This window comes from Phyllostomus discolor, chromosome 12 (genome assembly GCF_004126475.2).
Source record: "Phyllostomus discolor isolate MPI-MPIP mPhyDis1 chromosome 12, mPhyDis1.pri.v3, whole genome shotgun sequence".
Lineage (NCBI taxonomy): Eukaryota > Metazoa > Chordata > Mammalia > Chiroptera > Phyllostomidae > Phyllostomus > Phyllostomus discolor.
Window position 1 is genome coordinate 53951042 of NC_040914.2, and position 137732 is coordinate 54088773.

At 58.6% G+C, this 137732-nt stretch overlaps 5 protein-coding genes across 9 annotated transcripts; 3 read left to right on the top strand and 2 right to left on the bottom strand.

Annotated features, from left to right (window-relative positions):
• Positions 1-20910: 20910 nt before the first annotated feature.
• CNGB1 (cyclic nucleotide gated channel subunit beta 1) lies at positions 20911-73099 on the bottom strand. Its single transcript, XM_036011890.1, is given in 35 exon segments — positions 20911-21177; positions 23664-23880; positions 28327-28375; positions 28378-28472; positions 28721-28785; positions 28787-28840; positions 31251-31334; positions 31435-31532; positions 32897-33056; positions 33817-33958; positions 37208-37330; positions 38080-38144; positions 39233-39319; positions 39605-39655; positions 40618-40826; positions 41954-42109; positions 43165-43322; positions 44116-44223; positions 46060-46225; positions 50987-51014; positions 51596-51683; positions 57800-57886; positions 58831-58999; positions 64267-64303; positions 64656-64731; positions 65541-65712; positions 66096-66141; positions 66377-66452; positions 66976-67012; positions 67207-67249; positions 67367-67484; positions 68264-68336; positions 68633-68690; positions 70775-70959; positions 73016-73099. Coding segments are annotated over 34 exon segments (3639 nt in total). The 5' UTR covers positions 70952-70959; positions 73016-73099.
• A 3423-nt stretch (positions 73100-76522) lies between these two features.
• On the top strand, positions 76523-84732 carry LOC114488430 (testis, prostate and placenta expressed). Of its 3 annotated transcripts, none has more exons than XM_036011892.1 (7): positions 76523-76888; positions 80337-80398; positions 80677-80851; positions 81330-81373; positions 81632-81696; positions 81992-82024; positions 83374-83538. In XM_036011892.1, the coding sequence occupies exons 1-7, from the start codon at positions 76666-76668 to the stop codon at positions 83402-83404; spliced, it is 633 nt and encodes a 210-aa protein (XP_035867785.1). In that variant the 5' UTR covers positions 76523-76665; the 3' UTR covers positions 83405-83538. The 3 variants fall into 3 exon arrangements, with proteins under 3 accessions (XP_035867785.1, XP_028357927.1, XP_035867784.1); XM_028502126.2 differs by having other exon boundaries at positions 76527-76888; positions 81330-81391; positions 83374-83550; XM_036011891.1 differs by lacking the exon at positions 81632-81696 and having other exon boundaries at positions 76528-76888; positions 81330-81391; positions 83374-84732.
• A 5609-nt stretch (positions 84733-90341) lies between these two features.
• ZNF319 (zinc finger protein 319) lies at positions 90342-95514 on the bottom strand. 2 transcript variants are annotated; one of them, XM_036011894.1, is made up of 2 exons: positions 95441-95514; positions 90342-92985 (listed from the first exon to the last, which is right to left on the bottom strand). In XM_036011894.1, exon 2 carries the CDS (start codon positions 92729-92731, stop codon positions 90971-90973), a length of 1761 nt encoding a protein of 586 aa, XP_035867787.1. In that variant the 5' UTR covers positions 92732-92985; positions 95441-95514; the 3' UTR covers positions 90342-90970. The 2 variants fall into 2 exon arrangements, with proteins under 2 accessions (XP_035867787.1, XP_028357919.1); XM_028502118.2 differs by lacking the exon at positions 95441-95514 and adding an exon at positions 94874-95358.
• On the top strand, positions 95288-107674 carry USB1 (U6 snRNA biogenesis phosphodiesterase 1). Of its 2 annotated transcripts, XM_028501942.2 has the most exons (7): positions 95288-96007; positions 96840-97006; positions 97935-98118; positions 101310-101363; positions 104134-104239; positions 105436-105519; positions 106601-107674. In XM_028501942.2, the coding sequence occupies exons 1-7, from the start codon at positions 95730-95732 to the stop codon at positions 106703-106705; spliced, it is 978 nt and encodes a 325-aa protein (XP_028357743.1). In that variant the 5' UTR covers positions 95288-95729; the 3' UTR covers positions 106706-107674. The 2 variants fall into 2 exon arrangements, with proteins under 2 accessions (XP_028357743.1, XP_035867788.1); XM_036011895.1 differs by lacking the exons at positions 101310-101363; positions 104134-104239; positions 105436-105519; positions 106601-107674 and adding an exon at positions 98509-99191 and having other exon boundaries at positions 95698-96007.
• A 7086-nt stretch (positions 107675-114760) lies between these two features.
• MMP15 (matrix metallopeptidase 15) lies at positions 114761-133095 on the top strand. The gene is made up of 10 exons (XM_028501997.2): positions 114761-115513; positions 124525-124673; positions 125293-125418; positions 126536-126843; positions 127149-127310; positions 128246-128499; positions 128881-129019; positions 129649-129799; positions 129934-130049; positions 131183-133095. Exons 1-10 carry the CDS (start codon positions 115352-115354, stop codon positions 131617-131619), a joined length of 2004 nt encoding a protein of 667 aa, XP_028357798.1. The 5' UTR covers positions 114761-115351; the 3' UTR covers positions 131620-133095.
• Positions 133096-137732: the final 4637 nt, after the last annotated feature.

The window sequence follows — 137732 nt, forward strand, 5'->3', positions numbered from 1 at the left end:
TGGGTCCAAGATGGGAGAAACAGCCAGAGCTGAAGGACCCCGTTTTTCCCTACCTGCGACCTCCCAGCGGCCTCCTGCCTGGGTGCGGGCCTTCCAGGCACTCAGCTTCCTGAATAAAAACCTCGATCCCAAAATGCGAGTGGTAGAGAGTGATCCTAACAGGAGTGGGCTCGCTGAAGACATGGGAATGCAGTGTCCCGCTGGGCAACCTCGCCACCCAGGCCGAGAGGACGGCCCTGTCCAGCCCCAGCAAGTGCAAGTCCCCTCCTCAGACCGTCAGGGCCGACTCTTCCGTGAATCCGGTCACAAGCGGCCTGTCCTCTCCTCTCCCTCCCTCCCTCCCTCTCCCCCTCCCTCCCTCTCCGTCGGGGTGTCAGAGGGAAAAGAGGATTAGAAAGGTCGGAGCCGCAGCCCCATCCACCTGCGTTCCATTCCCGCAGGTCCGATTTCCTTCCCCCAACGCACACTCGGGTGTGGGTTCTGAGAAACGTCCTACTTCAGTGGATTTCACGATCTGGACTATGGCCTGGGGTAACTTTTTTTACGAGCACGACAAAGAAATGCCCAATAAAAACGAGCTCGTCTCCCCTTGTGATTCCCAACAGTCTGTGGCGAGCACACACACGGGGTCACCCGGCTTTCTGCGACAAACAAGCAGGCCCGGCAAGATCCGCCAGGAGCTCTGCAGCTGTTCTGGGCGTCGAAGAGAAGATCGGGGCTTTTCTCCCTTCATCTTACCGTTCAAGTGCATACTTTTAGGTGCATACTTTTACAGTCCTCCGAGAAGATACAGTATCAAAATACTCCAAAAAATTACTGTTGGGGCCTCTTTGTTGTTAACTAAAAAAAATAATCCAGAGGCCAACGTTTTATCAAGTCATCCTTTTCTGTCTAATGCCTTGAAATTGCCACACGTCTTGGGGAGCCTGCTAAGTCGAGAAGCTTGTTTTGGCCACACGGGCATTCATCTGTTGTTGTTGTTCAGATGCCCCCCTGGAAGTCAGAGGGGTCCTGGCATCGATGTTATTGTGTCATTGTTTTCTTAGTATAAAGCTGGAAGTAACCAGGGGTGACTCACAGACTGGGGAAGGACCACCCAGAGAGCTGACATCCGGGACCTGCGTGAAGACGCCGTAGGCATCTCAGTTTCAGGGCTGCAGGGGGACAACAGATGCCGTCTCCTGTCTCCCAGGAGACGGCAGCCCTGAGAAGGCCCTTGCGATGTTTCTAATGCCAACAGGTGCCGCGTCTGAGGACCCTTGCAATAGCTTCAGGCAGCCTTGAAGGAAAACAGCCAAGGTCTAGACAGACTTTCTCAAGGTCGAGCAAATTCTGTTAGGCAAACAATTCCAAAGGTGTTGGATTCCTTGGAGGCGGCAACCTTAAACGTGTTGTGTTTTCAAGGGAGAAACTATTCCCGTAAAATCAAGCTTTGGGGTGGGGGGATTTCTCTGGTGATTGAAACTGTGTCTCCTTCTTCCCCTCCGAGAAAGAGTAATCCTAGAATCCTAAAAACATCGCCCCTTCAATGTCACGATAAGAAAGCCACTTTTTACGGGCATTTTGACAAGCAGAAAACAGTAGTACCAAGTGATCAGCTGGCACAGGGATTAGCAGGGGGATTAGCCACAAGCTTCAGAGGTTTATACCTGCAACCTGAAATCAGGCCCTGTGACTGGAGACGAAAACCCCAGTAACCGGTCCGAGGGGACTATCGTAGCGGCTTCTCGATCACTGGTGGTCTCAGTCGGAAGGGTCGGTGGTGGGTAAGTGAGTGTGGCCATGAAACCCAGTTTTCACTCGTCCGTTTATTCCCTACGGACCAGCTTCATGGAGACGAATTACAGCGTAGGTGATGACAACGCCAACTCGGGCCCCCCAGGTCAACGGAGAGGAACTTCCTCCAGCGTCTGTCGTGCAGGCACGTCCTTTGTCATTACTGCTGGGCTACTTTTCGAGCACTCGGTCAGGGGCTCAGGGAGTGCACGGCGGCACTTCTCCCAGGGTCTGAACGTCAGTGTCGATGGGCCAACTGCAGCGTTAGTGCCCTTTGTTTGGCGAAGGGAAGGGCGGCAACTCAGGGCTGCTGGACCACAAGACGCTGAGCCGCGGGGCTTAGGATGAGTGTCGAACGTCCATCACAGCACGATGCTACGCCTCACCGGGTTTCCCGTGGGCCACTCCTGTGTGCAGCGGGGAATCTCCTGAAAGGGGGAAACTTGACAAAGGGAGAGATGAGCTGTTTCCTCTTTCGCTTAGTGGTGACAAGGGCTGAGTGAAGCAGACTGACAACACCTGGGCACACCTGAGATACCTGCCTCCTGGAAGAATGAGTCACTCATTGTTCTGGGCGCCGGGCAAGACGGTTTCAACCTAGAACCTTGTGTGTTTCAGTGGAGGGGAAGTTCCGGTGTTGTGTCTTTGGTATATATTTTTTCTCCCCTCCATTTTCTCGGTTCTTTGCAGAGTTCTTTGGGGTGGGTTCTTGCAATTCTTGATTGGATGCTACCTTGCTTTTCTCTTCTATTTTTTAACCTCCCTCATTTTGTTCTAGCTCCTGGGAAATTTCCTCAGCTTGCTCTTCCAACCCACCTATTGATTTCCCCCCCTCACATGGTATTTTAATTCCCCAGAGATTTTCTTTCTTTTTTTTTTTTAACCATTCATTTATCAACAGCATGTCAACAGCAAGATTGCATTTCATCTCTCTGGGACTATTAATTACAGGGTTTGGTTTTGTCTTCTCTCTCTTTTGCTGCCTGGACTCTCTGCTTCCTCCCTCTTTTATCCTGCTTTTTAAAATTTATTCCACTTATAGAAAAACAAAAATAATTCACTCGCTTCTCCCACCCCCCACTTAGTGTAATGTAATGTCCTTGTTGCCGTCTATCCTTGCACTGTGATTGTATTTAATTTCCCTGATGACTAATGAAGTTGATCATTTTACCACATGGCTGTGAGCCAGTTTTCCTGTATGTTTTGTTTCGGTGTCTACGTATTACTCCAGAGACTTCCTGTGAGATTACTCTGCACTTTCTGTCCCTGTGTAAGGATGGGGCAAACTCAGCGCCCTGCGGGGTGATGGAGTGGGTGGGACCAAGACCTGCACAGGAAGGCCTCCTCTGTCAGTCTTATTAGGTCTTTTCCCTGGAGCTGGTCCATTCTCCCAGAAATGAAGAGTGCCACCCATTGCCTGCTTCGGTCGGGGATCACCCTGGCTGCCAATATTCTGAGACCTCAGGGAGGGAAGGAGGCTGGGAATCTCATTGCTCAGAGTCAGAGTCTCCCGTGAACCCTGGGCTGGGTTCGGTGCCCCGTGGGCCCCCTTCTCCGAGTCCAGATTCCCCGACATCGTCTGTCCGCTGTTGTTCCTCTTCTGCCGTCCTCATTCTCATGGGCTTTTACTTCTTACATGCTGGACGGCCATTCCGTATGGGCTCAGGAAGGGATGAAGATAAATCCACGGGCTCCAGCCTCCGTGCGTGACCAGGAGTCATACACACTCACCTTTTACTTCCCGAGGTTTCAGGGAATGACCCAACGGGGGGAGAGAAAAGAGAGCGATGTGGTGAGGAGATTTCTACACTCGACCTGCATGGTGGAATACCAAGCTTAAGCAGACCATGGAAAGTTTTATATATATATATATTCCTAGAGCAGTTTAAACATTTTTTGCAGAATATTACTTGCATGAAACAGCTGGAACATTTTCTGTACAGAACAAAGACTAGTAGAGAAGTAGAGATCTTCTTTGGATAGAAAAACTGTACAAAGAACTATAAGAGACCCAAGAGATAAATTGAAATAATATAATCAAAATGTTCAAATACCTAAAAGAGGGAAAGGAAGGGCAAAATAGAGAAAAGTGTAGGAGACAAACAGAAAACAAATAATAAAATGATTGACCTAAATTTTAAAATATTAATAATTACATTAAGTGTAAGTAGTCTAAACACACCAACTAAAAGACAAAAACTATTAAACTGGAGTTTAAAAAAAGACCCAACTATACGCTACCTATAAGGAACCCACTTCACCTATAATGGTATAGTTATATTAAAAGCATAAAGATGGAAAAATATGTACTATGCAAATGAAGGGTGGACGCCTTAATTAATACCAGACAAAATAAATTGCAGGGCAAGGAAATTACCAGGGACAAAGAGGGACTTTACATAATAATAAGAGGGCCGATTCACTATAGGATATAACAATGCTAAATGTATATGCACCTGACAATAGAGTGTAAAAATACATGCAGCAAAAAACTGAGACACTTGTAACAAAAAAAAAAAAGAAATGGACAAATCTATATGATAGTTGGAGATTCAACATGACTTTCTCAGGAACTGATAGAGAAGTAGGCAGAAAATGATCAAAGATACAGAATTAAACATCGCCATCAACTAACTGAATCTAATCGATATTCATGGAATACTTCACTCAATAAAAGCAGGTACATATTTTTTTGAAAATTTTTCATCCTCACCCGAGGATGTTTTTGTTGTTGTTGCTTTTAGAGTGAGAGGAAGGGAGAGAGAGAAACATCGAGGGGAGAGGGAAGCACCGATGGGCTGCCTCCTGAGCGTCTCCCGACTTAGGGACCCTGTGTGTCCGGACTGGGAGTCACACGCACCCGCACCCAGACTGGGGGTCTGACCCACAACCTAGGTGTGTGCCCCGACCAGGAATCGAACCTGCAACCTTTCATTTGTGGGCCATTCAGGTCGGGGCTCCAAATACTTATTCTTTTCAAGGACACATAGAACAGTCACCAAGATATGCTGGGCCGTAAAACAAACTGTAACACATTTTTAAAAATTGAAATCACACAAAATATGTTCTCTGACCATAAAGAAATTAAGCTAGAACTCAATTTTTTTGTTTTTTAATATATTTTATTGATTATGCTATTACAGTTGTCCCATTTCCCCCCTTCACTCCTCTCCACCCTGTACACCCTCTCCCACCCACATCCCCCTTTTAGTTCATGTCCATGTGTCATACTTATAAGTAGAACTCAATTTTTAAAAATGGACTGAACGGTCCTATCACTACGATACGAAGTTGAATTCATCGTCAAATCCTTTTGATAAAGAAAATCCCAGGCCCAGATGATTTCACAGATGAATTTTATCAAATATTTGGACACGCTATAATACCAGTTCCTCGCAATCTCTTCCGATAAGTAGACGAGAGACATGTCCCAACCCACGGCATGAGGCCAGTGCCACCGACCGCAGCGAGTCCCACACGTTGATGCCGGTCCTGCCCCATCCCTGGCCGCAACCACAAAACCCATCAGCGAAAGCTGTGTCCAGGCCTCACTTTAAAGGTAGAGTGACGCAGGCCACTCTCCCTGCGTGCTGTGCGTCCCTCGAAGGATCTCTGGGCGGAAGGGCATCTTCTCCCGGCTGTTGCCGACCTCCCCAGGAAGCAGCGTTGCCTGAAGGTCAAGCATCGCCCCCCCCCCCCAAGATGCCAGCCCTCCCTCCTTCAAAAAGCCTGGTTCCGGGTCCCCTGACTTCAGCCTGGCCTTCCGAGACTCACCTCTCTGTTCTCACGTCCCAGCATCTCCTAGGACCCTCCCAAACTTCCTCTCTCCTTTCACGTTTCCTGATGCTTAGTAAGCAAAGCAATGTGCCTTCTTCCAGTCCTCAGAGCCTCCTGGCCCCACCCAAAGGCCCATCACGGAGGTCTCCCCAGGGGGAAGATCACCTTGTCCCCTGGGGGAAGCCTGCTTCTCCCCAGAATCCAGAGGCAGCTGAAGCCAGTTGAAGGTTTTTGTTTCATGTTGTTTTTGCATTTTGTTTCATTTGTTTCTATTTTTTTCCTCCCTGCCACACATCAACGTAAGTTTCCTGCACCACTCTCCCAAAAACAAAACCCACGCCAGGACAGCCAGCATTGTCTGTCTCTGGGGTTCTGTTCCAGGAGTATAATTAAATGCCGTCTACTTCCTATTGTTCGCTAATTCACAAGCATGCCTCTTTTTAAAAAAATATCCTCCCTTCCTTTAATGAGCTTAAATGAAAAGGCATAACTGAATTCTCAGAACAAATTTAATTCCGTGTGTATTGGGGCAGACAAACGCAGGGAAAACATTCTACAACGCATTCTTTGGTTTTACGACAAAAGACAGTAAACAAAAAGACACTTTTACTGGGCACTCCGAGAGCCCTAAAATAACACAAAGGACCACAACCACCTCTCTATTTCGGGAAAGTCGTCAACAGTGTCTATTCCGGGGAAGCCGGAGTTACAGCCCCTTCCAGCCAGCTCCCCCCCCCCCCGCCGCTCCGCACTGCGGTGGGCGGCAACGGTGACGTCAAAGACCCGACCCCTAAGGGGGAAGACAGAGCCCCACAGAGATGTCTGTGCTGCAACCACTGATTTCCCGCTCACCAAGAAAAGACAGTTTACTAACGTGTATTCTCTGCTTAGTTTTCTTCGTTTCCGCTTCCAAATTTAAGAACACAGGCTACACTCCCGCCCGGCCCCCCACCCCCCTTCTTGCCGCCTTCCCCCAAATCAGGTTAGAGCAGTTCCAGGGGCCGGAAAGACTTCAGTCGGGAGTGAGAATGGTACTAGTTAGAGGCACTAATTATAGCTGCTCTCAGAAACCCCACCAGGGGGCTCCCCCATGCCTGCTGAGCTGCCACAGACCCCGAGATGACGTTGTCTGCGTTGGCCTTAGAAACTTCCCTTGCAGGTTCTCCTCGCCCGCCCCCCACCCAGCCCCCGGCCTTGCCCCGCCACTGAAGACAGTCACCATTGGGGGGGCGGGGGCAACTGTGCAGGAAATTAAAAACTGAACTCTTGGTTTCGTTTCAAAACACATTACTTGTAAAAAAAAATGTTGAAGATTAAAACAAGAGTGCCAGATGAACACTTTTTTTATTTTAGGATGATTTTTACTAGATTATTGTCTATTATTGTGCAGAAAAAAATAGTGCATAACTTAGCTGCTTAAAATGCAATGGACATATATTATCTCACAATTTCTGAAGCTCAGGAATCTGGGAGTAGCTTAGCTGGATGGTTCCGGCTCCGGGTCCTCACGAGTTTGCAAGGTGTCACCTGGGGCTGCAGGCACCTGAAGCCTTGACCGGGGCTGAGGTCGCCCTTCTAAGGAGACTCACTCACATGGCTGTCGGCTGGAGGCCTCGGTTTCTCCTGAAAGCTGACTTCCCCCAGGGAAGGACCTGCCTCAGTGGGGAGTGAATAAGCTGCACTGGCCAGGCGGAGGTCACTTAAACCCTCTCGGGGAAATCATATAAATGCAGAGCAAAGTTTGGAAAAGTCAAACTGGGCATTCACATGGAATGAACATACATTTTCTTTTCCACTCATCACTGCTCTCCATCTTCTATTCCCTCTAGTTCCATCTCCGTGAAACTTTCGATCATTACCTTGCTGGTGTCACAGACCTGATGGGGTGGACCAGGGCAAAAGACCGCCTGGACGTTCTCCAGGAAACACGGCAGGCGGGCCCAGCAGCCGGCACTTTCCCAGCAGACACTCACGACAGTGTTCCCCGTGGGACTGAGGGGCAGGAGGGCAGAAGGGTGCTGCGCGGCCAAAATAACCTTTTCCCTACAGACAGGATGTTTCCGAGCTCCAGGAGCAGGAGGACCGACCGGTCTGTAATGGGTGTGGAGCACCAAAGGGTGAGGATGAGCTCCCGGGTGCAAACCCAGGCAGGTGGGCTCACAGCAGCTGTACCTGGGAGCACCTGCGTTCCTTTGAGGGTGGCTCCTTCCTGTCCTTCAGGTCTCAGCTCCAGTGTCACCTTGCCAGAGAGGCCTCCTGTAACTTTCCCAGGAAAACTGAGGACTGGCTGAACACATACAGCAACACAGAGACAGGTGGAACTCAGGGAGGTGGGCTGGGGATCCCATGAGTAGGGCTGGGGGGGAGTGGTTTCTCTATAGGAAGGTTTGATCTACTTCAACCTGGAATGCCATTAAATTACACTTCAAAAATAATTTCAAAGATGCTACCCAAGTCATGTGTGCATTTAATTAAAACTTAATTTGTTGAATGCTCATAAGTAATTGGAGCGCTGGAATTGTAACAGCCCTCCATGGAGGCTGGTTACAGCCCCAACCACTGTTTTGCAAGGAGAAGCCAGTCGCCTTCACTCCTGGAACCCCCTCCCACCCCTCCCGCACCACCCCCACCTGGCCCTGCTCTGTGACAGCCAGCCCCACCCCTAGCCTTCCTTGTCCCTGAGACCCCACACAGCCAGCAGATGCTGTTTCAGAAAAGCCACCTGTCCACACCATTCCCTGAGCTATCGTACAATACTGCCTCTCCGGCTGTCTTCAGGATAAAGGGCAAATTCCTAAGGGTGACACCTCAGGCGAGACTTTCACAGTCCATTCCATCCTCCCAGATCGCCAGCCACCCCTCTGCCCGGTGCTCTCTGGGTGTCAGCCACAACCGGCTGCCCCAGCAAACACGCCCTCCCCTTCTCTGTCTGGAAGGTCCTTCCTCCCATTCCTCAGCCTACAGACCCCAGGCACCCTCCAGCCTCTAACGTGACCCCACCGACTCTCCCCCGGAAATGCCTCGTGCAGCTGCTTACAAATTCCTCTCAGTGGCTAGCTTGTCCTCTGTTGCAGCGTCTTTGATTCAGGGTGTGATTTTTTTTCCATTTCTATATTCCCTAAGAGAATGTGAATTCCTAAGGCCCTTGCTTCTTCTGTTCATTTTGTTTTGTTTTGTTTTGTTTTTAATTCCCAGTGTCTAGCACTGTGCAAAGCAAACAGTGCATGTTTAATAACAGCTTCTTGGATAGGTGGTGGATGGATGGGTGGATGGATGGATGGATGTGGCCGCATCACTTCCAGCTGTGTTCCTCCCTGGGCTCCTTCTCAGATGATGAGGTCAGACTGGGAGCTACTAACAAGATGAAAGAGGGGGAGGGGAGGAGGAGAGCAGAGGATGTGGAGGAGGGGACTTCTCTGGAACTCTAACAAATTACTTAATTTCTCTGACTTTGTTTCCTCATTTGTAACTAACACACACGCGCTGCTCAGATGAGCTTTGCAGGGATCTTCCAGTTCCTAAATTCCAGCCCCTGGGCGCCAGAACACCTGTTTGCCCGAGCCTCTGGCAGCTATAACCCGAGTCTTGGCGCCATCTAGCGGCAAACAGGCACTGCAGCAGTGGGGAGCCGCGGCGAGTGGGGCTGCTGAACGTGAGAAAGAGGTCCCAAGCTTAAACAGGTTAGCAGGCAACAGAAGCTAGGTCAAACGCAAAGTTAAACCAAGAGGCCTCACTTTAGTGACCTTGAGTCCTTTATCCTTGTGATGAGATAACTAGTGAACCCCAGACACTGGAACACGAAAAGGCAGCAACCATTCTGTTTACCACGGTCTTCTCTGACCAATTTTCTGCCGTTACCCTGATTGAATCCCGGCACCGAACTCTAACAGCCCAATAAAACCACAAGTTTCGTACTTAATTCAGAATACATGTGCTTTTTTCACATTTTTTAGCCTTCATCAGAGTGCAGTAAAAAATGCTAAAAATCCGGGTACGGCCAATACACATTGCGGAAAACACTAAGGACCATTCTGAGAGAAGCGGCAACCGCCACCACCGAACACTCGTGTCTGAGCCAATCCCAGGAAAACTTACTGACCTAAACATCGTATTGCCCTGATACTTGGTCTCTGAGTTACCCTGAGACCACCGCCTGGCAAGGCAAACATTCCCAAGAGTGAGCACTAAATAGTCACTTAGTAAACAGGGCCGTTGAGTGGGGAAAGGAGGCGGGTCAGCCCTGCACTGGCACCACCTCCAAAGGGAGATCCCACCGCGGGGCTGACTCACCTCAGCCAATCACAGTACCTGCCTGGTAGCCGCAGAGCACACGGCCGCATAAACCTGTTCCTCCACGTCGGACCTCCTGGGGGCCTGATAGGACCCCCGTAACCATGTATTGACTGTTGCCTTAGGTATGCAGCCACCGTTACTGCACGACCCTGGGAGCACAGAGAGCGTAGCAATGAAACTGGAGGATTTCGTTGCCGTGAGCACATCTTCCAAACCCCAAATAAGGCCACTGGCACGGACAAGGACTGCGCATAGAGACCAAGGGGAAACCGAGACGGCCAATACGCGTCACCTCCAGGTTATCTCTTTTTTGGGAAATGTACCATCTGGACGTGTGTGAACCGGGCAGCAACTACAGCAGGAAAGACAGATCGGCCTTGCTGTGACTGGACGCAGCCTCCAGGGGGCAGGTTTCGGAGACGGATCTGAAGGAAGCGGATGAGTCTCTGGACACCGGCGGTTCAGGCATTAACCACGTAAAAGAATGTAGCCATTTGTGAGCGATGGGCTTAGGAGGCAAATCTGAGCCTGATTTTTATGTTCTACCTGCCACTAAATATTAATGAAAGCCTCAACCTGTAAGCTTTCTAGATGGCCCTCCTTTATCCCCAGCACAGCACCACAAAGGAGGGTGTGCCCTGTCTGGGTCAGCTCCATTTTATTTGACAAATGCAAAAAGAGTTTCAAACGCACAGAGTTGAAAAACCAACTTTTTAAATTAAATTTATTGGGGTGGCATGGGCTAGTAAAATTATATAGGGTTCAGGTGTACATTTCTGTGATACATGATCTGTATTTTGCACTGTGTGTCCACCACCCAAAGTCAAGTCACCTTCCATCACCACATGTGTGGCTCCCTTTTATTTATTTATAAACTTTAAATAAATGATCATTTTAAATTCTAATAACGCTTCTATGGGTAAGCAGAGGACGCGGGGAGAAAGTCCGTCAGCCCAGTGCAGAGTCATCAGCTCCATAATCAAATCCGAACAAGGCACACCATTAATTAATTTCAACGCAATTAGTTTCATGGTGATTTAAAATATGTAAGGCGATCGTGAAAAATTACCTTCTGAATCGGCACCCATTGAAATGGAAATGTGTTCTTATTCTCCAGACTCACCCCCCCTGCACCCCGTCTTTTTTTTTTGTCCTGAAATTCCATTTGGAAATTCTGTGTCTCCACAGATGTCACCGGCATTGCCTCTGTTTTGTTGATAAGTGCGCCCTGCTCAGAGGTTCTCATGAGTTATTCCTCCTGTAATGAACACTCAGCCGAGGAAGCCTGTCTTTTCAGCTTGCGGGGCGTAAGTGTTCCTTGATTAATGGACCCGTCAACTCGACGAGCTGATATCACACAACAAAGGCTCCGCTAAAAAAATGTCACTTCCTGTCCCGGTTGTCCAAGCGCCTCTGTCACGCATGCTTTGTGTGCCCACTTGGTGTACCTAGCATTTCATTTTGGGCTGGGTTAACAATAAGAAGAGTTACGTTAAAAGCAGATCATTGAATTAGTTACTTCCATAGGAATCATTTCTTTTGTTCAAATAACATGCTTCATAGGTGGAATTTCCCCCCTGTGTTTTCACTCTGTCCACTGAACAGCTTCCCAACCATCGAAATCAATGAATAGATCAATATAAACAACATTAATTTTTTTTCTAGGTTCTTCCTGGAGATAGAAGCCTTGCAAGAATAGAGTTGTTTGAGAGGGGGAGCAAATAAAATCCTTAAGTGAAAATATTTTGCTTTAATGAGTCAAAGACATATAGGATCAGTTCAAAGTTCAGGCTGTATGCTTAGACAGTCAATTTTGTGTGTGTTTTAATGCTGTCAAATTCTATGCTTGTAGAAGAATCCAAACGCTCAGATTATAAATGCACAGAATTATGAGCTACTCCAAGCTTCTAGATAGACAATACCCTTGACAAATGACATAGCCATTTGGGTAGAGTAAATTTCAAGGGGCTTATGAAGACTAGTGGTCCCTATTATAAGACAGTGAACTAACCCCCCCAAAAGTATTGCATAATGTAAGTACAGGAAAACACCAAATAGTATGCAGGGGCCCAAATAAAAGCAAAAAACTACTTCTTTCAATGCCTGGGGGGACATATGTCTTGAAAAGAAGTACAGATTAGGCCCTGGCTGGCGTAGCTCAGTGGATTGAGGTCGGGCTGCGAACCAAAGCATCACAGATTCGATTCCCAGTCAGGGCACATGCCTGGGTTGCAGGCCACGGCCCCCAGCAACTGCACATTGATGTTTCTCTCTCTCTTTCTTCCTCCCTTCCCTCTCTAAAAATAAGTACATAAAATCTTTAAAAATAAATAAATAAATGTAAACACCAAAAAGCTTAAAAAAAAAAAGAAATACAGATTAGATTTTAAGTACATGCACACATACTTTCCATAACGTAAGCATCTAAAATTGTTATAAAATGCTAAGAAAGGGGATGTGAGCCCAGTGTCCAACAGGAGGAAGGAGAGGGGAGTTTCCAGGGTGGGCGGAGGCTGATTGAGCAGGGACATCTAGGTCACACACCCACCAAGTGTGAGCAACAGGGAGACTGAAGGTCAGACACCCAATAAAGAACCAGTGACAAGCAGGGGACGTCACGGTTATCATTCACAAACAGTCTAGTGGCCTGGAGAGCTGCAGTTTTGTGCTAAGCACAAGTCACAAACACTCAATTGGATGCCTTGTAAGAAAGCTAATTGAATATACCGCTCACACGCGCCGGTTCCTAACCCAAGGAACACGAAGAGATTTCAGCAGCGACCCAAGTTTACGGCGAGACAGAACACTGGAAAGGAAGGCACGAAGTCTCAGTAGCTGACCACTTCCTTATTCCGTTGTATTGTTTTAAAAGATCAATTGGCTCTTCTGGGAAGATCTCCTGCAAACACCCCAAAGGAACTGCTCGGTAGGACGGCTCCGCGTCCCCGAGCGCATGCGCACGTGGCTTGGAGGAACCCTGAGCGATTCTGCGACCCTGCAGCACGGTTCTCCACTGCAGCTCGCCGTTCTCCGCGGACCTGCTCACGCGGGGAAGGGTCCCCCCCGGATCACAGCAGACAATTCCAATCGGAATCACACAAAGTCTCTGACCTCCTGTTCTAGCCTGCAAAACTTTCTCCTCCACAGTCATCCTGGAATAGTGCTTCTCAGGAGTAATTTTAAAAAGGATCTACCTACATTCTCGATTCTACCCTTTCAAGTAGACTTAGATTCTGACAGAATGCAAAGCATTGTTTCTAGGGACCAACTTCCGTGGCTCATCCCCCTTCCTAGCAGCTTCTTCCCTGGTGGGTGCTGGTCGTTACAAAGGAGCTGAAAATCATCCAATACACGGTATCATCTTCCACGGAGTTGAGCTTGATCTGACTTTAAAACTGTTTACTTACGTGAATGGATGCTGTGTGGGCATTTTCAGCATTACCAGAATTATTCTTTTGATGCTGTCTTGAAACACTTCTTTTTTCCCCCTTTCTTTTTTTTTAATTTGTATTTTAAAGATTTTATTTATTTCTTTTCAGAGAGGGAGAGAGAGAGAGAGACAGAGAGAGAGACATCAATGTGTGGTTGCTGGGGGTCATGGCCTGCAACCCAGGTATGTACACTGAATGGGAATCGAACCTGCGACGCTTTGGTTCTCAGCCCATGCTCAATCCACTGAGCTATGCCAGCCAGGTTTTCCCCCTTTCGTAAGGAGCAGAGCACTTTGGGTTTCAGAAACCTGGAAATGTGGAAGGTGGGCTTCACCAGCGTCTGTATGCACATTTTCCTAGAGATTTCTCAGGGTTCCGAGGAAAAGCGCCGGCCTCCTGCGACTCCGCAGGGACAGTGATAATTAGATCTGTCACCATTTATCGAGTCAATTGCTCTGCTCTGAGAGGGGGGCAGAGTCACTCTGATCTCAGGGAGAGGCCAAATGGCTGCAGCTGGGCCCTGGTCCCTAGGTGATGCCTCACGGTGCCGGCAGACGCCAGCATTATCTCCACCGGTGTTCACATCCAAAGGGGTGAAGTCCCAGAACTTGGAGACCCTGCTAGGTGGTGACAGTAGAGACACCGAGGATGTCTTGCTCCGAGAGAGGGATTATTGACCTACCAAAGGGAGGGAGGCAAGTCTCAGGCCCATGAGGTTTCCGGGGAGAGTCCTTCAGGAACGGAGGGCCACAGCTCCCTCCTTCCCCTTCGTAAACAGGCAAACCATTTTCATTATCTGTCCTCTGTGGACCATTTGGCTGCACGCTAAGGCATTGGATCCTTGGCTCAGTGTAAGGCTTCGAGGATATGCCAGTGGGTTGATGTATTTATTATTTACATTAAGGATATTAGTAAGAAATCTGTCTCGGATGCAGAACACCCTCGTGCGTGCATTCAGGACGAGTTAATAATGATGCATATTAACAACCAAACACCGACACACAGACGGGGGTGGGTCCTTTCTCTCCTGCACCAATCATGACCGATCTGGCAAAAGAGGGAGTGGGGCCTCCAATCCAAAGCCTTCCCAGGCTGGGAAGGGCTGGAAAGCCTCGGAGCCGAGGGCAGCAAGGAGGCTCCCGCCCCAGCCGGGAGAGCTGCCGATAAAAATGCAAGGCACCCAGTGTAATGTGGATTTTGGATAAACAGCAAATAATTTTTAGCATAAATATATCCCACGTGGTAAACAAGACATACGTATGCTTCAGAAGGAAAAAAAAAACCCATTCACTGTTTATCTGGAATTGCAGCCTCCTGAGTTTTTATTGGCTAAACCCGGCACTCTGTTGTGGTGACCAGTGGAGACCCTTTGGAGACGACACCTCGTGGCTACCAAAAGGATAAAATAAAAAGGGCACTCAGACCTCCCTCCCCGTCATTTCTGAAGGGTGTTGGAGGAGATCGCACTCAGGACACTGCATCCAGGAAACTCTGACCTCCACAGGTTCTATGTGTCATGGACTGAATGTGCCCCCCCCCACACCCACCTTTCCAACTCGTGTGTTAAAGCCTGATATAACTCCCACCATGGCTGCGTCGGGAGACGAGGCCTTCAAGGAACTAACTAAGGTTAAATGAGGTCATGGGGGTGGGGCCCGGATCCAGGATGATTAGTGACTTTCTAGGAAGACCCGACAGCCTGAGCACAGGCGGCCTTGTGAGGACACCAGGCAGCCAGTGGCCAGCCAAGAAGAGTCCCCAGCAGAAACCGACCCCGTGATCTTGGACTTTCCAGCCTCCAGAACCATGAAAAACTAAATCCTGTTGTGTTCAGCACCCCTGGCCTGTAGTGTTTTGTTACGGCTGCCCTAGCAGACAGACTAAGACAATACGGTTCCAATCCACCTCTCAAGCATCCACTGGATCTTTTTACAACAACCGTTAAGCTGGGATTGTTTTATTTCTTCCAGCTAAAAGATGGGGCTCCTGAGGCCCGGAAAGCAACTAGAACTGTGCTGGGAACGTAGGGAGAATTTTTTTTTAATTTTTATTGAACAAATAAAAGTTACCCAGCTGAGGTCGCACTACAGGGCTGTGGCAGAGGCAGGACTGGCTTCAGGGGTCTCCTCTCTCTCTCCCTCCCTCTCTCTCTCTCTCTCCCCTCTCTCTCTCTCTCTCTCTCTCTCCCTCTTTCTCTCTCTCCCTCCCTCTCTCTCTCCCCCACCCCACCCCCGTTTCTGTCGCTGGCCAAGGTGCTGATTCCCCAAAGATTAAATCCCTTTGCCTGTCTGGGTTTGGATTTCCCCATCTCTAATCTGGATCTCATAATCCCCTTTCCGAGCATCCCACAGCAGTGTGCCGGGGGAGGCAAGCTGAGTGGGAAAGTTCTCTGAAAACCATGAAGACAATCACGTGTGTTCTTAGCACTTAACTGTAAACGACAGCGAGCGGTGGGAGGCAGACCAGTCAAGGGTCATCAATGAGGGGTCTGTCCCAGGAGCTGGGCTGCCGCGTCCCTTCCAAGGACCAGGGAGGAAGGTGGGGAGAGCCTGTAGGAAAGGAGGCCCGATGCCCAAGTTCTCCTTGTGAGTTTCCACAGGGAAGTATTTGAATGTGACCTTGGCCAAGACAGCCTCCTCCCTCCCCTGTTCCCTTCGCCCAGGATCTCCTCCCGGCGTTTGAATCCAGAAGCCGCAAGTGCCTGTGCTAGGCCAAAAGTCACACGCAGGCTGGGTGGCCTAGAGCTTGACTTTTAAACAACCAGGGAACTCCCAGAGCGCCTTCCTCTGCGTCTATGCTGTCTCTACCATTGTGAGCAGCAGAACCCAGCTCTGGCCGACCTTAGCCAAAGGCAGATTTTTTTCAAAACACACGAGGAAGGACAGGAACACGGGGAGCAACGGGAGTCTGAGCACCGGGAACAAACCGTCTGAGGGTGAATGAGGATGCTGAGTCGTGATACACCTGCTTGCTCCTGCCTTTCCCCTTTCCTCCCATCCCGCTGCCCTGTGACCGGGAGGCTTTCAGCTGCAGGAAACCGGGGTCGTGACTAAGACTGGCTGAGCTGATACAGGTATCTATTTCTCCGTCTTACCAAGATGAGTGGTTTGGGGGGTCGGCGTGGCAGCTCTCGCATGTCACAGCCTGTGACTCCAACTCTTTGGCTGTTGCGTCACAAGAAGGCTGCGGCAGCTCCAAATTCATTCTCCCGCCAGTATTGCAAGCGGGGAAAAAAATGGGCAGCAGAGATAAGGAGATTTCCTTTCTTTTTTTCTTTCTTTCTTTTTTTTTTTAGTTGAAGTTTCTGTTCTTAAGATTTTATTTATTTATTTTTAGAGAGGGAAGGGAGGAGGAGGAGGAGGAGGAGAGAGAGAGAGAGAGAGAGAGAGAGAGAAACATCAATGTGCGGTTGCTGGGGGCTATGGCCTGCAACCCAGGCATGTGCCCTGACTGAGAATCGAACCTGTGATGCCTGGTTCGCAGCCCGCGCTCAATCCACTGAGCTATGTCAGGCAGGTTGGGAGGTTTCCTTTCTACTAAAGAGGCCTGCCCCCATTCATTCCTTTATAATTCACTGGTCAGAACTGGGGCCAGGGGCCACGCCCCCCACCCCCAGCCACAAGGAAGGCAGGGGAAGTGAGTGCGGGGCCGAGGGGACAGCAGAGCGGCGGCTGGCTTACCCGGGGCCTCATTTCCGGGGCTGGGCGTGTCGCTGCCCCAAGTCAAGCTTCCGTTGGCAAGGAAGACGGGGCAGGGGCTCTCAACATTCGATACCCAGCTGAATGGGAGGCCGACTGAGAGAGAACAGGTGGGCCCGGCCGGAGCCAGGAGGCGTGACTAGAAGGTAACGTGTGGGAAGGAAGCAGGACCCTTGCTGGGTGACGGGGGATGGCAGCTGAGCGCAAGCGCCCCTGCCCCACCTCCCTCTCCCACTGGCCTTTGCAGACCGCAGGTGGTATTCCAGGAGAGGCTGTGTAATTCACAGGGCCCGGCACACACAAAGATGCAGGACCTGGTTGTCCAAAAATTAGGAAGAATGTAAAGACGGTGACAGCAGGGCATTCAACAAGCTTGCGGCCCTTCGGAGAACAGTGCCAGTGCGACTGTGCCAGTCACACGGCCATGAACCCGCCTGCCCTGGCCCAGAGCAGAGTGGCCGTCCCCGGAAGCATGGGTGAAGGTGTTTTAGGGTCTGTTTTTGCATGAAATTGGATTAAAATACATTCATGGATAGTGGGAAAAGCTGTGATTTGTTTTGTTACAATAACCACGCATCCAGGCCTCAGTACTGGGTCTCAGAGAGCAAAGAGAGAGGCGGTCACCCCCTTTCTGTGCACATAACCCGGGGCGGAGGCAGAGTTCAGAGAAGACAAGCTCTCCGAGGGTTCCGCTGCACCCCAGCTGTAGCCGAGGGAGGGGGTGGAAGTCGGCTTTCATCCTCCTGCCCATTCAGGCTGCTGACGCCCGCCGGTGTACTGTCTGCTCATCGCGGGGGGGCCCTGTGCGGTGCAACACATTATCTCCGTCTTATAGGTGCGGTCCCTGGGGCACAGAGAGGTCCGTGGTCACCCACGGGACATGGGCCAGCTGGGCCTGGAAGCCGGGCAGTCTGAACCCAGAGCCCATGTCCGTCAGGCTCTGCACCGCTGAGTAAATCTAAGGGGGCTGGGGAAATTGTGAACAATCGGCGTGGTGAGCCCAGATATAAAGGGGCTGTTTTTTTTTAGGGGGGGTCTTGGAATCCCAGGGCCCAGGGAGCTCTGATAAGGGATTCCACAGGGGTATCACTCAGCCACAGGAGCGCGGGTGGGGTGATAACCCCAAAGCTGTCAACGGGAGGCGAGCCCGGGCCAGGAAATACCCGTTGTTTTTCCCACAAAAGTGCCTGTCATACATGGTCAGTTTCTGAAATGAAGCCACGAGCCAGGAACATTCGTCTAAATACTTTTAATTAAAATGCATTGTAATAGGATGAAAGCCGGAGTGTAAAAGGCAGTCTTCACGTTTGCTGGGAAAACATGAGACTGTTCCGGGTTCGGCTGAATACATTTTGATAATGAAATTTGAAATAGCTTCTTGGTTTTAATTTTACTTAAGATGCTTATGTAGTTTTAAAAAAAAATAGCTTGCTATTCACTTTTCTATCCAAGTGCAGGAACTGCTGAGCCATTTTAAATCAGCAGAGATTCAACGCACACACACAACGGCCCCCGTTCAGCTGCAGAATTACAATCTCTCGGAGCGATACCATTTACACCTTGGCGATCAACCCATCCGATTCTATGTGGAGCCAAATGCCAGCCTCCAACTCAATTTATCTGACGTCCAGGTTCTGTGAAATTGTTGAGTTTAATGAGATAGCGCAGCGCAATTAAGGCACTGTTAATCTCATCTCCGAATCAATGTTCTCTCCAGGGCAATCCTTGGGAACCTCCCAAACCCCAAGCTTTATATAATACGCGGTATACATTCAAGGGTTGGTATCTAAAAGCATAAGCACATTTGTATAAAAAACGTTCTCGTGAAATAGGGTCTCACAGGGAGGGTGCCTGCCTCGGAGACACTTAGTCAGGGGCCGAAGGGCAACACGCTTGCTATATGGATACATCTGGGATGCTTGCTGAAGCGGAAAGCATTCTCTGTGCCGGGGCCTTAGGACACGCCGTGCAAATATGGGAATAGTCGACGGGGATGGCAGAGGAAAAAAAAAATGAGCCCAAACCTCCGGACTTCTAGTTAAAAACAGCGTTTCCCAGGGACACGGCACCTGGGCGGGGTGTGTCACTGCAGCGTCTGTGCAACGGAGCGAGAGTGGAGCTTGTGCAAATGCACGTCAATGGCAGACCGTCAAATGCTACGTTCCTGGCCGGCAGCCGACCGGAGGGCGGCCATGAGAAAACAAGCACCTTCGCTCCGCAGGTGCTGAAAGGGAAGACACTCCCGAAGAAACCAAGAGAAAAATAACTGTGGCTCCAATGTGTTACCATTGGGGGGGGGGGGGCGGGGTTGGAAAGCAAGGGAACAAGAATGAATTTACACAATCCCTTGTGAAAGCTTCAGGTACCTCTGAAGGGATGCGGGAGAAACTCATAGTAATAGTGGCGGCCTCCAGGAAGGAGAGGAGGGAGGCTGGGCGCCGGGGTAAGAGGGAGAGAGAGTTTTACTGGGGACCCTTTCACCTCCACGTAAATACGTGACTACCTATTAAAGCAAACTAACAAAAGCTCTTTTAAAGGGCAAAATAACATGGCTCCTCATTACATCCAATGGGATGACCACTCCGGTCCTGTGACATGTCACCAACTAGGGGAATCTCTTCGTTCCTCTGGCACCTGGAGGTGTAGACACCCCTCCCCCCAAACATGTTTAATTTTTTCACAGGGGACATGAAAGTTCTGCTTTTAGATTGGCAGGGAAATACAGACATTTGCAAGCCCTCAAAGGCCCCGTTAGCGGTTCCCCACGTTCAGTGATTTTATATAAAATGGGCACTACCTACGGGAAATCGGGCCCCTTGTGCTCATCGTCGCCGGGGGGACAAACGGCCCAGTACTAGTTTGTGGTCCTCGGTCCCCACTCCCCCGAGAGCTGTTCAGTTTGCAGATCAAATCCCCTCAATAAATGCCCATTGTCCTCACCCATGGCTTGGCTGGCTGCAGTGTCATCCCGTACACCAAACTGTTGCCGGTTTGATTCCCAGTCAGGGCGCACACCTGGGTTTGATCCCTGGTTGGGGTGCGTGCAGAAGGCAACCAAGCGATGTCTCTAACTTCAATGTTTCTCTCTCTCCTTTCCTCTCTCTTTAAAATAACTATATCTTTGGGGGAGGATTTTAAAACATCCATTGCCTGAATCACTCCCCTCGCCCTTTTTTGAATCATGAAAGCGGCATGTGGCGGTCTGGAGAAACTTAGGGAATTTCAGGGGTGTCCGTTGGGAGATTTCATCTTCCAGGATTCATCAAAGCTGCCACCATGCCCTCTACAGCGAGGGAGTCAAAAGCGAGGGATAGAGCGATCCCTGCTGAGGAGAGGGGGTGACCAGCGGAGGGGGTGCTCAGAAACGCTCCCAGCCGCTGGCCGGCGGGCCCATCTCTATTGTATCTGCTCTGAGATAAGGGCATCGCAGGGGGCTGAGTGTGGGCTGGGGAAGAGACGTGCTCAGTGCCCTACCCAGCGTCATGCCGCCAATGTGGCTGCCAGCAAAGACGGCATGCGACACGGGTTCAGAGGTCCCCGGTCCCCAGTGAGCCCAAAGGACAGTACTTCCTGCCCTTGAAATGCAGGAGACAGGCTCCTGAAGGGAAACCCCAAACGTTCAAAACCTCGAAGTCTCCAACGAAGCATCCCATGGTTTCAGAGCCCTCTCTATTCCCTGTCTATGAACTTTCAACTGGGAAAAAATGGTTGTTCTTAAAGATAATAGTCGAGGGAAGTAGGATTCTCAAGTGAGGATGGGAACCTAGGGACCCTGGGAAATGTGCTGATTTCAAGACCAGCCCCGGGACAGGCTGACATCGGGGCAGGAAGGGTGACCGGCAGCTAGCTGAGAGCCACTGAGGCCACCACGGGGGACCAGCATCTTGGCTGCTGGGCACGCTGGGGGGCGAGGGGAGGCAGGAGCGGTGGGCACCTCACTCTGCCCCCTTCTTCTCTTTCTCTGGGATCTCCACCGACAGGGTCTGTTCTCCAGGGTCCGGGCCAGGGCTGATGCAGATCCTCACCGAATGCTCCTCGGGACCAGCTGCCCCCTTCGTGGCATCCCCGGGGGAGGCAGGTGGCTGAGAGGCTGGGGCTGAGGGTTCCGGGGCCGAGGGTTCCAGGGCTGGGGGTTCCGGGGGCGCAGGCTGGTCAGGGGCGGTAGAGCCTGCCTCTCCTGCAGTGTCTTCTGAGCTCTTGGCCTGGAACCCCAAAAGAGTGACTGGTGAGGCAGAGCACATCCAAGGGCTCTTAGATACCCCCCTGCTCCCCTTGGCGGACCCCCTTGGAAGAGGCTGGTGGGGGCTCAGGATGGAGCGCTTGGCGGAGCCGCGTCAGGGTTACTGGTGCAGACAATATATTACGGAGGACGCACGTCCAGGGATTCCTAGTCCTGGATGGATTCAGTGGAAGGCCCCGAGGAGATATTTAGGTCTCAGCTGCATTGCAGGCCTGAGCCCCTCCCCCGAGCTAGGAAAACAGGAGAGGCCGTGACCTTGAGGGAGCATCTCCTTGCCCAGCTGAGCTGGCCTCCCTGCCCACCCAGTTCTCAGGGCTGCCTGCCCCTGGCTGAGCGAGAAAAGCCCTAAGAAAACAAGGAAAAGACGGACGAGGGCAGGAGCAGATGTGGCCTGGCCCCCTTTCTGGAAGGTCTCAAAGCTTGAGCTGCCCAGGGGCCACTGGCATGGGGCTAGGCTGAGCTCCACCCCCACCCATTTGGGGACTTGGTGGGTCCCTCCAGCCTCCAGCCTGTGGGCTCCCCATGGATGCTGGCCATGGTCTGCGTATTAGTGGGGGACTGGCTGCACACCCATGCTTTAGTGGGTACCCATGGCCCCTCCTGCCCTGTCCGACCCCATCTCTGCACAGGACAGTGGGGACAGTGCAGCCTCCAGACCAGGAGGCCCGGGGGGGGGTGCCTCAGGTGTCCAAGACCCACTTGAAACGGTGGTGGTGAGTTCAAGAAACACAGACCCCAAAGTCTGCTGGAGTCCTAAGGTGTTAAAGGAATGGGGACAGGATGCTCCTGGAACCCAAGGCATCTTGGGGGGCTCACCACGCCCCCTGTCCCAGTGTTTGTGAACATTTGTCATACCTGCTCCACCCTCCCCTGTCCACTCTGAACTCTGACAGCGTCCCAAGGATGGGGCAGGATGGGCGGGTGTCCCGAGGCAGTGGGCGTGCCCACCGTGGGACCCCCTGAAGCATCCTGCACTAGACGGGACCAGAGGAATCAGGGAAAGCTTGGTCGAGGGCTTCGCCACGGGCAGACTGCTTCGATAAAGGGCCACCTGGGCACCCCGCTTCATCTCTGACACCCCACATGGCAACCACGAGGAAATGGGGTCTCGGGGGTCTTGAGGAACCAGCCACGTGGGTCCCAGAGCCAGCGGTGACAGAGCTGGGACTCGGACTATGCCTGCGGACGGCTCCCTGAGAGCTTCTCGTGCTCCGCCATTCTGCCCTGGTGCCGATTGTGGGGGCCATGCCTTTCACCGGCGCCTCTGTGCAGACTGAATCACGTCTCCAGGCTGTCCCGGGGAGGAGCCCACACCAGGGCCCCTTTCAGGTAAAGCCCGTCACTGCACCGAGGACACTCTCATCAACTAGGCCTCCCTGAAGACCCAGCTGCCAGCCTGACGCTGCCCCGGACGGTGTGTGAGCCAGACCGGCGCGTCTGTCCTCGGTCTGCGGACGTGGGTGATGCCGTCTGGGGAACTGGACCCCCAGGGGGCTTTGAGATCACTCCTCAGTCCCCTGCTGTCACATGGCTTCCGGTGGGGTCCCTGCACTCTGACGCCGGCCCGGATTGAACCTGAGTTCACTGGGTCCCCTCCTGCCACCGAGCTCCTGCCTAACCCCGCCCCCCCTTTCCCGGCAGCCTCCCTGAAGGACAGAGATGAGCAGCCATAATTAATGGGATCGTTCTAATTGGCATTCTTGGCATTAGTCACAGAAAAAGTCCCAGAACTAATTTCAAAATTCCCTTTAGATGTACGGGGATGGGGCAGCCAGCACCATGCCTGTCACCATTTCAAGTCTTTTAAATTGTCACAGACCCAAAATTAACTCTGAGAACATCACTTTCATCTGGGGAGGGCGGGGCAGTCCCTGCCCACAGCAAGACTTCCCTTGCAGAGCCCACCCCACCTTCTCTTCCTCTGGGGTGTGAGGCTGGGCACATCCTGCAGCATAGCCAGGGGCACGGGCGCCAGGCCTCCATAGAGCACCCATTAAATGGCTAGGAACTGACACGTGACCCAAGCCGTCCATGACGTGAGCCTGAGACTTTTGCTGGAATTATGGGAGAGAGTAGTCTTTCGGTTGGACTAGCTAAACCAGGAGGGGTAGCCCAGAGCTCGTGGGGGACAGCCTGCGAATGGAGCCATCCCCGGGGGGAAGCAGGGATGTGAGACCAGCACACTTCATCCCATTCTCATCACTGGAGCTCTGGGGCCCAGCCTTGCCTGGACTTTCGAATTAACTGACCCAATACATTCCATTTTCTCAAGTGAATATGAGCTTGCACTGTGACTTGCACTCCTGTCACTTGCCAGGAAACAAGCCCTGCCGGACAGAAGGGACAGAATTCCCTAAAATTAAATGTGTGGTCCACTCTCTGCGGTCCCCAGGCCTTCCTCCCGCACAGAGTGGAAAGCAGTGGGCGGCTGGGTTCCCACCACATTACCTGTTCCAGCAGCTGCTGCTGTTTCATGGCCGCCTCCTGCGCCGCCAGTTCTTTGAGTCGAGCCCTGAGGTGGGCCAGCTTGCCGCCTTTCGCCCCCCTGGCGCCCATCTTCCCCGCGGCGGCCAGGGCGGCGTTGAAGAGCTTGGGGGTGCCGGCCCTCGGCGGAAGGATCAGCACGCTCTTCGGCTTCGGCTTGGTGTTGTTTTTCAGCATGCGCCTGGAAGAGAGCAGCGTCCGCGGACGTCAGGAGCCCGCTCTGGGACAGAAGAAGGGCTCGTGTGACAGTGGTTGCTCAGCGAGCCACTTTTGGGTGCAATTTTCTGAGCCATGCCCAGCGCTAGGTGCATAGCATCTCACGGAACGGTCAGCACAACCGATGTGGGTCTTACTGTCTGTACCTTGTAGATGAAGAAACAGAGGCTCAGAGGGGTTGAGTAACTTTCCTGAGGTCACACAGCCCGGAAGTGGCAGAGCTGGGCTTACAACCCACACCTCTGACCCCAACACCCCGATCTCAATGATTACAAAGCAACATCACAGTCATGCTCTTCATGGAGGCTGAAGGATTACTGTACCTGCGAGAGCTGGGGAAGCCGAGGCCAAGAATGGAGGGAGTGACTTGCTAAGAAGTGGCAGAGACAGAGTAACAACCCGGCTGAAACGCACCCTATCGGCCGACTTCTAAACGAGGAGAGAATTCTCCCTCTAACAGAGCCCTGGCCTTCTCGAAGGAGTTTTTCACACTACAAATTTATGATGCGTGGCTTGGCTCAAGAACAAATGAGTTTTGCCTGCAATCGAGGGCCTAGACTACTAATTGGCAAATTCATTCATCAGAGTCCCAGCAAAGCTTGTTTGTTTAAAAATGAGGCCGTCGCTGGCTGGCTGCTTATCTAATCAGAGGCAATGGATTTAAATTGTGCGCATTGACACTAATTGCCCAAGACTTGCACTTGCTAGCTGGGGCTCTCCCAGGAGAACACAGACATCGTAACTCATCAGAGGCCTCTTACACGCCGGCACTGTCGCCTGTGTCATTTGAGACCACGATGCCTAGCACACCAGTCCGCAGGAAGGTTCGGCGTGACACCAAACTGACACAAGAGAACCATCCATAGGACCTTTGCTGCTGGCTGCTGGCTGGCGTCTGGCTCTGTTCTGAAGCATCGAGCAGGCTTCCGGGACATTTCCAGATGGAGGAAATTGAGCCTCGTTTTCACACAACATGCTCTTCACTATAATTAGGATCCAACGCTCACCCCTGAAGGAAGGGGCACGCATGCGATATTTTTGCCCCGTTTCTTGGAGGAGCCAAGGCAAAGAGCTGAGCGCCTCCTTGGTTTGGGGCCTCGGGTCGCCCGCATAAAGCAGGGAGCTCAGGCAGGCCCCCATGTGTGGCTCTCACCCACTCAGACACCCCCAGGCCCTGCGGTTCTCAGGCCGAGGCTGTCCATGGATGGGCAGAGCCCCGCCTCTCTCCTCAAGCTCGTCGTCCAGAGAACCAGAACCAGACCCTCCTCCCTGCCCCACGCCAGCACACTACAGGCAGGTCAGGAGTGAGGCCTCGGCAGGATGCAGCTGGCTGGGCCAACCCTCACCTGAGCCAGCCTGAGACTGCAGGCAACAGGCTTTCCTGCAGCGCTGCCCTCACGGGAGGGGAGTGGGGGGGAGGATGGGACGGGGTAGGGGCGGCCAGTTCTCAGATGTAAACGGTCCATCCCGTGATTTGAGTCTACCGAGTCCCTGCAGACCCTGAATTAGCGACCACAGAACCGCCGCTGCTGGGGGAGGTCAGGATAAAGTCTCCACGTGCCGCTCAGCACAGCATTTCCACCCGCCAATCAATACGAAGCCTGTGTGTGCGTGTTTCCCTTTAAAGACATCGTATTTACCACACTGCCGACCCACCAACAAGGAACCCGGGGCCGACAGCTCGGTCACTGGGGTCTGAACGAAGGCACCTCCCAGCCTTCTTGCCCTTAGAAACACGAGACGGCATTTCAGCACCCCACTCAGGGGCCCTGGTAAGTAGCCAAGTCACCAAAAACTTTTTTTTACAAAAACGTAAAACACGTGGCACATAACAGGCCACAAAAAAAAAACCCTGGTTTACAGCAGGAGCTGGAACGGGAAGGCGGGGCGTCCGCTCGCTCAGCCCCGGCTCCCACACGCAGGCTGGGCCGCTCGACCTGCCCACTGCTCTGTACCACTTGCAAAGCCCCGGGGTGACCTTGAGTATCGACCTGGGGTTGTAAATAAAGTTCAGTGAGGGGGCGAACTGCAGCCACAGGACTTGTGAATAGTAAGTGTGGACCTTACTTCCCTGGCCCTCGGGAGGGGAGGGGGCAGTGGGCAATTTTGCAGGAATTCAGGCTGAACAGCCTTTGCAAGGGCCCAGTGGCTTCTCTGAGGCGGCCCGGGGAGATGGGCCACAGAACGGCCTCCTTCCCCGGGGGACCCCAGTGCCTTGTGTGTACGGTCCTCTGATACCAGCGCTAGGTCCACGCACCTGGGGGTGGCTGCCAAGAGGGCCTTGTGGAGACCTGAGTCACGAGTCACCCCCTGGGTAAAACCGTGCATACTTCCTGCTCCCTCAAAGTAAGCACCAGGGCGATTTCAAGGCTTCACCCAGGGGCCACACCCAGCCTCAGCCGCTTGGCTTCTCCCACCCCACATCCAGTGGTGCTCAAGAGTTCTTACTGGTCTCCATACCCCCTGAGCCTGAGCCATCTCGGGGCCATTTGCACGTGCTGTTCCCTCTGCCTGGCATGCTCTTCCCTGCAGCCAGCGCCCCAGCTCCCTCCCTTACTCTGGGGCGGTCTCAGCTGAAATGCCACCTCCTCAGAATGGCTTTTCCTTACCAACGTATCTCCAACAGCTCCCTCCATCACCTTCTGCCCTCACAGGGCCCTAGGTGCCCTCACAACCCTTACTCCCAGCCGACACATCACTCGGCCCTTCATTTCCCCATCGCCGGCCTCCCCGACTGGAATATGAGCTCTGTGTGGTCCCCACTGCGCGCCCAGGGCCAAGTGCTACATCCTCAATAAATGTTGGTGCTGGATGAATAGACCTTGGGGAGTCGGTTCCTTTTATCACGACCACTCTCAGGGCAGTATGTGCATGGTGTTATTTCATCAGAAGAAGTGGAAAATAAGAATCCACGATGGAAGGCAAAGTGGGGCAGAAACCAGAGAGGTGACTCAAAAAGTCTTAATTCAATGGAAAAATGATAGAGGGGGTTTCTCCCCGTGGTTTACAGGGGAGAAAGCGGAGACCAGAAAGGTTAAGTAACTTTTCCGAGGTCACACAGCCAGTACCACGTGTGGATGAGATCTAAGCCCTATCAGCCTCCCAAGCCTGATACCGTGGGTTTTCTACGATACAATGAGGCCTCCATCGTGCAATTAAAAACCTCATCTGAAGGGGCTGAAAGCAAAAATGCGCTTTTCTAAGAAATCGCCTACTCCCCAGCCGTCCAAACTATGGACGGACGAGGTTTTTCACTGCAGCACGGTTTCTGCTACAAAACATCGCAAACAGCCCGAGTGCCCACCCGCAGCAATGGTCTGCGGCTCTCCGCAGGAACGGGCACGCCGCCTGCGGCCCGAGAGAGAGAGAGAGAGAGAGAGAGAGAGAGAGAGAGAAAGCGCGCGCTTCTCAGGAGGTGTGGTCATGTGAAACACAAGCCAAGTGCCAACAAGAATCTACGGCTGGCCACCGGTTGTGCAAGACAGAAACGGAGGTTAGCAAATATCCCTGGATCTGCCTGCTTTTGCAAAAGGAAACACAGGGAGGAACAAGCAGAAACTAATGAGACTGGGATCCTTTAGGGGGTGGGCGGCAACAGGCGGCGGGGGTGGGTTGGGACCCTTCTCTGAGGATCCTGTTTTGTAGCGGACTGACTTTTGGTACCATGTTAATGTATTTCATGTTCTCGTGTTCAAAGCCACACACACACACACACACACACACACTCAGATCCCTAGACAGAGCACGCCAACCCCACTGTATTTCAAGAGCACAGCACAACACCCTCGGGGGAGGAAATGAGAATTAATCCGAGTCCACGCTGAAGACACACGTCCGTCACACGTCCTCCCGCTAAAGCCAGAAAGAGCCGCGCTGCACTCGGGAGCCTCTCTGTTCTCTGGTGAACCAGGTTGTGACGCCGATGCTGCTTTCTCTGTCTTGCCGTGGGGGAGAGGAGAGAGTCCCGTTCCTCGGGGGGGCAGAGGGAATTTGCAAACATGGGAAAGGAGGAGGTTGGAACGAACTTGCGGTGCTGGGTTGCAATGGTTAAATATAGACAAATACAAGCGGAAAAAACGGACGGCCGAAGGAGTCAGAGCCATTAAAGACAGGAAAAGGCCTGCAGAACTTCGACCCCAGACGAAGGAGACAAAGGTGAACTATGGCAACGTGAGGCGGTGGGTCCTCCACGTGACCCAGGAGCAAGCGGGAAAGAAGAAAAAGCTATGAGCGACACCGTTGGAACCATGAGCAAACTTCACATCTGGATTAGGGGTGAGGTGCAGTATTGTTTCAGCATCGGATATCCTGGTTTCGACGGAGGTGCTGCTGTTGTGGGAGAGAACGTCTTGGTCCTTCAGAAATGCACACTAAAGAGAGTATACGTGGATTTTGAAATAAAACAGCGTACCTGGCCTTCTTCCGCAGTAACTTCGGGGACTCGGGATAATGCACCAAAATTCATTCAGGTCCTTCTTGTCCAGAATGAAGAGGTTGGTGAACCCGTGGGCACCACGTTGGCGGTGCGGCGGTTTCCCGCCCCCGACAGCCAGCAGGCTGCGGGGAGAGAGCCGGGCGGTGAGGCCCTTCGGAGCTACGGTTCCGATCACACTGAGCCTCCATTCCCAGCCCCGCGTGGGCACAATGCAGCCCCCACACAGGTGAGAGCGTGTGTCACCCTCCTCCATCCCAGGTGCACCCGCATCGTCCCCTCACACCCCACCGAGGGCCCTGGAGGATGAGGTCCCACCCCACCCCGGCCACCCCCCTGCCCTCCTCCTCCCTTCACCCCGCTCCCCTCTGACCTTATTTCTCCAAACACGGAGCCGGCTTTCAGCGTCACCAGCACGGACTTCCCGTCAGGGCCCCCCCAGGACCTGCACCTGCCCCGCCTGGATGATGTACATCTCGCGGCCTATCTCCCCCTGAGGCAGAGAAGGGAGAAGTCCCTCTGTCGCCATCAAAGTGACCACAGAAGCAGCAGGACTGGGCCCGGAGGCTGGCGGCACAGCGGGGAGGAGCCTGCCCTGGGGTCCCGCCCTGCTGCCAACTTCGTGTGGTGGTGGTGGTAGGGCCTTGGTCTCTCCACCTGTGGACTGGGGGAGGGATCGCCACGGGAGTTAGTGTGGCAGTGGACAGGAGAGTACCAGATGTACCAGGGCAAGGGTGCCGGTCCTCTGCAAATTCCTATGGCACAGCCAGAAGCGCGGGCCATCCGCAGTGGCTCAGGCAGTAAACCGGTGCCTATGTCCAGTGCATACCACATCAGGGGCGCATCAGGGGCGCAGTGAGCACTCGCTAACAACACAAGGGCCCAGCACCTAGGCGACATGGGTCTGGGCCAGCCCCTATCCTCAGGGCTGGATGTGGCCGAGCCTCCTTGCTCCTCAACGGCCCTCTGAGGCAGGAACTCTTCCCAGAAGCCACAAAACCAGCCACAGGCAGAGCCGGGATTCAAACCCAGGCAGTCTGGCTCCAGGTTCACAGTCGGTGTGGGTTGAACTGTGTCGTCCCTTCCCCCCAATTCATCCCAACCCCGGCTCCTCAGAACGTGGCCTTTTTGGGAAATAGGTTCTTCGCAGATGGTATTAGTTAAATTGAGATGAGGTCACACTGGAGTTGGGGGCACCCCTGATCCAATATGACCGATTGTCCTTCTAAAAGGCACATTTAGACACAGAGCCGGGCATGGAAGGGAGGCAAGGTGGGGAGACACGGGGAGGAAACAGCCCCACTGACAGCCCCCACTGACACTTGATCTTGGACTTCTGGCCCCAGAACCGTGAGACACGTGTTTCTGTTCTTTAAGCCGCCGGGTCTGTGGTGCTCAGCAGCTGTAGCAAACGAATACAATGGCCTTCATCCCAAATTAAACAGAAGGAATGAATGATTTGCTTTGCACCGCCACCAGAAATACCCAGGCTGCCACACACCTTCCTCTCCTTGTGGCTGCACAGGCTCCTGCCCTGGCCTGCTACCTGTCAGTCTCACCTGCCATGTTTACAGGGAGAAAGACCAAGGACAGGTAAGCCAGTCACACTTTGATTCATTTGACAGATGTTTCCTGGGTGGGTATCTCACACCTGCGTGACCTTCTTAACAAAGAGGAAGAAAGGGTTCGTTTCCCTGTTTCTGTGTCCAACTTGACGAGGGCTGAAGCGTATGGGGAGGGGTTCCTGAGCTCAACCCTCACCTCCGTAACCAGCCCAGGGGTGGCCTGGGCTGGCCCAGGGTAGCCAGGGGTGTCTCAGTAAAATCATCGCCGAGCAAAACCGGGCAGCAGAGGGCGCCATTCACACATGCTCACCGAGCGCTCACTTACACCCAACTGCAAACTTTCCGACTTGATTCACTTTTCCTCACCTGAAGCAAATTCTAGGCCACCCGCAAGGATGACAGCAGCTGCTCTGTGCCAGGCACAGTGCCAAACTCTGTGTGCACATCATATTCAACTGGCACACCCGCCCCGGGAGGACAGTACTCTCCGGAGAGCTCTACTTCACCACGGGAAGAGAAAACTCAGAGAGGGCCAGCCACTTCCCCAAGGGCGCACAGCTAGGAAGTGGGTTCAGTGTCAGACAAATGCTCCCAAACCCCTCTGGGTCTCCACGGCTGCAGCTTTAACTCACAGCCGTGTATAACACACTTTCCCCCAGCTCCCTGTTTCCAGAAACCACTAAAGCTAAAGCATACAGCTCACAAGCAGGGACCTTCTCGGGCTGGGGGTTTCTGAGTCTCACAGGGGTTGCTTGGGCAGTATTTTTGCTCCCACACACACACTGGCCTTATTAACAGCTCTGTAACGAGGGGCCTGAAATCTGGTTCCTGTTCTCTCACTACTGACCACGCACTCCAAGTGACCTTGGTCTCACCTTAAATCCCAAAGAGTGGGACCAGAAGGGCCCTAGACACTGTCTAACCCCAGGATTCAAACCCAGATGTTTTTCCAAGATCAAGCAGGTGATGTAAAGGAGCGAAGGCAGCCTGGTGGGAGGCAGTGGGGAGTGGTGGGGCTTGTGGCTCAGGAGCGAGGACGAAGTCTCCCTGGAGGGGCAGCCCCCTCTCCACCCTGGCTGGCTCCTGTTATCTGGGAAACTGGGGCTCCGTCAGTGCTAGTGGATGTTCTGTTTTCAGCCAGAAATCTGGATTTTTTATGTAAAAACCTTCCAACTTTAAGGTTGGAGACTAATTCAATCTCTTTTTTTCCAGATTAGGGGGAAAAGAACCACAAACACCTCTGCAAGGGCCAGGGTTTGCAGCCCCCCTCCAGCCCCGTCCCCGACAGGTGGCGGGTAGCCAATCCAGGCTGCACTGCGGCCACCTCGGGCCTCTCACCTTCTTGCACACGTAATCGTTGGGCAGGTAGACGACGGAGCGCAGCCGCTTCAGCATGTCAAAGATCATCTGTCGGTCACAGCCCTGCCCGGGGGGGAGCAGAAAGGACTCTCCATTAAAGGAAGGCGTGGGCTGGGGCCTGCCAGAGCCCACCCTGGGGGTGAGGGCGCCAGGTGGGTCGTACCTGGAAGAGCGCCACTTTGCTGACGATGTCGTAGTTCACGTCGATGGCGAGGTCCAGCCGCATCTTGTCTGGAAGCTGCACCATCAGCTCTGACTCATCTGCACAGGAGACCCTGGCAGCAGTCAGAGGCAGAGCAGGCTCCTCCCCAACACACGGAGGAGTCTGCCCGGCACCTGGCCCTGCCACACCGCTCCTGCACCACTCGGATTGGGAGAGCGCCCTCTCTCGCCTTTGCAGACGCCACTCTCTTGTGTACGCCTTCCTGGTTAACATCTACTCATTCTTCAAAAAGCAGAACTGATGTCACCTCCTCCAGGAAGCCTCCCAAGACCTCCCGCCAGCTATGATGTTAGCAGCCCCTGTGCTGTAGCACACATCACACCCTTTATTGCGATTGTTTCTTTGTAATATATCTTCCCTCCTCGCACTGTTACAACAACATGAGCAAGAACTAAGGTATTTTGAGCACTGTTTTTACAGAATGCTTTATGAAGATGGTTTTATTTAATTCCTCCCAGCAACCCAAGAGGTGCTCACTACCGCAGCCCCACTTTACAGATGAGGAAGGGGAGGCTCGAGAAAGCAGTGACTCACCCATGGCCACACAGCCCACGGGGTGGACTTGGGATCTCACTCTGGCGGGGGGGTGGGGGGTGTGGAGGGGTGGGGTTCCAGAGCCTGTCCCAGGACAGGAAGGGCTGGGTCTGTTTTATCCACCGTGAGGTCTGTGGTACCCAGCAGAGACCCAGGCAGGCATGAATGTTGGCCCCTGGAGACAGGAAATGCGCGGGTCCGACCCCGATGCCCCTCCCACTGTGCCACAATTACGTATAAGCTCAAGGTCTGAGCAAGGCTGGGCGGGGGCGGACCCTCTCTGGATCTTAACAGGCACCCGGCACCGGAAGGAAGGGAATGACGTAAGGGAGCGAACGTGCCTGGTAGAGTGTAGTTCCGTGCTTTAGCAACAGTCAGTAATGAAGCCTTAACACTCATTGTCCACAGGCTTGCCCACCCCCCAGCTCAGGAGACCTCGGGGCTGAGCTGTGGCTTCTCTGAGACTGGAGGGAACCCCGAGGAGGCAGTGGGGCCCTTCCATTTGGCTGAGGGAGTGGGGGGGCCCTAAAGCACAGTGTTGGTGACCTTCGGGCTTTTCAGAGACTTCCAAAACGACATCTAGGCTCTGAGGACAAAATAACTAGCTCCCAAGGATAAAAAAAGAAATGGGAAATGTAAATAATTACATATAATTAGCATATTCTGATTTCAGTAAAGGTTCCGTTTAGAAACTGTGAAAATGTCACACCTGGAAGTGATGTTCAGGTGAGATTCCCCATTTTGTAAGAATTACAGAGCACACCCCATCATGGGCAGGAAGGCAGAAACGACAGTGAATTAAATGAACCGTATGTAGCCAAAGAATTTCAGGCAACGTATAATGTCAACAGGTCAGCAGGAGTCTTACCCAGCATGCCTTGGGAGTGCCAGGTGTATTCGTACCAGGTCTTGACGCGTTTCTGCACGGACCGGGGGATCTTGTAGAAGTTCATGTACTTCACCGTGCTGTCCATGCAGCTGCGGTAGTAGGTCTGCCCCGCCGTGGCGGCCCCCACCACGTCTCTCATCTGGGGGCAAGGGAGAGAGCAAGGACGCTGCTGGGTCACAGCGGGGGCCCTCACGTGGCCTTTGGGGGCCTCGGTCACGGGCGCATTTACTTCACACAGAGCCAGGGTGAGGGAAGGTCAAGGCAGTGGGGGAGACCAGAGAGAGGGGGAGACCCACGTCCATGCACAGAGAAGGCTGTACTGGCCAGCAGGAGTTACGCCTATAGAGAAGACAGACGGGCGAGGCCACTGGCCCCTCGTGGCCTCAGGTCCCAGGTAATGCCTCCCTGGCCCGGCTGATGATTCTGGTACAACACAGCCCCTTCTCGCCAGGGGCCCCACAGGGGGAAATGTGCCCCGTGCACTGCTCCTCAGGGCAGGGCCCCTCAAAGGTAACTCTGAGGACCGCTGATCGTCACCTTTGGAATATGAGCTGTGCCCCCAGCCCACTAGGAACCTCCAGGGGCTCCTCTCCACCCCTGGAGAGGATCTGGACCACCCAAATCCTCAGCCTTGGCGGAAAGCCATTCAGCCCAGCCCTCTGAGATATCCCACCGGAAGTGACGTTTCAAAGGGAAGCCCCTCCCAAAGAGAATGGGACACACACACGCACCCCCACCCCCCACCCAGCAGGCCCCAGAGCTCCAGGCTCCTAAGTCCAGGGCTCTGTCCCGAGCTCAGGCTAAAAGGTACGGGTGCAGAAGGGGACAGTTCTGTCGGCGAGGGAGAGAGAGTGGCCCTGCAGACAGGGGGGTGGGAAGCCAGTCTGTGGCCCAGCTACCTGTCCGATCATCACGGAGAAAGCAAAGACGCCCGTGAAGTAGTTGAGCAGCTGGAAGACAATCTCAAACAGCGTCTTGGGGTCGGGCAGCCCACCGATGGTGATGAGGGTCTTCACAGCCCAGTAGTAACAGCGAATGTAACTAGCGGAGGAGGAGGAAGGGAAGCTTGGTCATCGCAGGCCCCTCCCCCCCGCCGACCCTGGGGGCCTGGATCTCACAGACGTGCATGGTCCGAGAAAGAAACCCTTCACAGCTTCGATGTCTGAGAAGGACAACCTCCAAGCCCACACGGCTCTCTGTGGTCTGGCTGCACGGCCACAGCGGCTGGCTGGCTTGTCGTGGCCCCGCCCCAACCCTGCAGAGACATGGGGTCATCCCCATCTACAGATATGGAAACTGAGGCCCCAGAAGATTGACAGGAAGAGCTGGCAGGAGGACAGACCAGGGCCCTCCAACTCCTGGTGCCCAGAATCCCTCCGTTTCCCTCAATGTGCTGTCAATTTCCAGTCTTTCCTTGGCTGTCTCGTTGCGTTGGTTCATGGAGAGCCAGCGCCCCATCAAAATCGAGATACATCTTGAGGACCTCCTTTTCTGACCCTCCCCCTTGCCCACCCATTTTCCAGATAGTAACACTGAGGCCCTGAAAGGGGAAGGCAATGCTCACGGTCACCAAATCTCAAGTTCCAGAGGTGGGAATGGGGCCCCGGGCGCCATCTGCTTCTCCAAGCAGTCACCCCACCATCTCTAACCCTGTGACACACGTGTGGGAACTCCTGGGAAGGGAGGCACGGGGGATGGGCCCACGGTGTGAGGAAAGGCAGAGGCCAAGCCCCGAGCTTGCCTGATTATCACAAAGCAGTGAGAGTCCCTCCTATGCTGGTCCACACCCCCACGCTGTGCCATCCCAGGGGTACGGGACAATCCCCACTGGCTTTCCTGTGCCCTCCTGTCCTCCCACCGGGGCACGTGGGAGCCGTCCAGGGCCTGCCCCAGTTCCAGTGTCCTGAGACACCCATGCTCCCAGGGTCTCTGGCTCAACTCCCAAACCTAGAACATCGTCCAGCTGGCAAGCTATCTGGTTGGAGAATGATTCCCAGTTGGTCCTCCCCTGGGCCCCTCCCACCAGGTGGTCACGCAGCATCACAGTCAGAACACGGGCTCCAGGGCCAGGCGGCCTGGGCTCTGCCACCTTCTAACTGCATAGCCTGGGCAGGTGACAAAATCCCAGTCAGCCTCAGCCTCCTCCTCCCAAAGTGCGAGTGGCAGTAGAAACCATCCTTCACAGGCGACGTGAGGACAGAATGAGGTGCTAGAGCACCCGGGCCAGGTGGGCTCTGTCAGTTGCCAGAGTCTTCCCTGTGGCTGGTACCTGTCATGTGTCTGCAGTGGGGACAATAGACGCCCCTGTGTCAAGAAGCTCACCGTCTGGTAGGGACGAGCAATCAAATGTGTAATGACAGGGGTGGAGGGAGGGGAAAGAAGAGGTTGCTGGGAATTGTAAGGGAGGGGTCTCTATCGCTGACCAGCTTGGAGGCCTGGGGCAGGGCTCTGGACCCCACCCCCGCACCTCCTTAACTCCTGGTGCCTGGAAAAACCTCAGGACAGCACAGGCCCGCCCTGTTAAGTCCCCTGTCATACCAGCTCTGGCCACCAGGGGGCGCCTGAAACAGCCTTTAGCGGGACCGAGCTGTTGGGCCCGCGGAAGGAAAACAGGAGTGAGGTCCACAAACCTCAGGTTTCCCCAAGCCCTTCCTGGTGGGAGGAATCTTCCTCTGGCATGGCGCATCTTAGGGGACTCTTGGAAGTCCTTGTCTTCCACGCCACTGCCTCTGTGGGGACCACTGCATGCCCCGGGCTGGGCAGAAGCAGGATGAAGGACCCAGAGATGTAGGAACTTGGGTCCTCAGGGGCTACAGCAGGCACTCGGCAAATGCTACTTTGGAAATTATTATTGTTGTTATTATTATTATTATTATTATTTATGGTATTGGGCTTCCAGAGGAGCCCTCCTTTACTACTTGTGCTTCGGGCATATATGGGGGTTCCCTGTAGGATTTCAGTTGGAAAAGTGTAGTGTTGCCAAGAAAGGCCGCCCCTCCCCCACTCAGCATCGCGGGGCCCTGCGGGCTGGAGGGGGGGGAACCCCAGACAGGACAGCCATCCCCAGGTCTCCCCTCCCTGCTGGCCACTCCTCCCCAGGCCTGCCCGTGGTGGGCATGCCAGGCCCAGCCCCAGGACTCGGGTCCTTAGCTCGCTGGGGCACAGACCCCTTCGAGAATCCTAGGAAAGCCAGGAACTCCTCCTCAGAAAAGCCAGTATGCCCCACACACCCCAGCTGCCCTTGCACTCCGAGAGCTCGGCAGCCCGTGTGGCCAGTGGCTACAGTGTTGGACAGCAAAGGTCTAGAAGGTGAGGTTGGAACTGCCCAGGTGGGGAGGCTGCTTGGCAACCTGGCCCCGCCTCCCTTCCCAGGTGAGCCCACTCATCCCCACCTCCTGCAACACAAGAGTGCCCCCAGCTCCTTAACTCCATCATCCTGAACTCTGCACCTTTCTTCAGGTTGCTCCCTCCCCCGGGGGTTCTCTGCCCTTCTCTCCACCTGCCAAGGCCAAGATCAAACTTAACCTTTCACTACTGACCGTCCCACACCAACTCATCAGCACCGGGCAGGTGGTGTGACGTTTAAAGCTCCGTAACCACGCTACCTGAGTTCAAATCCCAGCTCTCTAACTTAACAACGGCGTGACCCTGGGAAGTCACTGCGCATCTGTGACCTCCTCTGTAAGATGGGGTGATGATAGCGCCTCTCTTCCATGACTGTTGGGAGGATTAAGTGAGCGACTTTGTTAAGTGCTTAGAACAGGGCTGGCCCGTTGTAACTGTCCCCTGGAACCAGCCACTATTCTTATGGTTGTTGTTACTATTATTGGCACGGCCATCGCCATCACCCTGGCCATCACCATAATCATGTCATTGTGTATGGCAGCTCTCTGGGTTGGCGAGTAGGTTTCGCCTTACGGGCCAGTCCCTCCGCGGCCGGTGACACCTGGGAGCTGTGCCGAGGTTTCTCTGTCCCCGTTCCCTCCCCGCCGTGCCCTTAGGGTGGATGGGTAGGCACCCGTGCACAAATGTGCCAGTTCTCCCAGACTCTGGGATGCTGAGAGGACCTCTCTAGCAAGTCTCACTCATGCCTGTGCCCCTCGCTGCCTGGCATGCGGCAGGGGCTCAGGAAATGTTAGCTTCGGGAGGATTTGAAGATTTGACCCTTCCACCTTATCACGTCGGAGGCTCCTCGGGGTCAAGGAGGCCCCGGCAAGGAGCAGCAGTGGGACTTCTGTGTGGGAGTCCTCGTGCATGAGTGACAGCCCCACGAGGCAGGCTGCGGCTCACCTGTTGCCCACGCCATCATAGACCCAGTGAGTGGAGCCGATGCCCTGATAGGTGGACGCCCAGTAATACAGACACGAGTTCAGGTGCAAACTGTAGAGCAAGTAGGCGGTGGTCCTGATGACCCTGCAGGGGAGGAGAGGGTGTGAACGCAGCAGCAGGAAGGGTGGCCGTGACATGGTGCCCAGGGCTGGGGACGCAGGGAACAAGCCCGTCCTCACCTCTCCGGACGCCCACCCCACAGATGCACCCTGTTGGGTCCGCATGGCCCTGCCCAGTGCCTGGCAGGGTGGACACTGGCCAATGGAACGGCACTGGCTGGACTGAGCCAACTGAATGCTCTTTGGAGACTGCGCTAGTCAGGGACCATGGTGTTTGAACAGCGTTGTCAGGGCTGGGGACCAGAGTTGGCACAGAGCTGCTTTGTACGGACAGTCCGGGGCAGTGCGTGCATGGGGAGGGGCCGAGAAGGGACAGCTGTGTGCCGAATGCCCACCCATGAGAGAGGAGGGGAGGAGCCTTGTCCCCGAGCACGGCCTGGCTGGTCTCGCATGCACCCTTGGACACCCACCACCCCCGTGTGTGAGCGGCTGGGGCGGGGGTTCGGTGCCCTGAGCCGGGACCAAAACGAGGCTCAGCTCCCTGGACAGTGGTGAGCCGTGTGCATCGTTGACCTAGGTGCGCCCTTCTTACAATTGGGGGAAATGGGACGTTCCTGCTCCTCTGAAAAACAAACATCCCCGGGAGAAGGGCCGGGAAGAGGCCTGGCTTCCTGCGGGCGGCGGTGGGGAGACCTGCAGGCCTGGGGGGAAGCGATGCGGGTGGGCGGGCGGAGGACGCTGCCTGTGGGGTGTGTGCAGGCGCAGGGGTCTCACCTGTAAACGTAGGCTTTGCTGAGGATCGACTCCAGGCGGCTGTTAAACTCGAAGAAGGCCAAGTACTGGGCGGGAAAGCGGGGTGTCAGGGCAGCCCGAGTCCGCGGGGAGGAACAGCTTAGTCCACACCCCACAACACCAGGACTGGGCTCTAACACTGCCCGTGGGAGGGGGCTGGGGAGGGGACATTCGAAATCAGAGCCCCTTAGCCCTCAGAGCGGTCAGGCCCGGAAACTCCATTGGCTAACCCCAGGGCACCTCCCCCTCTGGAAATTACAGGGAATGAAGTCTCCACCGTTGGCATACAACTCCAGGGAACTCCTGAGCCCTCTACATCCGATCATGAAACCTTTAGGGGTGCCCGTGTCCCTGTCCCAGGGTAAGGACACTGTTTCCAATGTGTACTTAGAAAGAAAACAATTCCTTAAAGGAACAGCATCCCCAACAGTCCTCACTTGGACCCTCCGAGGCTCCTCTGTGTTAATAAACCGCTCTTCCCTGCCGAGCACCTCTGGTGACAGAGCTTTACAGGTGGCCGAGGTGGGGGTGCGGTACCAACTCCTGGGCAGCTGAAACCCCATTACACGTTTCGACTCCCTGAAAACTTGACTGCTACTAGCCTGCTGTGACAGGGAGTCTTACTGATAACCAGCCGATTAATGCGTATTTTGTAGGTTATGTGTATTATACACTGTATTCCCACAATAAAGGAAGAAAAGAAGTGTTGTTAAGCAAATCATAAGGAAGAGAAAATGTGTTTATAGTGCTGTTTGTGTCTGTGGGAAAAACCTACGTGCAAGTGGACTGCACAGTTCAAACCCACGCTGTTCAAGGTTAGCCGTGTGTGCAAGTGTGTGTGTATATAGAAAACCTCAGCATGTTCTCCCGTGTGAGGCATGCATAACCATCCCCCATCTGCAGAGAGAAAGCGGGCACTCGGGCAAGTTCGGTAGCTTGCCCCGAGCTCACAGGCGTTATGCGGCAGAGCCGGGGTTCGAACCCACGCTGGACTCACTCTGCCAGCTCTCTCACACTGCCTCACTGCCTGTCCGCCGGGGACAGCCCTCCCCAACCCCCAGTGCTGCTCAGGGCAGACACCCAGGTGCCGGCGCCGGTGCAGATGAGGCCTTGCAAGGGGAGCCCCTAGCCTCACCTTCAGACAGCGGGGCAGGCGCAGCAGGGGGTTCGTGCCGAACTTCAGGTACAGGAAGTCCAGGGGCAGCAGGCAGAGCAAGTCCATCTGAAACCCCCGCAGGACCCCGTAGTGGGTGAAACGGGAAACCCCAGGGTTGTGGGGCGGGGTGAGTGAGGGGACCTCTACCTGCGATGGGATGGATGGGTGAGCCCCGAATGCCCCAGAAGGGCCTGATGTGGAGCCGGAGACACCCCTCCCACAGGCCTCGGTCCGGCTGCCCGGCCAGCGCCCGGCCAGGGGCAGCCACGTCACCCCGGCCCCAAAGCACCTGGGGTCCCTGGAGACACCACTTTTCCGGAACCCACAGACACTCGCATCGTGGGCACTCACCTTGAAGCGGGGAGACTTCAGGTAGTTATTCCGCATCTCCTTTGTGTCTGTCTGGAAGAAAAAGGCGTAGTGACCGTGAAATGGCCTGGGAGCTGAATAATCCCTGACCGAGCGGAGCAGCGACGGAGATCTGGAAAGACCCTCCACCTTCCCATCAGAGCTGCAGCCCCCTAGGCGAGGAGGAGCCGGAATGGAGCGGCTGAGTGTGCAGGTGGAGAGGGGGAGCCCCCCAGCCCCCCAGCTCCCAGCCCCCAGCCAGGAGGGAGCTGTCCAAGGTCGCCCAGCTAGATTCTCACTTCTAGGCAGAAAGGCGAGGCTACTGACCCCTTTGCTCAGCACAATGGTCTTCCCTGGACCATTTACAACCTTGTTGGTCGAGGACCCGGCAATGGCTCTGGTCAGACCAGCAAAGAGGTTGGCCAGCGAATGCCTTTTGTTCTACAAGCACCACCTCAGCTCGTCTGCACACACAAAAGCAGTCACTGCTGGTGCGGAATTTCAAAAAGACTTGCACGGGGACCCGGGGCCCCTGCCTCCTGCTTCTGCCAAGTCGCAGTCATGTGCCCTCTGCAGGACCCCCAGGGCACGCCGACCGCCAGCAGCCAGCTGTGCTGAGCGCCCTGCACGCACCATCTCGGTGGATCCTCGGAGCAAAGCTGTGAGGTGGGGACAGTTACCGTGGACACTGGGGTTCGGGGAGGTGACACAGCTAGTGGGGGCAGAGCTGGGGCTTGACCCAGGTCCACCTGCCCTGAAGGCCACTCTCCAGACCCCTTCCGCATCTCTGACTCCAGTGGGTGGTCCAGGAGCCGCTCCGCCCACCAGCGATATCTGGCCACGTCAGGGGTGTGCAACCCAAGCGGCCAGGTCGCTGCACAAGCAGGGGCAGACACTCCCCAGGCTCCCTTGTTCGTTTCTCTCGCCCTCTACAGAGGCGTCAGGGGCCGGTCCCCCGAAGGCCCCGGCTGCAGAGTCTGCCCCCCGGCCACCCGCCCCGCCTGCCTGGGGCTCACAATGATGTCCCCTCCTTTGACGAACTGCAGGCGCATCTGGAACACGGTGATGTCCAGGAAGTAGATGAGGTCGCACAGGTAATCCATCAGCAGCCAGAGGTGGAGGTTGCCCGGCGTCTGGTAGGGGAAGGCCCACCGCACCGGGATCAGCCAGCAGTTCCAGTTCCAGGCCATCACCACGAAGAACAGCCACAGGATGTACATCAGGTCTACGAGGGGAGGGGGAGGGACGGGTGCAGGCGGAGGCTCAGCGGGGAAGGGCTCCCGGCGTCTGCACTGTCCTCTCTGCACTACACCTGACACTGCTGTGACATGGAGGGGGTGACGCTGGCTTGAAATTACAAATAAACCACGGCGAGGCCCTAGTAAATGACGTGCTCCGAGGAGGAGGAGGCGTGGGGGCATTATTGGATAATAGACAGCTAACCAGAAACATCTTTGCTTTCATTCTCGTTGAAATGTTTCCAAAAATCTGTTCCCTGCCTTAGTAGATGCAGGATGGTAAGTAGTGCAGACAAGACGGACAGATGGATGCACAGACATGCGGGTGGATGGATGGATACCGTAGGTCACCTGATCATCTTAGAGACCCAGGGGACACCAGGGTAGGAGGCCTGTCCCCCAAATGACTGCTTGTGTGACCTTGGGAAAGTCCCCCTGGGGCACCTGCCCTGCCCTCCTCAGAGAAGATGACAAAGGCAGGGAGACTCTTGGTAACCTATTCAGAGCTGTGCACGAGTGTGCAGGCCCATTATTCCGGAGGAAGATGAAGTGGGCTAAAGGGGAGGCAAGAGGGAATTCTCTTTTGAATCCAGGGGTGCCCAGCCTTTCGGCATCTCTGCGCCACACTGGACGAAGCAGAGTTGTCTTGGGGCACACGTTAAATACACTGCGACAGGTAATCCCAAGAGAATCTCCTAATGATTTCAGTAAATTTACAAGTTTGTGTAGGGCCGAGTTCACAGGCCTCCTGGGCCACACGCGACCCACGGGCCGGAGGTTGGACACCCCCACGAGGTGTTGGGAGAACTTCTTCCTGTTTCTGCCCCGAGCAGCACCTCCAGGGAGGAGCCAGCGAGAGCAGGGGGGAGTCTCAGCCAGGGGTCGGGAGTTCACAACCGTGAACTGGTTGTGTGTTCAGGCCAGTTAACTCCTCCGGGCCTCAGTTTCCTTGTCTGTGAGATGGGTATGCTCTTGTGCTCTTATCCCAGGGATTTGTGTGTGTGTTTGTTTTGGGGTCACAAACCTGGGATGTCCACAGCCTCCCAGCCCACCTCTGGCACGGCCCCCCACTCCCCGCCCAGCCTCCCGCCCTCTCACGTTACGTGGGACTCACTGGTCAGCGGGTCGATGCTCTTGGGGAACTGGTACTTCTTCCAGGGCCGGCGTTTGAACTTGCAGCAGAGCATGTCGCAGTAGTGCTCCTCCTCCACCTGCCCCGCCTCCGCGGCCTTCGTGTCGGGGGCCGGCTCCGGGGTTTTCTTGGCTGGAGCTGCGGGATGACACGGGTGACGACCTGACCCAGCCCCGAGGCTCAGGTGGAGGGTACAGAGAGAAGGCTGCCAATGGCAGACCCTGGAGCTGGAGCTGAGGGGACCCTAGCACCATCCACGGGCTGCCACAAGCTCTGTGTGCAGAAACCAGGGTGCTGTCTTGGAGCACACCCCCCAGCTCCTTCTCTTCCAGGGACCTGGGCACCCAGCCACGCGCTCGCACCAGCTCCTAATCTGAAACTGCTACTGGGCAACCTGGATGTTTCCGCTGAGACCCTGCCTGTGTATCCGTGTTCGGGCCCCTGTGGTTCCCCTGCAGGGCCGGGAGCACCTCGTACCCAGGGCTTCCCCCACCCAGGGTCAGAGGTCAGGGCAACGTCGCTCTAGACTTCTCAGAGCAGCTGCTTCATCTCTCAGCCAGACACCAGACAGGATCACAGCCTTCCTCCGCATCTGTGGCGATGCTGGTGCCCCCGAGACTGGCTCTCCGGGGTCCCATACGGCTGTGTTTCCGGCTCCAGGACTGAGAAGTCGGGCTCTGCTAGGTTCCTGGCTGGCACCACGAGTTCTAAGGCACGGTCCCCCTTTGGGAAGACCTGGGAACCTCTGCTCCTCCCCCGCCCCCGTGACAACTGGCACCTTGAAAGTAGAAAATTCCATGTAGCCCCATAAGAATGTTGCAACTGAGGCATCTAAAAACCACGACTGCCTCACACCACCTGAGTGTCAGGCCGTGAGGTATGTCCCGAGGGGGGGCCGCCTGCCTGCCAGCGGGGGAAGGCAGGAGGCCAGTGAGGGCACGTGCCCTGCGGGGCGGGGAGCCAAGTATGACCAGATCACTGGTCAGAACTTGGACCTTCTTCCCTCCCCTGGGTGGACAGCTGAACCTGTGCACAGAGGACCCCAAAATCCAGACAGCGGGGACCGGGGCTTCTCTCCAACACTCCAGTCATTTGGGGGGACCACCCTCCCCATGAGTTGGCAGGGGGCTCTGGGGGTCCTACCCCACCCCTGTTGCAGGGGCAGGGGGGGCCATCCCCAGCTGTGGGCTCACTGGGCTTGGGGCTCTCCTCGTCGGAGGTGATGTCCGGGTCGATGAGCTGCTCCTTCACCTTCTCCGTCCGCTCCTTGAAGAGCTTCACCAGCTCCTGCAGCCGGTCGTTGATGATGGCGCTGTTCTGGCTGGCCGTGGAGGACGCGCGGTCCTGGCCGCTGTGGAGACACCAACCAGGGTGAGCGGGCCGAGTGGGAAGGGACCCTGCACCCCCAGCAGCAGGAGCTCAGTGCCCCCCTGGCCTGCGGGAGGTGAAGCCGACCCCAGTTTCCTTCGGAGATTGGAAACATCAAACCCACTTGGCTGTCTCCTGGCGGGAATGATGACCAGGGACCCCACTTTCAGAAAATGTGCCGGGCGGGCTCTGATGCAGACGGGTCACCCCGAACCCCCTTTGATGCCGGCTGTGATGTGGGGGGCCCCACTGCCACCTCAGCCGCCTCCAACATCGTCCCACAGACCGGCTGCGGCCGAAACCTCTGGGAGCTTGTGAAGATGGAGTCCCCGGGGCCCGCTGTCTGAGGCCCCGACCCAGCGGGCCTGGGTGGGCCTGGGAGTCTGCATTGTTCACCGGCTCCCCAGGGCTGGGCTCCTCCTGGTCCTTCCTCTCCCCTCTGACCCTTTCAGGGGTCCAGCGTCAGGAGCCAGCCCCTGCCCGCGGCTCCCCTCAGCCTCCCCTTCACAACAGAGTCCCTCCTGCCCAGGGACGCCTCCCTCCCTGAGCACAGCTGGCCATGGACGCAGTGGGACCCAGATGTTGCAGAACCCCCAGGCCAGCCGGAAGCAGCGTGGGCAGGAGGCCCCACCGTGCCTCAGTTCTTGGAAGTCACGGGCAGAGTCTGCCTTGGGGTGGAGGGCTCTAAAAGCATCCACGGTGCCCCCTTCTCAGCGCCCACCCCTCCCCACCCAGCCTTTGGACTCTCTGAGACCCCAGATGTGGCCCCCACTCACTCGGTCTCCTTTGGGGTGGGGGTCTCCAACCAGGCGACCACGGGGGCTTCGGCTGGTGACAGCACCCTGAGTTCTTCAGCCTCATCATCCTGGGAGGGCAGCTGCTTCCTGCAGGGACACAGACGGGGAAGCGGCCCTCAGCGAGGGCAGGGGCCCTGGCAGGTCACCCAGAGCCAAATCCTGGGTGGGGGTGGGCCGGCGATGCTGCCACCCAGGGGCCTCACTTGCCTGCAGGAGACAAAAGGGAGAAGGGAGTGTCCCGGCTGCTCCCCAGGCCTCAGTCTCCGCATCTGTTCAGTGGCCGAGCATGCGGGTGATGGCGCTGACTCGGTCCCGGGCAAACCTGAGCCTGCGTCCTGCCCTGCCTCCCACCAGTGCGTGACCTCGGTGAGTTCCTTAAACTCTCTGAGCCGCCTCGGTTTCCCCTTCTGTGAAATGGGACTCAATCTACCCAACTCAGTGAGACACTTACCCCTCAGTCAGGCCTCAGCCTAAATGTCCTCCTCCCTTCCCCCTCCCAGTCCAAAGTTGCTGCCCTCGCCCCCATCCCTCCCCCTGATTTCTCTGTCGCACCCCCCTCTCAGCTGCCACGACGTCCCAGGGGCCCCCCCTACAGCTGGCGAACTCTCCTGGAGGCTCAGCCTCCCTCCCTTTGCAGAGTCCCCAGCTGGAAAAGTTGGCATCATGGAGTCCGGTTTCTAGTTTACGAGGTGACCTGGGACAGGCCCTTCCCCACCTGGAGCTCCAGGTGCCTTATCTGAAGGATAAAGACTGAATTATCGCCCATCGCCCAGGCCACGTCTGCCAGCAGGCACTGCACGTGCGCCCTCTGGGGTCCCGGCCAACGGCGTCCAGGTTTGACGCCGCCCCAGGCCTCTGGATTCCACCAGTGGGGCCGCTGCCGGGACACACGAGGAGGGCTCTGAGACTGTCCTGCTACCTTCCACCAACTCGCCTAGGATGGCAAAACTCACGAAGGAGCACGTTCGCACTCTAATTAAAGGGACGGACACACACACACACACACACACACACACACACACACACACACACACACGAGAAGACGGAGGCCAAAGTCCCACGGCGGGGACCCACACTCGGCCCTCCTGCATGCAGCCCGGCGCCCTCTGCTGGGCCTGGAGAGCACTGGCGCCTCCCCTTGAGCCGCACCCCAGCCATTCACAAGGCACCGCCCCGCACTCCACAGTCTGCCCACAGCTCGCCAGGGGACCTGTCTCAGTGAGCCGGCTCGGGCTGTCCCACACCAGCTCCACCCACGCAGCCGCACATCCATCTTGAGAGGATCTTAGAAACATCTGCAGCCTGGACCGGGAGCCCCACTCGTGAGCAAGGAGCCCACAGACTGAGAGCAAAAGGCCAGAGTGTTCATAGCGCTGCCACGGACAGTGCCGGGAGGAGGGGGTGGAGGGCCGGTCTGGCACCCGGAGCCCGAGGAGTGTCTCAGGGCCGGCACACACAAGTGCTAAGGAGCCAGGCGAGCCAAATGTGAAGGGGATCGGCCAACAAAACTAATCCAGATCACTCCTTCAATTAAAAGCACAGAAAGGCACAGGCCCACGGACAAGGTGTGGACGAGAAAACAAAAATAAAATACTGCCTAGTGTGGTGGGGTTATGATGGTTATTTTCCTAGTGTTCTTTGGTGTTTCCATGGCACTATTTCGTAATAAAATGGGGGCTGGAATTCAGCCTTGTCACCCTTGTTACCGCCTCTTACATACGGTGGAGGGTGGGTGGGTCAGGGCTTCCCGGGAGAGGTCGCCGTGCAGCCCCACGCCGGGAACTGGGGGACCCGGGAAGGGAGGGCCCAGCCCCAGTTCAACCTTGGGCCAGCTGTTTCCCTCCCTGGCCTCGGTCTCCTCACCCGCTACATGGACGGGTGGCACAGTGCTGTGAAAAGCCCAAGAGAAGCGTGAAAGCCGACCTGCGGGTCCCTGCAGCCGACCCCGGGACTGTGAGGGTGTCGGATTTGGCGGGAGAGGGTGGCGGTGGCTCCTCCGGTGAGGGTGGCTGGTCCTCCTCGATGAGGGGCTGGCGGTCAGCATCCGTGTCTTCCACCTGCACTTCAGGGTGCTCTTTCGTGGCAGGCACTGGGGGTGAGCAAGGAGGGGACAGTCAGAGAGAGAGGGACAGAAGCCCGGTCCCGGGGGGCCCCACGGTGTCCTTCAGGGAAGCCGCAGAAAGCAGGTCTGGAGTGGCGCTGGCAGCCACCGCCCAGCGGGACCCGCCGGGGGGGCGGGGCTCCATGCAGAACATGCAAGAACACAGATCCCAGGGGCCTGCAAGGGCCACGCGGCCCCAGACACCAGTCCGGGGCCCACACAAGAAGCCATGAACCACGGGAGCCTCAGGCGCTCCCCGACACAGCCTGGGGCCCAGGTGTCCAGAGCCCCACCTGCGCTCCCTGGGCCTGGGGAAGGAAGCATCAGGGACCCAGGGTTACGGCGGGGCCGGGGGGTAGATCAGCACTCAGAGAAGGCCTGGGGAACCTAGGGGTGCCCGAGTCCTAGGGCCTGGCCTAGCACAGCCTGGCTCAGCCGCTTCCCTTCTCTGGGCCTCAGTTTCCCCAACCTGAGGTGGGGGCGATGGTGCCTTCCCAGGCCCGGGCCGGGGGGGCCCACGGCATCACTCTCTTGAAGGGCTTCAGAGGGAGACTTCTGGAAGTCTCCTGTAGTCGGAGGTAACTGCCTGTCTTTGTCGTGTGGGTCCTCTTTGGGTGCCCATTTGCTGTTTCCTTGTTTTTGTGCATGCCAGGGGCCCCCACAGCCCATCAACCCAACCCCTCTCCTGTGTGCGGCCTGAGACGCCTGGTGCTCAGTCCCACGTCCTGAGACTCTGGTCCTCCCCCTGGAGCCTGGGTGTGGCTCCGTTCCCCACCCCAGGGACTTGGGACCGGGTCTGCTCCGAGGCAGAGCTCAGAGGACGCTAAGGGGCTGAGGGGGTGGCCCCACACCCCAGCGCACCCGGGCAGGTAACCTCCCCACAGCAGCCGGGCCCAGGCCTGGGCACCTGCCCAGCAGGGGCACATCCCCCAGTGGGGAAGGGCAGCATCCTGAAAACACCTGTGACTTCTTTTTTGCTGCCACCGCGGGGAGAGCCAGCCCTGGGCAGAGTTCGGTGGAAAGAACCTAAGCAGGTGTCAAGTCTTCAGGGTAGTGGTTTCACCAGGCCCCACACTCCCCGGAGAGGAGCACAGACTAACAAGAGATGCCCCAGGCTGTGGGAAGCCGGGGAGAGCAGGAGAAGAGGGGACCCAGTGCTGCTTCCAGGCAGACCTCAGGGAGGGAGCTGGAGGGGGTGGGGGCGCAGAGGCATCAGGGACAAGGGCCCCACCGCCCCCGACATGGCCCAGCAGAAAGCACGCCGGCCTCCCCATCCAGGAGTTTGTCTCCCGGAGCCTGGGTGGGGGCAGGTGCTCCCCCACCCCCGAGTGAGACCTGCCACCTGGATCGCCCCAGGGGAGGAGGGAGACCCCTGAGCCTGGTGTTTGCATTTCTCAAACAGTCGGAACTCCAGTAGAAATCATATTGGCTTACATGATAGTGATTTCTAGAACAAGAATAATATTAAGAATAGAAGGAATAATATTTATAATTACCTAGAGAATAATAACATTTACTGTCAGGCACTTCCCACGTGCCTGCCAGGCATCTGTTATACTAAACTCCGAGTGCTTTACACACAGTCATTCTTTTCCCTTTCCCGGCGGCTCTACGAGGTAGCTCGCACGGTTGTCCCTGTTTCGTGGGCCCCCGCAGCCGGGCCTGAACTTGAACTCTACCCCATCCTGAGGCTGGGGACCAGCACACGCAGAGGCCCCGTTTATACGCAGCCTCACGGGTGCCAAGCAGCACCACTGACAATGCTCTCACCACGGCTGTCATTGACTTTGACACAGCTAAAATCCTGTGTCTCACCACAGCCGGCTCCGCCCTCTGTCCCAATGTGTCCCTGGGAACATTTCTCAAAGTGTGGGGCTCCCAGGGGCCAGGGGGGACACGAGGTGACTTCAGGTGGCACAGAGCAGGCGAAGGACAGAGCAGATGAGAACATTCCTCTCATTCCTACCGTCTAGGCCCCGAATGCACAGAGCGGAAGCCTCAGGCTCGTGCTCCTGTGGCCTTAACACCTCGGTGACCCACGCTCGCCCCTTTTTTTGTGGCTGGGACAGCAGGTCTCAGCCCGGAGCCCTCAGCCGGCCACCCTGTCTCCCTAACAGACTATCACCATCACTTCATTCTCGGTGTCTTTGTGGTTATTTCTATTTATGGCAAGCCACACTAGTTTTCATTTCAATAGGCAAGGCAAGTTTCCTGCTTGGGGAGACGTCATCAAGTTAAAAAAGCACACCCATTGAAAGAAAAATCGTAAGCAAATAAAAGCAGGGTTGGTACAGGCTAAAAATCCTGGAGTGCTATGTGGGGTACAGGTCGGGGACCCCGTGGAGTGAGCGGATCTGGGGCTCACCCGGAAGCCTGAACCTGGCTACCACCCTCATCGTGTGATGAGGGCATGTCACCTCTGCCCACTCTGTGCCCACCCCAAGCTGGGAGAAGAAGAGAAGGACAAAAGAGGGTCTCACGGCAGGAAATGTGCGGTTGTACCTGCTGACTGATGTCGGAGGCGACCTTGGCCAGTGTCATCCAAAAATAAACAGATCCGAAGGGAAAGTGGGAGGGTCTGGGTTGTGTTAGGGCAGAAAATGACAGGGGTGTGTCCTGTATGTCTGAGTGCTTTGTCATCAGGCAGCAAGTAGCAAGCCTGAAGGCCACTCAGAGGACCTCGTTGCAGTTAAACAGAGCCAGGCAGGCCCGCCCTCAGCCTCCAAGGATATCTCTCCCCCTGCTCTGCCCGCCAGCCTCAGGGCCTCTCCTTTCCTGAGATAGAATTTCTGGGCAGAGAGCAACAGTCCTCAGAAAGGCCAGCGCCCAGCAAACTCTCCAGGTCAGAAGAGTCTGTCTGAAATGGACGCCCACATTCCTCTTCTGCTTCCTTCCCCTCTGCTTATTCTCTTCCCCCCACCTAGCTCCCCGCCCCCCAAGCCTCTTGGCCTGAAGATCTGAGTGACTTGTTCACACTAGGGTGTGAGTGACCACTTGTATAAAAAATGATGATCCGCAGAAAGCAATGTTTAACCCAAAGAAGTGAATTGCTAATTGTGGAACTTTAGGCACAGAGAAAAGGGGTCTAATCTAGTGACCCTCAAGCCACCACAAAGCACGATGAAGGCATAAATAGCAGAGGAAGAAGGGGTGGTTTTCCACGAGCCCAACTCGTGGTCCCACACCCTGACCGCAGCAGCATGCTGGGAAATAGCCTCCGCCATGCAGAAGCACACAGCACAGGCGCGAGCAGGCCGGGTGGGGAGACACGCTACCTAGGCGGCGGACGGAGCTCCTGGTCACCTTGGCGAAGCTGGAGCTGGACAAGGTCGTCCTCCGGGAGATGAGGACGGGGATGCGGGTGATTGGGGGGCGGTAGCTGGGCACATTCGGGAGGTGCTCCACCAGGTTTGGGGGCGCGAGCCCCAGGGTCGCCTGGCCAGGTGGCTGGTCCTGGACCAGGCGACTCAGCTCCACATCCCGGCCTGGATTAGCCATGGCGCTGGGACCAGGGGCGTCTCAGGCAGAGGCGGGACCCTGGGGACTGCAACGAGGAGGAGGAGGAGGATGGAGTTAGGGAGGTGGGGCCAACACAGACCAGCCCGGTGCCTGCCTGCACCGGCCGCAGCCCCACAGGAAGTCTGGGGCACCCCTCTTGTCCCTGGAACTCAATGTCAAAACACAGCATCACATTCCCTAGGCGGCTGGCCCGCCCAACAGCTCTGAGGACCAGCCCAGAGCCACGCCCCACCCTTGCACTCTCTCTGGTAACCAATCGCGGGGAGCACTTCCCACCTGACACTCAAACTAAGTCAAAACCGAAGAACCTAGAACTCTCAGACCCTTAGGCTCACAGACTCGAGACTCAAACACTCCTAGTCTGGCAGGATTTTCCATCCCAAAGACAGAAACCCTGGAGCTAGGTTGATTCCACGTACAACAGAAGCAGTGAGTTTTCCTAGGGCCTCGGTTCCCAACGGGGCTGCACATCAAATCACCTGGGGATGCTGGAAATGTCCAGTGCCCAGGCCCCTCCCAGAGATTTAATAGCCTGGGGTCCACGACCCAGGCTACCAGGCATGCCCGCGACCCAGGCATGTGCCCTGACTGGGAATCGGGCTGGTGACCTTTTGTTTCTCAGGCCGGCACTCAATCCACTGAGCCACATCAGCCAGGGCAGCACCCAGTGAGGCCTGCAAGGCCAGGACTCAGTGTCCAGACATCCTCAGACCCCTAGACTCTGTCCCCAGAGTCCCTGGATGGGAGGGGGCATGCCGGGTCCAGCCTGGAGACCTCAGCAGCAAGAAAAAGCTCATCAAGAGACATGGAATCTAGGATGTGCCCTCAGCAAGCTCTGGTCCCAGCTGTCCCTGTGACACGCTACATCTGAGCCAAACACCCACTGGGTGATGGCCAAGGGAGCTATGTTCTCGGTGGGGGAGGTGGCAGGGCCGGCTGAGAGCAGCTTCCCAGGCCTGCTGGAGTCCTGGGGCCTCGGTGCCACCCCCTGGGCCCTTGGAAATACATCAGCCGGCTGTGATAGTGTGGCCCCGAGATGCAGAGGATGGTTGTACCTGGGGATGGGGCAGGCGGAGGGACATAGGGATGGGGCAGGCGGAGGGACATAGGGATGGGGCAGGCGGAGGGACATAGGGATGGCACAGATGGAGCGAGAGGAGGTGGGTGCCCTGCACCCAGGCTGGCCCCCTGCACATTCTCTGTCACCCTCCACCCCCACCGCACACCTACCTCCTGAGCGGGCAGCTGAGGCCTCCTCCTGAAAAAATAAAGGGGAAACAGAAGCTGTGACCACCACGCCCCCTCCCAGCCCTGTGCAGCCCACCTTCCGGGGCATCCGGGGAGGTGGCCTCCACCCTGTAGGGGGTGGGGCATACAGCAGCCCCAGGCCCCACCCCGACTTGTCACCTATAACAAGGGGGTCTTGTCACGCAGCCCTGTGTGTGCAGGAACGAAGCAATGGGAACAGCCACCACAGCCCTCCCTCCAGGCACCGCGCTTCCCAGTGAACAGCCATGTATGGCACCCAGGAAGGTGCTAGCCCCACTTTACAAAGGCGGCTGCTGAGGCCCAGGGTGGGGTGGTGGCTTGTCCAGGGCCACACAGCCACGTGAGGCCCAGTGGCTCCCCGCCCACTGCTACCTCAGGCCCCTCCGAACACCATCGGCCCCCTGGTGTCAGCAGGGCATGCAGCCCCCCCACCACCCTGCTCCCCTCTGTCCACTGGGCACTGTACAAGACCTTGTCCCCCATAAGCAAAGGGACGAGGTCCCAGCCCCTTCCACCGAAGCCAGCCCAGGCCTCACAGGGAGCCGGTGCCAGGCCTGGGGACGTTCCTACCTGGCATGAGGCCCTCCGGGTGACCGTCCTGGCTACTCCGCTCCGGTCCTCGCCGGCCTCTGACACGAGACAGCTATCCAGCAGGACACTGTGACCCAGAGTCGGGGAGGAATGGGCTGGGGTTAGGGGTGTCAAGTATTTCCTGGATGCGGCCAAGTGCCAGCCCTGTGCCAGGCGCTGGAGCACCAGGGGCCCTGGAATATGCCCTCACCCTCCCGAGGCTCCCGGCACGGGGAGGCCAGCAGACAGCGTGGCCTGCTGACAGCCTCCCGGTGTGAGACTCGTGCGGGCACAGGGGGCTGTGAAGGGCATAGCCACCATTCTGCCTGGGAAGGAGGGCTTCTAAGAGGAGGTGACCTCTGAGCTGGACCTCGAGGAGGATGAGCTGACCCTCAGGAATAGGTGGGGAAGGGTGCCAGGAAGGGGGAACAGCATGTGCAAAGAAAAGTGTGGAGGGCAGCTGGAGGAACTGTCCCCTGGGGTGGGATCGAAGGGCACTGTATGGTGTTCAAACTACATGCCCAGCCTTTCCTCTCTGAGCGTCTCCAGGCAACCTCGGTGACAATGCAGACGGGGCAGGGAGTACGAGAAAAGTGGGGCCCAGAGAGGTGAACCGACCTGGCCGAAATCGCACAGCACATTGCCACACTCCACACGAACCCTCAAGCACCAGCCCTGCATTTTTTCCACACGTGGGAGCAGGGCCACCCTGCAACTGCTGGAGCTCTCGGGGTCCCTGGCCCAGGCAGCAGGCACACGTGAGCGACAGGGACCGGGGTGAGGCTCTGGGGGCAGAGAGGACTACAGCTGATCAGGCAACCCCCTGAGTTGGCAACCCCACTCCACTTGGAATGGGGTCCCAGTGGCCAGCTCCTCTGATTTTCTAGAGCAGCCTAAACTACATGTTTTAAGATGGAATTCCCTGATGCTGATAGTTAATCCAAACTAATCTATCTATATATTAGCAAGTAGATACTCCAAAGAGCTGGTCTCCAGGCTAAATTGGGGCCTTAGGTGCCCACACATGACCTCGGGGTTAACATGTGACTCAGATCGGGGCTGATGTGACTTTTGTGGGGAGAATTAGATATTGCTTCCTTACAGCCCACTCACCCCCAGACCCGTCAGCGAGGGGCTCACGGAGGGTGACCTGCGGTGAACCGGGGTTCGCCACTCTCAGCCCTCCCAAGGTTGGGGGGACGGGGGGGTGCACTGGAGGCAGACTGCACCCCAGCAGACTGCACCCCAGCAGTTTGCAGCCAGCAGCCCGGGAGCAGGGCCAGCGGGCAAGCCTATCATCACAGCGGCTCCCGCGGGCTGCGCGCCGGGCACTGCGCCCAGCACTCTGCATGCAGCATCTCCCCGAGTCCTCCCCCACATGACCCTGGGAGGCCAGGGCCGTGGCCGCCCCCATTCCGGCTTGGAAATCAGAGGCTCTGAGAGGTCAGGTGGCCTGTCCATGGTCACACAGCCTGCGCAAGGCAAGTCTGGATAAGACCCGCTGTCTCTGACCCCAGGGCCACACACATAAGACTCCACTGCCCGCCTCTGAGTGTCCCCACGACCCCACGTGACAGGGAGGAGTGAGGCAAGTGTCTGCAGGATCCAGAGACCCAGCTCACTTTGTTTCTCTTTGTTGTACGAGCATGTCCATCGTGAGGTGCCTGCCTTGCCGGCCTCGTACTCCCCACTCTGCCCCGGGAGGAAGAGTCCCTTCAAGAGACTCAGCTCACACAAGCGAGGGCACATCACGGCGCTCGTGGGGCCGGGCACCTCAGGGTTCACGGGCCCCCGCCTCCATAAGATTACATTAAACATTACATTCTTCGGCTGCATTTATATGAAGACTTGTGTGTTAGTGTTATATATTAAAACATTCTCAGCCCTGGCTGGCATAGCTCAGTGGATTGAGCGCAGGCTGCGAACCAAAGTGTCGCAGGTTCAATTCCCAGTCAGGGCACATGCCTGGGTTGCAGGCCATGACCCCCAGCAACCGCACATTGATGTTTCTCTCTCTCTCCATCTCCCTCCCTTCCCTCTCTAAAAATAAATTTTAAAAAAATTCTCTTCCATCTTGAAGTTTAATTTTTGGTCTGATTTTAAAAAGAAAGTAAAATATTCTGTGCGCCCCCACAAGCACTGTGGGAACGAGGCCCCCCGTGGTTCTCGGAGCACAAAGCTCCTGGACGTGAGCTTCCCACGGCCCAGGGAGAGGCTGCCCCGGGTCTGGGTTGTTGCAGAGGCAGGCCAGGAAGGCACGGTGTGGCCGTGGGCATTACTGGGAAGCCCTCGGGCTGCCTCAGTTTGCTCACCTGTCAAATGGGTAGGACTTGCCTCCCCTGTACAGCCCAACTTATTTTGGTGAGGTCAGAGGGCCTCTGAGAATCTCACGGAAAAGTCAAAAAAGACTCCCCGTGTCAGGGGTCATTCTCGATTCACCCTCTCTAACGACTGGTCAGCAGCTCTCCCTGTCTGTGGTGCCAAGGGTTTGCCTTGGAGCCAGCCTGGCCTGAGACAGAAGGCCAGCCCTGCCCCTGCGGGCAGACACCCCTGTCTCTGAGCCCCTGACTGCTCGCCTGTGAAACGGGACTCACGGCAGATGCCGCAGCACAGTGCCTGCCACAGAGAACAAGTGCTCGCCAAGTCACAGCTGTCCCTAGGACTGTGCTCATCATCATCATCATCGTTATCAATCCCAGGGGAGACAGCGCCCTTCAGGGCTGTGAACCACCCACGTGGTCTGGGAAATGTGTTGTGCAAACATCCCCCGCTATGGAGACGCCTAACCAGCCCTACCATGGCCCCGTCCATGCCGCCAGGGGCTGTTTGGGGACTTATGTGCCTGAAGTCACATTTGCCTCTGGTCGGCAGTGTGCCCAGGGCCTGCCAAGACCCCTTCTTCCCTGGCCCAGAAGCAGCAAGCCATCGATTTCTGGAAGGTTCCCAAATCCCAGGGAATTCCAAGCAGACAGAGTGCCGCCCCTCCCAGCCCCGGGCTCCCCAAATGAAAGGGTTAAAGGTGCAGGGAGGAGCATCAGCAGCCAGGAGCCCACTCCTCCTCCCCCCACAAGTCACCCAGCAGGCTGTGCCCCCAAATTGAGGCCCTCACAGTCACCTTCAGCAGCCTCTTCACCTGGCACCGTAACCCCAAAAGACGGGAGGAGGGGAGCCCTTGGGGAGCAGCAGCCACCTACTTGGGTCTCGCCGTCTGTGCCAAGGACACCCATGGTGCAGGAGCTCAGCTGGGGGCGACGGCACCCATCCCAAGCCCCCGGACAGGGCATGCGAGTGGAGACTTCGGAGCACCTACCCAGCCCCGAGCCTGCAAGGCTGGCTCTGGAGCAGGTGGGGCTCGGGTGACAGATGAGCCACCGGTTCTTCCTGCTTCTAATCAGACTGGAGGGATGTGCGGGGAATTCTGCAGAAACACTCCCAGGAGGCCAGGTGGGGACCCAAAGCCTGCGGTTGCTAGGAAAAGCTGAGCTGCTGCCCGCAGAGACCTGGTCGCTAGGTGACCATCTGCCGGCATCATCAGTAACCCCTGTGCCTCCGCAAAGCTGGCTGAGAGCATCCTTCCCCAGCCAGTGACAGCCAGCCCCTAGCCCACCCTGGAACCCTCTGGCCCCGGCTCTGGGGTCACACTCCCTCACCACAGAACCCCTCATCCCTGCCTGGGGCCCTGGGCCCAAAGCATCCCTGCATGTGAAACTCTGGGTAAACATTCATGGGAGCGTGTGTGTGCCTGCGGCATGTGTAACTGAATGCATGTGCTTTGTGTGCATGAGAACACGCGCAGGGTGTAGAGTATCTGCAAGTGTGTACATGTGAGCTTGTGTCTGCTTGCAGACTGCATGTGAGTTTGTGTGTGCGTAACCCAGCGTGTGTGTGCTTGTGTGTCTATGACAGCGTGGATGTGCCCGTGTGCACTGCGCACTGAGAACACAAGCAGTGCATGTGCATGGGTGTGCGCACATGGGATCCTTGGCCTTTGAGGGGTGTTTCAGCTCAGGAGCGGTGCATGGAAAGGGGTTTTCAGGACAAGATGTTGGGTGCACAGGTTAGCGGGGGAAAACCCCCCTGGTCTGCTCTACACAGAGGCGGGTGGAAAGCAGACAGCGAACAAGGCTGCGCTAAGGAAGCTAGGCAGCATCGAAGGTGCTCACTGAGGGGAAGAGGAGCTGCCTGTTAGTGAGAGCAGACAGGCTCTGGGGGACCCCGAGGGCAGAACGAGGCTGGGGTCACAAAATCATAAGGAAGCACACTTTGTTTTAGGGGAAGAAATGATTTCATAAGTGAGAGGTGCGTGTGGATGGAATGGACAGCCTTCGAGGGGTGAGCTCCCCATCAGTGGAGGGAAGCAAGTGGCTGCATGGCCCCTAGCCATGGATGGAAAGATTATATGTAACCCAGGCAGGGGTGGACTAAAAGCAAGATGACACTGAGCAGCGTTCCTGCCCTGAAATCCTGTGTTGGTCTCATCAGGTTAACTCTTTCCTGGTAGGGACTAAACACAGCCCTCAGCGGGGATTCGAACATCAGGGACCTTCTGTGGGGCACTGGCTCCAGCCCAGGTCCTACCACACCCGTCGTCACGGCTGGGCCCATGACCACTCTGCAGGGGGCTATTGTTGCCCCCCATGTTACAGGTGTCGGGGTGGAAGCTCCGTGCAGGTGTGCCCCTGGCCCAGGCCTCTCCTCTAAGAGCGAAGCCTGTGCTCCTAACACTGGTGGTGCTCCCCTGCCCTGGGGCAGCAGCAGGGCAGGCCGGAGGGGTGGGTAATTCCAGCGGGTGGAACAAGGGACTGATCCTAATTGTGACGGCGGCCTCCCCTGCTCTCTCTGCCTCTGTCTCCCCACAACGCAGCGGCCAGATTGTGCCACTCCTCTGCTCACAAACCTTCGGTGGCTCCTCCCTCATTGCTCCCAGGGAGTCAAGTTCAAGGCCTTTGAAGCATCATTGCCCATCCTTCCACAGCTACATTGTCACTGTTTCCCGGACCTGCGGACTGCACTTGAGGCAAAGGATCACTCCCTCCTTCCTTGAAATACTTTCCAACCTTCAGGCCCGGCATTTTCCCCCTCCCTGTCCCCTCCCTGAGCCTCCTCCCGGTCTCCTTGGCTCTCATCGGCCTGTGGGCCTCTCCTCTCTCTGCATCCACTCTCTGGGCATCTCCTCCGGCCACGTGGCTTTCGGGCTTCCAGCTCCATCTGCTCCCAGGGTCCTGACATCCAGCCTCCGGTCAGCCTCTCGCTCCCTTAACCCCAGACTCAGGCGTCCGGCTGCCTGCTCTTCACTCCCTGTTCTACCCGCTGCATCCGTCCTTCCATCCGGCGCGCAAGCCTACGAATCTGCTCCCTCTTGGTATTTTGTTTTATTTTTAGTGAAATCTATTTGACACGACACTGTGCGACATGTCAGGTTGATTTGCTACTATTAATATAAATGTCAATATACCATTTATATATTGTGGCACCTCTGTCACATCACCTAGGGACTATTTCTTTTTTAGTGGTTAGAATAGTTAAGACAGAGCTTCTCAGCAAGTTGGATGAGTCTAACTTTTAGTGGTTTCTTCTTTAACCTCTGTTTTAACGGAAGTCTCCTGTGTGTGTTACTGCTGAGACCTTTGTGGGCCTGGGTGGAGAATCAGCCATGACCCCGCGGGGGAGCCGAATCCACCGCAGCAGCCTGACTGGGCGCAGGGGCAGCCGGGGCCGACCGCTGGGGGCGCTGTGCGGGAGGGAGAGGGCTCCGCGCGCCGAGGTTCGGTTAGTTATGGGGGAGAGCTGGGAGCCTGCTGCTGCGCCCACTCGCTCACCCATCCATCCGTGCGCTCAAACAAACGGACCTGGTGCCTGCCGTGCCAGGCACTGTTAGAGGCTCTGAGGATGTGGCAGCGGACACAATAAACAAATCCCCCCACCCCCTCCCCGTGGAGGTTGCATTCTCATGTTTGTTTGCAAGCGTGTGGGGGTGGGGATGGGGGTTGGGGGGCGGTGGGTACTACGAGTCCCAGGTCATCCTGAGCACTGTGCGTGGGGGACCCCCAGCTCCCCACAGCCTCCCTGCTCTGCGCCCAGCTGCACCAGCACAGAAGGAAGGAAGGCACTCCCATGAGCAGCCCCACCCCAGAAGCCCGGTGCCCCTCCCTGCAACCCCTTTCTCCCTAGGACACTCCTTAGCCAAGGGCCTAAATGCCTTACTCAGCCTCCTCCTCCTCTTCTTCTTCCTCTTCCTCCTCCTCATCCTCCTCCTCATCTTCTTTCTCCTCCTGAATCCGGGGAAGCTCCCTGAAATGAGGTCGGAGGCACTAGATAAGCCCTCTGCAGGGGCACCCCGAGTCCACCTCCTGCCCCCACTTTCAGTAAGATGTCCTGTGACCCCCTGAGACCATATCTGAACCCCTCAATCAAGAATCAACTTGGAGCCCTGGCTGGTGTGGCTCAGTGGATTGAGTGCCGGCCTGTGAACCAAAGGGTCACTGATTTGATGCTCACTCAGGGCACATGCCTGGGCTGCGGGCCAGGTCTCCAGTTGGAGATGCATGAGAGGCAACCACACACTGATGTTTCTCTCCCTCTCTTTCTCCCTCCCTTCCCCTCTCTCTAAAAATAAATAAATAAAATCTTTTTTAAAAAACGAATCAACTTGGGGACCCCCACCCGAGTAGCCCCGGGCCCTGTCTAACAGCAAGGCCTCTTCACGGCCAGAGGTCCTGATGGTGACTATTTAGCCCTGGGTCCTCTCTGAGCCTCAGTTTCCCCACCTTTGCAATGCACTCACAGGCATGTGCAAGAGTGCTTGTTGCAGAATTATTTACAATGACAAACTTCTGAATCTGCCTCAATGCCCATTAATAGTAGACAGGTTAAATAAATTCTGGCACATCCGTGTGATGGAATACAACACAGACGTAAAAAAAAAAAAAAAGTGCAGATGTCTCTATGTGCTGAAGGTGGAAAGACCTCAAGCAAAATTGCTGAATGAATGTAGCAGGTGCAGGTGGGCAGGTGCAAAAATAAAAGAGGGGAGTTGGTGCTCAGGTGGCCCCTGGGACGGTACAGAAGAATGCGCAGCCGCTGTGCCCCTGGGGAAGGGATGGGTGTCGGGGGAGGAGGGGAGGGAGGGAGAGGCAGGCTTGGTTCACTCTCTAGGCCCTCGTATGCCTTTGAGGTTCTGTGCTGTGTGTCTCTCATCTTCCCAGTCCTTGTTCAGTGCCTGCTCTGGCTCCTACCTGGGCATCTCTTCCGTAGCCACGTGCTCCTCTTCATAAACTGGAGCCGCCGCCTCTGAGCCCCGTGGGCTGCTAGTGCTGCCCTCCTGACGCTCACCCTGCTCCCAGGGAGGGTCAACCTCTTCCAGCACGAGATCCGGCTCCTCTTGCCCTCCGGGCAGGATGCTGACTGCAGGGGACACAGGGTGTCGGGAAGAGTGGGCTTGGGGCTCTGAGTCCCAGGGACCCCGCAGGGAGTCTTAGCCCTCACCAGCAGTGCAGCAGCCCTCAGCCAACCCTGGCCACGGTACCATTATCAGCAGGACCATGAGCAACCGGATCAGCGCTGAAGCGATGGGCTGACGCCCACGATCATTTGCCCTGTCTCCCGTTCATTTCCCCCTCTTTTCCGCTTGAGACAGAGCTTCCATTATGGGCAGTCTTTGTTTCCCCTTGGGACCCCCTTCTTGGGGTCTGTGTGGAGCAGAAATGGCTTCTAACCACAGTGTTGCAGGTGATGCCGAAAGACCTAAGCTCGAGGCCCACTGGCCACATCCGGGCGCAGGTGGCCTGCATCGTCCCAAGGGATGCAGAGAGAGAGCTCACCCACGGCCCGCTCCCAGACACCACCCACTGGTGACGGCGTACCTCATGCCCATAATCTCAGCACCTGCTTCGGGGAGTCTTTCTCTCCTTGGTAGACCCAGAGGCTCTGCCTCCTAAGAGGGTCAACTCCCTCGTGGAGGCGGCCCAACCTTCAGAGAGGAGTCTGCAATTTCCAACATTTCCCCACGTACCCTGTCCCTGACCATGAAAACGCTGGGGCTGTGAACTTGGCAGAAGTGCCAGCTGGGGAGACTCATCGGGAAGCTGAGCCCACCCCCAGGCAGGAGAAAAGGGGGAGAAACAGGAAATTGCCTGGAAACCAGGTGTTTCTAAAAGCTCCGGGGACCTAGGGGGCCCTCAAGCCAAGCAGGAATTACTAATGGTGCCTTTCCATGGAAGCTGTTTCCCCAGGCTCATCCTGTGACTTTGGACATTAACGTTCATGGTGTGGAATAATGTGTAATAATACTGACAACGGTTACTAGTGCCAGGCCCTGTGCTACGTGAATTACACGGACTCATTCAATCAGTCCCTCCATCAACCTTTTGAAGTGGGAACAACTATTAGCCCCATTTTCTTTTTCATACATTATATATTATTCCCCATTCTATCGATGAGCAAACGAGACACAGATTAACGCCTCCCTTTATGGGGTGCGTCTCGTGCACGAGGCACAGGGCGGAATACTTCCCAAGGGCCACCTGGCTCCCCACTGCCGCCTCCTGGCCTCCAAGGGCAGATGTGACCCCACCTCGCAGAGGAGCACCTGCCTGCCCCCTGGGGAAGCCTCTGGCCCTACAGGCAGCCTTGGGGTTAGCCCAGGGAGGCTCTTCCACGTGTGGCCCCAAACCCGGTGATGGGTTGCGTCACATGTGTCATTCTATGTTTCCATCCGGCAATGGTGTGGGGTCTCCACCCCGAGCAGCCGCTGGGTGCAAGTTCCTGCTGGATCTAGCAGGGGACATCCAGGGGACAGCGCGTCCCCTGGCCTGTGAGCTCATGAGCTCTGATGGAACCCTGCAGGGTGAGAAATGTACTCTCCCATTTTACAGACCGGAGAGCCAGCTCAGAGAGGCTGAGGGACGAGTCCAAAGCCACACAGGGTGGCAGAGGCAGTGCCGGGTCTCCTGCGTCCTGTGTCCCTGGCAGACTATCCCAGGTGACACATGTGCCCCCGGAGGGCCTCCTTGGTGTCCTGAAGAGTCACGGTGTCCTTGCTTACATCCTTGCTTTCCTTTCATTAACCTTTTCTTTTAGGCACTGTTTAGGGAGTGAGCGTTTTACAGGCTCTTCCTCCTTTCCGCTCTGTGCCGCGCCCACAAGGCCTGCCCCAAGCTGTCCCCTGTCCCCAGTTTACAGCCAAACATTCTGTGGTGGGGGGACGATGGTGCCCCAGGCACCAGCCAGGACAGGCGGGTGCTCTGCCGCACTGATCCTGGGGCAGGGCCGGAGCAGCAGGAGCCACTGTCCCTGCCCCTGGGGCTCTGAGCCCCTCTCCGCAGACACATGATGCACAGCTGTCCTGGCTTTTCCAGGCTCCCCCAGGTGCCCAGGCCATGGCTGGGCCGCCGTGAGTGCTCAAGCTCACGTGGAAACTGCTGCTGATTCTGGGGCTCACACGTCACCCCTGGAGTCCCGTGTGGGCCTGCCGCCACCTGGCCAGCATCCTCTCTGCCAGCCGAGGATGTCGCCCAGGGCCACTGAGTGGAGTTCTGACCCTGGCCGTGACACTCATCAGCCTCCTCTGGGGAAGGAGCTCCTGCCTCCAGGACCAGCAGGCAGGAAGCAGGGGGCACAGCATCTAGGCCAAGGCCCCCACCCGGACCCTCGGCTGCTGGCACAGCCCAAGCCCTGGCTCAAAGCCTCCCTCCCCTCCGGCAGGCTTGGGTCCCGGATGCTTTGGATGGGGCCCAAGGTGCAATGCCCGCTAAGCCTCAGTATTCCTTCTGAAGGCACCCCACCCCCACTCAGCCACCTTCAGTGGCTCCCCAGTGCCACGGCCTGGTCCCTTAAACACAGTCTCTAACGTGTCTAGTTCTGCCCTCTGCCTCAAGGACTCGGGATCAGCTGTCCCTCTCTTTCTATAGGACTACTGTCCCCTCACCGCCGGTGTGAGCCCTCAGGGGTCTCGTACTCAAAGGCCCAGCCAGCCGGGCAGATGGTGTATATGGGTGACGTGGTGGGCACGTCGTGGGGCTGTTACAGCTGGACCTTCCCAGCTTTCAAGAGAAGCCAGCCTTCTTCTGTGGAAAGCCGACTGCTTTTTAGACGTTGGCAATGAATTCTCATTTTTAAAATCGCTCCGTGCCCCAATCACAGACATCCGTGGGCCGGCAGGGACCCAGGGCAGGCAGCTCAGGACCGTGGCTCCCTCCTCCTCCCCACATCCCCCACGCCACAGGCCACACCGAACCCACCCACCTTTCCAATCTGCGCATGCGTTTTAGCCTGTCTGAAGCACTCATATCAGGCGTTCACAGGTTCAGTGTGCTGATTTATGCTCTTTAATGTCAATCAAAGCACCTGGTGCTGTCCACTCCCCAACCCCCTGGGGGAGGGAAGGAGGCCGAGCCTGAGAAGAACCTCTCCTGGGGACACCCGTGTCCCATGGGGGCACTGGCTATGTGGCGGGCACCGTGCCGAGGGCCGGGCAGGTGTCCGCTCGGAGACAGTCCTGCCAGGGCTTTCCCAGCCTGCTGCTGGGAGTTCCCCCTGCTGTCTAGCCTTACAGCCACCGGCTGCCCCAAGCCGACCTTCCCTGCGTTCTCGGGGGAAGGGGCCGGCCTCGGTCCCCAAGAGGCAGCTCTGGGGCCATGGGAGGGACTCTGACGCCCTCTTGCTTGGCCTGGGAGCGTGGGGAGGGCCAGGGGTCAGTGTTTCAGGAGCATAGGGGGTCCGCAGCCACCCCGTCCCCCCTCCCCTGCAGGTCTTGTCTTCAGGACACCCTTCTTTCCTTCCATCATCTGTCCGTTTGTCCGTCCGCTCTCCCAGACTCCCTTCTCCCTTGTTTCAGAGGCCTCCAGCCGCTGCCACCCCTGAGACAAAGGAGAAGACAGAAGGGTGGGTGGCTAGGCGCGGGGACAGAGTGGGTGAGTGCCTGAGTGGGGGAAGGAGGGGAGGCTGGGGGATGGGGCGGGGAGAAGGGGCCCCTCAGCCCCAGCCCCTCGGGGTCACCCCGTCTACTGGGTGGAATGGTGTCCCTGCCAAACATAACCCACATCTTAACTCCTGTTACCTGTGGCTGTGACCTTGTTCGGACACGGGGTCTTTACAGAAGGCATTAGTTACGGATCTCAAGATGGATCACCCTGGATGGAGAGCGGGCCCTAATGCCAGTGACCAGTACCCTTGTCAGAGAGGCAGCAGGCGGACGTGCCAGAAACGGGCAGAGGGCAGGGGCCGCTAGGAGCCCGGGGCACCGAGGATCACCCACAGCCGCCGGAAGGCAGGAGAGAGACGGGGGTGGTGTCCCCCTCAGAGCCCTGGGAAGAGCCAACCTTGCCCACACTTGGGTTTGGGCCTCCTGGCCTCTGGACAGAGTGGGGGGTACGTTTCTGCTCCTTGGAAGCACCAGTCTGTGGTCCTGGGCTGTGGCAGCCCCGGGACACCAACGCCCAGTTCCCAGCCGGAGTGTTGATTCACCCCATTGCTGCCCTAGTGCCAACCCCCGACCCCTGACCCCTGGCCCCACACTCCAGCACACAGGGAGGCCCTATCTACAACTGGCCTAGAGTCCTGCCTCCTAGAGTCCTGCCTCCCTCCCGGGGAGCAGGGACAAGCTAAGGGGAGCCAGGGGCTCCACCCCTCAGTGCTCTCAGCAGCCCCTGGTCGGCGGGCAGGGGCGGGGGGCTCTGTCCCAGGGAACCTTCCCTCTTCCCTGAACCTCAGCCCGGCTGGGAAAGTGCCACCAGGCCAAGGGGGCTCCAGTCTCCGCTCCGTGAGAACTTGCTCCGTGGCCTTGGGCACGTTGCCGCCTGGCCCAGCAGCCATGGGGGTCCCTGCTCTGTGTCCGACAGGGTGGCCACGAGCTCCATGAGACTGAGTGAGCCCTGCTCACAATGTCGTCACTGTCACACAGACCCCCTCACCTCCCACAGCCGCTCTGTCAGACCCGGCTCCATGGTCAGCTGGCCTGCCTGCACTCTGGCCACGGTGGCCGTCCCCCGCCTCAGAGTTCTCGGGAAGACCACCATCAGCCTAGGGGGGCTGGGGCTGGCCCACCTCTGGCACTCACCACAGGCCTGGCACACCGCAGGCCCTCCGGGACATGTGTGAATGCACGCATGCATGCATGGATGTATGCCCTGTGCACGTCACGCCTTTCCAGAGGCCACGAAATGAAAGAAGGGCAGGTTTGGGACCCTGGCCCACTCCTCTTGGCCTTAGTCTCCCCCTCAGTCCGGATGCAGGTCTGGGATAACAGGTACCACACTCACCTGCCCAACCGGGCCACAGGGGGTGGGCAGGGCATGGGCTTCCCTCCCAAATTGAGGGAGCTGAGTCTGTGCCTCCAGCTCCCCATCGGTCTGCCCTCAACCCTCAGCCAGGGACTCCGCTCAGCCAAACCCGCAGGCACAGCTGCCGGGGGGACCGTGGGAGCTCCCTCTGGGTGTTCCCACCGACTAGGCCTCAGAGCTGCCTTCTGTCCACGGAAGCTGGAAGGCAGGCCAAGTACGACCCTGCCCCCCATCTCCCCAGCCTCCAGCAGGGGCCTCTGGCTCCCAGCTGGGAGACCCTGCCTCCGCCCCACCCCCCGCCCCCAAGCAAGTCCGGGCCTGGCCAGAGACGGTCTCCGCGCCCAAGCAACACTCCCAGAGATGCATGTGAGGATCCCCCTGTGTGTCACTTACTAGTCTGCACGTCACACGTCCCAGGAGAGCCAGGCTCCTGCACGGGGAGAAAGGGGGAAGCACTGCTGTGGCCTCCTCATGGGCTCCCCTGCATCAACCGTCCCTTCCTCCCTGCAAGGGCACTATCGAAGACCCCCTTGCTCAGGACTCCCCTCTTCCCGGCCTCTCCTCTCCTGCCTCCGAGGTGGCCCTCCGCTTCTGCCTGGTCCCACCTCGGCTCCCTTGCCCAGGCTGGGCTCCCTGCCTGGAGTAACCTCTCTAGTTCTCTTTGCATGAAAACCCAGGAGGGTTGTCTCCAAGCTCCGTCTGCACGGAGTCCTCTCTGCACCTCCCCTGTCCCCTACTTCTGTCCTCACACAGGGCCCTCTCTCCCCTAGCCCAACACTCACCTGCTCCTCAGCCTTTGCACGGGGCACCGGCTGCGGCAGGGCCATCTCCAGCCTATGCAGGAGCCACGCCACCAACCTGTGGGTGGGACAGAGCCACATGCCCAGGGGGGAGAGTGACACCAGAGCCTGATCCCCCTCAACCCAAGGCAGACAGCAAGCCTGCCAGGAGGCAGACCAGAACCCAGGTCTCCGACCCAAAGACCATGGACCCCCCACCCTGGCCTCCTCAGGCAAGTGTCCAGCTAATGGCCAGACGCCAGCAGGTAGCTCGGGTTCCCCCCAACCCCCACCCCACCCCCGTAGGTCCACCTCAGGCCCCTCCCACTGCCGGGGCGGGGCACCTGTCAGGACCGACCCCGATTTTACATGCATGTACCCTTTGGCCCAGCAACTTGGTTTCCTACAGTTTACCCTATAGAACTGCTTGCATGTGGCGAAACCACGCCTGTACGAGGCTATCGCGTGCAGTGAAAGAGTGGAGACAAACCAAATGTCCACCACGTGGTTACGTAAAAGCTGGCGCATGCGTATAACGGAGTACTGCACAGCCGTGGAAAGAATGAAGCTGGCCTAAATGTATAAAACAACTTCAAAGAGACGTTTCGGGGTGAAAAGGGCAAGGTGCAAAGGAGTATACACAGGTTGCTGTTGTTGGGCGGGTGTGCTTCAAAGTGAAACGCACTCACAAGCTTGTCTGTGCCTAGAAAACGCTGGGACGGCGGAGGAGCTGCGGATGCGGTTGCCCTGGGAAGGGGCCCTGGAAACCCCTTTGAATTTTCTCCCAGGGGCATGTGTTACTTTTATAATTAAAAAAAAAAAGCGTTTGGTGAAGGTGGGGTGTTGGCCGCTGCTCCCGGGGGAGGTGCAGCATGGAGGCGGGCTCACCTGGCGGCGTCGCCAGGGGGCGGCAGGGAGGAAGCCTGGAAGCCGGGCTCCGGCTGGGGCTCTGGCTCTGAGGTCAGCTCCTCCTCGGGCTCCGGGGGGCCAGGAGTGGGCAGGGGGTGAGTCTCCGGGGCCTGCAGCGTGGGCTCTGTTTCCGAGGGGTGTCCTGGGGGCTCTAAGCGGCAGGGACAGCAGGAGACTAAGATGACGTGGCAGGGATCCATGTAATCCCTGAGGGGCACGGTGGGGGGGGGGGGCAGACTTGAGAGGCAAACGTGACCAAGTGGGGGCCCCTTGGGGTCACCCTATCATTGGACAGAGGGAACTGAAGCCAGGGGAGCAGGAGGGACTTGACTAAGACCTCACGAGGCTGTCCCAGGCTGGACTTGGGAGCGGGTCCTAGTGCCCCCACAATAGACCACTCCCAGCAAGCCCTGGACCCCTCCCTAGCCTAGGTGAAAGCTGCGGTCCTCCCCCAGGATCCCTCAGGCCCCAGTTTCATCCCCAGCCCAGCCTGTGACCATCTCAGACAGCCCGCCCCAGGTCCCTTCCCTGTACCTGGCCCCAGGGCAGCGTCTGCGGGCTCGGGCTCGTCTCTGCAGCCCTGGATGATAAGCAGGGACAGAAGGCCTGGAGCAAAGCATGCCCTGCCCACTCCCTCCCCTGGCCGCCATGCACGGGCCTGTCCTTCCCCCCAGACCCCCTGTCTACCGCCTGCAGGCACTCCTCCCATCCAGGACCCTGGGAGGGGGTGGGAACACACTGCCGGAGTAGGTGTGTCCTTCCTGAGACCCCCCCCCAGGTGGTCAGCTTCCTGCTCCCCCTCTTCCTCCGCTTACCTCCGAGGTTTTGGGAGGCTGAGGCAGCACTCTCTCCAGGTTCTGCTCAAACCACCTGAGCAGCCAGGACCCGGACCTGCAGAGGGGCCGGTGGTCAGCCGGGTGGCCTGAGGAGTGGCCAGCCACACTGTTCTGACCCCCAGCTGGGGCCCCAGGCCTCACCCCGCCCTTCCTGGCCCTCGGCTCCCATTCTGCACAGTGCAGGCCTTATGCTGGATACTCCCAAAAGACCTCAGGTGGCGGGGAAACCTGCCAACCTCAAATTCTGGCCCGGGCCTGGACCAGGTTCTGGGCCAACAGGCCCAGCCTCGGCCTCCTGGGCAGCAGGGAGGGGTGGGGACTGCTGAGGGACCCAAATGCAGCAGTGGGTGCCCTGTGACCGGGACAGATAGGTCCGGCTCCGTGGCGACATGACCAGTGCAGTCACGCGGGGCCCCACACTTAGAAGGGCCCATTTTTTTTATTCTTGATGCTCTGTCCTCACAGTCTTAAACCCTTAACAATCTTTAAAGGAGTCCTGCATTTCCATGCTGCCCTGGGCCTCCCAAATTATAATGGGACATCGGGTCCCAAGCCAGCACTCAGGGACGGGGACTCACCCAGCGTCCTTCCCCCTGGAGGCCTCCTTGGACCCGGCTACGGGAGAAAGCAAGGCAGTCAGCAGCAAGGGGCCCTCCCGGAGACCCCAGTCGGCCCAACTCAAAAGCAGGTTTGAACCCAAGCTCAGTCCAGTGGGACACTTGGCCCCGTGGGCTCCCCCCAAGGGCAAGGCCCATGCCAATCGCCCCTCCACCCCAACTCTGGAAGGCCTGCCTACCTCGTGGCCTTACCTGAGCCCCCAGCGCCGCAGTGCCCAAGGGTCTGTGCTCCTGCCTGCCAGAACAGACAGATAGATAGACAGGAATGGAAAAAGAGCCCAGGTGCGCTGGCCTCCCACAGCCCCTTCTGCCCTAGACCCTCCACCCTCTGCAGCTCCAGCCCCAGCAGTACCTGATCCGGGCCCTCCAGGCCGACTGCCACACTCTGGGCTGGCCCGCCGCTAGCCACGGGCTGCGGGACGACCTTCTCCACACCCCTCCTGAGCCAGCTCAGCGCCCAGGCGCTAGGACTGCAGAGGGACAGAGACACCGGCCCGGCCTCAACCTCCCCAGCCCCAGCCCGGTCAGAGGAGCCACTGACAATGAAAGGTCTTGGTTTTTCAACCTAAAGAAGTTGGTGGGAATGGCAAACCTCCATCTCCCCGCTGTGGGACTTCAGGCTCAGTGTCCTCTTCCCCTGAGCCTTGGGTCCCTCTCTGGGAAGTGGGGACACCGCGTCTTTGGGAGCCAGGTATGCCCTGTGCCGTCCCGAGCCCACCCCCATCAGATGCAGTTCCCTCTATCATCCTGCCTCCCCGCTAGCCTGGCCCCAGGGGTCCCCACCCTGCACTTGGCACACACGCTGTGCTCCCGAAGGGTTGAGGGGTTCTGGGGGTGTCTCCTTGTGACTGAGGCTGGCCATCCTAAACAGAGGGGCTACCAGTCCCCCGCCTGGGCCAGCCCCAGCCACAGATGTGCTCTCTCGGACTGGCACCACCGCTCTAAAATTCGGGAGCCGACCGGGAGATGCCATGTGCAAGTCTGGGTTTCTGGCATCCTGGGAAAGTCAGAGGCTCCGGCCACTCTGGATCTGCATTTCACCCAGGAGCTGAGGAATCTCTAGCTGCACCCACACGGCCCCGGAGACGCCCAAAATATCTGCCTCGGGCTCCCTCCAGCCCCTTCCACAAATGTCCCACACTTTGCCTGGGCCTGACTGTGGGCCTGACAGTTGTGCTGGTCCCCACTCCCAGTGGCTCCTCGGCTTGGGTGGGGGGCGGCCCTGTGGGGAGGGGAGGTGGTACAGTACCTGTTCACTCCGGGAAGCGCAGCAACCTGGGCCTGCAGGCATGTGGGCGGGGCAGAGGCAGCCTTCTGGGTGTCTGCAAGAGTCCCTCACACTTTAGCTCTGGGGCCTCAGGGAGCCCATTTCTCCCCTGTTGGGGCGGTCAAGTCAGAGGCAGGGGAGAGGCGAGACCCCCAAGGGGGTCAGAAGGCTGGGACTCCAGCTCAGCTGAGCTAAAAAGTCCCACGGAACCCACCCTTAGCCTCTCTGAGCCTCGGTTTCTTCATCTGCGAAATGGGCCAGCCAGCCTCCTGGTTCTTCGACAAGGCCCTGAGGGGAGAACACAGCCCCGTCCCACCGCCTGCCCTGCCGTCCTGGGCTTCCAGCACTCACCCTGGGGGTCTGGGTCAGCCATGGCTGCTTCCTCCCCTCCGAATGGCTCCTCGGGTGGCTGGGGGTTCACACAGGACCGTGTAAGCCCTCGGACAGACCAGCCTCGTTCGGGCAGGGGCCCCTCCCACCCCTCCACTGGACCAAACAACTCTGTTCTCATCATTGTCTCTGTGAATGCTGGTGGCCTCACCCCCACCTGGGACACTCCCATCCTCCCAGCCCCAGGGTCCCCTCTTCCAGGGCTGGGCCCTCACACCTCTCCAAGGTGGTCCCCAGGCCCATCACCCTATCACCTCGCCCAGGAAGCTGCCCCACTTCAGTGGCCTGGGAAGGAGGGGGAGTATTGCAGAGTTATGGAGACTTGGAGCAAACTGAGGGGAAGGGGGAGGTGAGAGGAACCCCCACCTGACCCCCAGTCAGGGCCCACCCTCTCCTCCTGGGCCGAACCCTCCATTCCCCTCCAGCAGCCAGGTGGACTTCCGCCCCGCCGCCTGCCTCTCACCTGCCTCTGCGGCGGCACCTCCTGTTGCTGTGTACATGTACATGCATGTGCAACAGTCAGATACAGACACATGAGCTCGTGTACTCACTCTCACAAGCATTTACATACAAGCACAAACATGTGTGAGCATGTGTGTGCATAAATGGAGATGCAGGTGTGTGTTTATGCACATGTGCATGCACGCACCAGCACAAAATAAATGAATATGTCCCCACACGTTGCACATGTAAGACACAAAACATACATGCACATGCATCTGTGTTGTGTGTCCTGGCACACACACACACATGCAACCCCGTGTATACATGTGTGCGTGCATGCAGCTGTACGTATACAAATATACCTGCAGCACAAAATCAAACACAGGAGCACACTGCACAGACACACAAACAGGTACACAGATGCACAAGCACGCAAATTCATTCACAGATTCAGAAACTTGTGCGTGTGCCCACATGTACACACGAGCATGCCACCTATGCGCACAGAACTGCAGATATACCAGTGTGCACGCACACGTGTATATATACCTGCTTGTGTGTGCACGTGTGTGTACATAGTCATATACACCCAATTTTCAAACACACACGTATGTACAAACGTACTACTGAGGACACGCAGGGTATTCCTCTGTGCGTGCACACGTGTGCACATGCAAACACACGCACAAGCCCTCTAGCTGGGTGGCTCCCTATTTCCCAAACAGCCTGCACTACCCCGTCATAGCCTTTCTCCACGGCACGCTCCACCTCTTTGTCTGCTCCAGTCACAGCTCGCCCGGCCCTCTGTGTCCAGGAAGCCCTCACGGGCCAGCTTCCGATCCCCAGAGAGAAGACTCTCCCCCTGTTCTGAGCTCCCGTGGTTCTCAGTCCGACACACTTATGTGGCCCTCCCGGGAGGGTAGAGCTGAGGCCAGTGTTGGAGCCCACCGCATTTCCGCATCGCCTCCGTCTCCTTGCAGACCGACCCGGCAGGCCCTGGTCTGCCGACCCCCGGGAGCACTGCCGTGTTCCTCACTATGCTCCCGGCACTGCACCCAGAGCCTGAGGGCCATGAGAAGCTGAATCAAAGCTGTTCAGCTGAGCTCCTGAATCAGTTGTCATCAGGCTCCTGAGTGAATGATATGCGGACTGGCAAGTTTTGCTGTGCTCCAAGGAAAGTTCTAGAGCCGCACTGTTAAAAGCATGGTCCATGAACCCGTGTCAGTCTGCAAACTGTTACCGGCCCGTAGTGACTACGGACAGTTTGCACCTTAATGTTTATCAAGACACCGCTTCCTTCGCTGGGGGAGTCTTCCTGCAGAGCAAGTCGGACAGAACTGGGCAAATTTCCCTCCTAGCACGCTCCTAGTCCCACCCTGGCCTGGTCACAAACGGTTCATGCACCTGCTGCTTCGAGTGGCTCTGTTCTGGATGCCAGGGGCTGGCAAACAATGGCCACGGGTCAAATGCAGTCTGCTGCTCGTTTTGTAAATAAAGTTTTATTGGAACACAGCCCTGCTCCGTTGTTTACGTAGTGTCGATGGCTGTTTTCACGAGCCAGGGACAGGGCAAAGTAACTAACAGAGATGGCATGACCCACAGAGCCTAAAATATGTACAATCCTACCCAGCATGCTCTTCCGAAGCCTCCGCTTCTTACCAGGGACTCCTCTTCCAGCCTGGCCTCCTGGGGGGCTGTTTCAGGCTCTGGCTCAGGTTCCAGCTCCACCTCCAGGTCAGGCTCTGGCTCTGGCTCCGCCCCCTCCTCCTCCTGCACCTTGGTCTTCCCAGGGGTCCCTGGGGGCTGAGGCAGCACCCGCTGGACCCAGCCCAACATCCTGACGCCTGTAGGGGACAGAGTCCTTAGGCCCCCCAGAATGGCTCTCAGCAGCTCCCACCATTCAGGGGCCACTTTTATAGATGACGCACTCCCCTTTCCGCTCATATTTTAAAACATTTTTGCAATTATATCTCCTCGTAGAAATACTCAAGCTCACAAACGTGTGTGTGTAAAAGAGGTTGACCACAACGGCATTGCAGCAAAAGGTGGAAACCATTCAAATATCCATCAGCAGGAGCCTGGATTCTGGAGAGTCCCCAAATTTTCTCCTATAAGAGGGGCGCGTGTTACATCCATTACGCTACCTCCGATGATGGAATATTAAGGGTCTATTTGAACTAACGTGGAAAGATGTGCATGCTCTGGACTGCAGTCATGAGCTGATCCGCTAAGCTCTTAGGGCCTCAGTTTGCTTGTCTGTGAAATGGGATGTTAGCAGTACCTCCTTCGTGGGGGTGAGGGGATTGTAAGGATGAAATAAACTGGTGAGAGCAGTGACTTGCATACACTGGGAGCTTAATAAATGTTGGCTGTGACTATCAGTTGGTGTCAAGTAAAAATGCTTGTTCTGGAATATCATGTTCGGCATAATCCCCTTGCAAATTTTTATAAATGCAAATTTCATAAGTAATATGTAAATGGGAAATCTGTCTTAATATAGACAAAATGAACCTATTGTCACAATTAAAAATTTTTAAGGTAAAATGACAGTGAAACCCCTTTTCTGTGGTTTTACTGGGACATGTCAGCCCTACCTCGCACGGGCTCAGTTTCTGGTGTCATTTACCTTCAGAGAACCGGCCCCCGGCCTCGTGACTAGATCCCCGCAGGATGGCCCGGCCTGCGGGCACCACACAGGCCGGTGTGCGCCAGCTCCCAGCCCTGAAAGGGCCCTTCTGGGCCAGTGCCCACCATGCTGCGCCCTTGCACCCCCAGGTGCTGGGAGGGTGCTCCTCTCTCCCTCCTCCACCAGGGCCCCGGGCTCCAAGCTGGAAAGGGCAGGCACAGGGCCCATGATCCTGCCCCAGCGCCCAGCTCCCTGCGGCCCCAGGCCACCATCTTCCCTTCCGCCCACAGCTCTGACTGCTGTCCCCACTCTCGCCTCGGAAGCCCAGCTTTCCCTGTGAGAGGTTGTGGCAGGGGACAGGGCCTCGGCTCAGTCTCCAAAAAGATGAACCTGGGCCAGACACAGCCCCTCGGGTGGTCCATTCCCTGTGGAGTGAGGGTGTGGACCCCGTGACTACCCAGGTCGGAAGAGCCCAAGGTCACACGGTGGATTCCCGTGACCCCAGACAGCTCCTGGCAGCCTCACATGCCCCAGCCGAGCTAAGTGCCCCTCGGCCACGGCCACGCTTGTCCTCACTCTCACTGCCTCCCGCCCGGCCCCAGCAAAAAGCATCATCATCACACTTCACAGCAGGGGAAATGGGAGCACAGAGAGGTCAGGACACTTGCCCAGAGCAACACAGCCAGTCAGGGGCCAGGCCGAATTTAAGTTCAGGTCTGCCTGACCCCAGGTGTCCCCCATCTTCCCACCCTGGTACCAGTGGGCCAGCTCTGCAAGCCCCTCACAGCAGCCAGCCACTGGCTCCTGTTTCTGAGCCTTCTGGAAAGGTCTACGGAAGCCTGCCTCTGTTCCAGTTTCTCTTCTCCCCCAGACTCAGCCCTTTGCTCCTACGTGGAAACCCTTGCAGGCCCCTTCCATCTCCTGGCCACGTCCCTGCCGACTCCATTTTGATGACAGTGGCTCAGGTGGGAACGGGGGCCTGAGGGTGGCAGCCCGGGACAACAGTGGTGCTCGGACCACTAGCCTTTCAGAATCTACTGGGGAGCTGGTAGAAATGCAGATTCCCAGGCCCCTCCATCCTCCCCCCTCCGCGGGACCTAGAATCTGCATTTCACCAGCTGCCCTTGCACCACACGGGGAGGGAGAGGTGAGGGAAGCCCCAGGGTTCTCAGCCTTGCCTGCTTCTTCGTGTCTAAACGCCTTGCTGGCCGGACAGCGTGGTGACCCCATCAGCAGTCCCACCACCACCAAGCCGCCACCTCATCCCGAGTTACCTGCTCAGATGCCGTCCACCAGCCAGGAATTGCCTTCTCCCTGCCGCCTTCAGCTGGCCTCTCAAACACAGGGGGATTAATGGGGAGCACTGGGGCTGTGTGCAAAGGATTAGCAGGTGCCAAACGGGGCTGGGGAGGTGGTGGTGGAAGAGAGGAGGACGATGCCCTGGGGGCCAACAGCAACCTCCTAGAGACCAGAAGGGGTCTGAGGTCCAGGCAGGGAGTGCCAGGTAGCCCAGGTTTGGGTACCAGGCATTGCCAGAGGACCTGCCCAGGTACCAGCAGCCTGGGTCCCCACATACCTTGGCCAGCCTACAGAGTGGCTGGTGGGAGAGTGACAGCTTGGAGTCCCCGTGTGATTCTGGGAGACTCCCCAAGGTGGCAGGGGCTTGTCAACTCTCAGTGAGCAGTGGGAGTGCCCCCCAGCCCTCCAGCCCCATGGCCGGACTCAGCAGACCCTCTCTGGCCCGGAGTCCTCAGTGCCTGGGCCCTGCCGGATGGCTGTGGTCCCGGGGCGGGGACTCTCGGAAGGACCCAAGGACCGACGGGTGGCTGACTGTGGGGAAGCTGGCCCCTGAACTGCGGTCAGACCCGAGAGGGGAGACAGGTCTAGGAGGAGAGGACAAGAGGGACAGGGGCCCAGTGAAGAGGGGCTCGGTGAGGTGACAGAACCTGGGGGGGAGGTGGGGTAGAAGAATACTCAGCAAAGAGGCAGGAACCTCACTTGGTCACAGTGTTTCTCAGGCTCTTCGAATGTGCCAGTGTGCCAGCCTCGGCACCTGACCAACGCAGGCCTGGGCCCTGACCGTGATGGCTCAGATGGCCGGGCGTCGCCCCACAAACTGAAAGGTCATCAGTTCAATTCCCGGTCAGGGCACATGCCTGGATGGCGGGCCAGGTCCCTGGTTGGGGTGGGGTGGGGGGTGTGTCTGGGAGACAACCCATCGGTGTTTCTCTCTCACATCGATGTTTCTCTCCCTCTCTTTCTCCCTTCCCCTCTGCCTAAAAATAAATAAATAAAACATTTAAAAATAAAACAGCACAACTTCATTGAGGTATAATTTACATGCCCTAAAACCCACCCATTTCAAGTGCATGACTCAGTGATTTTTAACAGACTGCCCGAGCTAGGCCGCTGGCACCTTTTTGTGTCGGAGGGTTCCCATCCCCCGTCACCCCAACAAGCTCCCCTTGCTCCTTGACGGTCCCTCCCTGCCCCCACCCCCCACCCGGGCAACCACTAATCTGCCCCGTCTCTGGAACTTGTCCTTTGTGGACGTTTTATGTGAATGAACCGCCCCATGCGTGCAGCGCTTTTGTGTCTGATTTCTCTCACTTGGTGCAAGGTTTTTGAGAATCATCCGCATGGTAGCACAGATCCGTTCCCCGCCTCTTTCCCATTCTCAGGAGAATTCCGTGGCCCGGGTACACCACAGTCTGCTCGCCGGTTCACCGGTCAGCGGACACGTGGGTTCTTCCCACTTCCGGCCACGATAGAGAAACGCCGCCGTGCACACGGCGTGCAGGTCTTTGTGTGGGTGTATGTTTTCATTACTCTCGGCCAGAATTGCTGGGTCACACAATCTATGGTTCACTTTTTTTTTTAAACCTTTTTTAAAAATTTTATTTATTTATTTTTAGAGAGGGAAGGGAGGGAGATAGAGAGAGAGAGAGAGAGAGAGAAACATCAATGTGCGGTTGCTGGGGGTCATGGCCTGCAACCCAGGCATGTACTCTGGCTGGGAATAGAACCTGCGACACTTTGGTTCACAGCCCACGCTCAATCCACTGAGCTACGCCAGCCAGGGCTTATGGTTCACTTTTTAAGAAACTGCTGAACTGCTTTGGCAAACTAGTCTCCCTTGTCTTGAGTGCTGGTGAGTTAGTTACCTGGGGTCGCCCTTTATAAATGGTTGGTTCCATTATTTATGCACTTTATGCATGTTGTTATATTTTACGGCTTGAAAAGAGTTTTAAAATAAATGGGGAAAGGAATCAACTCTGCAGAGTTTTCTATGAGCGGGGGACTTGGGGGTGCTGCCCTGGGGCAGGAGGGGTAACGGAGGAGCTGGATCCTCTCACAGGCTCAGCACCTGGGCAGGTGTCTGCAAAGCCCGTGCCAATATATGCAAATAAGTTAGGCTCCCCAAGGATTCCCTCACCTGAAGGGTCTGTTTCTGAGGCGCTGGGCTTAGGCTCTCCTGACCCTGCTTTCTGGGAAAAAGGGAGGGAGGCTGCAGGCCTGCAGAGGGCCAGGGTGATGCCTCACCTGCTAATCCCTGTCCTGCTGAGGCCACCACTCTCCCTGATCCCCTTATGCTGTGACCCTGGGTACTGTACTGGCCGCCACTAATCTCCACCCCAGGGACCCCAAGGGCTGGCAGGCAGGACAGCGCCCTGAGGTTTGCAGGAAGGGGAGGACCCTTTCAGACCACAGACATCCCTCCTGGCAGGGCCTCGGGTGCTTGCTGAGCACAGAGGGGAGCCTTGAGGCCCAGAAAGAGACAGGAACTAGTTCAGGGACACACAGCCTGTCCCGGCCAGCCCTGACATGCCCATGCCCAGAGAGCCCTGCTCCCTGCCTGCTTCCCAACATGCCTGGCCTGCGCTGTGGCCCGGGACAGCAGCCTTCAGGAGGGCTGAAAAGGACTGGGGGGGGGGGGGGCGGGCACAGGATCCCTGGAAGCCTGTGGTTGCCAGGGTTGCCAAGGACTGGGCGCCCTCACAGTCAGGCTACAATAGGCATTGTCTGCAGAACATTCTTTATTCTCCTGCCGCCTCCTGAGGCTCCGGGGCCTGGCCCATCTCCCTGATTCCTCTCCCCGATTCCTCTCTCCCCACTGAGCAGCCTGAAGAGCAGCAAATCCTTATCACTGGTGTGCCTGAGACCCGTGGCCTGCGGGCCAGCCACCCCCGTCGGTGGGTCAGGATCAGGGAGCGCCCCCTTCCCTCCTCCCCACCCCTTCTCCACTCCCCATGGCCTCTCCCTGCCCCTCCGCGGCCCTAGGTCCTCACCCCCTGTCCACCCACCACCCACCTGCATCTCTCACCACTAACGGGGCTCAGGAAGGAAGCAAGCTGAGTCAACAAATTCTCACTGAAGATGACGTGGCCGAAGGGCTCCTGGGAATACCCGAGTTTTACAGGAAGGCCCTGCCTAGCCAGCACTGCTTTCCCAGCTCACGTCGGTGGTGCCTCTCCCTGTCTTTAAAACGTTTTTGCCTCCCTGTAGAACTCTGAGTAAATGCCAGAGACCTTCGCTGAGGCCCAAAGTCCGTAGTCAGTCACCCAGAGGCATCTGAGCTAAATCTGGGCCCACTTGCTCCTGCTGCTTCCTGCTCACTATTTGAGAACAGACGGAAATGCCACCCCTTTCAGACTGTGCCCTGAATGCCACAGCCCCAGCCTCCCCAGGCGCTTCCCTCAGTCAGCGCCCTTAGCACGTCCCCTGTGTGTCCGTCACGCTGTCTGGGTGTCCCTGCCACCCCACGGGAGCTCCCGAAAAAAGCAGGATCTGGCGTCCGGCGGGTGCTCCACACGTGTGGGACGGCAGACAAGTCAGCCCGGGCCAAGGCCGTGTCCCCGCGTGGGAGGGCGTCTGGCTGGCCTGAGCCCTGGGCGAACCCCTTTGCACCCTCGGCTCCCCAGCCATGGCCCGCATCGTGGACCTGGTGCCCTGGGAGGACGGCTCCACCCACGTGTACGCGTCCCCAGCCATCCTGGTCCCGATGGAGCGGCAGAGAAACCAGCTGGCCGGCGTGAAGCAGCAGCTCTACCACCCGGCCCTGCCCAGCCTGCGCCGCATGGACATGGACTCCGCCAGGGCCTGCCTGTCGGAGGAGCACTGCCGGTCCACCACCTACTGCCGCAAAGGTCGGATCTGGCGCCTCGCCCGCCCCCAACTCTGCCTCCGGCACCGCCTGGACCGGGGCCTTCGGGGAAGGAGTGGGTGCTTTGGAGGAGAGAGATCTGGGAGTGCACGGCCACGAGGGGCAGGTGAAAGCGGTTGAGGGCGAGTCCCAGCTGTGCCACCTCCTGCCCAGCGAGCCTCGCCAGGTCTCGGCCTCTGTCTCCTCAGTAGAAGGGGGCTGGCAGTGGGGCCCGCCCCCCAAGGCGGGTGCAGAGTTAAGGTGAGATAAGGCAGGAGGATTGCTGAGAGTAGCGCCTGGCACCTACTGGGTGCTCGGCAGAGTCGAGCACGTTGCTGTCGTTGCTGCTGCTACTGCTAACGGGGAGAACCGTGCGGAGGTCAGCAGGTGCTGCAGGAGGAGGGACAATAATGGCAACGATACCAGCTTCTGTCCAGTCGTCTCTCCACCTTGGGAAGGGACAGAGACCCTCCTGATGCCTCCCGTGAGTGAGTGAGAGGAGCACGTGGCCCAGGGGAGAACTAACTCTCTGTGGATCGGAAGCTTGGGTGTGGAGGGGAGGGCGCCGCAAGAACACACATGTTCCTGTATTTAGCACCTCGTTCGTGACTGACGCTGTGCTGAGTCCCCAGGGAAACTCAGCGTATTGCAGCTAGAGGGAACAGCATGGGCAGAGGCCTGGAAGGGAAAGGTTGCACGAGGTATTGGGGTGTGGTAGCAGGGGAGGAAAAGGTGAGTGGGGGCAGGAGGAGCAGCAGCTGGGGGCCAGGGCACAGCTCAGGAAGGGCCCTGCGGCTGCGCTCAGGGGCCCCGCCTTTCTCAGGAGGGAAATACAAACCTCTGAAGACTTTAAGCAGAAGAGAGGTCTGAGCGTTGTAGGGGAGAGGGCGGAGGATGACCCAGAGGGACTAGGGGTGGATAATGGGGGAGGGGTCGTGAGGACACTGGCCACAGTCTTTAGGAGGAGTGGCAGTGTCTTGCCACTGGCAAATGTTGTGGAAAGTATTTAAGAGGTAAAAATAACAGGATTTGGTACCGGCGCGATAAAGGGTCAAGAGGGGGGAGCCCAGGACAATACCCCGGTCCCTGGTCCCCGGCCCCACACGTATCAGAGACTGCATGGTAATCACCAGAGGTCCCAGGCAGATCCCTGCAGGGCCAAGATGGGAACTGGGAAGGAGAAGAGGGGCCCCCTCCACAGGGGAGCAGCGACTGGGCCCCTCCCACCCCCACCGCCGCGTGGGAGGTGTCAGCACAGCCGGCAGACCTTCCAATTTCCTGGCTCTTCTTGGGATCCGGGTTTCCAGGGAAAGCTTGCTCATGGTTTAGATACGTATTTGCTCCAAGTACACGCTTCAAAAACAGTGCCTGGGCTACAGGTTTAAAATTCAAAGTGCTGCCACAAGGTACGTTTTACCGAGTCTCCCGTCTCCCCTTCCTCCTGCGCCCACTTGCAGGCAACCGCTCTCAGTTTGAAACTCTCCTCTCGTGGCGACTGCTGCAAACACAAACGTGCATCATGCGACTCACCCACTCTTTACTACGAACATAGTCAGACGTGGAGACAAGTTGAGAGAATAACACTATGAACACCCACTGCCTTCCACCTGCTTCAATTAATGTTTTGCTGTTCTCTCTCTCTCTCTCTCTCTCTCACACACACACACACACACACACACACTTTAACAAGCAGCTCCCAAGGATAGGAACCTCCTACATGACACAATACCATTATCAGATGTGGGAAAGTTAACGATAATTCCATAATATCTAACATTCAGTCCATATTAAAATGTCTTCAATTACCCCCCAAAGATGTCTCTTATAGCTTAATTTTGGGGAGGGGAGGCAGGATTCAATCTAGGATTGGGCATTGCGATTGGTTGTGATGGTGTCTCTTTAGTCATAGGCTGAAACAGTTTCCGTTCTTCCTTCACAATATTTTTTAGAGCCCAAAGCGGTTATGTTGTAGACAGTCCCGCACTGTGGACTGGAGCGAGTGCTTCCTCATGGTGTTCTTTATCCTGGTCATCTATTTTCCGTCACCTAGAAACCAGGTGTGGGGGCTTGCTCAACCAGGTAAAACACTGCTGGCCAGAATCTTTCCCGGGTGACGGGTGCTGTGTTTGCCATAACGCTTCAGCAGGAGGCACAGAACATCATTGTCCCACGATTGATGGTGCTGAGTTTGATGCTTTGGTGACAGTGGTAACCTGAGTGTGTGTCCTTTTCTGCGTCCAATCATCCTGGTTTTAGGCTTTAAAGCAAAGCGTAGCATATGACGTACACTCTTCTATACCTTAGCAGTCCTGTACGGAGAACTTGATTTAAAGATTTATTTATTTTTAATTAATTTATTTATTTTTTAGAGAGGGAAGGGAGGGAGAAGAGAGAGAGAGAGAAACATCAATGTGCGGTTGCTGGGAGTCATGGCCTGCAACCCAGGCATGTGCCCTGACTGGGAATCGAACCTGTGACTCTGTGAACTTGATTTATTTTTGATAGCTGCCTAGTGAGGGTGTATCCTGGCATACTCGGTCTTTTCACGGCAAACACCCGCGTGGGTTCCATCCATTTGCCATCACAAACAGTGCTGGAGCGGGTAAACGTCCTCCCCACGTGAGTTCCCAGTGGGGCTGTTGTAAGACGGGATGGGTTCCCAGAAGCAGGTCTGGGGAGTGAAAAGGTGTGTGTGTCTGTAATTCTGGTGGGTATTGCCAATCGCTTTCTATAGGCCTGTTTCTGATAACTGCACTCACTTTTGGGTTGTGTGCAATCCGATAGGCAAAAATTGGAATCTTATTGTACTTTGAATACATATGCATTTGTCTTACTGTGCAGGAGGCCGAGGGCCTTTTTATATGCTTAAGGGCCATCTGTATTTCTTGTGCTTCTGTGTGAACTCCCTATGCATGTTGGGTACTCATTTTTACCCACTTTTCTTTTATTTTTGCTTTTTTGCTTTTTTGATCTTGACTTCCAGGAGTGCTTTCAGGAATCGGGAACTTGAAACTCATCTGTAAAATAAGTGAAAATATTTTTTTTCCATTTGTCTTTTGAGTTCTCATGTTGTTTTATGCAATGCCAATGTTTATTTTTATGCAGCGAAAGTTACCAATCTTTTCTTTAATAAGGCTCCTGGATTTTGTGTTAGAGTTGGTGTGGCTGTCCCCAACCTAAGGTCAAAAAGAAATTTACCCATATTATCTTCCAGTACTTCTGTGGTTTCATTTTTTTTTATATTGAAATGTTTGATCTAGTTGGAGTTTATTCTGTTTTAAGCCAAGTTAAGTAAAAATCTACTTTATCTTAGATTTTTAAAACTTGTCAAATATATATATATATATATATTTTTTTTTTTTAAAGCAGTATGGGCCACACCTCCCTGTGTGGGTCTGCGCCCCCCGCCCCCCAGTGCTGGTGACATCTCTCCCTCTCTCTTCCTTCTTCAGATGACTTTGACAACGCCTACTTCACTCTCCTTGGTGTCCCCAACAAACCCCTGCAGTGCTTGGTGAGTGTCCTTCACCCCCAGCCCTCGGTTTGCCCAGGGGAAAGGGGCAGAGGCCCCGCCTGCATCCAGCCCCAGGCACCTCTGCTCTTGGGCTCCACTCCGTATACCTCCTCAGCTTCCGCCTCGGGACCCCGGGCCCGTTTCCATCTCCGTCAGGGGCTTCAGGCGCCCCTCGGTCAGATGAGCCGAGTGTCAGCTCCGCCCTCTGGGGTGGCTTGGAGCTGCCTCCCGGGCTTCCGCACCTTCCTCCGCGGCCCTGACTCCCGCCGCTTTGGCAGGACATCACCGCGACGGGCCAGAGGCTCCGCGACAGGTGCCGCGAGGGAAAGCTGGCGCCCATCGCGCCGGGCATCAGCCGGCTGGACTGGCCCTGCTTCGTGCGCGCCTTCGAGGACTGGTCCCGTTTCGTGTCCTCTGCCAGAGAGTTCAGGCTGCCCCCCTCGAGCAAGAAGGGTCAGTCTACCCGGCGCCGGGGCTGCCCTGGGCGGGAGAGCAGCCGAGCAGCGGGGACCCTGGGGTCCGGCCCTGGAGTGCGGACTGCGGATGGGGACCTCGGGGTGGGGTGAGGCGGGGCGGGCTCCAGCGAGCACAGGGTGGGGAAGCTGGGGGCAGTCGGGGCAGAGCTAAGACGGACTGAGGGACATGGACAAGGGACTCGTCTTAGGGACAGGGTGGAAGCCAGGTTCGGGCGCAGAGCCGCTGGGGCTGGGGCTGAGGGCAGAGTGGGTTCTGCGACCCACTGAGCAGGATCTGGAGGCGGGACTTGCTCTGGCGAGTGGTAGAGGTGGGACCAAGTCCATGAGCAGGTGTGGGCGGGGCCTTATCCAGGGGCGGGGCTCCAGTGAGAGCCGGGCCAGAGATTGTCCTGGCCCCGGGGAGGGGGGCTGGGGACTGGGGAGCTAGGGGCGGAAGGCCCGCACTGTCTCCCCAGCCGAGAGTTTCAGCGGCTACGCGGTGCGGCACTTGAAGCCGGAGGTGACCCAGAACTGGCGGGTAGGGAAGGTTCTGCGCCGACGTGTCCCTGGGGGCCGGGCAGGGTGAGGAGGGGCAGCGGCCAACCCGGGATGGGGTGCGGGGAAAGGAGGGGAGACCGCGAGCGGGGTCCCCCAACCCCCAGGGCTAACATGCCCGCAGAGAGTGCTGTGCCGGGGGCGTGAGTGGGAGCCGTGGGCTTCCCCCAGCCCTGCCTCCCCGGCTCACCGACCACCCTCCCCGTCCCTCTGGCCCGCCCAGTACTGTCTCAACCAGAACCCCAGCCTGGACCGATACGGACAGAAGCCCTTGCCCTACGATTCCCTGTGAGTGAGGCCGCAGGCCCGGGACCCCTGTGAGGCCTGGGAAAAGTCGGTCAGCCCCAATACCCCACAACAAAGTCGCAATTTCAAAACGAATTGATTGTTTACACCTGCTAAATGCAACACCCTGTCCTCCGGTCCCTGGCAACGGCACCCTTTGGGGGTGGAGGCATTTAGGTGGGGCGAAGGGGCGGTGTAACCCTTCTGGGGGCATGGTGCCTCCCCAGAGAAGAGTGAGGTTCCCTGAGATGGGGGTGTACCTCCCCACCTCTGGCTCACCCCGCTCCCTCCTCCACAGGAACACTTTCCGCCACTTCGGATCCTACTACAGGTAGGGGCTGACCCCACCACCCGCCCTGCCCCACACCTGGCTGCCGCCAGCTCCTCGGATCTCAGACCCCTGCTCTGCCCTCAGGTCCTGGTCCTGACCAGGGAGGCTCCAAAGGATTGATAGCCCCCATGGTGTCAGAGACGGAGGAAGAGGAGGGAGGGAGGGAGAGAGAGAGAGAGAGAGAAACCGAGTCCCTCCTGAGAGGCCCGGCACAGCCCACCTGGAGAGGGAGGGAGCTGACAGCCTGTCCCACCCAACTTGTCCCTGAGGAGGCCAAGAGTGGGGGTGAGGGGTCACCTGGAAGGCGCACAGGGGCCAGAAGAGCAGACAGACGTAAGAAACTTGGTGGAAAGAGCCAAGGCTCTGCCTTCCAGGACGCCGAGAGGTGTCCAGAGCTGGAGCTAGTGTTCCCTGCTGGAGCGGCAACACATCCAGGCATCTCTCCGTAACTACGCCACCTCCCACCTCTCCAGCCCCCTTCCCTGCCTGTCTGCAGTCTCCTCCTCCGGGGTGTGACCCAAAGCCCCAGCAGAGCCAAGCACTCCACCCCTGAGCTTGCGCTATTTCAGCATCTAGCTAATCCTTCGGTAGCTGGAAAACTTCTCTTCAGTCTTTTTTTTTTAAGATTTTATTTATTTATTTTTAGAGAGGGAAGGGAGGGAGAAAGAGAGAGAGAGAGAGAAATGTGCGGTTGCTGGGGGTCATGGCCTGCAACCCAGGCATGTGCCCTGACTGGGAGTCGAACCTGGGACACTTTGGTTCCCAGCCCGCGCTCAATCCACTGAGCTACGCCAGCCAGGGCTCCTCTTCAGTCTTTAAAGCCCTACCCGGAGGTCCCATCCGTGAAGCCTTCCCTGACGGAGGGTCTGCCTCTCCCCTCCAGCTCAAACCCCTCCGTCCACCTGTCACCACACATGTGTACCCCATGGGATGGCACACAGACTGTGGCGTTGTAATGACTGATGGAAAGCGTGCCTTCCCTCACCCGCCCTGCGCACAGCCAAGGGGACCCTTGCTAGATTTTTTTACCACTGTCTAATGCCTGCCAGGGGAGGGTCACAGAAAAACTGAAAACGAGTAAAGCCGTGCGGCTGGGGGTCGCCAGGAGGTGGGGATAAGGCAGACTGGAAGGGAGGGGCTTGGAAGTCAAGCAGAGCCACGGAAAACACATCAAAGGAAGTAGGGAGGCATTAAAGGTCCTTGAGCCACGGAGAGACAGGGTGGAAGCTGTGTTTTCAGAGCTCTGAGGCCAGGAGGGTGGGTTTTGCGGGGCAGCCTAGAGGAGGACAGCCTGATCTTTCTCCAGGATACCCCGGAGGCCCCCACCTTGCCCCTGTTTCTCTCCACAGTCGTTCCAATTACCTAATTCCCTGGCGTTAACCTGCGGAAGGAGGCTGACGCCCAGGAGGCTGACCCCCAGGCTGCCGGACCACGCCCCCTCAGGTTCCCCAGCAGGACAGAGGGTGAACGGTGGCCTCCCCCATCTCCCCCAGAGTTCAGCCTGACCTGAAATAAACCTATTGTTCCCACAGGGAGGTGTTGTGTGTCTGTGTGTGTGTGCATGTGTTGGGGGGAGGGGGGTCAGGACCTGTCTTCTGCCCTGTTGTCATCAAAGCCCCCTGCTTGGGACAAAGAGATGGGCAACATGGTCCCTCGCCTTGCTGGAGACAGACACTCTTCCTCAGCCTCTCTGAGTGGGGTTACCCCGGACGTGGCCCCGGAGCTTCCACGCCCCGCCCCCCAGGATGGCACGCCTGTCTTTCCGTCGGCTGCTGGGCGGACAGCAGGGAAGGAGTCGGCCTCCGGTCCAGCCCTGGGGCTCAGAGCGAGTCCCAGCGCTGGACACGGTGCTCACGTATCATTGGTGCTCAGCGTTTGTAGCATACTTCCCAGAACGGGCATGTTTTGTTTAACCGTGTGCTGTTGTCTGGTATGCAGACCCAGCCTGCCTGCCTTAGAGACTCAAGGCTGATCTTAATTTCTTTTAGGGGTGGAGGTGATGATCGTTACCCTTACAGCAAGGTGCGGGACCATGGTGTCCACCTCTTTGTCCCGAGTAGGGGGCCCTGATGACAATAGCACAGAAGATGGGGGCGGGGAGGGGGAGCAGACAGGAAATGGTAAGCAGGTCAGGTCACAGAGCCCCTTCCTCCTCAGAGCCCTGCCGAGAAGGTGGCCAGTGCCCCCCCCACCCCGTTTCATGCAGGAAGAAGCCCTTTCCTCCGAGTCCAGCAGACAGTCAGCCTGGCTTGAGCCTTGGGAAGCCATTGACAGAGCCCCTTGGGTGTCAAGGCCACATTCTGTGGCCCTGAGTGTCCCCTCCAACGTGCCAATGCCGAGAAGAGATCGCCTAACAGGCTCGCAGCGGGGGCGCCGGAGTCCTGGCCGGAGTGATATTGGGGACATCCAGAGAACACGCCAGAGGGAATCAAGTGCCTGGAGCCCTTCCTGGCCCCGCTTCCCCGAGGCCAAGTGACTGACTGGGCAAGTCCCTCCAGGAATGCGATCCAGCAGACGGTTGAGGCCTTGCCAGGGGCCGTGCTGGGTGCCGGAGGGACACAGACCAGATACCATCTCTGTCTGCCTTTGAAGCGCTTCCCGTCCAGCTGCCTCGGAGCTGAAGGCAGGAGGTAAGAATGTGGAGGCCGTGTTCCTCGAGCCCTAGAGCTGTGAGTGGTGACCCGCACCGGCCATTCGAACAGGTTCGTGCCCACGACTGAACCCTCGTGCCACAGACATGAGAACGTGTGCCCAGGGATAAAGGAAATGCAGAGCAGCTGAGCATTAACAAGCCTGCGTTAGCACGTGCTTTCCATTTTTCAAGTGCAAGGCCATGTACTAAGCACTTTGCAGGCCCCATGGGGTGGGTAATTATATACCTGTTTTACAGATGACGAAAGGGTTGGCGAGGCTAGGTGACTGGCCCAAGGTCACAGAGAGGGTGGCTGGCAGAGCTGGGAACTGAAGCCAGCCTGCCTGAGCCCCAAGCCTGTAGCCCCCACAGTCTACTGCCTTCCTGCTTTGAGAGAGATGCAAGCCAAGCGTGGGGAGAAAACCCAGGGGGGCTTCTTGGAGGTGGGGACATTTGACCTGGGCTTGGCAGGAGATACCCCACCAGAAAGCTCTCTGGGAGTTGCTGGCAGTGGTGGGTTCTGCAGGTTAAAAGTCCCACCCAGAGGCCGAGAAATGGAGAGCCCTGCCCCCACCCAGCAGGGCTACTCTCTCTGGCCTAAAAGGCCCCTCGCCTCGGGGCCTCTTTGCTCATCATAAATAGATTACATCAGAAACTGTCCCTGCATCGACTGCCTTGGGGACAGCCCAGCTTCCATGGCCTCAACTCCAGGCCTTCCTGGCCAGACCCCAGTCTACAACCTGGGCCCTGGGCCTGGACCTTCTACCCCAGCACTGACCTCACCACCATCTCCAGGTAGCTCCAAACACCGCAGACTCCGGTCTGCTTCCTAACCTTTGCTCAAAGCCTTCCTTGCCCCTGGAACGTGCTTTCCCCGTCTCTGTCTGTCCGATCCCACCCTTTCTTCCAGGCAGGCCTCCCTCAATTCCTCCCTTCTCCCCCCATTCTTCCCGCAAGTCTATAAGGACAGGAGCCAAAGCTGAGTCAGAGAGACTGACTCCTAGCCTCCGGCTCTCAGGGAATACTGAACTTACCAGCTTCTCTTATCTCTCCAAGTGGACCTGGGGTGGGGCCGGGGCCTCCCAGAACAAAGACACTGACCTGGACTAGATGAAACCCCAGCTGCGGAGCAGTCCTTGCTGTCCTGGGGCCGGCAGTGAGGGAGGACCAGGGTCCTGGCTGAGGGTGGCGGTGGGGGTGTCAGGGCCAGGGAGGACTCTCCCAGGGAATGTTTCAGACTGAATAGCAGCAGCTTTGACATTCCTGATCCTACCTTTTAACACACGAACACCTCAAAACTGTCTCATCTGAAGTTCTTGCTTCACTGGCTCACCGCCTGGCAAACAGTAATGCTGGTAGGTGAGCAAAGGCAGGAAATGCATACCAGGGCGGGGATGGGCAGGCACACAGTGACCGGGAGACCCCACAGGCCCTTCCCCACCCAGGCTCTCCCTTTGACCTTCTTTTCTGGCCCTGAGGAGGACCAAGCATTCCAGCCAGAATCTGAGAATCTGCAGAAGATCAGGAGCAGCCAAGGCTTTTCCTGGAGGCATGACCTTTGAGAAACAAAGAAAGCAGCTTGGGGATGGGATGCAGAGCTTATCACAGGTGGCCTGGCCCAGGCTGGGGCCCTGAGCAAAGTTGCAAGGCCGGAGCAGGCAGTCTCTGGCCTGAGGCCTGCTCTGAAGGAGGGAAGGGGGGTGGTGCCGGGAGGTCAGGACGGAGGACTGGGGACAGAGAAGGCTGCCACAAGGAGCCTGCGGGGCCTGGGCTCTTTACAAAGCTGCCTCTGCACAGATGGGAAGTCAACCCCTCAAGGAAGCAGGCCAGAGGGCTGGCCACCCCCTCTGCCTGCTAGGGAAGGGCTTCCCTCCTCCCCTGGCCAGGCCCAGCCCTAGCCCCAGCCCCAGCCCCAGCCCCAGGCCTGGTCCAGTCCCGGTCATTGTTCCGGCTTCCTGGTTAACAAAGAGCAGGTTTGGAGCCAGAGGCCTGTGAGGTTCAGAGCCCAGGGCTGTTCCCGCCCCGCTGCCTGTCCCCCTACCTGGCCGGCCCCCACAGCTCCAGGCCACTTGCATCACTAGCTGTATGGCTTTGGGCAGTCCCTGGATATCTCGAGGGTCGGCACCAAGGAATGCCCAGGTCTGCCCGGCCCATCTCACAGAGATGGTAAGAGGCTCAGGCCAGCTGGGGGACGGGAAAGGTCTTGGGGACAGGGTGTCGGGGGAGGGTGGGGGCAGCCCAGGCATTCAAATCAGAGAGCTCAGCTGGCTCCCTTGTGCCCCTGCCCTGCTGTCCTGAGCGCCCACTCTGTGTCCAGCATGCTGCACAGGTCGTCTCCTGGCGCCCTCACCCCCAGCCCAGAACTGAGCGTCACCAGCTCCGTTTCACAGATGCAGGAAACGAGGCTCAGAGAAGGCCAACCACCTGCCCAAAGCCTTATCACCAATGAGCGGCAGAGGCAGGACACTGGCCAGCTCGGGCTGTGGGGCCCTCACCCACAACACCATGCCACTGCCACCCTGGCTCATGGGCTCCACTTCTGGAGTGCAGGGTCCCCTCCCACTGAGTACAGAGCCAGCCACACAGTGGGAGCTTGACACAGCAGCCAGGACGATGGGCTCCAGAGGGAAGTTGTCTTTGGTGGCCTGCCCTGCCCTGGCAGTGACTTGGGGAACCTGGGAGAATGCCCCCCCAACCCCCACCTGCACCCCTTACCCAATGCAGTGCCTCCTCCCACAGCCGTCAGGAATTACTAACCCCAAAATGTAAAAGCCCACATCAGCCTCTCCCCCTCGCCCCTCCCGGCTCTGGCTCTCATCCAGGGGTCGCCCCTCACGCCCAGGTGCCGCCCTCTTGGCGCACTGTCCGTGGTTGGGGCCGTTGGGGCCACGGGAATGACTGCCCAGAGACTAAAGAGGAGAGCTCTGGTCTGTAGCCCCAGTCACAGGGCAGTTCCCCCCGGAAATGCTGTGCTCTAAGAAGAGAGCCACGTCGGACATGGGACAGGCGAGAGGCACCCGTGTGCGGCCAGGTGCACGCACAGCTGCTGAAGCCGCTTTGCGCTGTTCCTGTCCCTTACAACCCAGACAGACCAGATGAGGACAGGAGGGCAGCAGGCTGTGGGGGCCAGGAAAGACCAGGAGGGGAAAAGCAGATACAGGTGGGTGTCATCACCTCCCCAGAATCAGAGCCTTAGACCTGTAAGGACCCTCAGAGGTCAGGGGTCAAGACCTCTGCTTCAGACGGGGAATCGAGGGGCAGAGACCTACCTGCCTGCCTCTCTTGTTATCAGAGGGCTGGGGCTTGAAACGGAGCATCCAGGCTCCCAGGCCAGGGCCCCACGCACGGCCCTGGTTTGGGCCCAGGCTGCAGCGCGGAGGCTGAGGGCCACAGGGGTGCCGACGAAGGAAGAAAGTCACTGCGGGCCCCACATGGGCTCAGCCACACCCAGCCAGGGCTCCTCCTGCCTCTGGCCCACGCAGACCATCGTCCATTCAGGAAGGGCAACCTGAAGCCTGGCCCGACGCAAAGGACCCTGGGCCTCCCCTTGCTGAGCAGTGTCCTCCTGCCGGAAGGAGCCTCCGTGGCTTCCCCAGGGCGGGGGGCCTCGCCAGACCACACACAGAGGGAATGAGAAGTGTGGGGTCCGGGTCATATCTGGGGGCCCCCAGCCTTGCCACTAAGCCTTCTGCACCCATTTTTGGGCCCCTGCATCATGGGCAGCTCCCTGTCCTAGACTTTCTACCCTCAACCATCACCCCCACCCCCGGGACAGGGTGTCCCTGCTGACCACCCTCCACTGGCTCTGAGATGCCCACACCTGGGGAGGTTGTCTCTCCCTCTCCCCCAGGCCCACCCTTGCCTTTGAGAAATGGAGAAGGCTGAGGGGCAGCTGGCCCTGGGGAGACAGGGGTGGAGCACAGAAGGAAAGGGGTGCCGGAGGAGGGCTGAGAGGGGGCGTGGTGGGGCCGGGCCGCAGACAGACCACCGTGCAGCAGGGCCCGTGGAGGTGGGTGAGAGCGGGCGGTCCTCTGGAGCAGGGCCCGGCAGGACCGCTGCTGCTCCCGGCGTGCCCTGGGCAAGCTCTCGTGCTTCCCGGGCCCAGTTCCCGGCCTCCAGCCGTCTGTGGGCGGCTGACCCCTCACAGCCCAGCTCCCTTCACAGGGGCTGCAGTTAAACCCCGAGGGGGTCCACAGGCTGAGGGGCCATTTCCGAGGGTCCCGGGTGTCTGCGGCTGGCACCCTCAGCGTCTTCACGGCTTCCCCACCGGGGCCTCCGTGCACGAGTCCCTTCAGCCCTCGCAACAGCCAAGCAAGGGACGGGTGCCCCTCCCCACTTTACAGATGAGGCGCCTGGGAGTTCCCACACTGACCTGTCCGAAGTCACGCAAACCGAACGTCCAAAACTCAGGATTCGAACCCGGCCTCCATCCCAATCTGGAGCCTGCCACCCTGGCCCACACCCCCCTCCCCCCTCACCACGCCCCCTCACGCCCCGAGGAAGAAGCAGCAGAACACGGGGTGCTTTGGTCTGTGATGGTCAGTGTCTTTACTTCTAAAGCGTACATTGGACTCACTATATATTAACATCAAAAGGGGCTATCTAAAATGAAGTCATTCTTTTTAAAAACCCGAATCCTCACATTTTTTTTATGTAAGACCCAAAATGGCATGAAATCAAACTATACAATGTTATGAAGAGTGTAACGACTCCTTTTAGAAAGCAGGATGAAAATAAAAAATCAGCAGTTGGAACAGTTGTCAGCCTGGGGTCCATGTCCTTCCAGGGGCCGTGGCCGAGAGCTGGCCCTGAGGGGACGGGTCAGCCAGCCCCTCTGGGCGCAGGGCGGGGACCAGTCACGTGGAGGTCGTGCGCGCTGTCGGACGTGTTAAGGGGAGAGTCGCACAAGGTGGGGCTCCCTGCTCTTCTGAGTCCTCGGGGCACTGAGTAAAGCCATCTTTAAGACCCATGACCGGGGGAGGGGGCTGGAGGAGGGCAAGGGCAGAGCTGGGGTCAAAATGACCATTCTGATAATAAGGGTCCCCTGGGCTTCCGGAAGGCCCCGGACGTCCAGTGACACCAGCACACTCCATCCGCCTACTGATTCCCTTAACATTGCTCTTTCCCTGCCCGCTCCCTGCGCCCCGACGCCCTGGGCGCGACAAGCCCTGTGGGACGCCCGAGACGCTAGCAGGACCCAAGGGAGAACTCTCTGGCCTTGGAAATAGCTGGGTGTTGCCCAGGGCATCTGGGCAATGCAAGACTGCTGGGGCCCAGGCCGCAGCGAGCCTGCTGGGAGGGGCTCCCTTGGGCGGGGAGGGCACTCAAGCAGTCCTTTCACCGGCCCCACCCTGGGCAAGCGGGCGTGTCCCGGCCCTGAGGCGGGGCTGGGAGCTGACGGAGGCCACACCCTTAACACTTTGGTTCACACAATTCAAGGCAGAAGATGCCCGTTCACAACCACCGGCTTGGCCCTGCTTCCTCCCGGGCACCAGGCGGTCTGAGGACCCGCCTCCCACAGCAGTCCAGTGTGGCTGCGAGCGCTTTCCCCACCAGAGCTCAGAACCGGGCTGCAGAGGTGGGAGGGGCGCTCCCAAAATATCGATATTCGACCTCCACGCAAAGGCCGCCTCCCCTCCTTTCCCCGTGGACGGCACCGTCCCAGGCCGTGTCCTCCCTGGAGCAGGACTTCTCTGCCTCCTCCCCTCCGGCTATGCTGACGGCACTCCAGGCAGACCCAGCCCTCTTACCCCCCTCACCAGTCAGAAACCTGGGGTAGGCCTCGCCCCTGGCTGGAGCAGGCAGGTCTGGGGCTCCTGGGGTGCCCTCCTGGTCCCCAAGACTACCTCACGAACCTGGCCTTCTCCCTCAAACACAAACTTGAGGGAGGATGCCCCGCACCTGGCCTGCCTCTGGAGTCCAGCCGTCCTCCCGGACCCTGCCGCGACCGACCAGCCTCCCTTCCTAACCGTCTGGTATCTAACTAGGCTAAAGGCTTTGGGAGGTCGGGCTGGCGCCCACACCTGCTCGGGGTGGAGAGAGGCCGCTTGACTTGTGGTTCCAGTCTGGTTTCAGGCCCCCAAAGACCAGGGAGGCGGGTGGCTCTCAAGAGAACAAATCCTATAATGGGAGACAGGTTTGTGGAACCACAGCGATCTGGCTCCCCCACCTCCAGGCAGGCACCAGGTGGGCCAGGCCCCTCCCCCTGCCCAGCGCACTTCTGTCCTCACGCCCAGGGACTCTGAACGTGGGGCTGAGTGGGGCATCTCCGAGCAAGGAGGCTGGACCTGGCCTGGGAGGGCCGAGGCAGGGACTCAGGGTAGGCAGGCGGCTACCTGGTAGGCGCCCTCAGCGGCGGCGGCGGCGGCGCTGTGCTGCGCGCTGTGCTCCTGCAGCAGGGCCACGTCCAGGAAGCGCTCGCCGCACCACACGCACTTGAACTGCTGCTCGCGGGCGTGCACGCCCTGGTGCTTGTTGAGATGCTCGCGCTGCTTGAACGCCTTGTCGCAGTTGGGGCACTTGTAGGGCTTCTCGCCGGTGTGCACGCGCCGGTGCCGCTGCAGGTCCGAGGCGTACTTGAAGCGCTTCTCGCAGTCCGGGCACTTGAGCGGCTTCTCGCGGGCGGGGTCGCAGCGGTGCTGCACGAACTCCGAGGACGAGAAGAAGCGGCGCTCGCACAGGGTGCAGCGCAGGGGCTTCTCGGCGGGCGAGCAGTGGGCCAGCTGGTGCTTCTGCAGGGCCGACGCCCGCTTGTAGGCCTTGTTGCACACAGGGCACTTGAAGGGCCGCTCGGTGGTGCCTGGCAGGCACTTGTGCCGCAGCAGCTCGGCCGACTGGTCGAAGCCCTTCTGGCACACGGGGCACTTGAAGAGGGTCTCCAGGGTGTGCACGTGCTGGTGGTAGAGCAGGTGGCTGGGCTGCCCGAAGCCCTTCTCACACAGGCCGCACTTGAAGGGCTCCTCGGTCTTGTGCGTGCGCCGGTGCCGCATCAGCGCGTACTGCTGCTTGAAGCCCATGGGGCACAGGTCGCACTTGAAGGGCCGCTCGGCGCTGTGCGTGCGCTCGTGCTGCCGCAGGTCCGACGGCCGCTTGAAGGCCTTCTGGCACTCGCCGCAGCGGAAGGGCCGCTCGCCGCTGGGCGTGCACGGGTGCTGCAGCAGCTCGGACGACTCCTTGAAGTGCAGCTCGCACACGTTGCAGCGGAACAGGTGGTGCTCGCCCGAGTGCGCGTACATGTGGCGCACCAGGTGGGAGCGGTGCTTGAAGGTCTTCTCGCAGACCGAGCACTTGTAGGGCCGCTCGGAGCTGTGCGTGCGCTTGTGGTGCACCAGGTGCGACGACTGGCTGAAGCTCTTGTCGCACAGCGTGCACTTGTACGGCTTCTCGCCCGTGTGGATCCGCTCGTGCCGCGACAGCTCCGACAGGTGCTTGAAGGGCTTCTGGCAGATGGGGCAACTGTACGGCTTCTCGGCCTGTTCAGCGGGGGTGACGGCGGGCGGGGGCGGGGGCGCTGGGGGCAGTGAGGGGGCAGCGGTGGCCGCCGGCTCGGCCGCCTCCCCGGGCTTGTAGGTCTTCTCACAGATGGAGCATTTCACCAGGCCACCGGTGCCAGTGTGGGCACTGTGGTGCTGGGCCAGCGAGGTGAGCAGCGAGAAGCCCATCTTGCAGACGCCACAGACAAAAGGCTTCTGCTCGGCCTGCACACACTGGTGCTCCAGCAGGTCAGTAGCCTGGTGGAAGATCTTGAGACACTGCGTGCACTGGAAGGAGCGGTCGTGGCCCGCCAGGCACTGGTGCTCGTGCGGGCTGGACAGATGTGCCAGGTCATGACCGCACACGCCGCACTTGGGCCCCGGCTCACCGGCCGCCTGCAGGGGCTCGTGCTGCGGGGGCTGTAGGCCCGGGTCAGGCTGCAGCAGGATGCCATAGACGGCGCAGCCCAGGGGGTTCTCAGCCGTGCCTGGGGGCAGCGAGTGCTCGGCCAGGGCTGGCGGTGGTTCTGCGTGATGCTGCGGCTGCGGCGGCTGCGGCTGCTGCGGCTGCGTCTGTGGCGGCTGCTGCCAGCTTTCCGACATGCTTGGGAAGATGAAGCAGGGTTTGGAGAGTAGTGGCTTCAGTTTCCCTGATTAAGGTGACCCAACCCAGAGAGAGAAGCTGCCCGGGATCAGGGATGGACAAGGACCTTGGACAAGGCACAGAAGAGGGACTGGTCAGACAGCCCGAGTCATTAACCAAGACAGACTACAAGGCTCTGCCTACAAGACTGGGGGCTCTTCGAGGTAGGGCGCCAACAACGCCAGGGAGGCTCTGCCTTCCCCGATGCCGGGTTCTGTAGAGAAGAGAGAAATCGTGAGACTGAAGCAGGGACACACAGCTGGGCCCTCCACTCCCTGTCCTGCCTGCACTTGCCTCACTGACATGAACCTGGGAAGGGAGAGAGGCTCAGGGCTGGGAGACCAGTGCCATTCACCCACTACCAAAGAGACCCGCTGGCAGCTCAGCTCCTCCAGCGAAGGAGCAGTGGCTATCTCCACCCAACCTGGGTCCGGGCGTCCCAGCCTCCCAAGCACTGCCAACCCTTTGTAATCAGCTGCCTCACAGGCAAGAGGCTGGGGGGATCTGCCCACAGTACAGAGAAGTCACAAATTCTGCTGATGCTCCAAGAAATGACTGACCGGTTTGGGCCACGGTGTCCAAAACAGAAATTTTAGCAGCATAACTTTTTTTTGCAAATCAATTCTTACTGGGAAACCCAATATATACAAGACAGATAAAAGCAGAAGGCCCCTGAGGCCTGCCAGCTCCTCTCTCATCGCCACCCCGAACCTCCACTCAGGACACCATTATTCAGGAGAACAGCCCGCTGGGTGGAAGAGACCAGGCCTCCCAGATCTGAGGGCCCCACAGCAGACAACCTCCATCAGTCAACACGTAAAACAACTGCGTGGAACAAAGGACCATGTCAGAAACCTCCACATCCCTCCCAACTATCCCCCCAGCCCCTCCCCCCCGACCACGTGCCTGTTCTCTCTCCACACACAGGTGGGATGGTCTTGCGGGGACCTGAGCCAATGCATGATGGGGGTTAAATGATAGGTCCACAGTCCCACCCAGCTTCAACGGCCACAGCAGAACCTCCCCACTCTAGTAATCTCCCAGAGCACCAAAAAAAGTGCTTAGTCCTCTGATCCGACTGTGTCCAGGCCCCCAGGCAGATACAAGCAATTCTGAGTTTGCTTCTGCACCATGAGGAATAACATGCTAACCACAGAGCATTGCTCCTCCTCACCTTTCCGGAGATAACCCTGTTTCCCTGCTCCAAGTCTATAACTTTCTGGATAATCAATGAAGGTAGAGACCACCCAGCCCAGGCAAATCTCTAACTCACCACTTTGTGGCAGCATAAGGTAACGACAGCGAGAGGGAGGAACTTTTAGAATTAGACGTAACCCACTTTCAGGTTCCCAGTTCTTCTGCCTCTAACACTGAAAGTTTCTAAGTTTTCTCCTACGGGAAAGAGGAGAAGGAAGGGGATGCCTTCACAAACCAGTCTGGCTAGCCTCTAATTGCTCTGCTAAAAGCTGTCATTCTCCGCATCTTCCGGGAAGAAGGAAAGACGCCGCCGCTCTGGGTGAAGGCAGCAGGTTGCATGAGCAAGCAGGTGCCAAAGCCTCCCCAGAAAAGAGGGAAGCGGGGCTACTCCAAGGGTGGTCTAGGTTAGGCTGCACCAACACAACTGTTTTTCCCAGCATGAATGGCTGCCAAACATAAGGTCCCTGGCCACAGGCCCCCGGCTCTACTGCCCACCCATTCCAGGAAGGTGCGGCCATGAGGCCTCTGATTACTCTGCAAAGAGACTAGGGCAGAGAAGCAAGGGGAGGCCCACACCTGCGCCCCACCCCAGCTCTTCCTCCTCCCTGGGAAACCTAATGAAAGCCCATCACCTCCCCGCCCGCACTACCCGCCGGCCCAGCTCAGCTGCCTCCTGTCAGCACTCGCTGGGTATGGCCAGGCCGCTGCAGCCCGAGTGCTGGCCCCGGGGCCGCAGGCCGGGCCGGGGCAGCGGCTGCGCCTCGAGGCCGGCCTGGGCCGCCCAGGAGCTCAGAGGCCGCCGGGTCGGGCCAGAGGGTTGGAGGGCCGGCAGGGCCCGCTGGGGAAGGGGTGCGGCGGGCGCGAGAGTGGCCCCCAGACTCGGCCCCAAGCGCCCAGCCGCTCACCTGCTCCAGGCCGCCCACGGCGTCGGGCGCGAGGCGAGTGGCGACCCGCTGCTCTCTCCACCGCCCCTTTATTCCGGCTTGGTCGGCCAAGGCGCGGCCTACGCGCTCTGCCAATCCTCGGCCTCGCGTAGCAGCTGCGGCCGGCAAGGGGGCGGGGAACGGGCTAGCGGCGGCCGAAACCGAGGAAGCGACGAGCGCGGCCGGGATAGCGGTTCGGGGAGGAGGAGCGCCAGGAGGGCGGGCAGACCGACCGACGGCCTTGCGGAGACGGGAGGACAGGCGGGCGCGCGGGGGCCTGGGAGGCGGGGCCGGAGGAGGAGCGGCAGCCGGGCGGCGGCGGCTGCGGGAAGGACGGACTGAGCGGAGCGAGGCCGCCCCCTGCCGGGGACCCCGAGGCCCGGCTGGGCTGGGCCGGGCCGGGTCGAACAGCCGGACACGGGAGGCGGCTTTCCCTTCGCCCGGCTCGCAAGCCTCGGTTGACTCAGAGAGGGGACTCCGCTTCCGACCACCCTGCCCAGCCTTGGGAAGGGGGCTCCCGGGACCCGGCCCCCGGCCCGACCCCTGCACCTGAGAAGAGAAGCCTCCGAGACCCTCCGGTCCTCTGGGACGCACCCGCCTCTGATTGCTCAGCTTGCTCTAAGGGGAGGGGGCCCGGAGCTCGGACTTTGGGCCGGCTTGAGTAGGGGTCTCCGGGACGTCCGAAAGGCAGGGATCTCCGCTCTGCCTAGTGCGCTGCGCGCTGACTTAGGGACCGTCCGTGGTTGGGAGTTCTGGCCCCGGGTGGCTGCAGAGCTCCAGACGATCTGTGAAATGGGCTTCGGAGGCTGAGGATACCAGAGGCTCTGAGTTGCCCTCAATGAGCAGCGAGTGGCAGTCTAGGGTGGTAGACTTGCTGGGTCCCGCTGGGCCCGCCCCAGCCCCGCCCCAAGGCGGTGCTAGCACAGGCCCCGCCCCCAGGAAGGCATTTCCGGCGCGGCGGAATTCCGGGTACCGAGTGTGGCTGCTACTTAGTCTGCCCGGTTGTCGCCGAGATCCCATGAGTGCTGCTCCCCTGGTGGGCTACAGCAGCAGCGACTCGGAGGACGAGGCCGAGGCCGGGGCTCAGGGCCTGCCAGGGACTGGATGCCGCCCTCGGTGAGGAGTGAAGGAGTCTTTCTGGGGAGGATGCAGGTTCACGCGAGACCCTGTGGGATCGGAGTGTCTTGGAGGGTGGGACAGTGCGGGACGGGCTCCTCAGGGAAAGGGAAGAGGCATGAGGGAAATGAGGTTCCAGGGGACACCCCTGGGCAAAGCCCCAGAGTGCGCCCCACCCCCAGCTGGGCCAGGGTTAAGAGGAAAGAAACCTTGGTTCGGTCATCCTCTGCCATTGGCTGTCTCCTGACGCGCATCACTGTACCTCCTAGGTCCGATTCCTCATTTAACACAGTTGCAGAGGAACAGCTAAAGCGTTGGAGAGTTTTTCTCATTCACTCAATAAATATTCACTGAGCACCCACTCTGGGGACTTTGGGACTCAGCAGTGAACAAAGCCATCCGCGTCTCTTCTCGGAGCCTGGGTGCTTATGTGCCAGGCCTGGCGCTTGCTGAGTGCTTTTCAAGCAGCATCTCAGTTGATCTCACAGTAGCGCTATCAGGTAGATGTATACATTACAGATGGGGAAACTGAGGCCCACAAAGGGCATATAACTGGCCCAAGACCACAGTGCCAGTAGACCACTGCTACTCCAGCTCAGGCCTGTCCCTTTAAGGAAAGTGACCTCTGAACCATGCGTTGCTGCCTGCTCAATTGTTTCCGGCTGAGAACCATGCTGAGTCGTTGGGGAAAGAACTGTGTAGTTATCTAGAAGCTGCTCACAGCACCTGGCGGGACATGGATGCACAGAGTCACCCTGTGCAAGTGGTTACAACTTGCGGTGTGTGTACAGAGGTACGCCCGGGGGATACATTTTCTTTTTCTCCCTTGCAGGGGCCGGAGCCCCCTCCCCAGCCAGAGGCTGCCCGTGCCAGACAGTGTGCTGCACATGTTTGCAGGCACCGATGAGGGGCCCGAAGATGACAGTGCAAAGCACGGGGGCCGGGTGCGCACCTTTCCCCACGAGCGGGGCAACTGGGCCACCCACGTCTACGTGCCGTGTGAGTAGTGTGGGCGAGGTGCGTGGCCGAGACCCTTAGGTGCCCCTTGGTGGGAGAAAGCTGACTCCCACCGGGAGGAAGACGCCAGAAGGTTCCAATGAGGGTGGTGGGGAAGAGGGACTCGGCACAGAGACAACAAGGGTCAAGAATTGGAGAATTTTGCTGTCAACCTAGTTTCAGTTTTCAAGTCATTGCCTGAAATCATTTTTATTAACCCTAGGCATGGTGTCCTCTCTACCCATGAGGAGGTGACCAAGGGAGGGTGAGGGCAGGGTGTCAAGGCCATCCCAAGAGTGCAGCTGGCACGTCATCTCTAAGAGGGCCTCAGGTGCGCTGGGTTCCGGTCCCACCCCCACCCTGAGAAGTGAGTGACAGGCATCAAACAGTAAATGCCCATCTTCACAGTCAGTCCTCGCTCCACGACCCACGACTCTGGGTGCCTGTTAGAAAGTTACTGGACTTCCCAGAGCCTCCGTTTCCTCATCTCTAAATGGGGACGATAGCAATGCCTATCTCCTAGGACTCGGGTGAAGATTACATCAGATCATCTATGGCAAGTTCGTAGCACAACACACAGAATGAGTAGTGGCTCTTATTATTTTGGGTTAGGTCACGTGAACTCCTGGAGCCCCGTTTCCCCGTCCACAGGATGGGGATGACTCACTGGACTGCCCACTCACCAGGGTATTCGGGCAGATTGAGTAACACACTGGGTCTTGTTCACGTGAATTGTTTACAGTGAGCGTGAGTGTGTTACTTCCATAACCAGAAATATGGACTAAAACGTTAAGATACATGGACATAGGCTGCTGCCAAGGTAATTTTCTCCTGAAACCCAGAGTGAAAAGGGCCTTCGGGGCTTCTCCACGCAGCCCCGTCGCCACCCTGGCTAAGAGCACGGCCCGCCCTCTTCACTGTCTCCCTCCAGATGAAGCTGGGGAAGAGTTCCTGGACCTGCTGGACGAGGTGCTGCCCCACGCTCAGACGTACGTCCCCCGGCTGGTGAGGATGGAGGCCTTCCACCTCAGCCTGTCCCAGAGCGTGGTTCTGCGGCATCACTGGATCCTTCCCTTCGTGCAGGCTCTGAAAGACCGCGTGGCCTCCCACCAGAGGTGAGGGCCGCGTGCTCCCCGCTGCCCCTCCTCCCCCGCCCCTCCAAGGCCCCTCTTCCTGTCCTGAGCTGCCCTGGGCGTGGAGCGGCGGAGTGTATCACCCCAGCGAGCAGGCCAGACTTTAAGGTTAGAGCATCAGGAGCTGCCTGCTCTACGCGTTCTCCCTCCCCCCCCTCCCCGTGTGACCTAGACCCGCCACGCAAGCACCCACGTGCTGGTCACGGAAGGGGTGGCTGCCCCTCGGAGGGGACTGGGGGGAGTGGAATGAGATCCTACGTGCCCTCAGCACGGCCCTTGGTGAAGGATCTGGACTGGACGCCACTTACGGGTTTACCTGCCAGCCCAGGGTGTTTTTTTTCTTTTTTAATTATTTCATCTTCTTCCTACCAGAAATGCCTTTCCTCCTGGAGTTGGCCAGCTCAAAGCGCTGCTCCTTCACTGCTCTCCCAGGTGGAGTTTCTCCCAGGATCCCTCCCTCCCAGGGGTCATCCACCCCGGGGCTGTTTACCCCCTAGGGCTCATTCCACTCACCCTCATATGCCGTCAGTCCGGTGTCTCCTTGGAGCCCAAGTCCCTGCAGGCCCGGGAATGCGGCTTCCCTCTGAATTTCCCCGCATCTCCTTTCCGGGTGCTTGCTCACCGTAGGCGTCAACGGGACGTACAGTGAATGATGGAGCCGCCAGAGAGAGCCCAGAAATCAACCTCTGGACCCTCTGATGTTGTTCTAGAGGAAGCCTGAGAAGCCACCCCCGTGATTTTAACTGCAGAGCCCTTTTTTCAAGTGGGGTGTTACAGTAAAGTGCAGATGTATAGATGTGAGAGAGAGAGAGAAAAACAGCATCTTCTAGTCGGAGCCCCACCCCACGGCTCAGGAGGCCTGAGGCCCAGGAAGCCCCTGGAACCACTCTGCCCGACGCGGGGAACTGGGTGTGGCCCCTTCTGGGTGGGGAGAGCTTTGCTCCCATTCAGTCAGCCGGAGAATCGGGACCAAAACGCATCTCACCACCTAACCCAGCCCTGCCACGTTTTTTCAAGTTGTCACTACCCAATTTATTGAGTCCTACATGTATCAGTTAGGACTCTCTTTTTTTTTATTTTTATTCATTTATTTTTAGAGAGGGAAGGGAGGGAGAGAGAGAGAGAGAGAGAGAAACATCAATGTGCGGTTGCTGGGGTCATGGCCTGCAACCCAGGCATGTACCCTGACTGGGAATTGAACCTGCGACACTTTGGTTTGCAGCCTGCTCTCAGTCCACTGAGCTACGCCAGCCAGGGCTGGGACTCTCTTGATGGAGCCAGAAAGCCACGCCACCATGGCTTAAACTGAGAAGAAATCTGCATAGGCTGGTGTCACTAAAAGCTTCGGAGGTAGCACTCACTGGCTCCGTGCGTGAGTGGACTAGGACGGTCAGATGACAGCACCTGACCCTCTCCATCCCTCAGCTCTGCCCCCGTCTGGGTTGGCTTCATCCTCATGACACACAAGGCCACCAGCATGGTCGCCCAGGCTGCCCGTCCACTGACCTGGAAGGACAGCTCTCTCTTCCAGTAGTTTCAGCAACTCACAGGAATGACCTCAGTCAGTCCGACTGGACTGGCAGGCTCTCCAGAAACAGTTCAGAAAACTCATCCTTAAAATTCAGCTCCTGTGACACACTCTCAACCAAGCTCCGTAGTAGGGTTCTCCGGAGAAACAGAACCCACGGGATACGGACACAGAGATGCAGGTGCAGGTACACCAACAGATGCAGATAGGAGATTTATTACAGGAGTTGGCCCGTGTAATTGTGAAGGTCACAAAGTCCGCCCCCCCCCCCCCCCCATCTGCCATCTGCAAGCTGGAGAACCAACAAAGCCAGTGATGTGATTCAGCCCAAGTTCAAAGCCTGGGAATTAAGGGTGGAGTTGGGGGAAAGGGGAGACTGGTGGCGTTAGTCCCACTGTGGGCCTGGGCGCCTGGGAAGCCAAAGCCGAATGCTGAGGGCGGGACCAGATGGATGTCTCACGTCAAGTGCAGAGAGAGAACTTGCCTTTGCTCTGCCTTTCGCTTCTGTGTCAGCCGGTGGTGCCCCCCACGCCGGGGAGGGCCATCTGCTTTACTCAGTCCAGCGACTCAAGTGCTCCTTGCAGGCAGAAACACCCTCGCAGACACACGCAGAGGCAATGTGTTACCAGCCCTCGGGCGTCCCTTAGCCGACACATGAAATCAACCATCATAGCGGGCCACACACATTCAACGTCCACACCAGGCTGTTGGTCAGGCACCTTGCCGAACACGTCCTAGACTCTACGTTTAGCCAACCTCCTGCTGGCTCCATTATCCCGGGCAGCTTCCCCAGAAGGGATGCTCTGGGAGGCGGGGAAGCCAAAAGTGGACTGATTCTGCGCAGACGCTGGGGGGCTGCGCTCCCTCAGACGGGGCGAGACCTTGGCCTGGGGGCTGTAAAACAATCATTTCCTGTCATGGGACTTGCCGAGTTAGCCCATAAAGGACAGCAAGCCAGTCTGTCCCTCTGAGATCGCGTGTCCCAGGGAACTCAGCAGGAACCAGCCGGAGCTGGAGCACTTACCTGGCCAAAGCTGATGGTCTCTGTGTAACTGATTTCAGGGGTGGGTGGGTGGGTGTTTCTGCCCCACCCTCCTACCAACAGAGACCCACGGAGGCATCGCAGATCAGAGCAAGGACTTTGGAGTCAGGCACACCGAGGTTCAAATTGTGGCTCATCAAATCCAACCTCACCAAGCCTCCGTTTTCTTGTCTGTAAAATGGGCATAATTATAGTGCCTGGCATGCAGGGAATGGTCATCATTGCTTAGACCAGCTCAGAATTGTATTTTTTAAAACTGCAAGGGACAAGTTGTCCCTTAAATGATCTAGTATCACCTACTTGATAAATGAGGCTTTCTCAGTTCCCATCAGGAAGTTGAGTCTCAAATTGTCTAATGGAATGAATGGCTACTAATAAAGCACAATTTTTGCTGGCACCTGGATGGAACTGTGTGTTACTCGAACTGGGTGGTGATGTGAGGTCTTGTCCAGCTCCAACATTTTAGGGTTCAATTTGACACCTGTATGACAGGGCGACAGTACTAAGGGTGAAATGAGTTAGCTATGTTTTTAAAGTGCTGTTTTTTAATACGATTTTTCCCCTTATTCTTCCTGAAATGTGGTCTTTTCTACAAAATTTCAGATTCTGCTTTACTGCCAACCGGGTCAAGATTTATACCAATCAAGAGAAAACCAGGTGGGTGTTCCCCATGGGCCCTGTCATTTCCAGAAGACTCTTTGGAGCAAAGATTGAGGGCTTGCTTTGCCTCTGCCCTTGTCTGTCAGAGTTTCTCGTTTGTTTGTGTTTTAACCAACTCTGTGACTACACAGGCGGCAGTTCCCAAATCCGGACCTTTCATTAAGAGAAATAATAGAGCAATGTGGTGGGGGGAGGGCAGCAGAGTCCGACAAAACATCACGGCGTACTGAAAACAGCCAGCAACTGAGAAGCGGTCACCTGGGTGCCTGCCCAGCTCTCCCCAACTTAACGTTCAGCTCACAGCTCCACCTCTGTGGCCTCCCGTGCCAACGCCATCACATGCCTGTCCCGGGTACGGTCACCATCGGGCACTGGTGAGGCTCCCACAGGCCGAACAAGTTTTTCGTGAGCCTGAGAAGAAAGAAACTGTTACTATCCCAGCTTCGAAGCGAGCCTCCGGGTCTGATCCAGGCCCTGAGCTGCCTGCTTCCGAGAGGAGGGCTCGCTCATCCCTCCCTTCTCTGCCGCTCGTACCCAGCCTTGGAGCGAGAAGGTCACGCAGTCCCCATGTGGAGGGACCGCACGTTCTGCAGGGGAGTCAGATAATAAGGCAAAGGAGAGTGTTCGTGTAACTGTCTCATAACAGGATAGGGGCCAGGGGCCAAGGAGGGCACGAGGGCGGGGCCAAGGAGGGCACGAGGGCGGTGCCCGGGGAGGTGGCATTTGCTGGGGACCCGAGGAAGAGCTGCTGCGAGACCTTCCCAGCAGAGGACACAGCAAGTGAAGTGACTGAGGCAGCAAGGAGCTCGTGTGTCCCAGGAGGCCCATGAGGTGGAAGCCGGTGGGGGGGAGCAGGTGGGAGGGCGCTGAGCCATGAGTTGGGCAGGCTGAGCGCATGCAGGGCCCTCAAGGTCACGGGCAGGGGTTTGGGTTTTCGGTGAGATGGAGCCGTTGGAGGGATGCGAACAAAGGAGAGACCCAACCTGATCTGTGCCGTGGACGTCAGTCCAACTAGATTGTGGCTGTGCCTACTGAGTGGAGAAGAGGTTGGGATGCAGGGTGGACGCAGGCAGAGCCGAGAGGAGGCGGGTGGTGCTCCCCAGGTGAGGGGGTAGCAGTGAAGGAGCCGAGAAGTGGCCATGTTCCCAATCCCAGAGACAGAATGGACTGGGAGTACCCGTGGGCTGGACCTGCGTGAAGGAAGGGGAAGACCCAAAGTAGATTCCGGGTTGCAGTTTCGAAAGCTGGGTAAATAACGGCCCCATATTCTGGGATGGGAAACACTGGTGGGAAGAAAATCAGAAGTCCCACTCTATGCCTGTTAGTTTTTGCTGCCCGTGGACCCCCCCGTGGAGATGACACATACATGACTGGGGTGCACAGGAGGGGGGCCGGCTGGGGACTGACGTTGGGGAGCCGTGCGCCTGCGTGATACTGAAAGCGGGGCTGGGTGTGGTCAGACGCTGGGTGAGTGCGGGTGGAACAGGTCAGCGCACTGAGGATGGAGCTCCGCCGCCCTTGGCCGTGGAGGGGTGGGGAAGAAGAGAGGGCGGCAGAGGTGGGATCAAGCCAGGGCTGTGTGGGGTGGGGTGTCCTGGAGGCCAGGAGAGGGAAGGGTTTCAGGGAGGGAGGCATCAGCTGTGTCAGACACCACCTAGTGGCCAAGATGGGGACAGAGGAGCGCCCATGGGATTTGAACACAGAGCCCCGTGGCAGCCTGAATGAGCAGTTCCCTGCGAAGTGGGTGGAGGGTGGAAGGTGAGGAATTAGAGGCTGTGAAGGCAGACAGTTCGTGTATGAGAAGTTTCACTGGGCACGGTGGAGGGGGGGGGGGAGGCTGGCTGAAGATGTGGGCTCCGGGGAGGGTTTTTACTTATTTTTTTTAAAGATCTTGTTTATTCATTTCCAGAGAGAGAGGGGAAGGGAGAAAGAGGGGGGAGAAAAACATGCATGTGTGGTTGCCTCTGGAGTGCCCCTTACTGGGGACCCGGCCCACAACCCAGGCACGTGCCCTGACTGGGAATCAAACCTGCGACCCTTTGATTCACAGGCCAGCGCTCAATCCACTGAGCCACACCAGGGAGGGATTTTAAAGATGTGAGAGAGGATCTTCCCAGTGTGTCTCAGTCCACTGGGTATCGTCCCACAAGCTAAAGGTCGCCAGTTCAATTCCCAGTCAGGGCACATGTGCCTGGGTTGTGGGTTGCGGGTTGCAGGTTCGGTCCCAGTCGGGGCACTTAACACGAGACACATACGAGAGGCAACTAACTGATGTTTCTCACATCCATGCTTCCCTTCCTTCCTCCCTCCCTCCCCCTCTCTCTAAAAATAAATAATACATTTTAACAACTAAAGATGAGAGAGAGAGCATGTGTGAGTGCTGACGGGAACGCAGCCAGCGCCCCAGAGCCAGGTCCTCCAGCAGGGGCCAGACTCCGAAGCGATGACGGAGAGATGGGTGCAGGGGCTTCGGGTGCGTGCGGTTGGCAGTGACGGATGGAAGTGCTCCTGCAACTGTTATTAGACCCTGGGGAGGCGTGTGGTTAGAGTCAAGGAAGGTTTCCAGACAGAGGAGGGGAGGGCAGATGAGCTGCTCAGCGTGCAGGAAAGTCAACTGCCTGGGAGGGAGACGGGAGAGAAAGCACTAGAGGTCCGGAGTGCTCTGCTCTCTGTCCGTCTCACCCTCCGCCCCATCGCAGACGGGCCGCGTTCTCCCAGGCCGCGTCTCGTGACCCTGTCGTCTCCACTTCTGTCTTCCGCCCACCAGGACCTTCGTGGGGCTCGAGGTCACCTCCGGGCACGCCCAGTTCCTGGACCTGGTTTCCGAGGTGGACAGAGTCATGGAGGAATTTGACCTCACCACTTTCTACCAGGTAACGGGCGGGGCCTTCTCGTCTCTGGTGACCCATCGACAACGTGAGTGAGAGCAGCCTTCACTGAGAGGCAGACTGGAGAGCCCTCCGGAACCTTCCCCCGGCGGACGTCCCAAATGCCACCCATCGGAGGGCCCACACCGCCCCTGGAGAGGGGAGAGCTCTGAGACGTGCTCAGGTGCGACCTGGCCCAAGCCCCACGTTTCTTAGAATCCTTTTTTGTGTATCATGCATAGGCACCAGAAGATGCCTCCTGCTCCACGTCGTTTTCATGTTTATTTTCACATTTTGTAAGAAGCCGTTTTCCCCAGAATTTTTTAGTAAAATTGACACCCAAAGGCTCCTTGCTTTTGGCTCATGCCCTCTGGGGGTGCTCAGACTCCAGGCCAAGGCTCGGGGTTTTAAAGGGCCATTGGTTTCACTGGGTATATTCCTTTTAAGTTATGCTGAGATATATATGCATGAATTTGAATGGAGACAATTATTGTTTCTTCGTAATTTTAGACATTTTGGGTTTTGTTCATTTCATCTTGAAAGGTACGTCATCTGTTGAAATGTCTTAGATCAGAGAGTGGACCGGGTGTCCCAAACTTCATGGCTTGCTACAATATATAAAGGAAAGCCTCAAAGGACAGGCCTGTCCCAGACATAGGCCACCGTCACAGAGTGTCACAGGCTGGGCGGCTCGGGCAACACAATTCATTTCCTCACAGTTCTGGAGCCTAGAAGTCCAAGGTCAGGGTGTCAGCATGGTCTGTTCTGGGTGACGACTCTCTCCCTTCCTTGTGTACAGTCGTCTGCTCCATGACCTCGTGTGGTGGAGACCGGGAGGAAACAAAGCTCCCTGGTGTCCCTGCTTAAACAGGCACAAATCCCATCTGGAGGGCCCCACCCTCCTCTCCTCCTCTGACCCTAACTGTCTCCCACAGGCCCTGCCTCCAAGTACCGTCAGATTGGAGATCAGGACTGCGACATAAGAATTCCGGGAGACCCAGTTCAGTCCATAGCAACGACCCATCCAAGGCTATTTTGCCTGCCTGTAGAGGGTGCTCAGGATCGACTCTGGGGGTCTAGTCTCCATGGAGCTGTCCAGAGATCCATCAGGGATGTTGTGACAACTCTGTCACAGGTCTCTGCGTGCCTGGGCCCCTCGTGGCACCTGGGTGACCACCTGTGCCCCTGCTGTTCCCCTGCAGGACCCTTCCTTCCACGTCAGCCTGGCCTGGTGTGTGGGCAATGCTCGGCTCCAGCTAGAAGGGCAGTGCCTGAGGGAGCTGCAGGTGAGGCCCCAGCGCAGGGGCACGGGGGCGCTGAACTCCGGGGTGAGGCGATGCCGGGAAGTGCGAGGGCAGCCGACTGACCCTGGGGGTTCGGTGTGCAGCCCCAAACCCCCGGGAAATCACAGACGTGGCAGGAGAAACCCCACCCCCACCCCCCACACTTACCCTGCTCCTGGGAGGGCGGCCCTGGACCAGCAGCAGCACCTGGGCACCCGGTGACACTGCAGACTCGGAGCCCCCCCCCCCCAGACCTCAGAGATCAGACCTGCCCTGTAACAGGGCCCCCCGGAGTCTGTGTGCACGGTGGGATGTGAGAAGCACCGCCCTAGAACACCGGTCCGAGGGGACGCTGCGGGCCTTCCCCGAGGCCTAGCCCCTCGCCCAGAGGTCAAGGGCTGGGGTGCTTCCGGGGCCTGACAGGTGTTGAAATGAGTGAGATGTGCCAGGTGAGGACCATCCACCTTCGTAGCCTTCCTCCTACTGTGCCAGGTGGTGAAAGACTTCACTTTCCCATCAGCCCGCCTTGAGGCGGCCACGCCTCCCCAGTCAGGGGGAGAGAGTGGGGAGTGTGGCCGCGCAGGAATGCAGCCTTGTGTGGCTACCACTCCTGTTTTTCCAGAGAAGCCAGGAATCCAGATGTTTATGGGTAATCTCCCTGTTTTCTAATCTTGGCAACAACCAGTTTCTATCTAAAAAAAAAATTTGCAAGCCAGACAAACCGTGCGTGCCAGACACGGCCCACGGGCCACCTCCGCTCGGGGCCTGGCCGTGCAGGAGGGGGCAGAGAGCTCTGGTTTGGGGCACCAGCAGAGCCGCGTCCCTGTCCTGGTTTTATTGGGCTCCGTAATCCGGGGCTCTGAGCGTCTGTGCCTCCTCCGCAACATCGGGCTGGTAGGACCGACCTCACGAGGTAGCAGAGCTGACCAGGCATGGTAACCGGGTGCAGGGTCTGTGGGGCCCTCGGTTTCCCTCCAGCCGTGCTGAACCCCTGGAGGGCTTCAGTAGGCTGGGTGCATCCGCAGCACCCTCCGGGTCCCTGAGTCCCCTCCAGTGACTGTCCTCTCCCGGCTCCCGGTTTAAGGACATGGTGGACCAGTTTGAGGACTCCGAGATGCTGCTGCGTGTGTACGCCGAGCAGGTCCGCTGCAAGTCTGGAAACAAGTTCTTCTCGGTGCCTCTGAAGTGAGCACCGAAGCCCTCCTTGTCCCAGGATTCGCCGCGCAGGCCAAGAAAAGATGGAGGAGGCCACAGGGACGCCTAGGGGTCCCGGCCAGCTGGTTCTCTCCCAGCCCTCTTGGGCTGCGGGGCCCATGCTGCTGTGTTGTCATTCCCAAAGATCACCAGTAGAGGGCAGACTGGGCTCCCTAGTTGTAGGTCTGTGATTTCTTGCACACACACACACACACACACACACACACACAAAATGGGGTCACCCGGTGAGCACCCCATACTCAGCCAGAATCCCCAACTGTAGTCCCTCCAACAAGGGGCCCCTCCCCACACTCCCCCAATAGTCCCTTCGCCTTGGTGTTGCGCTGTGACACCGGTGGTCTCAGACCAGCGTTTTTACCCCTTGTGCCCTGGCTCACCCCTGCTCCAGCCAGGACACGGGGTGCCTCGATGGGACTGTCCCCCTGCCTCGCTGAAGCTCGTCTCTTCCACTTATTTATTTCTCCTCTCACCTCTTCCGATGCCAGTGGAGGCCATTGCAGGGCCAAGGGTCAGGGTGCTACTTTGAGGTAATGCATCGGTTTTCTCCACTCCTTCCTCCCACACGCCCCCAGCCAGGTGCCTGGGGAGACTCACACAGATGCTCCATCCCGGCCTCACTGGTGGTTCGACGCCAGGCCGCCAACGCGGTGTGACCTCTGGCTTCCCACCCGCTTTCCCAGCGGCAGAGAGGAGCTGCCCCCCCACCCCAGTCAGGACTCCAGTTCCTCGGCCCCTGACCGCCCACTCTGGCCCGTGGGCCTTCTGAGGGGACTCGGACAGAGGGCCGGGGTCGCACAGGACTGTGATTCTTCAAGTTCTCACAAGAGCAAAGGACCAGGCCTCTCCAGCTGCCACTTGGATTTCTGGGGACGGATGAAGAGATATTTTTATGTTAAGAGTTTTAAGTTATGCTCAACGAATAAAGATTAGTTTTTATTTTGGATTTTGTTTGGAACTGCTTCTGTCCAACCAGGGGAAGAGATGACTCTTCTCGCCCCCGCCTTCGCCAGAGCGCTTCCCAGTTTTGGGGGGACCCTGGGCGGGTTTGCCACAACTGCTGACATGGCCATTAGAGACACTGACATCGGGGCGGGGTCCCCAGCCTGCCAGGCCTGCACCCCACGGAGGTCACACAGACCACATCTCACCCGGGCCTGCGGCAGGGGGTCGCCACCCCTGTTCCTCATCAGTGTCAGCTCGGACACCGAGACCCGACACCAACAATTTTCAAAGCCCTTTCTGGGACCTTCTGCCCTGGAGGGTGACAGAGGTGGGAATGAGTATTCCACTTGCACAGAAGAGCAGGTTCAATGACTGGCCTGAGATCACGTGAGAAGTCAGAGGTAAGGCCTGACCTCCAACCTGACTGCCATCCGACCTTGGTTCAAGCTTGAAGGAAAGGTAGGGGGTGGGGGGCTTGTCACCCCGGCCCCCACTCCGCCTCCTGCTCCTCCGTGCTTCTGCGGCAAGCTCCCAATTGCTGCTCTGAAGGTCCAGGAAGTCACATTCTGTGCCTTGTTCCCCAGCCCCACCACGCCGTTCTGCTGATTCAACTCCGACTGCTCAGTCAGTTCTTCTGGCCCTTGAGGTCCCGTTGGAGATGGAGACGAAGCAGCCAGGCACCCTTGCTGGCGGCGAGGAACACCACAATCCGGCTGGTGTGGCCAGTACGTCCCAACACCCGATCTGCGCCAGGCCCTGCGCCGTACGGAATCAGACTCATCCGCGCCTCTGGATGCTCATCATGGGGGCCGGGGGGGGGGGGGGGGCGCAGATTGGCAGGGTGCGCCAAGAGAAGCCCCATCCCCAACTTTGTACCGCTCAGCCACCCACCCAGTCTCCTTCAGGTTCCAGTTGCAGGACGGAAGCCAGCCTCCCCCGAGGCAGGTTCCGTGGCGCAGACCGCCTGGTGTCTCATCAGGGACCCCGGCCAGCCTCCATCTTGGGTGCTCACCCTTCCTGGGAGGGGGGCTGGGGGTGAGGCAGCACCACCCTCGGCAGAGCAGGAGGACTGCCCCGAGATGCCCAGGGGGAGGATGCGGCGCGGATGGAATTGGAGTGCGGCGACTCTGAGCGATGGGCCAAGATCAATACCGGCGCCTCGCTGGAGAAGGGAAGGTGGTGATGGAGGAAGGAAGTAGGAGATTCGCTGGGGGGAGGGGGGGAGGGGCAGAGGCCGGGCCGGGCGGCGGGGGCTTGGCGGGCGCCCAGGCGGCGAGTGTGCCGCTGACAGTGCAGAAGCAGCTGGGGCTCTTCCTTAAGAGGCGATGTGCTCCGGATGCCGCGCCGGGGAGACAGAGGCACGGCCAGAGCGGGCTCGGTCCTCCCCAGGCAGTCTGACTCCCAGGGTACAGCCACGCCCTTGATGGGGACGTTATCACACCAGGGAGGGCGCAGAATCAACACGTCTGGCCTCGGTGTCCTCAGATGTTCCCCGCAGGGCAGGGAAACGCTCATCCCTCGGCCTCCTTGGCCCACTTCCACCTGGCACTTCTGGCTCTGTGCACGCTCCGCTCTCCAGACCACCCGAGCTCCGATTCCAAGGAGGGGGGAGACTACCTCGGCCTGTTTGTTTACTCCTTGTCTTGGTACCAGGAGCCTGAGCACCAGTGGGGGGCAGCCCGGGGTGGGGGTGGGGGTCCTGGGCCTGGTTCCCAATGCACAGTGTCTTTCTTTTACCAAACAAGGGACCTCGGCCACTACCTGAGCCAGAACCTTCCTTTTCCAAACGAGGAGGCAAACCCAAGGAGGGGAAAGGACTTGCTCAAGACTGTGCAGTGGACGAGAGCTGGGGTGGGAACCCCGCGGCGGGCCGTTTGGACGGCCCCTCACACCACACCAGGGTCTCAGAAGCAGGCTGTGCTGTGGAATGACGCATCTGGGCTTTCACTCAACAGGCTCCTCAGAGAAGCGGGCGGGGGAGGTTAGGGTCCAGATGAGATCTGACGCTGGCAAAACTCGGAGAATGCTGGAAGCTGGCCGGCCAAAGGGCTGGGCTTCACACATTTCAGTCCCTCTGGCCCCCTCAGGGATCGGCAGAACCACGGGTCCTGTGATGGATGGATGTGCGGGCCCGCCTGGGGCCCTGAGCTCCCCGTGGGAGCCAGAACCAATCGGGTGTCTCCAGGTAGATAGGAGGTAGCCTAGGAGAGGAAGCTTCCACCAGGAGGAAAACAAGGACTGACTAGTCTCACCACCAGCCTCGGACAGCGTGGCTCACGGTTCCAAGGCACCTCTCTCTACTGGGCAGCACCCTAAACTCAAACGTCTGAAAAAATGGGCTGGTTGGGAATAGTGTGACAGATGGCGAGGCGTTCGGTTAAAAGGAAACAACCCCGTTGTCCTCCTCTGATGCCTCCCATACATTTCCCAAAAGGAAATTTCAAAGCCAAAATTTTCCAAATCCATCTCCCAAAGGAGGGACCCGCAGAGAAAGTCTGCCAGGGGAAATGGATGAACTGCCCCAACCTTTTCTCCAAACCCCGACACCCTGTCCTTGCGGACCCTCCGCCACACACCAGGCCACGCCCACCCATTGTGGGTGCTGACACGGGTTCTTTGTTTGACCAAACTTTGGCCGGGCTCCCCTGCACCCTGCACCTAGCAAGGCCTGCCCACGTACTTCCTTCTAGAATCCAGCTTTATCTAGAATCCTGCTAAGTCAGGCTGATTATCTGATCCACCAACTCCCCATCCCCACAGCCCCCCTGCCAAGTGGTCTCTGATCACCTGGGCTGCCTTCCACCAGAATCCTGCCGGACTCGATGTCTTGTGTGGGTGACTCTCTGTTCACCGAGACCCCCCCACGCCCAGTTTGCTCCGCCACGGTAAATCCCTACCTGTTCTGGTCCTACTTGGAACTGAACCCCCTTTTATACTGGGGCGTCTCCCTACTGCAATAATTTTTTGAGTAAAATCCACCTTGACCACTGTAACACCTGTCCAACCCTGGTTCTCTTTAATGGTTTTTAGTGCCGTGACTCGGATCTGGGCCATAGCTGCAGCCAGCGTGACCTACATGACCTGGACCTTTGTCTCCAGTCTGCTTGCCCATGATTCCTCAGCGTCATTCAAAGCCAGGAGATCTTGCCCTGGCTGGTGTGGCTCAGTGGATTGAGCTACAACCTGCAAACCAAGGCGTCACGGGTTCAATTCCCAGTCAGGACACATGCCTGGGTTGCGGGCTGGGTCCCCAGTAGGGGGCACACGAGAGGCAACCACACAGTGATGTTTCCCTCTTTCTCCCTCCCTGCTCCTCTCTCTAAAAACAAATAAATGAAATGTTTGAATAAAAACAAAGACCATTTCTGGTCCCCACTTGTGGCCCATGCACACTACTCTCCTTTTGGCTGTCAAAAAACCAAACAGGTGAGGATATAGGTTACTCAAAGATCTTGAGATCTATCAATAAAATCGTTGAACCCAGATTTGCCTGGTGCCTAATCCTCACACTGTCTGGCTGCTGCTCCTTCCCCCACCCGGCGTCCCCCAGGCCTTGATCTGTGTTCCGCCTGGTTTAGGATCCCCCTTCGTAAGGAACCCCAACACTTGCTTGCCTGCCCCCGGGACTATCAACACCACACACGGACCATCATGCCCCAAGGACGTACTGCGGCTCCGACTCACTACCCTCCTCGCACACCCTAGCTGCCCACTGGATGGACTTAACACTCCCAGGAGACTCTGCTTTAATCCAGGATGTAGATAGCCTCCCCCTACGTCCCGACAGTTACGACAACCGCTCTGGAGGCTGCACACCTTCGTCAGCCACGAGTGAGGAAGGGCCCCAAGGTGGCTACAGACAAAACTCATCTGTGCTCTCTGTGTGTCTGGGATCTGGGTCATGATATTCCGGCGGCAGGTGAGCCTGCCTCCAGAGACAGAGCCTGAGCACTTCGACAGCTTCCTCTCCCTGACAGAGAACACCACCAGAAACGTTGTTGAGGTCTCGTGGGGACCTCCTTTCTCTTTGGCTGCCTCGCTCCTTACGCCGGGACCAGGAGAGCACCCTCCCCGACGATGCTCTCAGGAACCCCAGGGGCTCCCTCCTTTCGCCTCCCAGCCTCGGCCCTCCAGGTGACTCCCTGCCTTTTTCCTGGTGTGGGCACGAGCCAGAGGCCAAGCCCTTGGAACGTCACCCCAGGAGCATTACAGATCCCAGAGACCTCTGGGATATTACAGTTTGGCCTTCGACCCGGTAGCCAAGGCAAATCCCCCTGTGAGCCATGACTGCAACCACCAGACCCGTCCAAGCCACCTCTGAGTTAGCAGTAGGTCATCCGCTTGCCCTACGAGTTCCTCAGGCTATGCAGACACCACCGCTTAATGAAATTATGCAGCACTTCTCCGCATCTCCACTTACTTCCCATGAAATATTGCTCCTTTCTCCCTCTGCCATCACCATACGTCACTGTCATAATCTCAAGCCTGTCTTCCTTTACCCACCGATGGCACGCCCCGCGCGCGTGTGTCGTTAGCTCCAGCTCATTATCCTGTCTGAGGCTGGCTTTGTCAGAAAACCCCCTCCCCCGAGGCGACTGACCCTTCATGTTGATGGCTCCTACCTCCGGAAGGAGGATGGGGCACGCCAGGCTGGATGTGCCATTACAGATCACCGTGAACTTCTAGAATACAGAGCCCTGCAAAATGTCAGATCAGCCCACACAACCGTGTTCTTTGCTCATCCTCGGGCTTGTTGTATAAATGCAGAGGGATGGTTAACATTTACGCTGATGTCCACTGTGCCTTAGGGGAGGTCCGCGACCTGGGTATGTTACAGAAACACAGGATTGCCTGTGCTGTGTCCCTCGGTTTTAACTACAGTGATCTGCTGGGGTGATAACAATGCCTGCAGAAGTTCTGCTGTTTGGGGTCCACGGCCAACTGGGGTACCAGCTGCTGGCATGAGTCCTCTGTGCTTCTGGTAGTTCCCATCACCACTGGCCTTGAATTTGTGACTTGCCAACGAGAAGAAACCTGGCGCGCTATTCTCCATAATGGCATCACCCTCTGTGTGACCCTGGCTGCAGAAGGGGACACTGGCAGTGATCGGAAGCAACTCTTGCACCTCTGTCCCCTACAATCTACCTGCCACCTTTGCTGGGACCAGGAGGGTCCAAGCAGTGAACAGGGAAATGGGCGCATCACCGCCATCACCACACTCACACTGCTGGGGAAGGACCCCAGGTCACGGACTTCTGGTCAACCCGTGAAGGCCTATAAGCTGGATGCACACGAGTCGATTCAGCCTCTTACCTTCATCATTCCGTTTGTCTTCAAAGTGTCTCTCTCATCAAATGCCTCATGGGTTGCATACTACAGCAATTATCCACCGTCACCAAGCCTCAACAGATGGTTTGGCTGGTTCTAAAGGAATCAAGGCAACCAAGTGGGAAATGGATTCGTGTTGTTCAGAGCCAAAAAGAACAGCTCTTCTGCCCTTGAACAAGAGGGGAGACTGACAAAGATTATTCGCTCAAAAGAACTTGAGTCTGGGTCCCTGGAACCCTCTCCCCAACAAGGCCCACGGCTGTGCTTTCTGTAGGATCCAGTTTTAGCGAGAACACTTGCTAAGTCAGTTCAGTGAGAATTCCCCGCCCTTGAAATATGTATCTGGTTCATCCCCAGAACCAAACTGCCCCCCAGGTGATATCTGATCACCCTCACCTGCCTTCAGCCCCGGACTCGCTGTCTCCTCGTAAGTCATTTTCCATCCACGCAAGCTCGACCCCCTTGCTCCTGAGCTGTAAATCCCCACCTGTTACTGGTTGTATTGGGAATCAGGCCCAGCTCTATGCGGAATCTCTGTTTCCCCTGCTGCAACAGTTTTGTTTTGTTTTTAAGCAACATCCATCCTTGTGGCTTTCCTTCTGTCTGTTCCCTTTACCAGTATTCTTTCTTTTCACCTGGCTAGTCAGTGAACAGGTCGATTTCTAAAGCTCTGCCTGCTCGCTGCCCATTTCCGGGAGGTGTGGGGGGAGAAATCTCCCTCTGGGGAGAAAAGCTCCCATTTCCGGGGCTGGGAGGTGGGGCACCAGAGGGAAGGTCTCGGCCCTCCTGCCCTCCCCGCGCCTTGGCCTTAGCATCCGGCCACCAACATGCTGGGCCAGGACTGCCCTTGGTCTGGGCACACAGCCCTGGGGCCCCCCACCTCAAGCCTTCTGCTTCCACACCGGCGGGATCTCAAGCTGATCCTGGGAGAGAAATCAGTCTAGCACGTTTAAACTCCACTCGGCGGGACGTTTTTGCCTACGCGCCCAGCACCTTGTCAGGCCGAATTGTTACATTTCACTTGCACAAAATCGTGTCCTCACCTTGGACACTTAATGTGTGCTAGCTAGGCCAGGCACCGGGAGCACACCTAACCTTCAACTGTTCGCCCCATGGTCCAGGGGAGGCCATGGGGGCTCAGGAAAGCTAAGTGAGGCGCCCACCTACGAGCGGGAGGTAAGGGGTAGCTGCACCGCAGCCGCGCGCGGCCCGAACCTGCGCGTGGTCGTACTTCAGGCTCACACGGCACACCAACCCCCCCCCCCCCCCACACACACACCCTTCGCTACTGAGGGAAGCCACTTGAAGGGCCAAACACTTGACCGGCTTTTGGGAAAACAACACATCTCTAGATTTTACCTTTGTTTTGTGTCCGTCTGGAACAGGACACCGGGATCCTTCCTCCCCCAGCCTTTCGGCCCACCGCTGCCTCAGTATACCCACCCACCTACCAGGTAGGAGAAAAGGGAGTCTTCATTACGCCTTACTCTCTCTGTGGAGGGCGGGGAGAGGTCGCTTTGGGGATCAACCCCACTCTCCGAAAGCATGGATCCGAGAGAAGGAGGTGGGCTAGGGAGGATTCCTGCCGATTGGAAAGAGTGAAAGGGCCGCCTGCCCCGCTCCACCGCAGGCACCTGCTACCAAGAAGCCTCAGCCTAAGATACCGCCCCCAGCCCCCGGCCCCCGCCCCTCGCCCGCGGCCGCGCGCGGAGGGAGCACTGGCCCTTTAAGAGCGGCGGCGACTGCGGCGCGGGGAGGAGGGCTGCGAGCGCCCGGAGCTGCGCTGAACTCGCCGGGGACGTCGGGCGCCGGCTCCCTGGCTCGTTCACTCGTTCTGACCGGCTCCCAGCGCCTCCTCCCGGGACTGCGCGGGGACCCGGGCCCGGTTGGGCGCGGGGCGAGCAGAGTCCCCGGGCGGGAGGCGCGCGCTCAGGGCAGCGCCCGGCCCCGGGCATGGACACAGGGAGCTGGGCGCGCAGGGGGCGCCGCGGGACCGGGCGGCCGGAGCGCTGAGCCAGACAAAGGCTCGGGAGTTGCGCTTGCTCTCGGGAGCCGGGCCCCGGGCGCCCAGGCTGCGGGACCCGGCAGCCGGCGGCTCCGGCCGGCCCTCTCTCCCGTGGGCCGGTTCCGCGTGCCCGAACCTTCCCTGCCCGCTTCTCCTCGGGCGTGGGAATTTGCCGAGGGGACCTAAGCGGCTCCGGCAGGGACAGGGACCAGGAGGTCTGCCGCGCGCCCGCCGGGCGGGGAGCCAGGGAGCGTCGCAAGTTTCCAAGCCTCGTGCGGGGACCCAGCGCCGGCGAGTGGGGGAGCTCCGCCCGCAGCGCTCCGGACCCCGCTGGGCGCCGAGAGCATGGGCAGCGAACGGAGCGCACTCGGACGGCCGTCCTGGGCAGGCAGCCTCCTCCGCGGCCGGGAGGCGGCGGCGCGACCGCGAGTGCTGCCGCTGCTCCTGCTGCTTCTGAGCTGCCTGGGCCGCGGCGCAGCGGCGGAGGACGCAGAAGTCAATGCCGAGGTAAGAACCCTCGCCTTGGGGGGACTGGGGACAGGGAAGGAGACAGGTCTGTAGCCCGAGGCCGGAGTTAGAGGGCGCGGAGTCGAGCCCCCTGTGCCAGGGGAGGGGGCGGATGAAAGGGGGCCAGTCAGGCTGCCCTTCCCCGGCTCTCCCTCTTGCCAAACGGTGGAGGGCGTAAGGCTCGCGCTCACTCTCTATCCCTGTAGCCTTGACCTAGGCACTGATCCGCCCGAGCTCCCGCCGGGCGGCCGATTCCTCGAGAGCCCCGCGGGCGCTGTGACATTCTTTACGAGTGGGGTGGGGGCTGCCCTGGAGGAACCACGGGCTGAGCAGGTAGCTTCCCTGGCCGGGCAACATCTGGTCTGGGTGACCCTGAGCCACGCGCGGCGGGCCGGGATAGGGGGAAAGGGTGCGACCCTCCGGCGTAGACTCGGGTCGCAGGGGAGCTTTGGTGACTTTCTTGGGCTCTTGCACGGAAACCGCACCACGACCAGATGGGGTCCAAGAGAGAGACTCAGTCTCCCCGTTGCTTCCTCCCACCGGAGCTTCTGCGACCGAGGCCCTGTGCACAGAGGACAAACTCCGCACATATTTTCGCTGGGAGTCCTCGTGACGTCCCTGTGGGGCCCCCTCTGTGGGTGTGACCCATGGGTGATCGGGCACGGCCTCCTGGCGCAGAGCTGGGTCTAGCCAGTGCCTCGGGCTCCATGGAGTCTCCCAGCGCGGCCCTTCCAAGCAGGGGCAGTGAGAGCACCAGCTCCGTCGCTCCAAAGCGGTGTCTACTCTTTCCCAACTTCTAAGACCCCGCTCCTGGCCGATTCTACGAGAGAAGAGTGGGCGGGGGGCTGGGGAAGACCACCTCCGTGCTGGCTAGGGTAGGCTCAGGCCTTGGTGCCCTTGGTCCGGCCTGCAACCTCCGGGTGCCGGGCTGCCGGTAGGAGTACCGTTGGGTCGTATTTGCGTTTTGGCCCATGCTCCCTCCCAGCCCCCAGTGGCTTCCCCACCTCCCCACTGCTGCCTGGGAGATTTTTCCAATGGAAGCCTGCCCTTCCCCGCCCTGCTTTAATAAAAGCTTGGAGGAAGGGCAGGGAATTCCTCCCGGCTCAAGTTACACCTCTCAGCCAGTTCCCCACCTGCTCTTCCCTCCCTCCTTGGCCAGGCCAGGCCAGGGAGAGCTTCGGGGAGCCAGGTCCCGGCAGAAGGTGGGGTAGGAGCCCAGCCTGTGCCCAGGCCAGCTGCCTCCTCCTCATTCATACTGACAGGCAGTCAGGGGGCTTCCGCTGGTGGGGAGTGTCCCGCAGCCTGTGATCCAGGTACTGATGAAGAGTTCTGGACCCACCTGCCACTCTTTGGAGTGGACTGAGAATTGCCAGTCACAGACCCACCCTTGAGCAGTTTATAATCCACGTAGGAATGGCATCTCCGAGCAGGAAGCAATTAACAGACCAAGCTGGAACCGGGTGACCATGCATTATGAATTGTCATCTTAGATGGCCCAGAGCTGGGGCACTGGGACCTGTGGTCTGCGGGGCTTCATTCTCTCTTTCCTTTGCTGCTGCTTCTCCAGTGCCCTCTCCTCTCCCGGGGCCGCACTGGGGTCAGAGAGCACGGCCCTGAGCCTGTGGCGGCACTAGCTGGGGATTCCGAGAGGGACCTGCATGCTCTCTCCCCGGGGGCAGTCTGGGTTGGGCTGTTGCTGGAAGAGACCGGAAGGTTTAGGGGACTCTTGAATGTTGTAAGACAAGGTAGATGGAGGGCTCAAGACACCCCTGTTCGTAGCATTGGCTTTGGGGTACAGACTGTTCCTCGGAGTTTCGTCAAGCCTAGGCAGATCGAGGCCCAAAGAGTTGAATGGCTTCAGCAGCCAGTGCGTTTGCCAGGAGACTGTGGGACCGTAGTCCCCAGGTCCACAGTCTTGTAAGGACCAACCTCAGAGGCTCCTGGGCCTGGCCTGCAGCCTGTGTCCAGAGCCCACCCCCCGCCCCGACAGCTGCAGACTTCAGCTTAGGTGGTGGCTGGGTCCTTCTCCAAGCATCCTGGTACCTGAGCCAAGGCTGGCCCCTGTCCCTCCCGGGGCAGAACCCGCAGGAATTTCACTAGACTACAGCATCGCTAGGAGCTGGCAGACACCTGCGCCCTGGCACGCCCCTGCCTGGAAAAGGCGGTCTTTCTTGGAGAAGCCAGCCACTGCGGAGTTACTCTGCCCTGTGCCTCTCTCTCTCCCTCCCTTGGATGTCCAGCCCCAGGCCCCAGCTGTTCGGGGCTGGAGCCCACTCCCCTGCATGGAGGCAGGCCTCACCTAACTGAGGTGCCAGCCGTAGCTCCTGGCCTCCCCCACCTGGGGGTCCAGGCGCCCCTTCTGATCTGGCCTGCTCTTGCTGGCTGCAGCACCTGACCCACTTAAGCCCCTTCGGTTTTCACCAGAGAAGCTATGGTCTTCTTGCCCTCCGCCCTCCCCAGCCCCAGCCTCAGCCGGGCCCGTACAGGTGCCTCTGGCTGCCAGAGTTCACAGCTGCGATGCGGCTGCCTGGTCACAACACACCGACACACTCAGCTTCCCTGAACTGACTCCCACATGCCTCCCTTGTCCCGACCGGCCACTGAGCAGGGTGAGCAAATGGCAGGATGGGGACGGTCAGCGTGAATGCTGATTTTGACCCTCAGATCTGACTGGTGAGCCACAGCCCCGGGCGCCAATGTCTGCTGGCCACCCCTCCCCCAGAGGCCCTGTGCCCAGTCCAGTCCATGTGTTGGGGCTGCCCTGTGGGTCCCCTCAGTTAGTGGCCTCCTGGCAGTTGCGTGCTCCTTGTCTGAACAGCATGTCTGTCCAACGTGCCCGCTCCAACATTTGGGCGAAAACACCTCGCTTCGCCCCACCTAGAGTGGGGGGAAAGGAAACAACATAGAAGCACACCCAGGCCCCCCACCCCAAAGAAGCTGCCGGAGAAGGCCCCCTGCCCCTTCCACCATGTGAGGACACAGTGAGATAGACGCTGACCGTCCGCAGCCAGGAAGAGGGCCTTGACCGGAACCTGGCCAGGCAGGCACCCCGACCTTGGACTTCCAGCCTCTAGATCTGTGAGAAATAAAGGTTTGTTGTTACAAGCCACCCGGCTGACGGTATTTTTGTTACAGCAGCCCAAGTGGACTAAGATAGTTGGCATCTTCAGTATCGTCCCAAGATTCACGTGGCTCACGCAGCCAGCCACTCGGGCAGGGGCCAGGCCTGACTCAGGAGATATGTTCTCTGCGTCAGCAGAAGCAGCGAGGGGCCGCCGGAGGCTCTCAGCTCGGATGCTCCTGCATCACAGGGAGGGCCCTGAGGGTGGCCGGACACGGCAGGCGTGCAGCCCACGGCAGGTGCCTTCTGGCCACGCAAGCTCCTACGAGGCCACTCCCCAGAAAGACACTGGCTGCAGGGGCACCTGGACCCTCTGGGGAGTGGGCACAGGATTCGCAGCCCCCGGCAAGAACAGCAGAGGTTTGCCAGCCGGCGGTGGGTCAGAGAGACGAGGAGGGACACCTTGTGCCAGCTCCCCTTCCCCACGAGGGGACAGCAGGAAGACCCAGCTCGACATCCAGTGTCTGACAGACCGATGAGGACCTGGGTCCCCGCCTTTCACCAGCCTTGGGGGTCCCCCACGTCCTGCTGCCACAGTAGATGGTCGAGCTGCCAGAGCCACAGCGCCTGGGGACCCGGGGCTGGATCAGCTCCCCCAGCTGGCCCTTAGCCCGGGCCTCCTGGGAATGACTGTCACCCCGGACGGGTGAGAGCCCGGCTTTGTCTCACACCCAGCACCTGTGGGCAGGGCACCTGGAGCTCAGGAAGTGCTTGCAGAATGGTGGCAAAACACAGAGACTGTTAGGAGCGAACGGTGTTTGCTATTGGGCAGGGCAGCCATGGAACCCGTCTGCGCCTCAGTTTCCCCGTCTACAGAGGGGGGCTAATAAGAGCATCGGCCAGACAGAGTTGCTGGGGAGGTTCCGTGCATGTGTGTAACAGGCCAGCCGCCATGCGTGGGGGCCCGGTGGGATCCCATGCTGTTTTGGCCGCCTTCGACACGTTTGTGAGCACTTCCACACTGGTCCTGGTGTGGGCTCTCTAAGTGTGGGGGCTCTCGTTACCCCGTGGTACAGAAGAGGAAACTGAGACGGAGCCAAGAGACGTTACCCCAGGTTCCGCAGCCGGCGGTGGCAGCACTCGGGTCTGAGCCCAGTCAGCCTGGCTTGGAGCCTGGGTCCCCAGCCCTGTGCTGGGTCGGAGCCCAGTGTGCCCGCTCCTGGAGCTGCCCAGGCAGGAGCCGGGTGGGAAGGAGATGATGGGGGCAGGGCTGGGTGAACCTGGAGCCCTCCCCCTGTCCTGCCACCCAGGCTCCGCCCTGTGGACGTCCCCCGTAGGGGAGAACACCTGTGGGGGTTTCCAGGTGAGGCCCCAGGCAGCTGAAATCACTGGCAAACAGGGCCCTTTCACCTGCCTTGCCCACCCCCTGGCTGCAGGACCCCACCGCTCTTCCTCCAGGTTAAGGCGAGCCAGGCCTGGTGGGAGACCACCAGGTACAGAAGTGGCAGGAGCACAGGCTACCTACAGCCCTGCCCGCAGCCTTCCCCTCTGAAAGGCTGGTTCTAGAACTGCCCGAGTGTGGGCGGGTGGCCCGGCCTGGGGTCCCCTTTGCTCCCTGCCCCGGGGCTGATGGTGTCACCTGTGCTGTCATCCCAGTGCAGCCGCTGGGGAGGAATGGTTTGACCCCAGTTTGCAGAGGGGAGCAGCCGGGGGCTCAGAGACGTCATCTTAAGCCTCTTCCGCCACTCCAAGGCCCGTCCTCAGGATGAACAGGCAGGGCCAAGGGGCAGGTGTCCCTGACCGGCAGGTTTCTGCTCCACCTGAGGGAGAGCGAGCAGTCGTGGCTGCCCAGAGGTGGGGTGGGCCGCCGTGGTGGCATGGAGCCCCCATCTCTTCGAGGCTGCAGGCCCGATGGGTCCCTGGCCCAGCTGTGGTCCATGGAGGTGTCTGTGAAGTAGCTAGAGCTGATGACTTTGAGGTCCCTTCCAGCCCAAGGCTGGCGGAGTCTAGGCCTCTCAGGGGCTTCTGGCTCAGGCCCCCCGGATGGGACCAGGGTGCACGCCCTGCCTCGGCAGTGTCTGGGGTTCCCCCTAACTCATCACCCTGTTCGCTCCCGCTCTGTGCCCGGCCTGGCCTTGGCCTTCCTCCGAGGACCCAAGGACCGTGACACCGGGTGGGGAGACGGGCACAGCGTGGGCCCCACAGGGCCCTGAGAGGTCTGTTCATCAGCAGCGGGCCTGACAAGACGCCCTTTGTGCCTGTCTGGGCCACGTTGCCAGGGTCTGCTCAGACGGTCAGAGGGCCGTGGGTGACAGAGGCGAAGCAGAGCCCAGCAGAGATTGTCTTATCGCTCGGGGGCTGATAGGGTGGGTGGGAGGAGGTGGCTAGAGGAGCCGGCTGTGGTGACAGCGGCCGCCCTCACCCCCTGCCCCCACGGCCAGCCGTGCTTAATGCACAGTATCGATCCGTCTGGGAGCTCCTTCTCAGACACGCCTTCCCTGCCGGCCTGCCTCGGCATTGTCTCACCGGCCTGGGGGTGGGGGCGGCCCTGCTGATGGGGCCCAGCGCTCGGATCAGCCGGAGATGGGGAGCATGGGGCGGATTAGACGCCTCCCCCAGGGCTGTGCTGGGCACTGTTCCGGGGAAGGTCCGAAGCCCACTGTCCGCACCTCAGGCCAGGAGGAGCTGGTGCAGCTTCACAAAGAGCTAGGTCCGGTGGTACTGCTCTGGGCTCCAGTTCTGGCCACGTCGGCTGTGCAACCCTGGGTGGGCTACTCGCCCTCTCTGAACCTCACTGTTTGCGTAACGGGAATGGGGTGCGCGTGAGCATCGAATGCAATGACCAGTGGATAGCCAGGCCCACAGCAGATTCTTAGCCCTTGGCTGCGGCATTCATGGCCTCTCCCGGGGCCAGGGCCAACCCCCTAGACTCCTGAGCCCCCGCATCTCCTTGCCTGGGGCTAGCCACTCACCCGAAGCATCTAGACGAATTTATGGTTGAAGAGAGGAATGGCAGAAAGAGCCAGGGCAGGCAAAGCCTACAGGGCGGGCTGCAGATAGGAGGGGCCCTTGGCCCCAGCGCTCCCCTCAGAACCCTCCCCGCCTCTCGCTGGGGAGGCCCCCCTGCTCTGCTGCTCACTGACCTCCCCAGGCCTCAGTTTCTCCGCCTGAGAAGCAAAGTTTCCCCTTCCTGGCACTCCACCCATGAGACTAGGCGAGGGGGAGGGAAAGGAGGCCCCTTGCACGAGGGACAGACTTCACAGTCAGTCACCAGCAGGAGTGGCCGGAGCTTGAACACAGCCCCTCCCCCGAGCTGACCTTGAAATTTACTTCCCACTTTGGTCCCAGGGCAGCAGACCCCTCGGGAAGCCCGGGCTTAGGGGGCACGCAGCCCCTCCTCACTGGGAGGCAGCGGCCTCTGCAGGGCACCTGGGCGCCTGCCCATGATGTCTCTCCCTCCAAGAGCTCACCTCCCAGGCTCGTGGTCCTTAGCACAGCAGGAGGGTTCGAGAAGCTCCCTCCCTGACACTGGGGAGAGAAAAGCTCACAGCCCCCTGCGGGTGGCCAGCTTGCCTGCCAGCTGGCTCTGTCACCCTCTTCATCCTGCCGTTCGGAGGTTCGGCTGCCCTGGGCCAGAACTGTGCTTCTGCTCACGCCCCCCACGCCGCCCGTCCCCAGCTCCTGCCTCGCACCCTGGCAGTGGCCCGGAAGCTCTTGTCACCAGGGCGCTGGGATTTCAAGGCCTGGCTAGGACTGAGATGGAAGCTGTCGGCTTCCCTGAGACTCAGAGGGTCCTCCTCTGTGCGAAGGAGGGTCCACAGGCGCCCCGGGGACCTTCCCATCAGCCCCTGAACTGTCCCCAGAATTAAAGGGCCCCATGTCCTCTGCTGAGCTCTGGGGCTCTTCCACACAAACAGGCCCAGCTCCCTCCTCGGCCCTCCCCTGGGCCCCAGCCCGAGCCGCCGCCTCCCTGCCCTTCTCCTGTCACTCTGCAGACACTGCTAATCAGCCCCGCGGTGGCCTGTGATTGAGCTCCCTGAGATATTTTTACCTTATGCAAATAAGCGATGCCCTCATCTGTCAGCAGGCAGCCCCACCTCCTCCGGCTGGATCCCTCTCCCTGCCTGAGCTGGCGACGGTCACGCCTCGACTTCTCTATCTCCCCAGGCTTCTCCAGGAAAACCATGTCCACGCAGGGTGGTGGGTGCACGCCCCCCCCCCCCGCCCCCACGAACTTCAGGAGAGCTTTCTCACTCTTGGGAAGAGCAGGAGCGGCAGAGGGAAGGTGCCCTGGGCCAGGGGCCTGAGCAGGGCTGGCCGCAGGGCCGCCTGCCTCCCCAGTTGTCCTGCCCTCCCCTGAGGCTGCACGGCCCTCAGGCCCTGGCGGAGCCTGGAACCTTCGATCCTTCTGGTAGAGGCAAAAGTCATTCGCTCCAGGGACTACACAGCCCCTGGCCTCTGGCACGAATGATACGTTCACTGGGCACGTGTCCCTGCCCAGCACCGCGCAAGCGTGAGTGTGGATGCCCCTATTTTGTCCTCACAGAGACCTGTGCTACGAGGCAAGTCATAGCATAACGGAGCCACGCTTCGGAAGTGGCGTGGCTGGATCCGTCCTTAGCCCGGCCTGTCACCATCTCTGTGGCTCTGCCTCCTTGCTGGTGGCCATCTCCCCGGCCCTGGGAGGCCCTGCAGCTCTGGCCGTGTCTCTGCACCTCTCTCTCAGGCTCAGCAGCCGCTCCCGCCAGCAGCAGCCTGGGCACTGCTGAGCCCGGGGGTGCGGCAGCCCCTCACACACCAGGGGCCTGGCTGGGTGCCAGGGCTGACGGACAGCACCGAGGGAACAAGTACCTACAGAGTTGGCTGTGACACTAGTGGCAGACAGGTGTGGGTGTGGCCCTGGCCAGCTGACCCGTGGCTGTCAGCCCAGAGCAGCCACCATGCCCCGTCACCATCTTACCTTGTGGGTCCTTGAGGCGTAGCTGTCGCTTTCCAGGACCTCTCAGAGAACAGGCCTTCAGGTCCCCTCACTCCAGGGGACGCCCAGGGACCCAGGGTGGGCCAGCAAAGGTGCAAAGGACACACTTCCATGGGGCCAAGGCCCACAGAAGTGCCTGGCCGCTGTGCCAACAACCTGTTGTGGTGGTCACCGTGCTCTCATGGCCTTGGGGGCATGAGGTGGGCAGGTCAGAGTCCTCTTCCTTACCACGACTCAGCGTGGCTCACTGGGGATCCCTCCTTCTGCCATCCTAGTGGGGGAGACAGATGATAAACATCTCAGTGAAATATAAGGTATGTCAGGTAGTGACAAGTGCAAGGAAGACGGGGTGCAGGGGACAGAAGGTGGGGGTCTCTCTTTATGTAGTGTCATCAGAGAACACCTTCCAGTAAGGTGAGGTTGGAGCAGAGACTGGAAGAAAATGGGGGTGCGAGCCATGCATGTCCCTGAACAGGAGCAGCACATGCAGAGGGCCTGAGGCAGGGGAGTGCCTGGCGGCGTGTGTGGGAGGAGTGAGGTCTGAGAGCTGAGGCGGCGTCTGGTAGCAAGGGCCCAAGAGCTTCGGTAAAAAACTGGCTTTTCACCCTGGCTGGTGTGGCTCAGTGGATTGAGCTACAGCCTGCAAACCAAGGCGTCAGTGGTTCAATTCCCAGTCAGGGCACATGGCTGGGTTGCAGGCCAGGTCCCCAGTAGGGGGCGCTCAAGAGGCAACCACACATCGATGTTTCTCTTTCTTCTTCCTCCTCTCTTAAAAAACAACCAAATATAAAACTGGCTTTTCCTCCGGGAGGAGAAGTCTCTGGACACCAGACCCAACTTGTAAAGGCCTTTCCTGGGGAGGCTGCAGCAGCTTGGAGGGCGGGAGGTGGGCAGGCACCCGATGAGGGCTGTGTGTGTCTCGAGAGCTAGCTGCGCCAGGACCTGCTGACCGGCATGGTCTCTCCTCCGCAGAACTGGCTGCGGCTCTACGGCTACCTGCCTCAGCCCAGCCGCCACATGTCCACCCTGCGCTCGGCCCAGATCCTGGCCTCGGCCCTCGCCGAGATGCAGCGCTTCTACGGGATCCCGGTCACCGGCGTGCTGGACGAAGAGACCAAGGCGTGAGTCTCCCCGTCGGGCCTTTCGCAGACCCCTCTGGCTTCTGTCCTGCTCTCGCAAGGCCTTGGCGTGTGGCATTACCAGGAGAGAGGGGTCTGGATAAGAGACAGGTGGTCTGATCCTCCATGGGAGCTCTGATTCGTTGGGAGTGGCTGCCTCCAGCCTCGTGCTGAGAAGGCTGCTGAGGCCAAGTACCAGCTCGGCCACAAGGAACACAGGCTTGATTGGTGGCGTCTGCCATAGGAATGGGCCTGGGGGGGATGCAGCACACCTGGCCTGGGTGGGACTGCCAGCCTAGTTAGGCCCTAGAAGGGATGTGACCGAAAGCCACATCCTTGAGGAGCACGCACAGAGCATCAAGTATGACGGGCAGGAGGCTGCAGGAGTAACTGTCCCCTTCCTGGGCGGCTCTGGTGGGAAGGGGCCCACCTTTGCGGAGCCTGTGCTGGGCATCCAGTCTGCCAGCGCAAGGCCGCTGTGCCCCTGCTCCTGATGAGGCAATCGAAATTTAGCTCATCTCCCACCCTAAGAAGCCGCCGAAGGCCAGAGGCAGGAGGGTGGAAGGAGGTGGGCTGCCTGGAGGAGGAGGCTCTGAGCTCACCCTTCTCTCTCCTGGCCCAGGTGGATGAAGCGGCCTCGCTGCGGGGTGCCAGATCAGTTCGGGGCGCGCGTGAAAGCCAATCTGCGGCGGCGGAAGCGCTATGCCCTCACCGGCAGGAAGTGGAACAACCCCCACCTGACCTTCAGGTAGGGACCCCGGCTTCCCGGGGTGGCATTTCTCCCAGCGTCCTCCGCACCACCTGGTCTGAGACCTCGGGCTCCCCAGTGGACTCGTCTGCAAGGCTTCCTTTCCCAGCGGCCCCCCCCCCACACACTGACTCCAACTGCACACCCTGGGGCGTCTTCCTCCAGAGAAGGTCAGGCCCTCCGGAGCTGCTTCTGTTCTGTCCTCCTTCCCTTCCCTCCCTCCCCCACCACCCGCCAGCCGCCCGGTCTGGCCTCACTGACCCAGATGGGTCCCTGCACCTGTACGGTTTGGAGGCCTCCACAGCGCAGGGCCAGGGGGCCGAAACCCAGGCATCTCTCAGGAGGGCAGGCTGCATCCTAGGCACATTCTCCTTTGTAGTGAGACCCAGGGCAAGAAACCCCCCCTGAGCCCCGAGCGTGTGGCGGTCCCCAAGGGCTCCTCTTCCTGTGTCTGTCTGGCCAGGGCCCCACCAGAGCTCCATCTCCTGAGGCAGAGTAGCTCCCACGGCCTCTGAGCCCCCAGAGTGAACCAGTGGCCCAGCAGGCTTTACTGGAGGCCTGTCCAGCTCGCAGACGCCCCCTCTGACGTACACGGGTAATAGCAGGCCTCCCCACAGGGCCGCCGTGACGAAAGCACGACCCGCCTTTTCCCACTTAACAGGTGAAAAAACCTCCAATGCAGAAACCAACTCACTGGCCTGAGGCCACACAAGTAATGTTATAGCCCAGCCTTGAACTCACGTCAGCCTGGCCCGGAAGCCCAGCCTTCAGAACCGCTAGCCCCGTGTTCCCTGAATGTCCTCCACGCACACCTCCCCTTCTAGGTCTCAGAGCTACATACCCCCTGCACTTTCATTGACGTAACGTTTTCTTACTGAAAATAGGCTTGATTGGCACAAGGCAACCTTGTTGGGTGATATTCTAATGAACTCCTGGTTTTAACATTCAGTTCTCCTTTCTAAATTCACCCCCAAGTACACTGATGGCTGATACAGTCAGGCAGTGTCAGGGAGCCAGCTCAGATCTGATGCGAGTTCCTGGGGACCCTGCGTCTCGGCCTCAGCCCAGGGGGCGCCAGGCCCTGGGTTCACACGAGTGTCTCCCCGCCCCCCTGCAGCATCCAGAACTACACGGAGAAGCTGGGCTGGTACCACTCGCTGGAGGCGGTGCGCCGGGCCTTCCGGGTGTGGGAGCAGGCCACACCCCTGGTCTTCCAGGAGGTGCCCTACCAGGACATCAGGCTGCGGCGGCAGAAGGAGGCTGACATCATGGTCCTCTTTGCCTCTGGCTTCCATGGCGACAGCTCACCCTTTGACGGCACAGGCGGCTTTCTGGCTCACGCCTATTTCCCGGGCCCTGGCCTGGGTGGGGACACCCATTTCGACGCAGATGAGCCCTGGACCTTCTCCAGCACAGACGTGCATGGTGAGAACAGCTGGCCAGGGTGGGGGGCGGGCCGAGCTGGAATTGCAGGGCCAGGAGGGGAGGGCTTCCCTGTGCAGTTGGTTCTCTGCAGCCGTGACGCTTGGCCGCAAGCTCTCCATCTTCACGGGGTGGTAGGGAAGAGAAGGGATCGCTGCTCCCATGTCTCAGATGGGGAAGCTGGAGGCCCTGAAGTCAAAGCTGCTCAGCCTCTCCTAAGAGTGAGGCGAGAGCAGGCTCAGCCCACAGTCTGGGGCGGTCAGGTCCTGGGCCAGGCCGGCGCTGACCGTGCTGCTGGCCCACTGCAGGGAACAGCCTCTTCCTGGTGGCCGTGCACGAGCTGGGCCACGCGCTGGGCCTGGAGCACTCAAGCAACCCCAGCGCCATCATGGCGCCGTTCTACCAGTGGATGGACACCGACAACTTCCAGCTGCCCGAGGACGACCTCCGGGGCATCCAGCAGCTCTACGGTGAGCGGGCGGCATGGGCTGGGCGGGCGGGCGGACGGGCTCTGCACCGCACGCCTGCCCACAACTCCCGGCCCCACGAGGCACAGTTGCTCCTGCTGTCCCATTTTGTAGATGAGACACTGAGGCCCCGAGAGGACTTGTGGCTTGTTCACGTCACTCAGGTGGGGCTAGACATCCGGCCCAGGACCTACACCCAGAACCCTCACAGTGGCTCTGGGCTGGAGCCCACAGGGGCCCCCAGCGGTCCCAGGTGCCATCTCGGACCCCCTGTCCCCAGCCTCGGTGGCCTTCCTGTTAGACTGACGGTACCTCAGGTTCCACGGCCCCACTCCTGCTGCTGCCGCTCCCAGCCCGAGCCCGACCCAGAGTCTCTGCCGAGTATTGTTGCTTTGTCACTTGCCCGTGGTTCTCAGGCAGGTGACACCCCCAACTCAGGCCCCAGTCAAGAAAGCCTGGGGAAGGGGAGGATGTCCTGAGCTCCAGGTTGGGGGAGTTGGGGTCTGTGTCAGCGCCCACACCGAGCCCCTCCCTGGGGCTGGCAGCGCCCGCCTTGCTAGGCACGCGACAGACTCTGTTTCCCCAGCAACCTGGTCATCAGAGGGGAACGTGGCAGAGTTTGTAAAATCACGCTCTTGCCTCTGTGGGTGTCCCTGGGTCCTCCAGTGGAACAGGCCGGCATCCTGAGGGGACTGTCCCCAAGGGGAAATGGAGACAGGGGCCCTCAGGGGCTCAGTGACCTAAGCCCAGTGTGAGAGGTTGAGAAGGGGGCTCTGTGCAGAAGGATGGAGGTCCTCCTGAGAGTGTGGGGGGTGGGGGAGGGGAGGGGTCCACTGTGCACGGGCAGGGCCCTGTGTCCTGAGGAGGACAACCTGGAGCCCTGGCTGGGTTCTGGCGCTTCCTCCTCACTTCCTGTCCCCCCTCCCTCTGCTCTGCAGGCACCCCAGACGGTCAGCCACAGCCCACCCAGCCCCTCCCCACTGTGACACCCCGGCGGCCAGGCCGGCCAGACCATCGGCCCCCCAGGCCTCCCCAGCCTCCACCCCCAGGCGGGAAGCCAGAGCGGCCCCCAAAGCCAGGCCCCCCAGTCCAGCCCCGAGCCACGGAGCGGCCTGACCAGTACGGCCCCAACATCTGCGACGGGGACTTCGACACGGTGGCCATGCTGCGTGGGGAGATGTTCGTGTTCAAGGTCTGGCCCCTGCCCGTGCCCCGCACAGCCCCTGGGCCCAGACCCAGAGCAAGAGAGCACCCCCCCCGCCCCACCTCACCCCTACCTGGCTGCTCGCCATCCCACCCCTCCCTCACCGAGCAGCCGCTGGGAAGCCATCAGACCCCAGACTGAGGAGCAGCCAGGCTGCAGGACGAGGGGTTTCCCTGGGGTCACACAGCAAGCCTGAGGGTCCGCCCACCCACCCCGTTGGCCCAGGGCTGTCTCCCAGGCGCTGCCCTCGGGACCTCAGTGGCCTCCCCAGGACCCACCCTGGTCCAGGAAGGGGCGCTCCCAGGTGGCCCCTCTCCCAGGCCGAGGCAGCGTGCATGCTCTGCCCGCTCATGCCCACACCCTCCCCAGGGCCGCTGGTTCTGGCGGGTCCGGCACAACCGCGTCCTGGACAACTACCCCATGCCCATCGGGCACTTCTGGCGCGGTCTGCCCAGCGACATCAGCGCGGCCTACGAGCGCCAAGACGGGCGCTTTGTCTTCTTTAAAGGTGAGCTGGGGTGGGTGGGAGGGCCTTCCTGCCCCGGCCTCTGACCCGGCTGGGCCCAGGGGAGGAGGGAGGAGGGCAGGGGGATTTGCCTCCATTAGGGCAGCACCCCGGATCAGCTGTGTTCCCAGTCCCCCTGTCCTCAGCCTCAGTGAGGCAGTAGCTCCCTGAGAACAGGGCGGGGCCTGTACCCAGAGTGGGGACCCCTAGACCATGAACTGAGGTGCCCTGGGAGCAGCCACCAGACCCAGGGGCCAGGCAGGGCTCCCCATCTTTCCTCTTTCTCTCCAAGGACTGTTGTGGGGGGATGTTCACATGGGAATACAGACCCACACACAGTGTGACTGTGTGGTGTGTGTAGAGGGGTGAGTGGCTGACACACATGTGTGTAAACAAGTGTGCCAGAGTCGTCCATGAGCGCAGAGCAGGTATGCTACAAGGGGCGTGGCACCGTGTGTAGTGGTGGCCAGTGCCTGCTCTGTGTGCAAGGAAGGGCGTGAGTGGGAGTGTGTGTAACGAGTGTGGCAGTGAATGTGACGGATCTGTGGGCCCAGAACAGCATGTCTGGGCCCCCTCCCGGCCCACCCCCTCGGCCCCAGCCCGGGTCACGCCCGCCTCCCCTGCTCCCACAGGGGACCGCTACTGGCTCTTCCGAGAAGCAAACCTGGAGCCCGGCTACCCGCAGCCGCTGACCAGCTACGGCCTGGGCATCCCCTACGACCGCATCGACACGGCCATCTGGTGGGAGCCCACGGGGCACACCTTCTTCTTCCAAGAGGACAGGTGAGCGCCCCCTTCCCTGAAGGAACGAGGCCCCAGCCGGGCCGCCCGTCTCCCAGGCCCTCCCAGGACCCACCACTGGAGGGGAACAGATTCCAGGCCGACGCAGGCCCACAGCCCGGTGCTTCTGGTCACAGGTACTGGCGCTTCAATGAGGACACGCAGCGTGGAGACCCCGGCTACCCCAAGCCCATCAGTGTCTGGCAGGGGATCCCCGTCTCCCCCCGAGGGGCCTTCCTGAGCAACGACGCAGGTACCATGCACGCCAGCACCCTCCAGCTCACGCTCGCCAGGCTCCTCCTGCATACAGGGGTGGGGCTTGCTCACCAGGCTCCTCCTGCACGCAGGGGTGGGGCTTGCCTGAGGCCATCAGGCAGTGTGATGGCGTGTATGGGGGACGCAGCTGTGCCGGGCCCTGGGCTCCTGGAAGCTTCTGGAGCACAACTCCCCCAGCCCTCCCTGTGCCGTCTCCACCCTGTTTTAGAGCCGGCCAAACTCAACCACAGAGCTCGGGGAAAGGGCCCCGGGTCCCACAGTGAGGAGCTGTGGGGTCAGGAGTCCCACCCGGGAACCAGGGGCAGCGTGCAGGGAGCCCCAAGCCCAACGTGGCTCAGAGCGATGGGATAAGGGTCCCCCCAGGGTGCGCACTTACCCCCTGCAAGGGAAGCCAGATCTCTGTCCTTATAACAAGCGACAGGGAGCTGTGGCTTTTATTTCTCCAGCATGGTCACGGGGGGACTTTAAGAAAAGCCATAGCTGTGATTCTTGGGCTCCAGGCTCGCAGGCTCGGGGGAGACCCTGCGGGCTCTGCCAGCGCTCGGGTGGGTCATGCCGTGTCTGCGTGTGATGGCATCCCTCTGGCCGCCCTGATCTCACCGTGATCGGCAGAGCACGGGCGCACCCCATGATTCAAACCTGGCCCTTCCTGGGGCTGATGGGACGTGGCAAGGCGCCCAAGGCCGGAGAGCTGGGCCAAGGCCGTGTTGGGCTCCGCTCCAGGTCTGCTGCCGGCTGGCTGCGTGGCCTGGAGTGAGACACTGGCCTGGCTCGTGGGGGGTGGGGCCGGTCCCGGGACCGGGCAGCAGGGTCCTGGGACTGCAGCCTCCACCCCAGCAGGCAGCAGGACCCTCCCCCGTACACAGCCCTCATCAGGGGCAGCCCAGCCCAGCAGCACAGCATTTTCTAGTGGCGCCCTTGACCCAAATGCCACCCCTCTCTGAGCCCGGGCTGGTTTCTGTGAGCAGCAAACAGGCAGACTTGGGAAGCAAGGAAGGAGGAGGGTGTGCTAAACCCAGGGCTCCTCCAGCATGGCCTGGTCTCCCGCCAGGGCCTCTGGCGGGCGAGGGGTGCCCGGCTGACTTGGCTCCGGCCCGCTTGCCCCCGCAGCCTACACCTACTTCTACAAGGGCACCAAGTACTGGAAGTTCGACAACGAGCGCCTGCGCATGGAGCCCGGCTACCCCAAGTCCATCCTGCGGGACTTCATGGGCTGCGAAGAGCCGGGACCCCGGTGGCCCGACGTGGCTCGGCCGCCCTTCAACCCCGACGGGGGTGCGGAGCCCGGGGCGGGCGGGGACAGCCAGGAGGGCGACGAGGGCCGTGCCGGGGAGGAGGACTCCGGGGCCGACGAGGACGGGGGCAGCCGCGTGGTGGTGCAGATGGAGGAGGTGACCCGGACAGTGAACATGGTGATGGTGCTGGTGCCGCCGCTGCTGCTGCTCCTGTGCATCCTGGGCCTCACCTACGCCCTGGTGCAGATGCAGCGCAAGGGCGCGCCCCGCATGCTCCTGTACTGCAAGCGCTCTCTGCAGGAGTGGGTGTGACCCGCCGCCTCCTGCTCCTCACGGTGCTAGGGGCCAGGCTGGCGGCGCCTGCGGTTCCGAGACTGCGCCTGGGGCACCCTGAGGAGCCCTCCGCAGCCCCCTCAGCCCCTGGGTGGGGCCCCCCAGGCCCTTCAACATCCCTGCCAGCCCTGCCCCCCATGTTTATTTATGCCCAGGAATTTTTTTTTTTTTTTTTTTTTGCACACTAACTGAGCATTGGTTTCTACTTTCCCCGACCAGGGGCAGTTCCCAGGGCAGGGGGTTAGAGCTTCCTAAATGGGGTTTTGCTCCAGGGAATTAGGTCCACACCCACCCACCCACCTTGGCCGTGGCCCCAGCCAGCAAAGTGGAGGGTTGGAAGGCCCAGGTGGGGAGGCGGCTGTCAGGCTGTCGAGGTTCTTCCCGCCCCGAGCCCTCCGCAGTGTGAGCCCCGGGGCCAGAGCCATGCGCTCTGTTGGCTTTGGAGACAGGTGGGGCCTCACTGGTCTCCCCCCACCTAAGTCCTTCTCTGCCTTAGGAACAGCTTTCGCCCAGGGCCACCCCCAATCAGAGGGGCAGGGGACCCCGGGCTGCCAGTCTCTGCTGAGTTTCAGTTCCTTCCCAGCCAGCCTCTAACAATCCCAGTTGCCTGGGCTCCCTGTGCCTAAGGACCCCACCCTGCCCCTGGCCAGTGGAGGGGCCAGCAGCCCCCAGCTCCCTCATACCCCTTGAGCCCACACCTCCTTTTCTCTCTAGAGAAGGGGTTCTGGGCCCGCCTTACCAAGGACCAAAGGGGGTCTGCCAAGGCCCCTCCACCCCAGGAGCCTCGCCTCCCGGCTGGGCCCCAACTCCCTGTCTACCTTCTCCTCCGTGAGCTGTGAGACCCACCTTGGACTCCTTCCCTGGGCCTAATCCTGCCTTCTCTCACCCACACCACTGTCCTCAGGGGTCTTGGGACCCCACCAGCCTCAGGCTGCAGCTGCCAGTATCCCAGGTCTCCTGGGGAGATGGGGCAGATGGGTGCCCCGGCTGGGGTGCTGGATGTCACAGAGTATGCCCACCTGTGTGGGTGCCCACAACCCATCAGGTGCCAGGCTTGGGGCAGGGGTTCCTCCCTTCCAGCTCCTGGTCCCCCAGGGCACTAACGAGAGGGGCCAGCGGGAGCCCACTGTAGCCTGGAGACTCACCGGCTGCTGGGCTCAGCCCTGGGGCGGAGATGCTTCCTCCTTGGAGCAGGCCGAGGTGAGCTGCTGTGGGAAATGGTACTGTACAGCCGGCTCCGTCCCTTCCACGTCCCTGGAGCCCTGAGCAAGCGGGTCTGCCCCCCCAGAATCCCGAGGGCCCCGGAGGGAGGGGCTTCTCACGGGCAGATCAGCTGCTTTCGCCCCTCCATCCACAAAACCTGAGAGCCAGCCGAGGGGCGGGGCGGGTCCGTGTCCACCCCCGTATGTTTCTTATTGTAAATAATCTGCACTGATTAAATTGTGTGGCCGGCGAGCGTGGCCCCCTTTGTAAGAGGCCTTGGGCTGGAGCTTCCAGCTGGAGGGCCTGCAGGTGATGGGCCGAGTCCCAGCTGGGCCTGGGGAGCTTGTTCCCACACCTAAGAGACCTCACTCCCAGGTGTGTGGGGGCTCCTTCCCAGGGTCCCCGGGAGGGGAGGGGCTGGGGTAACAATGAGAGGCAGCTGCCTTCCACTGGGTGGGGCAGGGGACCTGGGGTGGGACAGGGAAGGAGTGGGGAAGATGCTTGTCGTTCATTCCTGGTGGGAAGGGGCGTCCCATCTCCCCACATGCCCTGCACACACGAGGGGAGGGGGAGGGGAGAGCCAGGCCAGGCCACCTGGCCCTCTACCCACCCAGGCTTCTGAGCTGCCTGAAGACCCAGCTGGGTCAGGGAGGAGTGGGGAACGGGGCTGCTGCCCACTCCCCTCACCCTGTGCTCTGCTCAGAGGGTGAGGGCACCCCAGGTCTCACCCTTGAGGCAGCAGAGAGGCTCACCCTGGGCAGGGTGCAGATGACACCCAGGGGAGCGGGGGACAAGCACTGCCGTCCCTCCGGCCTGGGCGCGCCTTGGAAACCGGCCCCCCCGGGAATGCAGTGAGCAGCTGTAGTGGGGTCCCACCCCGACCTCGGAGCAGGCCAGGCCTGCGCAGCTCCTACGAGAGGGTCCTTCAGCCTGTTCTGGCCCACCCTCCCCCACAGCTGCACGCCCCCTCCCCGGCCCCCCTCCCACCCTTTCCTCTCTTTGTATTGAAGACTGGCTGAGGCCAATAGGAAATGCTGGCCCTGGGGAGCCCCACTGGCCTCTCGGGCCGAACTAGGAAACGACCTGGGAGCTGCCCCCGCGGCAGGGACCGTGGCAGCAGAATGGGGGGTCCAGGGCGGACACCCTCTTGTCAGCTTTCCTGTGGCAGAAGCCACAGGGCCTCCACCCAGCGCTGCCTCCTACTGAAACCTTCGGGTCCCCAAGAAGCTCAGAGGTCACCGGGCAGTGTGGGGGCACAGGGACAAGAGAGGGGAGGACAAAAGGCCCATCTCACGGACACTTGGCAGCGGAGTCAGCCCCTCAGGAAACTGCCTGAGGGCCCTTTCACCCCAAGCTCTCTGGCAAAATCGCAGAGAAACCCAGTGGCTGACAGAACTGGTCTCCCGGGTGCCGCCTGCTCCCGCTCCATCTCAGGAGCCTGTTCCTCCGGGCCCGGAGGCGTGAGGGAGGTGTCGTGGGAGGGGTGGGTGGGGTGCCGTCCTCAGCCTGGCCCCCCCTTCCCCAGAGAGACTCTCGGCCCCAGCGTGGTGGTCCTCTGCCCCAGCATCGAACAGGAACCTGCATCTGCGACTTGGTTTTATTATTATTATTATTATTATTATTATTACTACTACTAATGCAGCTGTGGCCTAAACTCACCTCAGACTCCTCACACCCCCGTTCCCTCACCATCTTGTTCCTCTCTATTTCCTACTTCTCAAGTAAGACAAGACATTACAAAGAAAAAGAAGAACATATAAGTCACCTAATTCTCCCAGCCGGTGCTAGCTTGCCGGGTTTCCTTCCAGCCTTTTTTCCTCTGCATTTGCACAGCTGGGAGTTTTCGAGGCTAGAACACCCTGGGTGCCGGCCCTGACTGCTTCGGGATGTCAGCCTCCACGGAGGGGGTCACACAACCGGCCCGCGGGCTGCTGCTGGGAAGGTGGACAGAGGGTGCCTGGCCTTTGGCGACCTCAGCCGACTCCGCTTACATTGTACTCATGAGAAGGGTGGGGCTCAGAGAGGTGAAGTCACTTGGGCAAGGTCACACAGCTGGGAGGCGGCCTCGCCAGGGTGAGAAAACCTAGAGGGGCCAACTTCCCAGCAGCACAACCCCACCCCACCCTGGTGCCCCTGGGGGGTTGGGGCAGAGGTGAGGAGGCCCCTGCCCACCCTGGCCTTCCCTCCCCACACATGCTGGGCGCCGGAGACCCCAGGGCCACCAACAGAGCCTCCTTTCAGGCTGGGGCAGGGGCCGAGCTGGCCGCTTCCCCCGCCTCCGACTGGGCAGAAAAGCCTTTTTGTTGTGGCTCACACAGAAGCCGTTCTCCTCCGGCGCACGGGAAGGAATGGCCGGCTTCCTGTCCATCCATAGCCGCCCAGACTGCGTGGACGCCTCCCTGCGGGTCCGAGAGACGCAGGGCTCCTGCCTCTCCACGCCCTCCCGTCCTGCCCTGGGGCCTGAGGCTGCCAGCCTTTGCCTCTGGACCCAGGAACTCACCCAAAAGGGCAGGGGTCAGCCACTCTTCAGCCATTCTGGCAAACCCTGGGGATTCCAGGCCTCGAGGCACTTTCAGGGCACGGCAGCACCACCCTCAGCCCACTGCGCAAGTGACCTGATGACCCACAAAGCACTGACCGAGGTCCCTGCCAGGCTGCCTGCGCTGTTCCAAGTGTCCCCTGCACTTGCATGCCTCTATGACTTTGCTTATGCTGTTCCCTCCTGCATGAAAACCCTTCCCTGCACATTTCATCTTATCCAAATCACACAGACCCTTCAAGGCCCAGATTCAGGCCTGCCTTTCTGGATTCCCAGCCTCCCACCTCAGGGTGATTGAGTTTCTTTCCCCCTCCGGCCCACCCAGCACGAGCGTCCCGCCCATTCCTTGCCTTGGAGCCCAGCCTGCCCGTCTATACAAGCTCCCAGATGCTGACAACACTCTGTAGCGCACAGGCTGTGTGTCCTCGGGCAAGTCGCTTCCCCTCTCTGAGATTCTCCCAGTGTCTCCATCACTAGAATGAGACTGATCGCCATGCCCACTGCAAACAGTTGCGAGGCTCGACGAGCTGACCCTTGCAAACACTGAACAACAGCACCTAGCCAGGGGTGGGCTGGCCATGGTCTGTTACCGATATCTCTATTGCAGGAGCAGGTACTAGGTGGATCGTTCCCACCAAGTGGCTTCTGAGGAGGCTTCCCTCCTCGAATTTCTCCCTAGGACTCTTGGTGGGATGGGGTCAGTGGTCACAAGCTTGGGGACAGGTGCCGGGAGGAGGGACATTCCTGTCCCGTCCCGTCCCCCCCCACTCCTCTCCCAGCTGCCGAGGCCTCATCCAGCCTATCCCTGGGGGCAGGGCTGTCCCGGCTCAGCCCCTGCTCACCCACCTTCTTCCCAGACCCTGGGCGTGAAGGCCAGCTCGGGTTTCCTCCCCAAGTGTCCCCGACACCTCCCACCCCACCCCATTTTCACGCACCTCGGTGTCTGCCAGAAATAGCCTCCCAGCTCCACTTACGGCCAGGCTAACCGGCCCCTCCTGGAAAAATGATATCGTGGCCCTGCCAGCATGGATGGACAGAGACATGCTGGGTTCCGTCTAGAGACCATTCCAAGTCAGTGGAAGTGGGGGGGACAGCTGCACCCCCAATCATTTCATCAAAAAATGAGGGTGCCCAGCACCCTCCTCAAACCTGTCAGCTTCAGCCAGATGGAGCCTCCTACACAGATGGGGATGCTGCGGCCCAACATGGACGCGGAGCTGTGCCGTCCACCCCCCAGACAGGACTCTCCTCCACGGCCCCCTCGCCACCCCCCACAACCTCCCACCCCCCATGTGGGGCCTTCCTCTCTGCTCTCCAGAAGAGCTGAGGACAGGGCGTTCTGATTAACCCAGCTTTCCCGATAAAGGGCCTTTTTGAGCACAGCCTTCAACATGCTGGCACAGAGGGGCTCTGCCCTTGGGGAACGGCCCCTCCACTGTCCTGCGAGAGCAACCCCTCGTGCCTTCTCCATCCGTGGGTGCGGGTACAGCTGACCCCACTTCATTGCTGATGGACGGGGATGATCTTGTGAACCAGGACCAGCCAATCAGCACCCAGTGCCTGGCCCAGGGGTGGGCAGGAAACCCAAGTCTGGCCAATCAGGGCCTCCTCGTGACATTTCCTGGAGCTCTGGGGAGAGAGAGGCCCTGTGTGGGGTGGGATTGCTGAGCTCCTGGAACACGAGCCTAGAGAGCTGATGAGGAGTCATCTTGCCACCACACATAGCCCTCCTCAGAGCACAGCCAGTACAGAGGAAAACAGGCTTGAAGATTCTGCAAGGCACCGCTTGAGCGCCTGGATCCAGCCATTCCTGAAGCTCTAGGGCCCTAGGTTTTCAGTTACATGTACCAATAAACACTCCCCTTATTTCTTAAGCCAATGTGAGTTGGCTTTGGTGATTTGAAGACTTTTCTCCTGACTCATGCCCAGGGTACTCTGAGTTCCAAATGCGTGTTTAGTTTAACACATTCTTCTTGCCAATCTAGGACCCTGCTTGGGATGGCGCAAAACCCCAGGACCACAAGGCACCCATCTCTTCAATCCTTGAAGGTTTACTAAGAAGCAGGGCTCACGCTGGGGTCCTGACAGAACGCCCCAGCTGCCTAAGACAACATAGGACACCCGATCCTCTCAAGAGGCCCCGGGAATCAAGCAGCCAGATGGTGGCAGACAGGGACGTGGGGGCCCCATTAACTGTTACATGGGCTTTTCCAGGTTGCAAATGGCAATACACAGTGGGCCAGCAGAACAGTGAGGAAGCCGCAGAAAAGCCAACGGCGACTCTGGAAAATGTCAGCAATTTCTACTCTTTTCTCCTCCCCCTTCACGTTGTATCGTAAATCCTACCGGC

Excerpts from the sequence above, each read along its gene's own strand:
- LOC114488430 (XM_036011891.1), top strand. The coding sequence starts at position 76,666 with ATGGCCCGCATCGTGGACCTGGTGCCCTGGGAGGACGGCTCCACCCAC. Across the intron at positions 80,852-81,329 it reads GCCCCCCTCGAGCAAGAAGG|CCGAGAGTTTCAGCGGCTAC; the intron begins GTCAGTCTACCC and ends CTGTCTCCCCAG. Across the intron at positions 81,392-81,991 it reads AGGTGACCCAGAACTGGCGG|GAACACTTTCCGCCACTTCG; the intron begins GTAGGGAAGGTT and ends CCTCCTCCACAG.
- ZNF319 (XM_036011894.1), bottom strand. The coding sequence starts at position 92,731 with ATGTCGGAAAGCTGGCAGCAGCCGCCACAGACGCAGCCGCAGCAGCCG.
- USB1 (XM_028501942.2), top strand. The coding sequence starts at position 95,730 with ATGAGCAGCGAGTGGCAGTCTAGGGTGGTAGACTTGCTGGGTCCCGCT. Across the intron at positions 97,007-97,934 it reads CACCCACGTCTACGTGCCGT|ATGAAGCTGGGGAAGAGTTC; the intron begins GTGAGTAGTGTG and ends GTCTCCCTCCAG. Across the intron at positions 105,520-106,600 it reads AGTGCCTGAGGGAGCTGCAG|GACATGGTGGACCAGTTTGA; the intron begins GTGAGGCCCCAG and ends TCCCGGTTTAAG.
- MMP15 (XM_028501997.2), top strand. The coding sequence starts at position 115,352 with ATGGGCAGCGAACGGAGCGCACTCGGACGGCCGTCCTGGGCAGGCAGC. Across the intron at positions 115,514-124,524 it reads ACGCAGAAGTCAATGCCGAG|AACTGGCTGCGGCTCTACGG; the intron begins GTAAGAACCCTC and ends TCTCCTCCGCAG. Across the intron at positions 130,050-131,182 it reads CTTCCTGAGCAACGACGCAG|CCTACACCTACTTCTACAAG; the intron begins GTACCATGCACG and ends TTGCCCCCGCAG.